The sequence below is a fragment of the Anabrus simplex genome, chromosome 1 (assembly GCF_040414725.1).
Source record: "Anabrus simplex isolate iqAnaSimp1 chromosome 1, ASM4041472v1, whole genome shotgun sequence".
Lineage (NCBI taxonomy): Eukaryota > Metazoa > Arthropoda > Insecta > Orthoptera > Tettigoniidae > Anabrus > Anabrus simplex.
Window position 1 is genome coordinate 1,761,310,451 of NC_090265.1, and position 144,179 is coordinate 1,761,454,629.

The following is a 144,179-nucleotide window of genomic DNA, read 5'->3' on the forward strand; positions in this document are numbered from 1 at the left end:
TTTCTGTCAAAAAGCACGTGGCTGTCAAAAAACACGTGGATTTGTTTACCCATTCAAATCTCGCGCTAGTTAGGTTAAGCTGGTACTACTGAGGTTTATGCCCGTCAAGATGGCAGTACTGAGGTTAGCGATGCGTTGTTGTCGATGATAGCTGTCAAAAAGCACGTGGCTTTGTTTACCAATTCAAATTTTCCGCGGGTGGTGGAGCGGGCCTCTGGGAAGGCCTCTGGCTGTGGTGGTGGTGGAGGAGGCCTCTGGGGGGCCTTTGGCTGTGGTGGAGGTGGAGGAGGCCTCTGGGAGCCCGAGGTGGAGGTGGCGGCCGAACCATCCAATTATACTACTTGCCTTTTCTAGATCTACGAATGCCATGTACGTGGGCTTGTCCTTCTTGATTCGATCCTCTTAGATCAGACGCAAAGTCAGGATTGCTTCGCGTGTTCCTACATTTCTTCTGAAGCCAAATTGATCTTCTCCCAACTCAGCTTCAACTTGTTTTTCCATTCTTCTGTAAATAATACGTGTTAAAATTTTGCAGGCATGAGATACTAAACTAATGGTGCGGTAGTTTTCACACCTGTCAGCACCGGCTTTCTTGGGAATAGGTATAACAACATTCTGCCGAAAATCAGATGGGGCTTCTCCTGTCTCATACATCTTGCACACAAAATTAAATAACCTTGCCATGCTGGTTTCTCCTAAGTAAGTCTCACTACATTCCTAGTGACGTTTTTGTAGTGACCTATGTTGACTTCAGTTAGGAAAACCAAAAAGTCGGTCTTCCTGAGAAACCCGTAGTGAAGCACGGGTACATCAGTTAGTATGAAGATAAATTTGGAATTCAAGAGGACAGATTGAGGCAAATATTCATTTATAGGACGTGGAGTAAGTAAGGGATTAGTATACATTATCAATTATACATTATCGATAAATTTCCACTTCCGTTTAAATCGTTTAAAAAAAAAGCTATATAAACCATTGGAAATAAATATAAATATGAGGTAAAACAATAATAGAGAATATGCTCCGATTTCGCCCGCCCTAAATTCATATCATTGATTGATTGATTGATTGATTGATTGATTGATTGATTGATTGATTGATTGATTGATTGATTGATTGATTGATTGATTGATTGATTGATTGATTGATTGATTGATTGATTGATTGATTGATTGATTGATTGATTGATTGATTGATTGATTGATTGATTGATTGATTGATTGATTGATTGATTGATTGATTGAAAAAGTGAAGGTAAGTTGCGTATTGGAAAATTAAGTATACTTTTTCCTAGTAGCAACCCTATAATTAAAGAAGTTATAAACTGAAATAAAAGATTACTAGGAATTATTTGAAGGTTGGAAGCGAATACAAACCAAGCACTGACGTAATTTTATTCTCGATTTAAAGATAAGAAAGGAATTGTACTTTGCTTAGAGTTTAAATCTGTGAAATGGTGTTGTGACTGAGGAAATACTATCTAAGCCGAACCGATCTGCGTATGAAAAAATAGGTATTTTATGGAAGGACGAAGACCTATCACGGGCAAGCATAACTACTGAGGTAAGGATCTCATGAAAATAATTTTTAACATTCATACTGTTGTTTTTGTATCATTGATATTATTCATCATGGTTTCGTAATTATGAAAAGCCTTATCATATTTTACCAAATATTCAGAAAAATAATCTCCAATTTCTTTTGCTCCCAAGCTAGATTTTCTTGGATTTTACATAGTCAAGTTGGAACGAAATGTTATCCTGCCAACGCATCCACAAACTTTGTTCAGCATTCTCAACTTATAAAAAGCTCAACTTTGCTGGATGCATTGTAATTTGGGGCGATGGTCAGTGTATATAAGCACGCATGTAAGTTCAAATGCGTCCTGTACTTGTCAAGTACTTCCTGTTATACACTTAATGTTGGCCTCACGACTTTAAGTTAGCAGTTTTGATCTCGACTCATTCCGATGATATTTGAATGTACGCCACCCTAGTATCGGAAGATTTATACGCACGTAAACGATCTCTTTTGGGACACGATTCCGATAGTTCAGATTGTCCAAGTACTGTAAAAATAGTTAGTGGAAAGTAAAATAGATAAAGCTATTATTCAAAACTTTTCAATGGCCGAGTACTTGCCTTTTGTCAAGTACCGAATTCGAGGGGGCGTCTTAAGTCAATACAGAGATTGCTAACGACTTATGAAAAAATGTTTGCACTATTCTGTATGAAGGAGGTGGGTTTTTTGAATCCTCACCGGGAGGTTGAATGTTTCGATTCAAGGCTTGCTGTTCTGGAGGAGTAGAAGGGTTTGGTGTTTACTCAGCCTACAACAAATATGAGTTCTAGGTTAATTCCTGGGGACAAAGGCTCCGGGCATGGATCTCAGCATTGTATCAGGCTTAGTACCGGTATTTTGGGTAAGAGAAGCTTCGTGGGCCATCATTGCCTCCAAAATGCCTTTGCTTGGATTGCTTCAACACAAGTCAGACAGTTAAGAACTAACTGAAATGAAAATCCACAGCCTGTTTCCAGTCATTCGACCGGGTCACGAATGGAATGAATGAAGCCCCCATATAGCGGCGAGGATTGTAATTGTGCCGGCTGCCGAAGCCTGTCGCACTGTGGCAGAGGAAATGAAATGATATTGGAGAGTGTTGCGGGAATGAAATTGGACATATAAAACCGGAGTACCCTGAAGAAAACCTGTCTCGCCTCCGCTTTGTCCAGCACAAATCTCACATGGAGTGACCGGGATTTGAACCGCAGAACCTGGCGGTGGGAGGCCGTCATGCTGCCGCCTGAGCCACGGAGGCTCCAGTTAAGAACCAACACTTGCAGTAAATTATATCCCACGTCTCTTTGCATAACAATACGGGAAATTCGTCATACAAGAGCACTGAGATTAATGAAGTCACTGTGTTATGACAAATACATTTTCGGTTATAAGAGCTGTTAATACAATCTTTCTCATTGGTCTGGTGTATGGAGGTTCAATCGACAACTCCAAATTTCGAGAGGAGAAAAGAACACTTTCATTGGTGGAGCGTTTTCTGCGTAATTCAACTAATGCTCTGTGCATTGAATTCCCGACAATGCTTCGACACAATACTACATTGAACAATAGGAAACACGTTCCGAGGTAGAAAAGGGGGAACGCACTAAACTGGATGGTGTTACGAGGATTCTCTAAGGAAGTTCCTTTATGTCCGACATACCGCGAGCTCAAGGCTAAAAGGTCTACCACTGTTTAGAACAGCGATTCTCAAAGGCTGTACCGCGGCACAATACTGTCCCTGAAATTGCATGCTTGTGCCACGAAAAACTAAACATTTGGAAAATGTGAAGAATAAAAATAGGTATGTGTGATACATATTTGAGTGAAGTTACTTACTATGCCTTACAAAACTGCAGAGATAAAACAGAAACTATATAATTGAGAATGTTGTGTCAGTAACTACAATTGTTGTAACCCGATGGATAAAAATGGGCTTGTTTACTTTTGCAGAACTGTCTAATACTGCCCGGTCTAGAAAGCCAAGAATAACGGCCAAGAGGATTCATCATGCTGACCACACGACACCTCGTATTCTGCAGGCTTTCGGGCTGAGCAGCGGTCGCTTTCTAGGCCAAGGTCCTTCAGGGCTTTAGTGCCATGGGGATTGTTTAGTTAGTTCAATACTGTACAGGGAAGAATTTGAGACAAATTTTTAATCTACAGAAACAAATCCCTTCCGTTTCGTGTTTTAAACTGGGTCAGTGGCGATAACCCCATTCGTACTGGGCAAGTGGCCCTGCGGTTTGGGTCGCTCAGCTGTGAGTTTGCATTCTGAAGATAGTGGGTTTCAACGCCACTGTCGGCAGCCCTGAAGATGGTTTTCCAGTGTTTCCCATTTTCACAACAGGCAGATGCTGAGGCTGTACCTTAATAAAGGCCACAGCCGATTCCTTCCCACTTCTAGCTCTTTCTTATCCCGTAGTCGCCATAAAACCTATCTCTGTCGGTGCGACGTAAAGCAACTACAAAAAAAAAAAAAAAGTTCTTCAACTTTTAAATATATATCTCTGTTTGGTCGGAGTCCAAATTCGGCATTGTTGTTTCTTGTAGGTACCAGTATTCTCAAAATTCTTTTTTCAAACTTTTCTAGTTTTTAAAGATAATCAATTCTTGTAAGTTTAAGGGTTTCTGCTGGATATAAAATTTCTGGCCGGGCCACTGTTTGATAGCGTCTTAGTTTCAAGTTCCAGGAGAGAGATTTCTTATTGTGTATATTTTTTGTCATATGGAACATCCTTTCCATTGTGTTTACGCTTATATTTAATAGCTACCATTTCCTTTGTGTTCTTTGTTATCCATTCTCCCAGGTATTTAAAGCAATCTGTCCGAGATATGATGTTATTTTTAAATGTGATATTTTGGGGGTGCATTAATAGTATTTTTCATTAACTTTGATTTTAAAAATGTTATTTGCAATCCTATTTTGGCCGCTTGTTTCTGTAATTCTAGTATTTGTTCTTGAGCATTTTCTATTGAGTCTGTAATTAACGCAGTGTCATCTGCGAAAGCTAAACAATCTATAATGTTTTCATTTGTATTTCTTCCTAGTTGAAAACCTTTAGTATTCATGGCTTTCCTCTATTCTCGAACTACCTTCTCTAATGCACAGTTGAAGAGTAGAGGTGACAAACCATCTCCCTGTCGTACATCGTACATATGATCTTATTTCAAACGGTTTTGAGAGTTCTCCCAAAAATTTTGTGTTTGTTAATGTTGCTTTAATTATTTTAGTTTTATTATCAAGTCTAAATTCAAATACAATATTTCTATCAAATGAATCATAGGCCTCTTAAAAATCTACACAAGTGATTACAAATTTATAGTTTCTGATCTTCCTCATAGCTATTAGGTACTTTAGATTTAAAATTTATTGTATTATTATTATTATTATTATTATTATTATTATTATTATTATTATTATTATTATTATTATTATTATTGAAAAATGAAAACCTACAACCTGTTTTCCAGTCATTGACCGGGTCAGAGATGTAGTGAATGAAGTAGATATAGGCTTTTATTACAATGGGGTCGCCACTCCCAAGGTGATTTATTAATGAATGATAGATGCTATGAAATGATAATGGAGAGTGTTGCTGGAATGAAAGATGACAGGGAAAACCGGAGTACCCGGAGAAAAACCTCTCCCTCCTCCGCTTTGTCCAGCACAAATCTCACATGGAGTGACGGGGTATCCAGCGGTGAGAGGCCGACGCGCTGCCGTCTGAGCCACGGAGGCTTCCCGTATTATTATTATTATTATTATTATTATTATTATTATTATTATTATTATTATTATTATTATTATTATTATTATTGTTACGGAGTTATCCGTGGTAGTTAGAGGTGAAAGAAGGTGCTGGGATGAACAGGTCTCAATCTACGAAATTAAAGTTAATTTAATATTTAACAAGGTTATATTTTCTTTTTAAGATCAAGAAATAACAAATATAACAGGTACTTAGTAGCCTAGCAACAAATCGAGAATGTACAATTACAGTGATTACAGGATTTGGGCTCCGAGAGCCAGACACACAATTCTTGAGCCATAAGCCCAACTTGACACGTATACGAGATTCAACAAAGGGGCAGAAGACCCCAATCATGCCCAGGAGCTCTAGCTCCCAATTACACAGTAAAGCCTTCTCGAGGCACGCAGAAACAAATTTTTTGGGAAGAGCAATCCGCTCTCAAAGTTCCAGCCTATCAAAGGCCACACCAAACTCCACCTTCAAGCTGACCTCCGAGCACATGAAAACAGGGGTAAAAATACCCAACCTACTGAGGCCTACTCAATAAAGAAATAGGACAATTACATGGCCTCCAAAATACCAACTTGAGAGGAGGCGCCCTTGCACACCTAATACACTTTATTTAAAACCTATTTAGCACTATGCCGCATATGCAAGGGCTAATCCTATACTAAAGAGGTGACACGATAGGAAAACTTATTACATTACGGAACGAAGAAAAATGGTTGAGAAAACGTAGTCACCTCAAAAACAATATGAAAGGGAGCTCGAGAGGGTTAGGCACTCTCTATCCCAATTTGTAGTTTAAAGAGATAGAATTTATACCAAGAGTCTTTTACATTTTAGAGGAAAGTTACATGGTAAGAGGTATCGAACCTGCCCCGAGACTTAAACTGCTGAGCTAGCAAGAAAAGACGTTATTAAAAGGCCATTACCTTTTTGAAGAACTGCTGCCCGACGAAAGAGGCGCTTCCCGCCCCCTGCTACATAATTTACACAATGATAGATGTTACTGAAGTGGCGCAGAGACCCGAAAATCAGCAGTTTATATACCCTCGCGGAACATTCGAGACCTTTCATGAATGATAACACCCGCCCACAAGCATTTTATTGGACGGCCAAAACATTACAAGTCAAAACTGAAGAAGACATCTAGGATTGGTGGAAAATTAATTACAAAAATTTATGATTGGCCAATTTCAAAACTGGCGGAAAGAAAGGGTTAACGTTGCCAACTTAAAAAAATGACAGAAAGAAATTTAATAAAGAACAAACTAATAAATACTAAATTTCTTCAAAAAAAAAAAAGGTTCCTACACTTCGCACTAGGGTGTACAATTGTAGTTCATAAGAGGTGCCATCTAGAAGAGAATGTTCACACTTCTTGCTACAGGGAAAACAAAAATACATCGAAAACGACACAGTTCAGAACACTTCAAAATTTACAAGTAGGGACATCTTCTGATAAACTTGAGACTTAAAACGGTAGTTAAAGTTCAGGCTTCCTCCAGTAGAGGAATTTCAACTGGCGCAAAGTTTGAATTAGCGGCGCGGAGGTGTACCGCCCGGTACAATTATTATTATTATTATTATTATTATTATTATTATTATTATTATTATTATTATTATTATTATTATTATTATTATTATTAATATTATTATTATATTCGCGGAGCCATCGAGGATCACGTTAGGTCTTGTTACATTTGGCAGATCATTTTGCTTTCTTTTGAGCCCAGAATTCCCTCCTATTTTCTGAGTGGGACTGCTTGTGTTCCTCTGTCCAAGGTACCTCGTGTCTTCTTTTCGTTTGTTCGTCTCGGTTTATCCCGTTCGCCGCTACCTTTTTGCGGAAAATACCTCTGCACAAGGCGAATTCCTGTGTGAGCTCTAGCATTGAGGGTCTTCTTTAATGGTTTTAAACCAAGGCATCGTGGTTTTAGGTTTTGAATCAATTAGGCGAAATTTCTGTTTGGTCAATTTATTTACGTCCGGTCGTTTCAGGTGCCTCTAATTGTCCCTGTTTTGTTGTGCGCATCCTTGTTGGAAGTTTTCTTGGTGGATGACATTCTTGTAGTTGGATCCCATGATTCGCCTAATTGTTATGCACTCCTTTTTACTCCAGTTCTTCCAGGAGTTATTTATTTGCATTTAGGGTAAGGGCTTCGTATGCATAGACAACTACTAGTTTCAAAAATGTTTCATAGTGACTTATCTTAGTATTTTGGGAAAGGCATTCTTTATTGTAGATCGTTCGAGAAGTTTGGTACGCTATTTCAAGTTTGCGTATTCGTTCTCTAATAGCTTTCTTGTCCAGTCCATTTTCCATGGTGACCTGACAGAGGTACTTAATTTTTTCTACTCGCCTGATGTCTCCGTATTTCATCCGAAGTTCTGGTGGTGGGTCTTTGATGTTAGTCATTACTTCTGTTTTTAGACGATATCTGCAGGCCAGTTTGTTCAGTGATTTCGTGTAAATGTTCGATTTGAATCCTAGCGGTTTCCGCGTCGTTCGACTGAATGGCGATGCCATCGTCGAAAGTTAGGCAGTCTACCATGATTCCCTTGGATTATTATTATTACTACTTTTATTATTATCATTATTACTGTTATTATAATGATTATGTTCGGTTCTAATGAATTGGCCTAAAATGACAGGATCTACTACTATTTTGTTTCTGTATCTTAGTAATCTCCATTCTGCTGATTTTTGCTTAAAAAATCGTATTCGTGTCCTACGCTGTTGCAAGTCGATTTATGTTTAATTCAGTCAATACGAATATTTTAAATACAGTACATACATAATTTATTTTCCGTTAATTTGAACCTATTGTCTAAAGCAATCATAATATCAACTGAACCCTTTCTAATTTTGACGTAATTTTCTGTCATAAAAAATGTTTGAAGTGTCTTCTCCGAAAGGCAATTTAATGGGCTACATGTTGTGAACTTAATTTTATTATACGATACATAGCATCACTCACTGGCAATGAGTGATATGCTAGCTATTTATTTTGCATCTAAATAGGGAGTCCTCGTCGCCATAAGACCTATCTGTGCCGGTGCGACGTAAAGCCCCTAGCAAAAATAAAATAAAATAGGGAGTCCTGTTTACTTCTTGAGTCGTTATAGTCATGACGTAATCACTGCTACACTGGGAGTCACATCAAAGGCGTTGGAGTTAATTTCCTAATTGATAAGACTCTTCATGAGATGCTCATAAACAAACAACAGACAAAATGAATACAAGGAATTGCAAACCACTGCGCGCGATTCAGTTCTTTGAGGTCTTTATAGGATGTTAGCTCTCTCTGTGGGTCAAAGGTAGAGGTCGGCCGCAGGATGCAAAGAACGTGCATTCGAATCTGGCAGAGTTGGTCTGATTTTTGAAGAGCGCAAGAAGTCCATTCGACTCTCCAAGTGGTACGATGTCGGCTTGTAAAAGTAATTTGATGACTTGGTGTTAACCCAACAAAATTAATTAAATCTCGTGCGTAGTCACCCAACGAAGACCCGGCTTACTACGCCATCAGTTAGAGTAAGGTGAAACGTCAAAACTGACGCGCAGGCATCGCAAATTGCGCCAAATTAAAATTCCTGTACACTGCAGCTGGGTCTTAAAAATTGTCCATAATATTCTATGCTAATTATATATTTATGAATACATCTTCAATATAGCCAGTTTTAGCGCTCAGCCTGCAACACTCAGTAAAATAAATTAACTCCTCCATAATCCTCCCTTTTTAACTAGTTTCTTGACTTTCTCTAGTTCCATAACTTCCTCTACTTCTCTTACCCTCCATGCCCGAGCAAATAATTCACCTACTTAAAATATCCTCCCGCATTCGTCTCACACGACTCCACCATCGAAGTCGGTTTACGCGTACAGCCTCATCCTTCGAGATCATTATCAAGTTACCCTTATCTTCTCATTTTTAGTTTCCGTTTGAACTCGTAATCATTCTCGCTACTTTCATGTCTCTTACCTCTAACTTAATTTAATATCCTGAACTCATTCAGATTTCACTCCTGTAGTGCAGAAAAATCGGTCTCTAGACACATCAGTGTAAATATACAGTAGTTTCGGGCGGGGCTAGTTTCTTTTTTACTGACTATTGTAGATTGCAACTATGAGATTACTACATTAGCTTTGCCGCACATAGATTCATTTTGCGTTGCTATCATACGATCCTGGGAGAATGCACATCTTAAAATATTTGAAATTTTCCACCTGTTCCAATTTTGTATTCCCGAGCTGACAGTTAGCCATCTCATATCTCTTCCCTATTTAACATCACTGCAGCCATGTACAGTATATGCTAATTTACATAACGTACTCACTACACCAATTTCAAAATTCCAGGATATTAAATTGCAGGCATTCCGTACAGTCTGCCATTAAGACCAAGACCTCTGCAAAGGCCAATCTGTTGACTACAATTTCACCGAAGTGAATCGATTCGTGTCACTTGACACTTTTAACTAGATGATCTCTGAATGATAAAGGTGATAGAATACAGCCATATATAAGACCTGTAACTACCTTGAACCAAGATCTCATTCTACCATAAATTCTGACTCCAGGCCTATTGTCAACATTGAATGTATTTGATTGCATGCAATAATCTACCCATAATCCCTCAATACAGTGAACATTTTCTTCCTCGGTACACATTCATATGCCTTCTCCAGATCTCTGGAAAATAAACTTCTGGTAGCGTATTTCAATACTTGGCACATACCGAAAATCAGTACCTGAAAACACCCTCTGGACTGAAACTACACTGGATTTCATTGAACTTACTCTCAACCACCTACCAAACGCACTTTTCCAAAATACCAGTGGGCAACTTGTCTAGTATACTAATCAATAAAATATTCTGATAACTGTTTAAATACTTCCTGTCCCCTTGCTTTTCGATACACTAGGTCCAATTACTGCTTTCGTCCAAATAGAAAGTACGTTATTTATTATCCATGCTAATCCTATAAAGCCGTGAAGCTATTTCTTATCTGCCTTCTCACTATGTTTCACCACTTCATGTCTAATTTCATATATTCCTTCTGTTTTAAGAAAACTTAGCTTATTTACCAGTCTTTCCACTTCCTAGAGCCTAATTTCACTGCCATCATTGTTCTCATCCTCATGACCTTGGTTGTTTGAAACTTTCCTTCCTTTCGCTTTGAGAAGTTTTTCAAAATATTCCTTCCAAATCTCCAGTGATTTACTAGGAGTTTACCTGATATATCTAAAAGGCTACTTATTTGGTTAATTCTTCATTTTCTAAGATTCCTTATTGCTGTACGGAAATGTAAGATATCCCGACCACTTGACCAAGCCTTTTTGTCCATGTGGATGCCAGCCAAGGTACACCGGTGTCATTTCTGAAGCTCGGTGAGTTGATGTAGAAGCGAACGGGACGCAATTTTCCTCGTGTTAAGACATTTCGTCAGCATGTGCCACACCGTTTAACGACTGAGACCAATCTTTACGGATAATTACCTGACAGTCCATCAATGGTATACGGAAACGAGACCACTCACGATGTTAATCTGATTTAAGGAACGGACGGCCGACCTATGCGGTCGTAGTCTCATTCCGAGCCGCACGTAAACCTTTGACCCAACGTGCAATCGTCCTATACGGTAACGCATTCTCGCCTCGATTTTAATCGACGAATACTGATCACCTTTGGATTACATGCTTTAGAGCCGTGAAATTGACACTCTTCACTTCAACGCCACACAGCAATAACACCCACAACACCCCACCACCCATACTATTTGCGCATGCCCAGTCTCCCGCGTGTGTCTGGACTACGTTGCCATTATTTTATTTTTAGACCTCGTATGAGCTTTCCGCGAAGTAAACCGTAATAACCCTTTCGATTTCTATTGCTAATATACTTCTGATTATATTGTATTACAATATATCAATTTAAATGGCCTGGAGCAGCCGTATGGGATCCATACTAAACAGGACTCATTAAGAAACTTGAGATGGTACAGCGAAAGGCTGCATGATTCGTGCTTAATGATTTCAATCCTAGAAGTAGTGTGACAAGTATGATAGAAAAACTTGGTTGGGGGACACTGGGGACTAGAAGGAAATGAACACGGTTATATGCCATGCATAATGCTGACACGAATAAGCCAGCCTCGGGAGAGTTGAACAGTCGACTAGGAAAGCTCTGTCATATAAGTAGGACAGATCAACCGCATAAAATTAATGGTAGATTTCAGAAAACTAAGTATTTCGTAAATTGGGGAATTCATGACTGGAAAGCATTACCTGGAGCTGTCTTAGAGCTTTTCCCCAAAAGTGTAAGATCTTTCAAGAATAGACTCCAGCATTCTGTAAAGTGTCTGTAAATTTCCATATGATAGAGTCACATTTTAATATAATTGTCAATCCAGTGTAAATCGTAGTATTAAGGTAATAAGGGATCTGAATTATTTAAAGTACTTGTTAATTTGTATATGATGGTGTTGTAATGTTAAGCTAGCAGTAAGCTCATCCTATAATATTGTAATCCTTAGTGATAAGAACTACAAATACTTAAGTTATATATGAATTTGTATATGATGATGCAGGATTTAGAATGTTAAGTCCCTACAGTCCATGAAGGCCCTTGATGGGGTAGAAGGTAAAAACTTCCACTGTCCGTAACCTCGCCACGTGTTGGGGTAAAGTGGTTAGCTCTACGCCCGGCCACCTTTGCCCAAGGAAATAATTTGGAACTCATTTTTTATTTAGGCAAAGTGAACCTTAGGACCATGTGCACCTCTGCAAGTGGAAATCTCGTTTCTTAAATTTTACGACTTCCTGAAGGGGATTTCAACCCACGTCCTTCCGGGCGAACCGAGAACGCTTTTACCGCCTCGGCTAGGCAGCCCCTAGAATGTTACACTAGTAGTATTTCTTGTAATATTTTCTTTCCACGGAATTGCTTGTTGTACTCTTGTACGTGTTGTTGTGTAATTATGTTTGAACTTTACATTATTATTACACTACCGTAAGTGATCATTTCCACCGAGATATTTCCCAATTGTGATGTATTTGTTAATAATTATAACGTCCAAATGTCTAGTCTAAATGACTACAGTTACTGTACACACGTTACAACGGCTACTCTTGTAACGCCGGTTAGAGACGACTGATCTCGACGCACTCAGCAATAAATAAAGGATTTTGGCCCAAAATGCATCCCTGCAAAGCTAAAAAATCGTGAGATGAAGTGACGACTTCGGAGTCGCAGTTGAAACTGGCATTGCTTCTGATAATTTGTTTGTTTGTTTGTTTGTTATTAGTTATGCCTTTGTAGGTGGCGAAGATAGGGCTCTTGGCCCTCTCTTACACTTAACCACTGTAGTGATACAGTTTGAGTACATCATATTATACAGTAAATAATAACCTACACAAAAATACATTACACTTTTCTAACTCACATTCATTCGATCTTCCAGTCATACAAGTTAGTCAGCTGCATTTAGCAGGTAGTCTTGGCAAGCAGACTTGAATTTGGGTAATGAGGTGGAATTTCTGACACTGACTGGCAGGGAATTCCAAAGTCTAGAACCCGCCACAACAAAGGAATTGTTGTACATAGAGGATCGGTGGACAGGAATAGAAAGGGAGGAACCAGAGCGGGTATTACTGATGTGAAAGGAGGACAAATACTTAAGCTGGGATGAAATGTATAGTGGTCTGTCTTCAGAGAGCAGTCTGTATATCTGTATCAGTATGTGATACGTTCGTCGTTTGTCAGGTTTAAGCCATGAAATAGTGTGATAGTATGGGGTGACATGCGTATCATAACTCAGACTGTATATAAATCTAAGGCAACAATTAAGCGCTCGCTGAAGTTTCAAAGTCTGCTCTTTTGTTGCGAGTACCAGAATGACGTCACAGTAGTCGAGGACGGGAAGCACTAGCGTTTGCATGAGTTTGACTCTCACATTACAAGGTAGAATATCGCTGTTTCTTTTAATGCCAGACTCCTAGACTTTTCCTATCTTCATTGGTTAACACTTGTTTCCTTCTGATTCCAATGGTTTTAAGATTGTGAACACAATACATAAATAACTTTCCCCACTGTAATTGTTGTACCTGCACCGAAGTGTAGGGGTAGCATGCCTGCCACTTACTTGGAGGCATCCGGTCCGATTTCCGGCCAGGTCAGGGATTTTTACCTGGATCTGAGAGCAGATATGATGTCCACTCAGCCTACATCAATTAAGGAGCTATCTGACGTTGATATAGAGGACAAGAAAGACAAGAGTAACGATCGACACACGATCACACGACACCTCGTAATCTGCAGGACTTCGGCCTGAGCAGCGATCTCTTGGTAGGCCATGGTCTTTCGGGGCTGTTGCACTATGCAGTTTGGTTTTGGTTTGTTTTGTAATGGAGGTCCCTTATCTCTCCTTTTATTCTCCAAACGGCAGGAGCGATTCTGTTTTCTCCTTAATTAAATGAATACTGATAATCCTGATGATTCCTCCGAATACTATAAACAACACCCACACTAAAATCTTTAATTGTAACATTCTTAATTAGTTTACCCTCCACGGTTGGTTTTTCTCTCGGACTTAGAAAGGGATCCCACTTCTACTGCCTCAAGGGCAGTGTCCTAGAGCGTGGGACTTTGCATCGGGGGTTAAAACTGAGAAGGAGGACCAGTTCCTTGGCCAGGCTGCCTCACTTGGTTTGATGAACAGGGGCGTTGTGGGGGGATGGGAAGATTGGAAGGGGTAGACAAGGAGGAGGGAAGGAAGCGGCAGTGGCCTTTGCATAAAAAGTGGAGGAAACCACGGAAAACAACTTCGAGGATGGCTGAGGTGGGAATCGAACTCCCCTCTACTCAGTTGACCTCCCGAAGCTCAGCAGACCCCGCACCAGTCGTCGTACCATTTTTCAAATTTCGTGGTAGATCCTGGAATCAAACCCGGGTCTCCGGAGGTGGCAGCTGAACACTCTAGCCACTATTCCATAGAGGTATACCCATACTAAAATTCTTGGACTATTTTTCCATTTTGTTGAACGGAAACTACACGTCGACTGTGACTTAGTTACTAGACCGCTAAGAAATCTTTCCCCTTTAAGTCTGTTACCCGGCAAACGGGACGAGGACTGTATTTCAAGGCAGTCTGAGCTGAGCCGGTATATAACTGCCTCCGACCCTTGGGAGCTACATTCTATCCATCCCCAGGCTTTAGTTACACATGGTAATAGCTTAACTCCATTGAGAGGAGCACTTGCATCTAATATCCGAGCCATGTTCCCGTGCAAAGAGAGACTGAAATCCTGCACTGTATCCTGTTTTAAAAATACTACAGACAAAACGAGAAGTATCACTTTATCTTTCTGCATCGTTACACACAATTCTAGCGACGATATATAGGGAAATGTACAATATTCCTCCTATAAAGCAGATCAAACATTTAAAACATTTTTAATTTCTGCTCAAAAGGTTGATGCTTGTATCAGTTATAACTGGTTATATTATTGACTTACCCTGTGTCATGTAACTTAAAATCTGTCGAGTACATAAGTCAAATATAAATATTACACTATAAAATGCCTGTAAAAGGAACGCAATTTCAAACAAGGAATAAAAATACACACTGTTAAACAAAGAATGACATAAAAAAAGTGGACGCACATGCTTCCCCTAGTGCACCGTCACTACATTGTCAATCAATCAATCAATCAATCAATCAATCAATCAATCAATCAATCAATCAATCAATCAATCAATCAATCAATCAATCAATCAATCAATCAATCAATCAATCAATCAATCAATCAATCAATCAATCAATCAATCAATCAATCAATCAATCAATCAATCAATCAATCAATCAATCAATCAATCAATCAATCAATCAATCAATCAATCAATACTGATCTGCATTTAGGGCAGTCGCCCAGGTGGCGGATTCCCTATCTGTTGCTTTCCTAGCCTTTTACTAAATGATTTCAAAGAGATTGGAAATTTATTGAACGTCTCCCTTGGTAAGTTATTCCAATCCCTAACTCCCCTTCCTATAAATGAATATTTGCCCCAGTTTGTCCTCTTGAATTCCAACTTTATCTTCATATTGTGATCTTTCCTACTTTTATAAACGCCATTCAAACTTATTCGTCTACTAATGTCATTCCACGCCAACTCTCCGCCGACATCTTGGAACATACCACTTAGTCGAGCAGCTCTTCTTCTTTCTCTCAATTCTTCCCAACCCAAACATTGCAACATTTTTGTAACGCTACTCTTTTGTCGGAAATATCCCAGAACAAATCGAGCTGCTTTTCTTTGGATTTTTTCCAGTTCTTGAATCAGGTAATCCTGGTGAGGGTCCCATACATTGGAACCATACTCTAGTTTGGGTCTTACCAGAGACTTATATGCCCTCTCCTTTACATTCTTACTACAACCCCTAAACACCCTCATAACCATGTGCAGAGATCGGTACCCTTTATTTACAATCCCATTTATGTGATTACCCCAATGAAGATCTTTCCTTATATTAACACCTAGATACTTACAATGATCCCCAAAAGGAACTTTCACCCCATCAACGCAGTAATTAAAACTGAGAGGACTTTTCCTATTTGTGAAACTCACAACCTGACTTTTAACCCCGCTTATCATCATACCATTGCCTGCTGTCCATCTCACAACATTTTCGAGGTCACGCTGCAGTTGCTCACAATCTTGTAACTTATTTATCACTCTATAGAGAATAACATCATCCGCAAAAAGCCTTACCTCCGATTCCACTCCTTTACTCATATCATTTATATATACAAGAAAACATAAAGGTCCGATAACACTGCCCTGAGGAACTCCCCTCTCAACTATTACAGGGTCAGACAAAACTTCACCTACTCTAATTCTCTGAGATCTATTTCCTAGAAATATAGCAACCCCTTCAGTCACTCTTTTGTCTAGTCCAATTGCACTCATTTTTGCCAGTAGTCTCCCATGATCCACCCTATCAAATGCTTGAGACAGGTCAATGGCGATACAGTCCATTTGACCTCCAGAATCCAAGATATCTGCTATATCTTGCTGGAATCCTACAAGTTGAGCTTCAGTGGAATAATCTTTCCTAAAACCGAATTGCCTTCTATCGAACCAGTTATTAATTTCACAAACATGTCTAATATAATCAGAAAGAATGCCTTCCCAAAGCTTACATACAATGCATGTCAAACTTACTGGCCTGTAATTTTCAGCTTTTTGTCTATCACCCTTTCCTTTATACACAGGGGCTACTATAGCAACTCTCCATTCATCTGGTATAGGTCCTTCGACCAAACAATAATCAAATAAGTACTTCAGATATGGTACTATATCCCAACCCATTGTCTTTAGTATATCCCCAGAAATCTGATCAATTCCAGCCGCTTTTATATTTTTCAACTTTTGTATCTTATTGTAAATGTCATTGTTATCATATGTAAATTTTATTACTTCTTTGGCCTTAGTCTCCTCCTCCATCTGGACATTATCCTTGTAACCAACAATCTTTACAAACTGCTGACTGAATACTTCTGCCTTTTGAAGATCCTCACATACACACTCCCCTTGTTCATTAATTATTCCTGGAATGTCCTTCTTGTAACCTGTTTCTGCCTTAAAATACCTATACATACCCTTCCATTTTTCACTAAAATTCGTATGACTGCCAATTATGCTTGCCATCATGTTATCCTTAGCTGCCTTCTTTGCTAGATTCAATTTTCTAGTAAGTTCCTTCAATTTCTCCTTACTTCCACAGCCATTTCTAACTCTATTTCTTTCTGGTCTGCACCTCCTTCTTAGTCTCTTTTCGCTAAAGCGGACATCCTCGATTTTCGCAGCAGCATCTCCAATTATTTCGATCGGCCGAGTAGCTGCACATATCTAATACCAGCGCCCGTCGATCTGAATCAAGCAAATAGGCCGACTAATTGATGGATGTCAGCCTCCCCACGCTCAACTACCATGTCGATGACCGCCATCACCACTACTTTTGCGACCTCTGCTCCCACCCTCTCCTCTCTCTCCATTGCAACTGTTACGTCGTCCCATCCATCGCCGATTCTATCAACCTCCCTTTTGCCGCTACTTCCTGTTGATCCACCTCGACTGTTACGCATTCCTCCCCGCTACTTCACCCGCCCGTCTACGCCGTCTACGTCTATCATGCCAACCACCGCCGTCCAGCTTTTCAGCGTTCCAGCAGCAGCCGCCAGACAACATCCATCACCGTCAGCAACAGCAGCCACATCTGCTGTCTTCAGTTGCGTCTTCCGCGGCGTAAACCCGCTCATCCCGGCAACCGACGTTCAAGATCAAATTCGCCTTCAAGAAATACCCGTCCAGATGACATTCCGCATTTACAACTCCGCCGGTCCGACGTACATAATTCGTCTGCAGCTCCCCTGCACAGCAGCCGTCAACCATCTGATCTCCAACGGAGCACTCCTCTACGGCCGTCATCATCCCGTCTAAACGTCTCGCTCACCTCCCCACCCTAGATATCGCCACTGCACACCTCGTCGCCATACCCGACGTGATCATCCTCCCTTCCAGCATTCTATCTATGTCCATCCCCTCCTTTTCCTGCTAATATCTCCATCCAATCACCACCGACCCTTGAATATCTCTGACATCTCATAACTGTCCTCTATCACATGGCTTCAACACTTCACCACCTTACACATCCACGCAACTTCCTTTTCGACACTCCTGTATAAATCTCTACCTATAGACGTCTCCCCCAGCCACGAGCCATAACATAAAGTCTTCCCTACACTTCACTTCGTCTCTCCCCTCTTCTTCGTCCTACGCATCTCCTGCTTCTCTCGCTTCGCCCGGCCAGAGAGAAGGCGTAACCTTCTAGGTGGCCCGCTCCACCCTCCGGGGTGGGGAATGAAAACTAAGAAAAAAAAAATTCTCAACGTGGTCGATAGATGCAGAGTGGATCTCGGTACACAAGTGGCCACGGCTGGTCCGTGGTACAAGAGCTCTGCACTCTGACCGGCCAAACGAGCAGAGCAAAGGTGGCCACGGCTCTACCGTGGGTCTACGCCTCTGCATTCGGGAGACGGTTCACCCCAACCGTCGGCTGTCCTGAGAATGGTTTTCCCGTGATTTTTCGTTCTCCTGCACTAAGGCGAATTCCGGGACAGTTCCTAGTATAGGCCACGGCCACCAACCCCTCATCTTCTCCGAACATCTCCTTCACCGAACAAATCTCCCGGCCTGAGAGACGGTGTCACCGTCTAAGTGGGCCGTTCCCCCCTTCAGGGAAGGAATGCAAACATTTTTAGTTGTAGTAGTGTCTCAACGGCGCTTTATCACCAGCGTTTTTGAAAGGTTTACCATTCCAACTGATTAGCCCACTGTTACACTGGGGTGAAACGCTAGTAACTACTCAATTAAAAACGGCACAAGGGCGTAAATGTTTTAGAGAATGAAATGTTTCGTTCTTGAAGGTTCTAAGTAATCACACTCAATTTTTATAATATTTTTTTTTATTCCTGTTTAATAATTAGGAACATGAAATCTGGAACTTGCCTTAATGATGTCCTTTCTGTCTACTCCAGCATTTACTGCGAGTTTTTGGAGAACCCTTGTTTTGTCATTGGCGTGAGTCCTAAATTGTTGCAGTCTGTTGACCTACTTCCGCCAATATAATTATTAAAATAATGTAGTAATGGTCCACCTTTCAATACTATAATTTGTAATATTCTAAATTACATTAATTAATTAGGGACCAGTTTCGGCCGGGGCTGGCCATCTTCAGCCTTAATGTAAAATATGTAATAACTAAACAAATGTACATGCACACAACTGACATAAAACAAATATACAGTATACAAAATTGACATTAAAAAACTGGGATCAAATTATGATTAAATTTGAAAATAAACTAGGTTCTAACTTCTTGAGTATGCTCATCATTGAGAATATTTCAAGTATTAATTTATATACTCAGAACATCTAATCATTAATAATTCAATGGTAAATGGGAACTGGTAAAAGTTGATCCCGTAGTTCATCACCAAATCTGTTTGAGTCATATGCAAGCCATTGGACACTGCTGTAAATAACCATTAGCTGACGGAGAACTTTTAGATGTTGTTTCATCATCAGTCAAGGTAATAAAATGAGATGCTCTCGTACTGCTTGTTAAATCATGCTGAAATGTTGTTAGACTTTGTCAGGACGGCACAGATACGTTGTGTCTGGTATAAAATTTGCAATTCATTGCGTTGCCCATGAAGTTAACCTGAATAAATTAGATCAAATTAAATTAATGAATTGAATGAGAGAATGTATCAGTTAGATGGCATAGGTTATATGAGACTTTTTTAATGTCAATTTGTATATATTTGTTTCATTTGTTTTATGTCGGTTGTGTGCATGTAGATTTGTTTAGTTATTAGATGTTTTACATAAAGGCTGAAGATGGCCAGCCCCGGCCGAATATAGTCCCTAATTAATTAATGTAATTTAGAATATTATATATTATAGTATTGAAGGCTGGACCATTACTAAATTATTTCAGTAATTATATTGTACTTACAATTCATTACGGGTCAGAACCATGTTTATAACCTGTGACTACTTTCACCACGTCACGGTCTTATCCTAGGTTACTTAACGATACCTTGCATTTTCCTTTTATTTAGGATTCTTTTCAATGTTCATGATTCTCGTTTTCGCTGATTTAGTGACAGTGATATCTATATCATTGACCACTGATATTTGTTTCCGAATTTATGGGCACATATTTCTGGTTGAAATGAAACATCGACATGATTCCCTACTGTTCATTTTACTCTACTGGGCACACATTGGTCAAACAGTAAATTGAAGAAGCGTAGTCCACACATATCATCCCTTAGTAGTCTCCTCTTCTCTAAAGTTCTACCTCTATTGCCCTCTTCATCCACGTAGAATCCTGATACCGATTTTGTACTCCTCATGTTATTTTTAAATTTCTGTTATTTATTTTGATTCCAACAATTTGACATTTTCCTTAAAAGTGAATAAAATTTTATCTGGAACCATTCAATACCATTTGATTACTGTTCACTAGCTGCAGTACACGTCAATGACGGCACAGTCATGTAGAATGTGCAAAGTTATCTCACTCCCAAACTACATCTCGCTAATATTCAGACATGCTACTTTACTCGCGACGCAGCAGTGTCCTATCTGTCGGAGATGAGTGGCAGCAGAAGAGAAAAATCATATCACAGCACTGGTCAATGGAATGTTACTGTTCATCAGTTATATGAGCTTTCGATACTGTAGGCCTTCATATTTAGTTTTCTTCCGACTCTGGGATATTAGAGCATCTAATGTAAAGGCAGTCCTCCCTTCATCATGACACCCTCTTGTCTTATTCTTCAATCGAACGTTCCTTTACGATATTTTTCTCACATTTAAATCATCCACACTTTTTCTCCTTGCCGATTAGGAGCGATAATCACACATAGTTTAGCACCTTAAGAAAATAGCGACAAAAACCACCGCCAACTAACACGTTTAATCAATGTTATGTTTACCATGCTCGGTGTTGATATGGACTAAGTAGCAGGACTCTAAACCAGGGCTTCTCAATCGCCCAAAATCTCACGCGTGCAAATCGAGGCGCAAGAGCTCCGTTTACAGTGCATCGGTTCCACTCGGCTCCGCTCGAACCAACGCTTCGTCTCTGAGCTACTCGGCTCAACTGGCTCAACTCGGCTCGGATTTGGAGTGCTACAGGGAAAGTGAGGTAGAAGGAGACAGGGAGAGCGAGCGAGACAGGCGTGGGGAGAGAGAGAGAAACCAGGTGCATGCACCCTGAGAGGACCTGCTCTAAACTCTTTATTCGATTATCATAGCCAGTACGGTAAAACTGTGTAAGACATAAATGACTGGAACTTGTAGGCCTACTCTCTATAAATATTCGTACGGAATGTAACACCTTTCGACAGGATCAACAACATAAGCATTTAAAAAGTTAAATTTCAGACACCCTCCTGTAAACTATAATTTCATCCAGAGTGAATAAAAATATTAATATCCTAGACTGTAGCACCTAATTCCCAGATTTTTGCTGAGCTCATACGATTATTATTATTATTATTATTATTATTATTATTATTATTATTATTATTATTATTATTATTATTCCGGTGTATTTGTGGACCGCAGAGGTGAAAGAAGGTGCCGGGATGAATGGGTCTAACTACAATGTCTGGAATAGAATTTAAAAATTAAAGTGAAGGTTATATTTTCAGACATCAAAATTGACAATTTTTACAAGTAGCAAACGTTAAACAAGATAGGTAAAAAATCCAATATTCAGAATTTTAACACCTTGGGCTTTAATCCGCTAGCTTTACATTTCCTGAGTTACACGCTCAAGTTTACAAAAATCACAAACTTACTCAAGGGCAGAAATTCATGGAGCACTTGCTCCCAACATTACAACACCTAGCCTTGCAGAGGCATTCCGAAATCTTACTTTGAAAAAGAGCTAACAGGCTCTCAGTTTCTTCTAGCCTATTCAAGACAATATCAGAAAATTACAATCACTCGCCATCAAGGCACAACTTACAAATTTGAAGCAACAGTAACTTGTACCCAACCTATTGGGCCTTTACGGAAAAGAACAGGTTAAGTAAATGGCCCGAAACACAAATTGAATGGAGGCGTATTCTTGCACTCCTAGATATGAACTCTTAAAACCTAAAGGGCACTAGGCCGATGAAACAGGGGCTATTCTCAAACCACTGAGGTGACTCGTATAGAAATAACTTTAATACATGGCAGAAACGAAAGATTACAAAATCGTGGCACCTCAAACCAAGATGAATGGGAGTTCGAGAGGGTACATCACTCTCTATCCCCGATTTACAGTTGATGACCTTATGAAGTTATTACATTAGCCGGCAGAAAGTTACATTTTTAGAAAAGAAGTTTACATGGTTAACGATTTCGAACCATTCCCTCGGGTTAAACTGCGGAGCTATCAAGAAATAAAGATGTTATGTGGCCATTACCTTATAGAAGTTCCAGCAGGTGACGAAAAGGCCTACCGCCTCCTGTTTGACACACACACTCACTAAGATAACGATCAATTGGCCAAGAGACGTGAAAATTCGCAGTTTATAAACCCTCGGAGAAAGTTCGAGACCATTCAAGATTAAACTAGCAAGACCCTCTCAATTTTATTGGTTAATTGAAAGGTTACACTAAAAATCGAAGAGGAAGAAGAAGAAGAAGAAGTCTGTGATTGGTAGAAAATTAATTACAGAAATTATTGATTGGTTGGATTCAAAACTGGCGGAAAGAAAGATAAATAATGCCAACCCAAAAATAAATGAACATCAATTAGTAAAAAGAACTTATGAATACAAAACTTCTTTAAATCAAAAGTTATTTCACTTCACACCAGTGTGCATGATCATAGTTTTTAGCAGTGACATTTATGGAGAATGTCCAAAGTGCTTGGTGAATGACAAACAAAACAAGTAGAAATACAGTCAGTTCAGGAATCTTTACAATAAACAAAATTATATCATATTTTAGTGGTGACATCTTCTGAGTAAATTTATAAGTTGGTCTGGTTTCAATTTCACTGTTTCACCAGTAGGGGAGTTCTTTTAGGCGCTAGATTTAAATGCGCAGCGTTGGGGTTTACCTCCCAGTCCAATTATTATTATTATTATTATTATTATTATTATTATTATTATTATTATTATTATTATTATTATTATTATTATTATTATTATTATTATTATTACTTGCCGGACTGAGAAACAAAAATCGAAATTCATGAAAATATCTGTTTTTCTTCTTCTTCATCTTCATTAGCGAATGGGTTACCTAGGACCACGCGGAATCAAAACTTTTCGGCCTACTTTTTTCCCATTAGTTCTCCATCTTCAGTGATTGTGTACGTCTCCCGTCCTCCGACCATACCGATCATGTGGGTTTCCTTTTTTCTCCTCAAATCCCCGTGTTTGAATTATATTTCATATTTCCTTTCAGTCTTGTATATTTGGCGATCCATATTCAGTGAGGTTTTTCTCTAATAATTTGTACCACTTTGGTCTAGTGGCCTTATATTGTAGAAATTTGTTAATTTGATGTAAAAGTCGGTTAGGGTTCATTCATTTCAAATGCCATGCAAATTGGTTTCGTCGCATTCGTATAGCATCTGTAATTTTGGATAAGTGCTTGTATATTGCACTATTAGGATCAGGGTAATGAGTTCCATTTATGATTATTGGTCCTTAGATTTTTCTCATGGGTTTTCGTTCTTTAATTTCGAATTGTTCCTTTCATCCCTTTTGTTGAAGTTTGAGATTTTCCGCAGCGTAGAGTGCTTCTGGTTTATAAACTCTGTTACTATAGTTGGTACGGTATAAAGACATATATGATCGAAAATTCAATTATATATAAGTTTATTAATGTAATATTTATGGATAGGAACATCAATAACGAAAATATTTTAGAGGTACGTTTCTGACCTTCCGCTAAACTAGCATTTCAGTCAGCGTGAATAAAATTATTTACAGTCTATAATTTAGTGCATCATTCTCTTAATCCATTTTTCTCATGATGCCCGCACTGTAAAGAACCTGTCTTCAAAATATCCCGGGCTAGTCACGGAAGAGCGCATGGTTACCGTTCGGAAAATGAAATGGGAAAGCTAATTAATCTAACCTCTCCATGAGGTAAATACCATAGTTACGTTGACAGGAATACGGGTGCATAAATCTCGTGAATAAGAGAAAGAAATCTGGTAAAATGGATTTATTAAAATAATACATTAATATCACACACTAACAACACGAAATAACAAAACATAAAGCCTGATGGCCAATAAAATAAAGAAATATGTGTCGCGCTCATGTCCATATCACTTACATAAAAATATATACACATGGATCTCGGTCCTTATAAAGAAACACGCGACTTGGGAGTGACTTTGGATGATTTGCCCGAACAGCGACGATTTTATGTGCCTCCTTCTATTACAAGGAGTAGGTAGCCGCATTGTGTAAATGTCAGAACTTGGTACAGTCCCGGACGTACCATATACTGTATGATACAACCAAAAGGAAACCCTACAACACTTTGCAAAATATTCCAAAATACTGTTTTTATAGGTATGTTGTATAGTACACTTTAAGGTCAAACTGAACGGGAAAATAAATGAATTTAAAGTCAACCTCCCCCCCCCCCCCTAGATCCATCAAAGGATCCCATGGCCAAACGTTTCCCCCCTCACCCGCCCAAGCCACTTAAAATATTATTGCCCGGCTGAGTGGCTCAGACTGTTGAGGTGCTGGCCTTCTGACTCCACCTTGGCAGGTTCGATCCAGGCTTAGTCCGGTGTTATTTGAAGGTGCTGAAATACGTCAGCCTCGTGTCGGTAGACTTAATGGCACGTAAGAGAAAACCTGCGGGACTGAATTCCAGCACCTCAGCGTCCTCGAAGATCGTAAAAGTAGTAAACGTGAATTAAATATTATTATTATTATTATTATTATTATTATTATTATTATTATTATTATTATTATTATTATTATTATTATTATTATTTATTCATTTATTTCTTAATCAGTTTACACGCAAGGGTTGGCTTATTCCCTCGGACTTACGGAGGGATCCCACCGCTACCGCCTCAAGGGCAGTGTCCTGGGGCGTGAGAACTTGGGTAAGGGGATACAACTGGGGAAGAGTCCAGTACCTCGCCCAGGCGGCCTCACCTGCCATGCTGAACAGGGGGCTTGTGGGGCAATGGAGAGAACGGAAGAGGAAGACAAGGAAGAGGGGAGGAAGCGGCCTACATTTTGAAATTTTTGAGAACTATCTGGACAAAAATACATTTTCGAATAACCTTTTTCCCTTATAAATAGCATTATTTCAAGTTCCTCGGTATAGAAGGAATACCTGACCGCGTAACTTTTAGAACAATGTGTGGTATATATCATCGATACATCTGTGTAAACATTGCGCCCTTAACTGATACTCTCGACTCGCACTGTTAGTTGTCTGCAGTGTATTCGAATGAATTTACTTAACTGGTGACTGTGTTAATATATTTTTGATGTGAAAATGGATCTTGCAGGGCAAGGTAATTAATTTTTTAAATATGTACAGCTAGATAGTTAATAATTAATTTGGGTTATTTATAGCTCATTCTTCGGTCGAAAATTTTGTTTAAATATGAATATTTATTCTCCTTTCACGAGGCCTATAAAAAGCACCGGCTTTCTCCGTTTTGAATTTTATATATGTAGTAGGTATGCATTCATACTACACGTATGCAAACTATTATATTTCTGAAAATAGTAGAAGTTGTGTTTTAATTTTTTTGCATAAACCGGTCCATTAATTTGAATACTCGGTCCATCATTTTCAAATCTAGTTTCACCAATTTCAAGACGACATCTCTTTGTCGTATGGGCGAATTCCTCTAAGCCAGAACACTTAATGAAGATGGTGTCACGTGTACTTCAGCTTTACAATTTGAAGACATCGGATGAGCAAATTACCGAAGAAAAATATTGTCAACAATATCCTCTAAATGTAACGAAAATTGGATACGAACGCCTTTCTTCGTTTAAACGAAAACATAAAATTTGGCTTGATGTTAATGTAAAGTTCCCACAGAAAGTATATACTATGTTTCAAGGAGTAAAACTTGACGATTTAAAGTACCAAGTTCGAGTAGTGGTATGCCAAGGATAGATTTTTCAAGAAGCGGGTTAGAAAAGTAAAAAGCGATAACTTAAGAAGGTCATGAAGGACTCAAGATCTCCGAAAATATTTTTAGCAGCCGTTATGTCTTTGCGATCAACAGGTTAAAGGGATTCTGAAGGTTACTATAGTGAAAGGAATATCAGTAGCATCCCCATCCCTCGCAAAGTAAAATAAACAATTCTGGAAATTTTACCAGAAGGCTGAACACGCCAGGGAAAGTACTAGTTCTTTTCATTTCTGCAGGGTTGACTACACAGCAGTATATATACATATATGTGAATCCTGGAGATATGAATTCAGTGTTGTACCCTCCTTACTATGTTCGCGAGAAGGTAAGACAGCACATCACCATTCGCAAGATACAATTTCAGTGAATGAAGTTTGCGCGGAAATCCAACTTCCGGTAATACTGGTTCACACTATTAGTCGTTTGGTCCGTGTTCGATTCCCATCCCATTCCATAGCAACTGGTATCCCGACTCTCAGGACCACTTACTAGGCCACTCAGCCGTTGTCCATGGTTCAGTTTGTGAGATATTAGTATCCCCATAAAACGAATTCATCTCCTTTATCCCGACATCCCCACCTAAGTGGATTTTCCGAAAAAATTCTTAATTTTTTAAATAGTTTCCAAATACCAATTTTCACGTTTTTAACATCACCAGTTCGACTGATTTTTCACTTCTTTTCACCCCCGTTAATGGCTTTTCCGAAAGAAAGAAAGAAAGAAAGAAAGAAAGAAAGAAAGAAAGAAAGAAAGAAATATAAGTTTCTGTATTTTAAAAGGAGATAACAAATATCAATTTTCATGACAGTAATATCTTCAGTTTTCAGTTATAGGCATCCTCATAAAAGGTATTCAACCCACTTTTCACCTTTTTTCACACCCCTGCCTCCCAAGGAAGATTTTCCGAAAACAAGGAATACGTGTTTCCTTATTTTTAAAGGAGGTTCCAAATAATAATTTTTCACGTCTTTGAACTGTTTAGTTTAGAGATATAGATACCCTCAGTTTAATAATTCACCCCCTTAGTGACAGGATATCCAAAAATCGTCCGTTAGTTATTATATAAATGCATCCCCAAAATGTATTTTTTTTATGTCCATAGTGTTTTGAATCGGCGATGATGAAGCAGTCAGTAAGTCACTCAGTCAGGACGTGCTATTTTTTTAATATATAGATGAGGGTGAGACGGTAGTGCAGGACATAGACAATATCACCAACCATTCCAAGATGAATCCTGCAATGATGAATATTTATCTATCACATCCTTCGTCCCAATCTCTAATATTGCATGCGTTTAACAAGAATACACTGAAGCCTCATTTCATTGCATTTCATTCAGTAAGCTAAGCTAAGTGGAGTTTGTTCTCGCTCTCTCCTTATAAAGTTTCACATTTTAATCTACATTCCTCTAATCCAAAAAAATATTAGCAGGTAATGCAATATATTTAACGTATTAATATAATTTGATTTATTTTATGTTTCTGTATTTCTACTTTTGTTTTATTCATTTGAAGGTATTAAGTATTTTAGGTCATAAGTTCACATTGTCGGACTCGTTAGCTGAATGGTCAGCCTACTGGCCTTCGGTTCAGAGAGTCCCGGGTTCGATTCCCGGCCAGGTCGGGGATTTTAATCGCTCCTGATTATCCCTTCTGGCTTGGCGACTGGGTGTTTGCGTCCGTCCCAACACACTCCTCTTCGTCTTAAGACAACATACCACACTACCAACCCCCACAGAAACACGCCTCATATAAGGTTGGCGTCAGGAAGGGCTTCCGGTACTAAAATGGGCCAAATCACCATGTGCGACGCAGTTCGCACCGGCGACCCCACATGTGTGTGAGGAAATCGGTAGAAAAAGACGAAGAAAAAAGTCATATATTCACTTCGAACTTGAAAAATATTAATGTGCTGTCAATTCCGTTTGCTGCTTTACTTCTTAATGTGTGTGTATGTTGAGTCCTCAGCCCTAAGGCTGGTTGGATCCTCAGCAGCTCCGCCATCAGCTGTCATAGATTGCATAGGCATCACTGATTTTAATGGTCTATATTTTTTTTATCTATTAACTTCTTTCTGACATTTTTTAACGACTAAGCTACCTGTAATTAGAGAAATATCTCTGTTGGTGTTATGAAATAAATAAATAAATAAATAAATAAATAAATAAATAAATAAATAAATAAATAAATAAATAAATGAAAACGGGACGAGTTTGTATACAAACATGAAAATGCATTTTTGTCCAACTATATTGCTGAAATTTGGCACTGTGCTCCCGTGGCCTCAAGTCAGGTACCATCCTGGAATTTACCTGGAGGATAAGTGGGAAACCACGGAAAACCACTTCGAAGATGGCTGACTTTGGAGTCGAAACCCCCTCACTGAGTTGATCTCCCGAGCCTGTGTGGACGCCTTTCCAGCCCTAATGCCACTTTTCAAATTTCGTGGATGGGACGGGAATCGAACACGGACCTCCGGTGGTGACAGCATATCACACTAACCGCTACACGCTACACCACATAGGCGGATATTATTATTATTATTATTATTATTATTATTATTATTATTATTATTATTATTATTATTATTATTATTATTATTATTATTATTATTATTATTATTATTATTATTATTATTATTATTATTATTATTACTTGAAGTTCACGTAACATTGAAAGTATCGTGGATATGATCACGATATCAACAGTCACATGAAACTACATGCTTGTAAGCTGTCTTCCCATATCTATTTATGCAAAATGTTTTACTAAATTTAAGGAAACATTAGCATCATCATCTGAGTCAACGCTATTGAGCCTGGGTGCTACTTGTTAAAAAAGTGTGATGTCATCAATATTGATTCAATTGATCGTCAGAATTGTGCGCTGTGCTCCAGCAATCAGAAGCCATTAGTAGTTACAATTCATAATAGCCTCTGTACATGAATATCAGCCGTCGAAAAATAATAGGCTTTTGGTGTAGTCTGCTGAGCTGTAACAGGCGTCGCTTCCGAGCGGAAACAGACGGCCAGCATTCACTCGAGCATTATGGTGCATGTTGAAATCTCCAACAGCTCGAGTGGAGAGCATTACAAATGAAACTCTCAAATGTACGTTTCTGTATTTCGTAAAGAGTAACATAAAAAATATCGGAACGGTATTTAGCATCATTGAACTCACAGAATTATGAGTTATGGAAAACGTATTAGTGTTTATCACCTAGAGAAAGGAGTTTTTTGGAAGTAATATGTAAAAATATAAACGTACATAACAAATGCGCAAGTGCTTTCTACTCGCACAAAGGTTTTGTAGTGAAATTTGAGTAAATATTAGCGATCTGAACTATCAGAACGCCTAAAATGTATGCAACTCACCTACATAACTGGCTAGATGATCTTGCCCCTTGTTCATATATGTTTGAATTAATAATAAGTTAATTCATTAATTCAATATTATTTTGGATAATATTTCCTGATTGTTCGCAGAATTTGATGCTAATATGAAAAATAATCCGCAGTTATTGCCCTTCAGGCAAGCAAGTCAATATTGAAAACATCCTAGGGTTATGAGCTACGAATTTTGGGTAAAAGAAATATAATAAAGCATGAGATTGTACTCTTTATTTATTCCTAAAAATTACAATCAGTTTTTTAACTGTCGTTATCAGGTCGATTAAATTAGCAGTTTGTAATTGGAGAATCAATAACTCTGTTGATGATAATCCAATCCAATCCAATCCAATCCAATCCAATCCAATCCAATCCAATCCAATCCAATCCAATCCAATCCAATCCAATCCAATCCAATCCAATCCAATCCAATCCAATCCAATCCAATCAAATCAAATCAAATCAAATCAAATCAAATCAAATCAAATCAAATCAAATCAAATCAAATCAAATCAAATCAAATCAAATCAAATCAAATCAAATCAAATCAAATCAAATCAAATCAAATCAAATCAAATCAAATCAAATCAAATCAAATCAAATCAAATCAAATCAAATCAAATCAAATCAAATCAAATCAAATCAAATCAAATCAAATCAAATCAAATCAAATCAAATCAAATCAAATCAAATCAAATCAAATCAAATCAAATCAAATCAAATCAAATCAAATCAAATCAAATCAAATCAAATCAAATCAAATCAAATCAAATCAAATCAAATCAAATCAAATCAAATCAAATCAAATCAAATCAAATCAAATCAAATCAAATCAAATCAAATCAAATCAAATCAAATCAAATCAAATCAAATCAAATCAAATCAAATCAAATCAAATCAAATCAAATCAAATCAAATCAAATCAAATCAAATCAAATCAAATCAAATCAAATCAAATCACTACGAGTGATAATGTGAGTCAATACAGTTCCACTTGATCTCTAGGATATATTTCAAAAAATAAAAAATAAAAGCCTGAGGGTATTCACCCAAGAAACACATTAAACAAAGAATTATGTAAATAAGTTAATTTGGCTAGGACCCGAATAAAAAGAAATCGAGTAAAGACGTTTTCCTGGAACCGCATTTAGTACTTCATCTTTCGACCACAATTAAGGATATTGCTTAGTTTTACGCTTTTCGTTGTATGGAGACCCCTACTTTGTCTGCTAAGCAATGTTTTTCAATATTAAAATGTCAGAATCGTTGGCTGAATGTTCAGCGTACTGACCTTCCGTTCAGAGGGTCCCGGGTTCGATTTCCGACCGTGTCGGGGAGTTTAATCTTCATTGGTAAATTCCAGTGGCTCGGGGGATGGGAGTTTGTGCTGTCCCCAACATCCTTGCAACTCACACACCACACATAACATTATCATCCAGCAAAACAACACGCATTTACCTACACGTTGCAGATGCCGCCCACCCTCATCGGAGGGTCTGCCTTCCAAGGGCTGCACAAGGCTAGAAATAGCCATACGAAATTATTATAACATTAAAATAGTCTCTTTCAACAACATAAGTCATTATTCTATCCTGTCTTTTGTATGAGAAATATATTCGTGATAATTTTTGCCACCGGCCGAAGGTCGCACTAACTGAGGTAGGTTTCCAGCGACAATGGAGTTGGAAAGAGCTAGGACTGGGAAGGTGACGATCGTGGCCTTAATACAGTAACAACGCAAAGCCATCTCCGTACAGTCAATGAAGGCACATGCAGGAGCGGAATTTACTTGTACTCTTCATAATCTGGTCTCTATATGAGGCCACCTTTGTCCCCAAGAATTAATCTGGTACTGATTTGAGTTTTAGATTAATGTACCTCAGCCCCTTGAGCCTCTCTAAAGTGGTAAACTCTTTTCAAAATTTTCCGATTTCCTGTTGGGTGGACCTTTACCACCTGGTCAGCCATTTCTCTGGTGTGAAATTCGAAAACCACGGTGAACCATCCTCAGGGCTGCCGATGGTGGCGTTACAACTGGACCGCTCAGAAAATCGAGATTTTATGGCGAAAAGAAGTGTCGATACCTCTCTGAAAGAAATATTTACAATTCCTCAAATACTGTGTCTTGGAATGGAGGATGTCGTTCGGTCTGAAATCTCTATCACCGAGCGAGTTGGCCGTGGGGTTAGGGTCACGCAGCTGTGAGCATGCATTCGGAAGGTAGTGGGTTCTAACCCCACTGTCATCACCCATGAATATATTTTTCCGTGGTTTCCCATTTTCGCACCAGGCAAATTCTGGGACTGTACCTTCATTAATACCACGACAGATTCCTTCCCACTCCTTTCCATCGTCGCCATAAGACCTATCTGTATCGGTGCGAAGTAAAGAAATTTGTAAAACAATGAAGTCTATATGCTTCCGATTCAATAAATGGGCACTATATCATTGCATTAGGGAGACAACTGTAAGAGGAACTTCTCTCAGTACATAACACTATATAGTTATAAAAAATATTTTAAAAGTTTCTTTAATAGTCAACATAGTTGTTCAAGTAAATTACTATTAAAGTGAAGAGTTTCCATTGCGTTTGCATGTTTAATACGGATATCCTAATATCAGTCACATATAAGTAAAGTAAACTTTAAAGTGTTCAAAATTAGTATCTGCAGTATCTTCATTTTTAAAAATACCTGCGTTGTTTTGCTTTTTTACCGAGCTCGATAACTGCAGTTGCTTAAGTGCGGCCAGTACCCAGTAACCGGGAGATCGTGGGTTCGAGCCCCACTGTCGGCAGCCCTGAAGATGGTTTCCCGTGGGTTTCCATTTCACACCAGGCTAATGCCGGGGCTGTACCTTAATGAAGGCCACATCCGCTTCCTTCCAATTCCTAGGCCTTTCCTATCCCATCGCCGCCGTAAGACATATCTGTGTCGGTGCGACGTAAAGCAAATAGCAAAAAAATAAAATGAACCTGCGTTTTTCATAGCGGGAGGAAGAATAGACTCTGAGGATGCTCTAGACTAGGGTGCGAATCCAGAAAAATTTTCCGTGTGGAGAAGGATCACAGGAATGAACTACTGGAGTTTATTTCAGAAAGTACTCGGAGGAAGAGGGGTTATGTAATTCCCCAGTAAGTGGGATCCGATCCCAAAACCTCCCGATTTTACGCCGGTTGCTCTAAAAATTGATCTATGGTGGCCTAGGTAGGCCATCTTTTTATGTACTTACCATATCTTCAACACGTACTGAATGTACGTAACACGAACCTAATAGGTTGAAAGTCGGTTTCGATTAAAATGCGGTCGTAAAAATTCAATATTCATTGACTTGGCCCTAAATGGGCACCTTAAACGCACTCTACAGTGTGATGGAAGTAGTGCCTGACCTGTAGCTTAGATCCTTTCCAACAGAACAAAGATGGCCTAGGCCACCATAGCTCCATTGGTAGAGCAACCGACGCGAAATAGGGAGGTTGTTTGTTCGGATCCCACTGGTGTCCGGTTGGCCATTTTTGTTCTGTACATAACATCTCTTCAACAAGTACTAAATGTACGTAACACGACCTAATAGGTTGAAAGTCGGTTTCGAAACCTGAAACATTTTGAAATGTGATGTTAAGGGTACGTGCTTCGATTCTCTTGAATTTATAAAGTCCGAAACCTCTGTGTAATGAAGGGATAAATTAAATAATTCAGATTATTTATTCTGTTAAAACAGACTGATTAATTTATTTCGGCCATGTAATGAGGCGAGAAAAATACAATCTACCTCGACTGCTTGTTCAGGAGAAGACAGCAAAGGGAATGCTAGCCCGTTTGTCCCAGAATATCTTCTGGTGGAAATTTTTGTGACTGGTTCTGCATAGTCAATTAGGTTGCAGAAGATAATTTAAATGTGAAACATAATCGCAAAAGAAGAGCCAGACATATGTAATGAATGTACGCTACCCGAAATAATCTCTGATGAAATGTAGGCTATTATTTTTATTCGACATCGAAGTCTCTAGAGACCTGTAGTCCAGATAACAGTAGTGAGAATTATACTCCCTACATCAGGAGCTAATTGTAGCTTGGGGTTACTGCTCTCCGACGCTCCTCTGTATCTTATTTACTTTGTTCGGTGCAGCATTCATTTGTAACAAGCAGGCTACGGGAACTGCAATAAAGAAAGCAATCTCCACAACGACCTGCGGTCTTATAACTTACTGCTTTGTACAGCGGTAGTGGAGCAAATGAAATACAAACAGTGTGTTTCCGCTTATGGAGAAGTTACAAATCACAGGAATAACCTGATAACGATCATAATGATGATGATGGTGGTGATGTTAATAATAATAATAATAATAATAATAATAATAATAAGTCATGGTGGAATGGGAATTTATATTACATGAACAAAACATTCAAGGAAAGGAAAATGTGAGGAAAAATGTCGCCTTTGCCGATGATATAGCAGTAAATCCGGAAAAATATTACAAGCAAAAATAATGGTGGAAAACCTACATGATAATTTCGTATTATGAAAAGCTAAATATATTGAACATAGAAACAACAGAGAAAAGTACTTAACGAAACAAATTGGACTTACTGAAAAAAGTTGATAAATTTATGTATCTGTGAGAATGGATCCAGTGAAATGGTTTCGACAAGTTTTAAAAGTAGGATTATTAGGCAGTACCATATGGCTGATAAAGCAGGCATGAGGCAGTTTTAAAAAGTAATTATGATCGGTGGAAAACGGTAAATAAGACTATAAACAGATTCTGGTATGGGTTTAGAGAAATTTTTGAGGAATGTGAAAATAGGTTTGTACCTTTAAAGGTGGTAATGAATGATAAAGACCCACCTTATTATAATAGAGAAATAAAGAGACTGAGAAGGAGGTGCAGACTGAAAAGAAATAGAGTTAGAAATGGCTGTGGAAGTAAGGAAGAATTGAAGGAACTTACTAGAAAATTGAATCTAGAAAAGAAGACAGCTAAGGATAACATGATGGCAAGCGTAACTGGCAGTCATACAAATTTTAGTGGAAAATGGAAGGGTACTTATAGGTACTTTCAGGCAGAAACAGGTTCCAATCAGGACATTCCAGGAATAATTAATGAACAAGGGGAGTGTGTATGTGAGGATCTTCAAAAGGCAGAAGTATTCAGTCAGCAGTATGTAAAGATAGAAGGTCCCCCCGAAATAAGGGTCTGTGCCACAAAACTAAAATGTTCAGTAAACAGAAAAAACGCCTGAATAACGAGAAAATGAAAAATATATATGTTTTGAATTAAATCAGAATATTTAAAGACCACTTGAAAACAGAATGCTCACAATTTAACCTTATTAATGTAGTAAAAAAGCACTTTCTCATTTTGAAATCATTGCGAGATTATATATCATTACAGATTCCTCTGAATTCTTGAGACATATAGTCACACATCTTCAGTAGGTCATTCTTTTTTCTTTCTTAATGGGCAGTGTAGAGCCGTAGAGTTGTGGCAATTCTTGAGGCAGGAATAGTGGCTGATTACGTCTGTTCTTGACACCTTTAACTAAGGCATATCTTTCCCGAGGAGCAATCAAATAGTGGCATCTTCGCATAAACACAGATGTGGGGTCATCTTCAGAAAAATTCAGTCACATTCCTTCAGTAACCTTGAATTTAGGGTCTTTGACCAACATTTCGCGTCTTTGAAGTCAGAATTCTGGAGAGACAGACTAAACATGCCGGAGAAACTTATTTTACATACCTACAGTGAACTACTGTCACTACCTTTTGCTGGAACATGGTATTCAAAAGAATGTTTCCGACGTGAAGTGGCATCTGTTCTCTGATTGCACCTCCTTTTCGGTTCAGAGATTTTGAGTCACTTACTCACAAGAAACAAAGACTGCTCATTACGGTCCATGGTATAGTATTCTGTACACTACTCCTCCTTTTCACAGTCAGTGAGCTGAATACATGCATTCTCGTTACAGAACTCTGGATCATACACACGGCCGCGAAACACTGAAGAAGCAGAAAATTATTATAATGATATACCCTATACCATTTTTTTTATTATTTGCTTTACGTCGCACCGGCACAAGTAGGTCGTGTGGCGACGATGGGATAGGAAAGGCCTAGGAATGGGAGGGAAGCAGCCGTGGCCTTAATGAAGGTACATCCCCAGCATTTTCCTGGTGTGAAAATGGGAAACCACGGAAAACCATCTTCAGGGCTGCCGACAGTGTGGTTCGAACACACTATCTCCCGATTACTGGATACGGGCCGCACTTAAGCGACTGCAGCTATCGAGCGCGGTCTATACCATTTTACCGTAATGATAATTAAATGAATGGTTTGTATAATGCATTATGTATTAAACAATGACCAAATTTATTCTAACGACCTTCCTTAGCACAACATAACCCATTTATTATAGACCCTTATTCCACTCACCTGTTGTGGCCTCGTTTTTGCTTCTTTTATAACGCCCTTCGTTGCTGTATAAGCCTCACCCCTATTTCGTTTCCTTTTACGTTCATTATCCTTCCAGTTATGCATATTTATCTTAGATTTTCTGGTTTTATTCAAGTTTTTTAACTCGTTGGACGTAGCATTCAACACACTGGCATCCATCTTGAATGAGTGGCACAGACCCTTCTTCCAGGCAAAGAAGTTTTTAACGGACAAATGACCTATTTCTGTTAAAGTTATGACTATCATAGTTCGTATGCAATAGCCTGAGAAGATATAGACCCTTATTCCGCAAAACACTCAACATGCTGAAAAATGTGGTTTAGACCCTTCTTCCGGGGGGGCCTTCGATTGTTGGTTACAAGGAAAATGTCCAGGTAGAGGAGGAGACTAATGCTAAAGAAGTATAAAAAATGTACATATGATAACAATGACATTTACAATAAGATACTGAACCATTCTGTTCATGGACCAATAGTATAGATTTTAGTATTAGATATTGGGATTACCTGAGATCACCCATGAAGTCATTGTCTTATAGTTTATTTCATAAAAGATTCCAGAAGAAGCGTTCTCGTGTGAAGAGAGCTAGAGCGTCATTATGAAAATCTCCAGAACCTCATTAAAGGGAGTTATGTCCCAAGCCAAGCCTCTTAATGAAGATTGGGGACGCTTCCAGAATCCCGGCAAAACTAACTTTCGGAGGGAAGAAGGAATTAATATCTTTGGTTACGAAAGAGATGCATTGGATCTGATACAAGAATTGCAACCTGCATAATTTATGCTTAATTTTGATATGCATTAGGGCTGCAATCATAAATGCATTCGTTAAGTAGGGTACTTGACGTGCTTTGTGCGGGAAAACTTCGAGTCGCGGGCGCGCGTATCCTGCACGCGATCAAGCGGCGTGGCTACGCCAACCTGATTTTAAATGCAAGGCCGCCTGGCACATCAGCCTCATTCTCTGACCGTAAGGCTGCTTGAACGAAGTCGTCATGCTGCAAGTCGGTACCGAGAACAACGTTTTAACTTCGAGCTGCACATACAACTAGTACTACAGAATCTGCGAGGAAGTAAGTAATCAACTTGCATATTCAGCTAAATTCTTGATATTACATGTGTTGATATGCTATGGTGAGATGAGGTACTGCCTGTAATAGACGGATGAACTAGTAGCTTCATATTTCTGTGAGGTCAAGTTGTAACCGACGTAATGCTAGAATAATTGTAGGCTCAGGGTAGTTCTGATACCACTACATGTTGTCCGAGTAAAAGGATGGAATAACAGTATTACTAAGAGTGGTGAAGAAACTATAGTGTACCAGGTTTAAAATTCAGAACAAGACTTGGTCAATGTAACGTGTGAGGCACAATATTGGTGGAAACAGGCATCGAGTCTGGACAGTCTGTAATAAATGAATTTGTTTCCAGTTACCCCTGCATCAAGCCAGAACGAGCTTCTACATCATCATTGCGAGGAAGCCACAACGGGAGCTGAAGTCGGCACGACATCGGGAATCGATCCAGGAACGTTGGGCCTACCTGATCAGCGCGACATCGAAGGGGACATCTTCCAACCATCTAAGGAGCTGTACGAAGGAGTCACGCAAGATAGAATGTCTCCAAATGTTCACCAGTATCTGCTGCAAGCGTCGCAGTTTGTCATGATGTGGTAAATTCAGTGGTCCACAGGAAGGACCGCTCCGTCATGTCATCAATCATATAAGGTCAGAGCTTTCCAATTCTGTTTCAAGCATGTCATTTAAATTTAGATAGGAACAAGGGGGCCGTCAGCCAACAGGTTAGTTTATAGTAGGAAAATTCTTGGTAATAAAGAGCTAGGCCTCAAGCTCGAACCCCGTACATTAGGGTAGATGATAGTTTGTAGATTCCTTGTTGGTGTGTTTATATTTCATTTCGATAGTATTATATTAGCGTACGTGTTATCTTCATGGGTCAGGTCGAACTCCCTTGGTCATGGTAGGTTAGTCAAACAGGCAGGCACTGTTTATTGTGTCGCGTTTAGGCATTTGTCTCTGCAGACGTAGGCTGTATAGTTGAGACCAGGATTTACCCCGTAATTCACCTAGCTTTACTGACAGGGCGAGCGAGTCCAAATGTTTGAGAGATGTGGCCATTATGCATGTAGCTGACTGTATGAATTGATATGAGAGAGCCCCAGCAGAGTTTGAGAGTGTATTGGATGCATTTGAGATGCCTTATTATGGCCATGTGACTATAGCTTACTGATTTGTGCCTTTGTATTATCAAGGTTGAGCCCATGGGAGGCGGAAATAAGATTTGTTGTATTGCTGGTGATATTGAGATGAGGGCGGATAGCCCGTGTGTATTTAAGAGAGTGCTTTTAGCAGCCAGATTATGTGAGGTACTTTGAAAGGCGAAGTTTCTTAGCACGCAGTCAGTCAGCTGGGCTCATAAATTGTGTGGACTGCCGCCTGTCGAGTTCTCGGCTGGTGAGGGTTATTGTGCCTGACGTCACAGTCTTGAAACTTGGTTATATGGCTGCCTGCAGCTTGTCGAGTGTGTAAGGGGGAGAAGACGACCTTGATGTTTTGAACGCAGGGAGAGATTTTTGTTCGGTTTGTTCTACTTTAATTGTAACACTGGCCCGTTTGATATTGACCCCTTGGACATGTTGGTTGTGTTCCTTTTATATGGTTTGTATATGAATATTCAACGCCTTTCTTTTCATGGGACCAAGGTTCGAGACCGGGTCAGGGCACTGTACATTATGTGTTTATATTTGTTTGCACCGGGGTTCGATGGTACGAGGCATAGTAAAGTTTATGGAAATTACTGTTAGATGTGTCTTTCAGCAGATATCCATTTTTCTAGATTTCATTACTTACACAATTGTAACATGCTTGTTACAGCAGAGCTGTCTCGTGAAGGCAGTGAACTGGTTGTCATCGGCTCAACATTATCTTTACCCCAATCATATTTGAAAGCTCTTATATTTGTAATTAGTATATTTTTATGTAATAAATCCCTGATTGTAAAACTTTGAATGCAGCGTTGTCTTATGTTAGTTATATTTTTTTATTTTAGCTGATTCTTACCTGATTAGTCACATATCCTAGTGTTTTATCTTAATATTGCCCTTTGTTCTCCTTTGTTATCCCTGAGAAGTGCGCGATTGTGCGGCCGAGCGTGGATATGTGTTCAGGTAAGACTATGTGCACAAGCTCACGTTTGTGGGAGTTCTTTCACTACTGTACTCTGGGTTCGAGACCGGCATTCACCTGGCCGGAACCATAGGGTCCTCTAGGGCACAATACAAAAGTAGGAAAGTAGAGAAGCGGCTAGAATTGATGAGATTTCTCGGGATATACTCAAGACAATGGGTTGGGATATAGTACCATATCTGAAGTACTTATTTGATTATTGTTTGGTTGAAGGAGCTATACCAAATGAATGGAGAGTTGCTATGGTAGCCCCTGTTTATAAAGGAAAGGGTGATAAACACAAAGCAAAAAATTACAGGTCAGTAAGTTTGACATGCGTTGCATGTAAACTTTGGCAAGGCATTATTTCTGATTACATTAGACGTGTTTGCGAAATTAATAACTGGTTCGATAGAAGGCAGTTCGGTTTTAGGAAAGGTTATTCCACTGAAGCTCAACTTGTAGGAATTCAGCAAGATATAGCAGATATTTTGGATTTTGGAGGCCAAATGGTCTGTACCGCGATTGACCTGTCTAAAGCATTGATAGGATGGATCATGAAAGACTACTGACAAAAATGAGTGCAATTGGACTAGACAAAAGAGTGACTGAATGGGTTGCTATATTTCTGGAAAATAGATCTCAGATAAGTAGAGCAGGCGAAGCTTTATCTGACCATGTAATAATTAAGAGGGGAATTCTTCAAGGCAGTATGATTGGACCATTACGTTTTCTTATGTATATAAACGCCTCTCCTGCGAACCATGTGACCTTGCCGCGGTGGGGAGGCTTGCGTGTCCCAATGAAGCAGATAGCCGAGCCGCAGGTGCAACCGAATATGATGGGTATCTGTTGAGAGACCAGGCTAAGGAATGGTTCATCGAAAGGGGGGTAGCAGCCTTTCGTAAGTTTAAAGGGTTGCAGTCTATATGATTCATGATATGGCCTTGTAATAATACTCAACATGACTTAGCTGTGTTGATACTGCTACACGGCGGAAAGGAACGGGAAACTACAGCCGTAACTAACATCCGAGGACACGCAGCTCTCTCGGTATGCATGATGTACTGATGATGGCTCCCTCCCAGGTAAAATACTCCGGAGGTAAACTAGTCCCCCATTCGGATCTCCGGGTGGGGACTACACGAGAGGGGGCGATCATCAGGAAGATGGATACTGATATTCTGCGAGTTGGAGCGTGGAATTTTAGACGTTTGAATCGTTGTGGTAGGTTAGAGAATCTGAAAAGGGAGATGGATAGACTAAAGTTAGATGTAGTTGGTATAAGTGAAGTACGTTGGCAGGAAGAACAGGATTTCTGGTCAGGCGGCTACCGAATTATCAACACCAAATCAAACAGAGGGAATGCAGGAGTTGGTTTAATAATGAATAAGAAAAGAGGACATCGGGTAAGCTACTATGACCTGCATAGTGAAAGAATAATTGTCGTCAAGGTGGACACCAAACAATGACCACCACAATAGTGCAGGTCTATATGCCTACTAGCTCAGCGGATGATGAGGAAATCAAAAGAAATCAAGAGATAGAAGATTTAATACAACATGTAAAAGGTGACGAGAATCTAATTGTGATGGGAGACTGGAATGCAGTGGTAGGCCAAGGAAGAGAAGGTAATACAGTAGGAGAATTCGGATTAGGCCAAGGAACAAAGTACCCGCAATTTATGACATTCAGCTGGTTGAATTCTGCACTGATCATAATTTAGTCCTTGCCAATACTTGGTTCAAACACCACAAACGACGGATTTATACGTGGGCGAGACCTGGAGACACTGAAAGGTATCAAAATGGACTTCATTATGATTAGGCAGAGATTCAGAAACCAGGTGTTGGATCGCAAAACTTTCCCAGGAGCAGACGTGGACTCTGACCACAACTCGTTGGTCATGAAATGCCATCTGAAGTTGAAGAAATTAAAGTAAGGAAAGAATGCAAAAAGGTGGAATCTAGACAAATTGAAAGAAAAGAGTGTGAGGGATTGTTTCAAGGAACATGTTGCACAAGGGTTGAATGACAAGTCTGAAGGAAACACAATAGAGGAAGAATGGATATTCTTGAAGAATGAGGTCAATAGGGCTGCTGATGTGATGTTAGGAAGGAAGAAAACATCAACTAAGAATCAGTGGATAACTCAGGAAATACTAGACCTGGTCGATGAATGAAGAAAGTACAAGAATGCTAGAAATGAAGAAGGCAGAAAAGAATGCAGGCGATTAAAGAATGAAGTGGATAGAAAGTGCAAGGTAGCTAAGGAAGAATGGCTGAAGGAGAAGTGCAAGGATGTCGAAGGTTGTATGGTCCTAGGAAAGGTAGATGCTGCATACAGGAAAATAAAGGAAACCTTTGGAGAAAGGAAATCTGAGTGTATGAATATTAAAAGCTCAGATAGAAAGCCACTTCTGGGGAAAGAAGACAAAGCAGAAAAATGGCAGGAACATATCCAACAGTTGTATCAATGTGAAGATGTAAATAATTTGGTTCTGGAACAAGAAGAGGCTGTTGAAGCTGATGAATTGGGGGACACGATTTTGAGGTCAGAGTTTGACAGTGCTGTGAGCGCCCAAAATAGGAACGAAGTACCCGGAATTTATGACATTCCCTCTGAATTACTGACTGCCTCAGAAGAAACCAGCATGGCAAGTTTATTCCATTTAGTGTATAAGATGAATGAGACAGGAGAAGTCCCATCCGATTTTCGGGAGAATGTTGTTATACTTATTCCCAAGAAAGCCGATGCTGACAGGTGTGAAAACTATCAAACCATTAGTTTACTATCTCATGCCTGAAAATTTTTAACACGCATTGTTTACAGAAGAATGGAAAAACATGTTGAAGCTGAGTTGGGAGAAGATCAGAAGAAATGTTGGAACACGTGGAGCAATCCTGACTTTGCGTCTGATCGTAGAGCATCGAATCAAGAAGGACAAGCCCACATACATGGCATTCGTAGATCTAGAAAAGGCGTTCGATAATGTTGATTGGACCAAGCTATTTAAGATTCTGAAGGTGACTAGGATCAGATACCGAGAACGAAGAATTATCTGCAATCTGTATAAATATCAGTCTGCAGTGATAAGAATCGAGGGCTTTGCAAAAGAAGCTGCAATCCAGAAAGGAGTGAGGCAAGGCTGCAGTTTGTCCCCCCTCATTTTCATGGTTTACATGAAACAGGCAGTAAAGGAAATCAAAGAGGAATTTGGAAAGGGAATCACAATCAAAGGAGAGGAAATCAAAACCTTCAGATTTGGCGATGATATTGTTATTTTATCTGAGACTGCAGAAGATCTCGAGAAGTTGCTGAATGGAATGGACGAAGTCTTGGGTAAGGAGTACAAGATGAAAATAAATAACTCCAAAACAAAAGTAAGGAGTGCAGTCGAACGAAGGCAGGTGATGCAGGAAATACTCAATTAGGAAATGAAGTCTTAAAGGAAGTAGATGTATATTGTTACTTGGGTAGTAAAATAACTAACGATGGCAGAAGTAAGGAGGACATAAAATGAAGACTAGCACAAGCAAGGAAGAGCTTTCTTAAGAAAAGGAATTTGCTCACTTAAACATTGATATAGGAATTAGAAAGGTGTTTTTGAAGACTTTCGTGTGGAGCGTGGCATTGTATGGAAGTGAAACATGGACGATAACTAGCTCAGAAAGAAAGAAAATAGAATCTTTTGAACTGTGGTGTTACAGAAAAATGCTGAAGGTGAGATGGATACATCGAATCACAAATGAAGAGATACTGAATCGAATTGGGGAGAGGAGATCGATCTTGCTAAATTTGACGAGATGAAGTGATGGAATGATAGGATACATCTTAAGACACCCAGGACTTGTTCAGTTGGTTTTTGAAGAAAGTGTAGGTGGTAAGAACGGTAGGGGTAGACCAAGGTATAAATATGACAAGCAGATTAGAACAGATGTAGGATGCTGTAGTTAACGTAGAAATGAAAAGGTTAGCACAGGATAGGGTGACATGGAGAGCTGAATCAAACCAGTCTATGGACTGATGACTCAAACAACATATATATATATATATATATATATATATATATATATATATATATATATATAAATGATTTGAGTAAAGGAGTGGAATGGGAGGTAAGGATTTTTGCGGATGATGTTATTCTGTACAAAGTAATAAATAAGTTATAAGATTGTGAGCAACTGCAAAATGACTTCGTTAATGTTGTGAGATGGACAGTAGGCAATGGTATAATGATAAACGGGGTTAAAAGTCATGTTGTGAGTTTCAAAAATAGGAAAAATCCTCTGAGTTTTAATAATTATTACTTCATTGATGGGGTGAAGGTATCTTTTGGGGATCATTGTAAGTATCTGGGAGTTAATATAAGGAAAGGTCTTCATTATGGTAATCATATAATGGGATTGTAAATAAAGGATGCAGATCTCTGCACAGTGTTTTGAGGGTGTTTAGGGGTTGTAGCAAGGATGTACAGGAGAGGGCTTGTAAGACTCTGGTAAGACCGTGACTAGAGTATGGTTCCAGTCTATGGGACCCTCACCAGGATTACTTGATTCAAGAACTGGTAGAAATCCAAAGAATAGCAGCTCGATTTGTTCTGGGTGATTTCCAAATAAAGAGTAGCGTTACAAAAATGTTGCAAAGTTTGGGCTGAGAAAAACTGGAAGAAAGAAGACGAGCTGCTCGACTAAGTGGTATGTTCCGAGCTGAATGACATTAGTAGACGAATAAGTTTGAGTGGCGTCTTGAAAAGTAGAAAAGATCACAATATGAAGATAAAGTTGGAATACAAGAGGACAAATTGGGGTAAATATTAATTTATAGGAAGGGGAGTTAGGGATTGGAATAGCTTACCAAGGGAGATGTTCAATAAATTTCCAATGTCATTGAAATCATTTAAGGAAAGCCGAGAAAAACAACAGATAGGGAATCTGCCATCTGGGCGAATGCCCTAAACGCAGATCAGTATTGATTGATTGATTAACCGGAAAAGAGTGTTTAAAAAAGATGGACAATGGACATGGCTTATACACTCAATCAAGACCGTCACAACACACGATCGATGCCATTTCGGGCAAAAATCTGGCACTGCACAAGTGTAATTAATTGTATAGACCAGACTGTTTAACGTTGAACACAAGAAGTCTTAGGTTCTACGCTGTCTATAATAATTAGAGAAATTCTTGATAATAATAATAATAATAATAATAATAATAATAATAATAATAATAATAATAATAAGAGATAGAAGAAGTAGAAGAAGAAGACGAACAGGAAGAAGATACGCCTCTGTGTTGAAGTGGTTAGCCTGATTAACTCCCACCCTCGGAGGCCCGGGTTCGATTCCCGGCTCTGACACGAAATTTTAATCTATATATATATAAAAAATAAGAGTTTTGTCTGTACATTGCTCACAATTTCAAAAGAATGTTATTTCTGCATCGGTCATGTCCTCAGTAACAAGAAAATGCATTTTTTTACTTTTCCGTAATTTCTGTCTGTCTGTCTGTCTGTCTGTCTGTCTGTCTGTCTGTCTGTCTGTCTGTCTGTCTGTCTGTCTGTCTGTCTGTCTGTCTGTCTGTCTGTCTGTCTGTACACGCATCGCGAGAAAACGGCTGAAGAGAATTTAATGAAAATCGGAATGTAAAGTCGGGTGATGAACCGCTACAATCTAGGCTATAAATTATTTTAATCACGCTGAGTGAAATGGTAGTTTAGGGGAAGGCCGGAAATTTAATTCTCACATATTTATGTTATTAGTGGACGTGTCCTAATGAAAATTGCTAGACAAAGATGGGAAATAAGTCGCTACAATATAGGCTATACACGCTGAGAAAAATGGTAGTTTAGGGGAAGGCCTAAAATTTAATTGTCAAATATTTCTTTTATTAGTGGTCGTATCTTCACGAAAATTGGTATGAAAAGTCCGGGAAAAGGTCTCTATAATCTAGGCTATCAATAATGTTATTCACACTGAGTGAAATGGTAGTTTAGAAGAAGGCCTGAAATGTAATCTATATATGAAATAAGTGTTTTGCCTGTACATTGCTCAGAATTTGAAATGAATGGTATTTCTGTATCTGTCATGTCCACAGAAACAAGGAAATGCATTTTTTACTTTTCCATGTCTGTCTGTCTGTCTGTCTGTCTGTCTGTCTGTCTGTCTGTCTGTACACGCATCACGAGAAAACGGCTGAAGAGAATTTAATGAAAATCGGCATGTAATGTCGGGTGATGAACCGCTACAAGCTCGGCTATAAATTACTTTATTCACCCTGAGTGAAATGGTAGTTTAGGGGAAGGTCTGAAATGTAATTCTCAAATAAGTTATTTATGTTATTAGTGGTCGTATCGATAAATCTACATATATAAAATAAGAGTTTTGTCTGTACATTACTTAGAATTTGAAAAGAATGGTATTTCTGTATCGATCATGTCAACAATAACAACGAAATGCATTTTTTTACTTTTCCGTAATTTCTGTCTGTCTCTGCATGTCTGTATGTATGTATGTATGCACACGCATCATGATAAAACGGCTGAAGATAATTTAAAGAAAATCGGTATGTAATGTCGGGTGATGAACCACTGCAATCTAGGCTGCAAATTATTTAATTCACGCTGAGTGAAATGGTAGTTTAGGGGAAGGTCTGAAATGTAATTCTCAAATAATTTATTTATGTTATTAGTGGTCGTATCGATAAATACTACATAACTAACATAACTTTAGTTATGTCGTAACTTAGTAGTAGTTATGTAAGAAGTTATTAAATTTCCGATCACTTATGTCTTATACATTTTTACCGTACCGCATATAATCGGAGATATTCATGAATTTGGATTTTTGTTACTAAGTCCATATCAGCGCCGAGTCACGAGAAAATGGGTAAACAGAATTTAGTGAAAATCGGTATGTAAAGTCTGAAAATAAGGAACTACAGTTTACGATATAAATTACTTTGTAAGGCACCCTAATATCACAGGGTCGAAAGAAAATTAATGTGAAGGCCCGCAATATAGAAAGCTCATAAATTTTTATCAACAATAACATTACATTGACCATTGTTTGTTGTGATGTGCTTTTTGTTTTCTGTTTCCTCTCATCCCCGATAGATAGGATTACTGCAGCGGGCCGAGGTTTTTTTTAATTTTTTTGACGTAGCACCGACAGAGGTAGGTCTTATGGCGACGATGGGATAGGAAATGAATAGTGGTGTGAAGGAAGCGGCCTTGGCTTTAAGGTACAGTCTGGTGTGAAAATGGGAAACCACGGAATGCCATCTTTTTTTTTGCTTAACGTCGCACCGACACAGATATGTCTTATGGCGACGATGGGATAGGAAAGGTCTAGGAAGTGGAAGGAAGCGGCTCTGGCTTTAATTAAGGTACAGTCCCGGCATTTGCCTGGTGTGAAAATGGGAAACCACGGAAAAACATCGTCAGGGCTGCCGACAGTGGGGCTAGAACCCACTATCTTCCGAATACGATCTTCAGGGTTGGCGGCAGTGTGGTTCGAATCCACTATCTCCCGGATGCAAGCTCACAGCTGCGCGCCCGTAACCACACGGCCAACTCGCCTGGTCGTACCAACTGTAACAGCCTGCCTGTATATTGGCGGGAAGTAGCTGGGGTGTAAGATAACTTTCTTCTTTAGCATGCCATTCCTCTGGTTCATACATTTTCTGATATATCTGGTACGTAACACACTGGTTCATCATAGTATTCGAGCTATACAATCCCTACTCTGAGCCACTGATTGGAATAAGTAGTGTGCATATTTAACGGAATAATGACAGAGAAGTGTTCACGGCAGTCTGCGACCTGGTTATTCCATTTCGGATAACATCGGTAGTACGTAGATCAGGTTAAAATGCACTGTATTTTTAAGTTGACATACTTCATTACACCAGTTAAAAATCTCGTGAACATACCTTTATAGTGCATACCGTCTCATTTTATTACAACGAATGGGCAGGATCGCTGGCATATATTGCAAAATGAAAATGTGTGTGTCTTTTAGTGTCCGGGATGTACGAGGACAAGTTTGGCTCGCCAGATGCATGCGTCGGCAGCCCTGAAGATGATTTTGCGTCGTTTCCTATTTTCACAACATTAAAATATTGTGGCTCTACCTTAAATAACCCAGGAACTGACAAACGTTACGCTTGCGACGCAATTTATCACTAGAATGCAAACGTCCCATGCGCGGCGCATTCGCTTAATCAGCAGCTATAATATAATTTATCTTTCCCTATGCTTCAAGTATTTCATCACAAATTCCTCATTAGACACAAATGACACAGTCAAGGTCAGGGTAGATAAAAAGTCAGATGCCCTTTTCTCATCCACCTGTGGTCTCAGTTGCTACGTAACTTCGCGCTCACTAATTGCTGTATTAGTTTCTGTGCATTCCTTTCGTTCTCTTTCGATCGATTATTGAGTTTAATTTTATATTGTTTCCTTTGAAGTGTGGCAACGGCCGTAGCCGTGTTGAAACACCGGATCCCGTGAGATCTCCGAAGTTAAGCAACATAGGGCGTGGTCAGGAGTTGGATGGGTTGCCACGCGCTGTTGGGAGGGGGGGGTAAGGGAATGGAGAAGCGGAAAGGAACTAGCCACCCTACCGCAAGTAAACTCCGGCTCAGGAATACCTCTGCGGAGGTTCGGACCTGCCTTCGGGCAGAACAACCTCTTACCTTACCTTTGAAGTGTGATTGTGAGGTGCAGCACTTCTGGAGACCTATGAGACAGAAAACTCTCCGAGAACGACCCCGAGTAATGCTCGGCATCCGACGGAACTGTGTGCAGCTCGGATATCTTCATTCCATTTTGTGGGTTTTTTCGTACTTATTTTTAAAAACTAAAAGAAATTTTGCCTGGTTTTATATAGTAATTTCAAATAAAAGTGTTTTTACCATTAATGGTGAACTTGAAAATATTGAAAATAATAATAAGTTTCCAAAATGTAATCGCTTCACACTGACCAGATAAGTAACTAAATTATAATATTTATAAGAGCATGTTAATACAGTTTTGTTAGTAATATGGTGTGCTACACATTTCTCTAAGAGCTGTTAAAATTGTTTAAATAATAAAAGTGTAATGCATGAGTAAGTGGCCTGGCATTTAGGGAAACAAGACGGCACTTTTAGTGTTAAAGCAACGCCCATTACCTTCCCATCCTCCCGTCGCCGAAAATCTTTGAGATTTTAGTGAGACGTTGTATAACTATATATACAGCATATATATTAGCTTACATGGCAGTAATTACCAAAGGTTAGTGCAAACTTAAACATTCATCAGGAAAGGAAAGGAAATGAATGTTTAACTTGAATCATCACAGGGTTTCTAATTACATTTCCTCTGGTAGTTCTTAAACACAGAACAAGGAGCATGTTCGTGCTGTGGAGAATGGAAAATGTATTTAAGTAGATGATGGTAAGAGAGTGCTCAAAGACCCATCTGTGTCCAGTGTAGCGTGTGCTTATGACTCAAGGGACTGTAATACTATGAGAATTTTCATCGTCTTTGTATGGAACAAGCGTGTGTGATATTTTATACCATGCTCAACAGAAGAACAGAGCATGTTACAGAGATGAATTTCAATATTAAACATCATGGCCTCAAGGGATGTATTCAAAATACAGATATTACAGCCGAGGAATACAGATAACAAGAAACTGAATAGAACCATTATGGAGGATTACTCCACCAGCTATCTGTCTCTATAGATAAGCGTATTTAAAAAATCACCGCGTGGTTGAAGTACAAGCCTAAGATGATTTATTTTAATCTCCTGTCACAGAAATTTCAAGGTGGAGATACTCGTTCCACTATGTTTTAACAGTCGCAAACCAATCGAGGGGGTCAGTCAATGGTCTGAGAGGTATTTCTTGGTCATAACTCTCATAATGTTGATTAATGTAATTCAAGCAATTGTGACTTTTTTCTCAGGCAGATTTTCTGTGGATTGCAGAAAATGAGAGCCTCAGGTAACAGCTCATTATTGTACTATTGCAAAACTTGGATTTGTATGTATAGCGGGGAGAAAAATATCCTGTGAGTTGGCAAAAATAAGAGCTTCCGTTATAGTTCTTTGTTACGTTAGTGCCTTTTTTGTATTTCATGCTAGAACTGAAGAAAAGCAGCTCGATTTCTTCTGGATGATGGTCACGAAAATGTTGCAAAGTTTGGGCTGGGAAGACTTGGGAAAAAGGAGACGAACGAAATGTTCTCAGCTGTCAGTAGAGAGATGGCGTGAATGGCGTTAGTAGACGAATAAGATTGTGTGGTGTTTTCAAAAGTAGGAAAGATCAAAATTTGAAGATAAAGTTGGAATTCAAGAGGAAAAATTGGAGCAAATATTCGATACATTGCGTCATTCCGTCTCAACAGTGAACGCGCGTCCTAACGGGATATGGTTGGTTAATTTATTTGAAGCAATTGTGACATTTATCTCCGAGAGATGTTCTGTGCGTTTATGAAAATTACAGCGTCAGGTGACAGTTCATTATTGTGTTATTACCAATTTTGAATTTGGACGTCTAGCTGGTAAAAGAATATCGTGTGACCAGGCAAACATAAGAGCATCCGGTGATAGTCCTTTGATGATTTATAGCTATTGTATTTTAATGTATAGCTGGGATGGACAGTCAGTAAGTAAATAGTGCTGGAAGAAGTTCTCCTTTCATCGCATGTTCAAAAATGTATAAATGACGGAGACTGACAGAGGAAGACCTTGACAAGGGAATCTAAAACTGGGAATGTGGATTTAGTTGCAATTCACGTGAAATTTCACCCTGTGAAACTGATGATACTGCTCGAGAATGCTCTTCCTGAGAGGTAAACGATACCAGTGATTCAGATGAAAGTGATGATGGTAGGGTAATACTTTTTAGTGTTCCTTGTTATTTGCTTTACGTCGCACCGACACAGATAGGTCTTATGGCGACGATGGGACAGGGAAGGGCTAGGAGTGGGAAGGAAGCGGCCGTGGCCTTAATTAAGGTACAGCCCCAGCATTTTGCCTGGTGTGAAAATGGGAAACCACGGAAAACCATCTTCAGGGCTGCCGACAGTGGGGTTCGAACCCACGATCTCCCGAATACTGGATACTGTTAGTGTTCCTTGACTCACTCTTATATGTGTTTATAATTCTTGGATATCACTGAAGTTTTAGATCGTAAAATGCATCATATACACGCTTTTGATAGTAAAATGTAATTACCTGCATTGATAGTCACCTCTTAATACCAGAACTAAATTTCGATCATTCGACAGCTCTAAATGAATTAGTGGAAACGTGATAGAATACAATATTTAATGAACTACCAAGTACAATTGCATTACATTCCTTCCATGTGGTCACAAGCAAAGTCTATTGCCTTTTAACTAATTATCGGGAAGTCGACGAGGACTGATGGCAAGTCGTTGTGTGTTGATGACAGCGGCGGAGCGCCCTACTGCGTGGAGTACATATCTCACGTTAGCAAAATCAGCGATCTCGGAGAGGTTCCTTCAACTTCGTAATCAGGCTGAAATCACAAGAACTCATGTCTGGTGAGTACGGAGGGTATTCCAACACCTCATTCCGATCCGGAGCAAACGCCTTGGCCTATCGCTCAATCATCCTATGCGGTAATGAATTTTCGCAACAGGCTTTACGTAATCCTCGATAACACTCTGATGCATTTTTGCAGCGGGCAACCTCGATTTCAATCCGCGAAGTCTCATCAACTTTTGAAAACACGCTTTAGAGTGGTGAAATGGACACTCTTCACTTCTACGCCACACAGGAACAACACTTCCAACTGGATATACATCGATAACAGCGCCACTTGATCGCTCGCATATCCTATTTGCGCGTGCCCTATCTCCTGCGAGTGTCTGGACTACTTTGGTGGTACTTTACTTACAACCATCGTACAGTATCTAAACAAAAAAAGAGAAATTGCTCTTCTCGTATCACATTTCATGGAAACCAGGCTTTATAACTGAAAAAGTGATATGCTGGATTTCCAGATCACAAATATTAATGCATAATTTGTATGGCTTAGCAAATTAAATACACAGAAAATCACGGGGTCATTCGCTGAAACCCGCCATTGGTATTCTCAACGTAACCCACAGTATTGGTAAGCGACTGTTGAATTTAGCATATTCAATGTTGACGTAGAAGACGTCTGTAGTTTTGGAACCGTTCTTGGACCGGTGACCGGTAAAAAAGCATGAAAGTCTCAAAATCGAAATCATTTCTGCAAGACACGTCCGACGAAGGTATTCAGTATAAAATTGTCAAGCAATAGGAGTCCGTCCTCGACATGACGCCAATGAGCAATGCAATAGTGCCGGCATCTTGGTTACAAATCCACGGTTTTGCGCGGTTAATAATTAATTACTGTAGTCCAGCATTTTATATGGTATCATATCGTGTGAGACGTCATTTGAATCGTCTCAGTAAGTTATGCAATTACACTCAAAAGGTAAACATCTGAGAAATGTGTAGTGTGAGGAAATGCGAAATATTACATTCATTATCAAATTGTTATGAAATATTCAATGAATTTACAGTTCCATTCCTTTAAATAACATTATTGAGAAGTCTGTATAAAAGACATGCGAGCTGCTAATTTCTCAGATCTTTCAGTGTGACAATTGGAGTAAGGCAAGGTGGTATATTATCACCTCAACTCTACAATATATTTTAATTTCTTTCTTTCATTCATTCTTTCTATCTTTTTTTCTTTTTTTCTTCCTTTCTTTCCTTTTTCTTTCTTAATATATTTGTCGTTTAAGGTTGGGTTTTCCCTCGGACTTACCGAGGGATCCCACTCCTATCAACTCAAGGGCAGTGTCCTGGAGCGTCACACGTTTGGATCATGGTTACAACTGGGGAGGAGAACCAGTACCTCGCCCAGTTTACCTCACTTGCTATGCTGAACAGGAGCCTTGTGGTCGAGGGGGGGGGATTGGAAGGTATAGACAATGAAGAGGTGAGAAAGCGGCCGTAGCGTTGACTTAGGTACCATCCCGGCATTTGTCTGGAGGACAACCTCGGAAAATCACTTTGAGGATGGCCGAGGTGGGAATCGGATCCCCTCTATTCAGTTGACCACCCGAGGCTGAGTGGATCCCGTTCCAGTCCTCGTACCCCGTTTCAAATTTCGTGGCAGAACCACGGATCGAACCCAGGCCTCCGGAGGTGTCAGCTAACCACTACATCAAAGAGGCGGACCTCTACAATATCTATGCACAGCATATCATCAAAAGAGATGTCGACTCGAGCTCTCTGGACAGGTGGAATCTCGACAGAGACCAGAATAATTAGCAAGCTGCGCTTTGCACATAACACTTCCCTCATTGATGGAAGAAGGGAAACTTACTGACCTATTTACAAGAGTGAATAATGTTAGTCTATGACCTAGAGATAAATATGTATACGACCATTGTAGTAAACTGGCAAAGGCAAGTCGAACGTGCAGGATGCCTAACGGACATGGAGTTAGAAGTGGAAATCGTTTAGGGCCTACCTTCAGTCAGTCATAAGTGACACGGGAAAATGTGAGAAAAGGGATAAAATGGCGTCATCACCAACAGCGTTGAGGTTCAGTACAATTCTGGGCAGGTACCATCTTCGACTGCCGCACACGCCTAGTTTACATTGAAGGAAATATGACGAACACAACATACTCCGAACCATAGTAAGATGTTTTTCAGAGCATGTAGAAGATGGTTTTGTGCAACAGGACGACAATGTTCGTTCATATCGTGCAGCATCTGTGGATGGATAACGGCATACAAAGAAGGGAATGGCCAGCAACTTCCCCGAACATGAACTGCATAGAGTATGCGTGGATCTTCCTTAAGAAAACAAGTTCCTATCGTCAAGATTCACCACCAACGGTTCAGACCCTAAAACATGCTGCAATCAAAGAATTGGACCATTTGTCCCAACAAATTCTCAATGAATTGGTACTGAGGGTACCCCGTCGCATTCAAGAATGTGTCAGGGTTTTAGAAGACTAATACGTTGCTCACTCATGTGATTGTCTTTAATTTGTGATATTCTAATTGAGAAGGTTCCTTCATTTGTTTGATTTAGTCACGTAGACAACAGTGTGATTTCCCTTTTCTACTGTGTCCGAAGTTTTGGAGAAGTGTACTTTCTAGTTGTATTTACTACTCGTAGTTTCACATTAAAAAATATGATATCGGTTCAACCTCAAGACGGCGGAATCTGGTATAAGTTTAACTTTATTTGATGATTATATATAAGACAATGTCTTCGGTTCTCCAGCATCAGTGATTCATGAACCGAGCAGTAGATGTGGATATTGCATACAATGGCAAAAAATGAAATCGAAACACAAAAACATACATTAGTTTAGGGGAATGCAATTTAGATTATGAAATTTTCCAGATAACATGTTTATTTGATTAAAGTTTCTAGGTCGCGGGTTCTTGTATGCACAAGAAGACATATACCATGGTGGTACGTTAATAACTACTGTAGTCACCACGATTTTGAAATCAAGCATGCAATCGTTCATACACTGTATCACAGAGGAGCCGAATGTCATTTTGTGGAATGGAGTCAGCGACAGTTAATGCTGGTATTGGGTGACGCTGGATTTGTCGTCCCATACGTGCTCGATGGGCGAAAGATCTGCTGATATCGCAGACTAAGGCAATTTGTCAAAACGCTGTAGAGCAAGTTGGATGACGGCAGTGGTTTGAGGACGAGCGTTATTTTATTGGGAAATACCTCTCCTGAATACCGCGAATGAATGGCAGCCAGTCTGACGTATACATCCACTCTAAAGTTCCCTAGGGCAACGACGCGAGTGCTTCTGCTGTTAGAGAAAATTGCTCCCCTGACATTAAATTCTAATGTAGGTCCAGTGTGTCGATTCCACACAGAGATTGGTGTCAAGTTCTCACGTGACTTCCTCCTTACCAACCTGTGGTCATCACTGGCACCAAGTCACAAACAGCTCTCATCTGAGAGCAAAATAAATCTCTACTCCGCCATTCCACTCTCCAATGAACTCTAGCTTGGCACCGTTAAAGCCTCAGATGGTAGTGATTCGGAGTTAGTTACATGGACGCTACAGAACGTCTGGCTCAAAACTGTCCCTCAAGTAATTGATTTGTTACAGTTTGCTGCCAGTAAGGTGCCAACTGAAGCTCTAATGACTGTTTTAGATGCAAAACGATCCACTAAAGCCATGCTGCGAATACGGCGGTGGTCTTCCCTCTCCGTGGTGGCCCGTGCGTGGCTGGACTCCGGTCCTCTTCAGATAGTGGCTTTCCGTGACCATTGTTGCCAATACCGATGCACTGTGGATGCAACCTGCCAATTGTTTCTCCATTATCGCAGAAAGAACAGCCACAGTCTCACAGCCATATTACACGGTCTCGTTCAAACTCAGTAAGCTTCTGATACTGCCTTCTACGTCTCTTTAAACGCATGTTTGAGTCACGCCTACCTCACGACGTCAACACCGAATGATGACGAACACTCACGAAGTGTACAGCACGTATATAAATCAAACTTGTTTTAGAGTTCATACAAATGCGAATTGGATATCAACATTCATTAACTGCCATGCATGTTATATTCAGCATATATTTTCTATTATAATAATGGCCAGGTAAGTACTGTAGACTTGTATGAAATAGAATGCAAGGAACGCCAGGTGAGTAAGTTTCACAGCATGCAGTAAACAATCGGGGACGAAATGGAAATACCCTACGTCAGTATATTGATGGTGGAAAGTAGTGTAATTCAGTAGGCAAACTAGAGTGTTATAAACTGAATTACAGGCAACTAGACGTCTATTCTACGAGTGAAACCAGAATGTTCTCAAAATGTACCCTCTAACAAGTCTTTTTTCTTGCATTACATGTGCTGCTTTTTGTGAACAGCAACAGAAGATTGCTCGCAAATTGTTGGATCACTCTGCGCTGTGGGAGGAGGCCATACAAATTCACCAGCAACAGTCATTTGTTTCCTAACTACGGATTGAACATTTGATGTGGCTTTTCGGCGCGAGTGTAAATTGAAGAGCATCAAGCGCCAGAGGTGTTTGTTGAATCGTCCACTTAACAGACATTTACACGCCTCTTAATTGGCTAATGTATGATGAATAGGCTGACGACAGATGAGGGAATGCCACAATAATTTCAGCTAACTAGAACATGATTTCACCTATAAACTATGACGAGACAATGAGATAAAATAGGTAATAACACAGAACGGGACAATGAGATACAATAGGTTTTAACACAAAACATGCACTCCCAAACAGAGTTAATGATATCAAGGTTATATCAGTTATTTAAACTGTAATGAACACAGGTAAGTTTTATATAGGCATATCGAGAGAAATGTTTGCATAGGGCATTGTATTAACAAGCAAAAGCCACCTGTTATGCCTTCCTCGAGTGTTTCCAAAAATGTGGCAAATAATCCGGGTGTAAATAGTAGACCCCAGAATGGCACAATTGAACATTCGCCGTTTACCCGATTGTTTGAGTTATGCCTGTATGCTTTATTACCTGGTATGACATAGTTAATTTCGGACTTCGCGTCAGGAAACACGGCTACAGCGCATCCAAACGGCGGAGGGCCATTACGAATAATTCAAATACTTCTTCTTCTCCTCCTACACATTTCTCACATCTGAGCGGTCGCGGACGTGAATTGTGTCATACATATGTGTATTTGGCGATGTTTTATTGGCAGATGCCCTTCCTGGCGCCAACCATATGTGGAGGGATGTAATTACTATGGTCGTTGGTAGTGTAGTGTGTTGTCTGAATATGAAGAGGGAAGTGTTGGGACAAACACGAACACCCAGTCCCCAGGCCTGAAGAATTAATCAGACGCGATTAGAAACAGCGACCCGGCCAGGAATCGAACTCGGGACCCAGAAATCGAAGGACTGAACGCTGTCAATTCAGCCAATGAGTCCGATCAATAATTCAAATACTTCAGTTTACGTATTTGACATTGTTTAAACATCCTTGTTGACAAAATATCCAATTCTCAAGTGAAAAGGTACACCTATTCAACACTTTTTAATATCAAGCATTCAATTATGCATTATTTTATTGAATACATGTAGACATCTTCAGTTCCTTAAAATATCCAGTATAAGATTAAAATGACAGTTAAATTATAAATTCAGCTATGATTTTTAAATGATTTAAGTCTTTAAGTTTAAAGCTTTAGGTTGAGCACCAAAGTTGAAATATATATGAACGCACACTTAGAAGTAAAATATTTTTAAATACCATTTAACATCGAAAGAATGTAAAATATGACGGCGATTTAAATCCGTAAACTATGTTAAAATTTTCCATAAAAATTGATTAAAATGTTCTCGGATAAAAGCTGCCTTATTTATATGGAACGCGTTAAAATTTCCTGAAAATTTCCAAATTATAGAACTTCCTTGCTGTTTTCTTTTCAAAGGTGATATGTGTGTCCTATTGCGCGGCACTCGTGACACTCGTGTTACGAACACGATCACAGCTGTTCACCTCGTAAAATAAACCGCCAGTACCACGTCTAATATCTATTTATCCTAAAGTCTTACTGTTGTAACCATCATGTAACCATGTGATCTCTCAGTACATGTCCCAGATGTACGCGCTTTCCAATTACATTATTTTAATTTTTGCTCTCTTTCTAATGTCTTTAGCACTTTGTAATCTGTTATGTGTTCAGTCTAAGAAATATGTCTATAGATCCACATCACACATTTCTCTAATTTTTATTCCTTTTATCTCTTCTATTTGAAGGTGATATTCATTTCCGGTATAATCGCTGGAACGGATTCCACTCAGCTTCTCGACGAGAGACTGAGGAGTTATCTGATATAAGAATCAGTGTACCGGGCATGAATGCCAATTAATACGTTTGATGACGTTACTAAGCTGACCAAGTCACACTGCCAAATTTGCAGGCCATTTAGCTGTGCTGCAGCCCTCCAGCCAGGCCAAGGCTCCCCTCGGATGTTACGGGTTTGTTTCTATCGTCTTGTCCATCATGCCATCTGTCCCGTGAGATCTCCGAAGTTAAGCAACATTGGGCGTTGTCAGGAGTTGGATGGGTTGCCACGCGCTGTTGGTGGGGGGGGGGGGTAATGGAATGGACGAGCGGAAAGGAACTGGCCACCCTACTGCACGTAAATCCGGCTCAGGAACACCTCTGCGGATGTTCGGACCTGCCTTCGGGTAGAACAACCCTTACCTTACCTTCTAAGATTCAGTGGCTTGTACAGCATTAATCGTTGTTTCCAGAGAGAAGGAAAATACCATATAAAGGCCTGATTATTCTATATTTCAATCCATCTCATTTTTATATCATTATTATCTCGAGTGTGAGGTTCAAAGGTCCATATTTCAACATCAAAGGTCTATGTGTTTTAGTTTATTATTCATTGGGGACTCCCTGGCATAATTAACTTCTTCAAAGAGATTCCTACATAAGGTGTTTAATTCTGAAGGGAAGGCTTCCTGGGGCAGACATCCCGTGTGGGATTTGTGTTGAATGAGAGTCACATACGCCGTAGGAAAGTATGTCACTTTACAAAGAAGAATGAGGGACAGTTGGGATGCTTACAGTGACACTGAAAGGCATTGTCTGAATTATTACATGTAGTGTTTTGTGCCAAAAATGAATGTGTGAAGAACAGAGATTCTATGTAATTATTTAACTGTTTACTGTAACAATGAAAGACACTGCATTATTTGTCATCAAATGCATAGAGAAGTTCAGCTGAGTCATAAATATCAATTGTGAGAGAAATCCAGCAGGGTGTAAACGTATCACCTCTGTGCAGGTGATTTATTTCAAGAACGTACTTCAGAGGCTTAATCTAAAAGAATCCTTAATATAAATTACCTTGGAAAAATGCTCATGAGTATTAATTCTACAAAAGGTAAAATCCCTGTTTTTCTCGGAAATTGAGGAGTGTGTGCCCAGAAAGTGATATTTTCACTTCTTTTATATTATTTAGTCTACACGCTTTGGAGTAGTTGAAAACGAATGTCATGAGCAATTCACAACAGCCGGATGTAATTCCTTAAAATTAATGCCATACCCTATCATGCCTACGCCTTTTTTTATACTTTTCCTTGCGTTTTTTGACAACTTCCTTAGGGTGAAGATAGTGCCTTTTGAATAGACACTCCTAAATAATATAATCATCTAGAAGATATATATGCCTGACCCCCAGATTTAAGGCTGTTTGTATGCCGAGTATGTCCACCCACAGATATTATAGAGAAATGCCCTTTCTTTGGACACTTATTATGGAAATAAGAGGTGAGGTTGTTTTCCATTTCTTTCCTCACCGATCCAGAACGTGCTTTAACATATTAACCTTCCAAGCCCATTGAGATGTACACATCAATTTACCCTAAGAGTGAAACCTCACAAAACTTATCACAGAACTGGCTGCGTTACTAGCATCGCTCACACTTCAGTCACTTTCATATTGTCAAAATATGACAGAGAGAAAGAGATTTAGATATACCTATGAAAGCTGCACACGTACTGTAGCCCATACCAGAAGATATTCTACCAAATTTCTGAAGAATTTCACCACGTCAGTTAATCTTCCTTCGTTATCAACTTGAACTAACTCAAAATTTTAACTCAAATAAAGAATAGAAACTTTTGAAATGTGGTATTACAGAAGAATACTGAAGCTGAGATGGATAGATCGAATCACGAATGAAGAGATACTGCATGGAATTGACGAGAGGAGAACGACTTGGCGAAATTTGACGAGAAGAAGAGATAGAATGATAGTACACATATTGAGACATTCAGGACTTCATGAGTACAGTTAGTTTTTGATGGAAGTGTAGACAGTAAGAACGGTAGTGGTAGACCAAGTTATGAATATGACAAATAGATTAGAGCAGATGTAGGATGTAATGGTGATGTAGAAGTAAAACGTTTAGTACACGATAGGTGGCATGGAAACTGCATCTAAGAAGTGTACGGACTGATGACTAAAGCAACAACATACTGTACATAATAATTCATATGAAACGGATGCTTTTATTAGACTCGCTTCTGTTTGGTGATAGCTACGATCATAAAGTTTTCAAATAAACATTATCTGCGGAGGAATTGTCTACACTTAGAGCAAATGCTAAATATGACCTCCCTCTGCCTGTAGACACATCCATACAAATCGTTCCATGTTTTTATCAGTTCCCTTCAGTACCTTTTGGTCAAAATTATTGATTTTCGTGACAATATTTATCATCAATTGTTCTTGACCGATTACGGTAAGCTCGCAAGAAAACGCCACAAGGAACAGTCCGATGGCGTAAGATTAGGCGATCGGGGTGGCCATAATATCTGTGAAATTATTGGACTTCTCTTTGGAATGTGATGTCTGACCTATTTGTGGCAGTCCACGAACATACATACATATCACCCATTAAATATAACAAAGTCATAACTCAAAAACAGCCTGTTTTGAGTTATGTATACCAGTGTATGTGTTATCGCATGCACTTTTAACTGGCAGAACGTCATAATCTGAAGTTCAATGACGCGGCCAGGAAGAGCAGTTGTGTCATCATTTCCCCTTCTTGCTTTGGTCCTTGAGCGCGCAGCAATAGCGTACCAATTGGGTTGCTACCTTGGCGCTGCGTGGAAGGCATGCGCTTGTGGTTGTGCAAGAGTGATATATTTGGAGTTGCGACACTCTTGCCGTAAGGAAGGTTAGTATACTACATTATATAATTTCCCATGCAAAACATATTATTTAGACTTATTGCAGTATGCACTGCAAATCAACCCAGGTTACGTGTGTATTATAAGGAAATGTATTTGTACTAATTCACCTTGTGACATTATTGCTACAAATCAAAGACATCATTTAGGGTAGAAATAAAGGTACTAAATGCTATTATTTCGTTCTGGCTAAGAAGACTGTCTCCTTCTTAAGAAACGACATTCGATTACTTTCAGATATACAGTTATTGTTAGAAAAAGTTGTAACCAGTGCTCAGATAGGTCAAGGTAATACTTTATAATCTCCACTGAAGCACTTCATTTTTCCATCTCTGTAGACCATGACTTCTCGCGGTAAAGTACTCGTTCAGCTAGCCCTCGCTGATATGGAATGGATTGGAACAAAGGAGGCAATTGCGAAGGGACCGGATGGGACAAAGCTGTGTTTAATGCATAATGAGCCTGTCGTTTCGACGTCCTTAGCGGAACCAGGTATACATTGCTCTTAATAAGCATCATCTCCCTAGTTACTGTATAGTGCAGTGTTCATATTTTGTAGAGTTATTAATTACTAAACTCTTAAAGTAATTAGTAGTACAGTTACAGTTATTACTTTCTCTGTTTTGATCCAGGAACTTCGAGTTGCCCGATTCCTACATCTGAAGCTTCGACAAGGTAGTCAAGTTCTCGTCCCATATCTTCATCTTCCTGTACTTCGGCGTCAAATACATCATCAAGTAGTACATCTTCTGAAGACTGCGATGACGTGTTTAATGACGAAACGAATTCTCCCAAGGATGATGGTGCACATGATAGTGAGGACTGATAACTGTAATTTCTGGTGTGCCTGAAATACCTGGAAATCCTAGCTGAAATATCTCCAATAACAAACACTACGTCCTCTTCCACTGGCATTAACAATGGTTCAATAACCGGCAGGTAACATCGACCACCATATTAGCAAGTCCTTCAAAGAAAGGTGTGAAACGGCAGGCAAATGTTGCGAAGTGGAAGAGGAACCTTTTGAAGGAAGCAATAAAATACTGGACAGGCATATAAAACCCAGAAACAAAGTAAACAGGTACGATCCAAGAGGCAGATGAAGGCAGGGTGTAAGGAAAATTGCAAGCTTCAATGTTCATTTAAGTTCAGTACAGTAATGAGCGTCGACTACAACTGTTTTCGGCCTACTGTCACTAGGTGATGTAGACCTCCAGCGGCAATTCATTGCCAGTTTAATGAAGCCTATTTTTCCTAGGTATCGCTATACTCGTGTTGGAGACAGCAGACCTCCATGCTAACATAAATAAGAATTTTATTTTTGCCTGAATGATGAAGAAGTTCATGTTAGAAATGATTTTAAGAACACCCTAGATATTAATTATCAGTGTTGCCAACTCATAAATATATTATCCGACAAATTATAATTGAAAATCCGCTAAATTCCGTTAAATTTATAAATAGCATATACCAGCTGTTTTAATTAAAGAGATTAACTCAACACTCACCAGTTTCAGAGCAGGAGTTGATCATCTTCTCCTCCCCGCACTATATGCTCTGATGCAGGTGTGCTGAGTTGAGGGAGGTCCTGTGGTTTCATATTAAGCAACATGTTACCATTCTTTTTCAAAGTATACGCTGGCAGTTCACAGCAGCAAGGCATACACGGAAATTTTCAAATCTATTTCTGAAGTTATTTTCACTTTCATTACTGTTTAAATTGTTTTTTATAAGTGCGGAAAGACATAATGTCAAACAATTTAACATTTATATTGTACTGCCAATAGATGCACCGTCGGTATTTGTGGTCACTGGGAAGCTCAACCAACTAATCTTTTAAAGTTTAATTATTTCACCCCTCTTTACGAAATATCTGACTACTTTTAACCTATACTGACGTACCAAAAAGATCTTGATGTCAAAAGAAACACGTTATCAAATACGACACTATCCGGCTCATCAAGACTACAGTAACGATTGTAACAAATACTGACGTGAGGCCGTGGGCCAGAGCTCGTCTAGAAAACGAGTCGTAGTATGCAGCGTAAGTTCAATACAACGGGAATAAGTAGAATATTATGCCGTAGTAAGTTCTATAATATTTTTCCCCCTGATAATGAAAGGTGATACCGTTATCGCTGAAAATCGCTAAAAGTAGTTTGAAAATCCGCCAAAAAATCCGCTGTGCGCTAAATGGAAAATTTATCCTCTGTTCTATTTAAAAATCCTCCAGATTTGGCGGGAAATGCGCTGAGTCGGCAACACTGTTAATTATAGGCTAATAAAAACAGTTCTGGAGAAAGGTAGTAAGGGCACAGAGACTCTAGTTATGGCAGATAAAAGAGAAAACCATGGCAAACTGAAAACACTGGATTCATGTATACATGCTGTTATTCGGCAGCATATTGAACGTATACCTAAAATTGAAAGCCATTACACCCGGACGAACACTTCAAGGCAATTTATAGATGGACGCAACTCACTTTCTGATATTCATCGTGTTTCATCGTGTGTTCACGAAAGAGTACAATTTATATTATTTTATGCCTAAGAAGGATTTATGTGTAATATGTGTTGCCTACGAAAACTGTGGTGATCAAGAAAATTGACATCTGAAAGCGAAATATGATGAACATTCCAGTGCAGGAAATAAATATGACAAAGACAACGTCCATGGCTGTTGTACAATTGACGAAGGGTGAATATTCCACATTTTATTATAAATCAAAACTGAGTGTCTTAAACTTTACTGTATATGACCTCAAGACAAATTCATGTGATTGCTATGTGTGGGATGAGTCAAACGGTATTCGGGTAGGGAATGAATTAGGTCCATGCGTGTTAATGTATTTAAAGCTGAAACTAACTCAGCTGATGATACTCTGATAACTGTGCCGGCCAGCAAAAAACATTATGTTGGGCCCGTATGTTTATGCTGTTCGTTCCCTTGGAATAAATTTCATAACCCACAAATATATCATAAACGGACACACACATAATGAATGAGAGTCGGCTCATTCTCTGATTGAGAGACATTTCAAATGCAAATTGAGAAGTGGACTTATCTATACCACTGAACAGGGTGAACATTTCATGGGCACGAATTGTGCAATGAAGATGTCTCTGATGTGAAAAACATTGCTTTTATTGTCGGTGAAAGTTGTCAAGGTTTGTGTGATTCCGCATATTCTATATTTGCGACGAAATCCTACAGTGAGGATTTTCAAGAAGTACATGTAATTAAGGAAAGGAAGGTAATTGGAGACTTTCTCCTAAAACCAGCATTTCTTCGCAAACCAGGCCTAGATCGTAAGAAGAAAGATGACCGTCAAGATTTACTGGAAAAGAATTTAATTCCAAAGGCTTAATCACACTTTTACATGCCTTCATAATCTGAGTAATAATACAACACCAATGAAATCATCTTCATTTTATTTCAAGCAATCACTACTGATTTGCATTTAGGGCAGTCGCCCAGGTGGCAGATTCCCTGTTGTTTCCCTAGCCTTTTTCTTAAATGATCGCAAATAAATTGGAAAATTATTGAACATTTCCCTTGGTTAAGTTATTCCAATCCCTAACTCCCCTTCACATAAATGAATATTTGCCCGAATTTGTCTTCCTGAATTCCAACTTTGTCTTCATATTGTGATTTTTCCTACTTTTAAAGACACCACTCAAACGTATTCGTCTACTGATGTCCTCCCACGCCATCTCTTCACTGCGAGCTCGGAACATACCACCTAATCGAGAAGCTCGTCTCCTTTCTCCCAATTCTTCCCAGCCCAAACTTTCCAACATTTTTGTAAAGCTACTCTTTTGTTGGAAATCACCCAGAAAAAATCGAGCTGCTTTTCTTTGGATTTTTTTCCAGTTTCATGTTTGTGGGTTACTGTAGTCACGTCCTAGTTCGTGAACCATGGGCAACGGCTGAGTGGCCTAGTAAGTGGTCCTGAGAGTCGGGATACCAGTTGCTATGGAATGGGAGTGGGCATCTCGGACATATTCTGAGTCGTGGCCCTCCTTGTGCTCAGGCGGCTAGGACTATACAATTCACCGGTGGCCCATAACCCGTTACGGGAGAGATCCTCACTTGGACTATGTGCAAGTAGTGCAGCATCCTGCTTCATGAATTAACCGAGCTCAGAACACTTTAAGCAAGCCTCGGACCTATGGGAGTAATGGAGTCCCACTCCCATTTGACAGGAGAGGGACTCCTTGGAAACAACTTGGCGAACGAAATGGAATTCGATGGGGAGCTATCAATATTAATGGGGCTTATGGAAGAAAGAAGGTAGAACTGGCTGAGTCAGCAAAGAGGATGCATCTGGATGTGCTAGGAGTAAGTGATATTCGGGTAAGGGGAAATAATGAGGAAGATATAGGAGATTACAAAGTGTACTTGACGGGTGTTAGAAAGGGAAGGGCAGAGTCTGGGGTAGGGCTCTTTATCAGGAATACCATTGCACGCAACATAGTTTCTGTTAGGCACGTAAATGAGCGAATAATGTGGGTAGATTTGTCAGTGGGATGAATTAGGACAAGAATTGTGTCCGTGTATTCACCATGTGAGGGTGCAGATGAGGATGAAGTTGACAAGTTTTATGAAGCATTGAGTGACATCGTGGTCAGGGTGAACAGCAAAGATAGAATAGTGCTAATGGGCGATTTCAATGCGAGAGTTGGGAATAGAACTGAAGGATACGAAAGGGTGATTGGTAAATGTGGGGAAGATCTGGAAGCTAATGGGAATGGGAAGCGTTTGCTGGACTTCTGTGCTAGTATGGGTTTACCTGTTACGAATACATTCTTCAAGCATAAGGCTATTCACCGCTACACATGGGAGGCTAGGGGCACCAGATCCATAATAGACTATATCTTAACGGACTTTGAATTCAGGAAATCTGTTAGGAATGTACGAGTTTTTCGCGGATTTTTCGATGATACAGACCACTATCTGATCTGTAGTGAACTAAGTATCTCTAGGCCTACGGTAGAGAAAGTGAAATCTGTCTGAAAACGAATAAGGGTAGAAAATCTCCAGGACGAGGAAATTAGACAGAAGTACATGGATATGATTAGTGAGAAGCTTTGAACAGTAGACAGTAAGCAGGTTCAGGATATAGAAAGTGAATGGGTGGCATACAGGGATGCTGTAGTAGAAACAGCAAGGGAATGCCTAGGAACAACTGTGTGTAAAGATGGGAAAAGGCGAACATCTTGGTGGAATGATGAAGTGAGAGCAGCCTGTAAACGTAAAAAGAAGGCTTATCAGAAATGGCTCCAAACAAGGACCGAGGAAGACAGGGATTTGTACGTAGACGAAAGAAACAGAGCGAAACAAATAGTTGTTGAATCCAAAAAGAAGTCATGGGAAGATTTTGGTAATAACCTGGAAAGGCTAGGTCAAGCAGCAGGGAAACCTTTCTGGACAGTAATAAAGAATCTTAGGAAGGCAGGCAAAAAGGAAATGAATAGTGTTTTGAGTAATTCAGGTGAACTCATAATAGATCCCAGGGAATCACTGGAGAGGTGGAGGGAACATTTTGAACATCTTCTCAATGTAAAAGGAAATCATCCTGGTGGTGTTGCAAACAGCCAAGCTCATGGGGAGGAGGAAAATGATGTTGGTGAAATTATGCTTCAGGAAGTGGAAAGGATAGTAAATAAACTCCATTGTCATAAAGCAGCAGGAATAGATGAAATTAGACCTGAAATTGTTAAGTATAGTGGGAAGGCAGGGATGAAATGGCTTCATAGAGTAGTAAAATTAGCGTGGAGTGTTGGTTAGGTACCTTCAGATTGGACAAAAGCAGTAATTGCACCTATCTATAAGCAAGGGAACAGGAAGGATTGCAACAATTATCCAGGTATCTAATTGATTAGTTTGCCAGACAAAGTATTCACTGGCATCTTGGAAGGGAGGGTGCGATCAGTCGTTGAGATGAAGTTGGATGAAAACCAGTGTAGTTTCAGACCACAGAGAGGCTGTCAGGATCAGATTTTCAGTATGCGCCAGGTAATTGAAAAATGCTACGAGAGGAATAGGCAGTTGTGTTTATGTTTCGTAGATCTAGAGAAAGCATATGAGAGGGTACCGAGTGAAAAGATGTTCGCCATACTGGGGGACTATGGAATTAAAGGTAGATTATTAAAACCAATCAAAGGCATTTATGTTGACAATTGGGTTTCAGTGAGAATTGATGGTAGAATGAGTTCTTGGTTCAGGGTACTTACAGGAGTTAGACATGGCTGTAATCTTTCACCTTTGTTGTTCGTAGTTTATATGGATCATCTGCTGAAAGGTATAAAATGGCAGGGAGGGATTCAGTTAGGTCGAAATGTAGTAAGCAGTTTGGCCTATGCTGACGACTTGGTCTTAATGGCAGACTGTGCCGAAAGCCTGCAATCTAATATCTTGGAACTTGAAAATAGGTGCAATGAGTATGGTATGAAAATTAGCCTCACGAAGACTAAATTGACGTCAGTAGGTAAGAAATTCAACAGAACTGAATGTCAGAGTGATACAAAGCTAGAACAGGTCGATAATTTCAAGTATTTAGGTTGTGTGTTCTCCCAGGTTGGTAATATAGTAAGTGAGATTGAATCAAGGTTTAGTAAATCTAATGCAGTGAGCTCGCAGTTGCGATCAGCAGTATTCTGTAAGAAGGAAGTCAGCTCCCAGACGAAACTATCTTTACATCGGTCTGTTTTCAGACCAACTTTGCTTTACGGGAGCGAAAGCTGGGTGGACTTAAGATATCTTATTCATAAGTTAGAAATAACAGACATGAAAGTAGCAAGAATGATTGTTGGTACAAACAGGTGGGAACAATGGCAGCAGGGTACTCGGAATGAGGAGATAAAGGATAATTTAGGAATGAACTGGATGGATGAAGCTGTTCGCATAAACCGGCTTTGGTGGTGGGGTCATGTGGGGCGAATGGAGGAGGATAGGTTACCTAGGAGAATAATGGACTCTGTTATGGAGGGTAAGAGAAGTAGAGGGAGACCAAGACGATGATGGTTAGACTCGGTTTCTAACGATTTAAAGATAAGAGGTATAGAACTAAATGAAGCCACAACACTAGTTGCAAATCGAGGATTGTGGCGACGTTTAGTAAAAATTCAGAGGCTTGCAGACTGAACGCTGAAAGGCATAGCAGTCTATAATGATAATGTATGTATGTATGTCTTGAATCAAGTAATCCTGGTGAGTGTCCAATACACTGGAACCATACTCTAGTTGGGGTCTTACCAGGGACTTATTTTCCTCTCCTTTACATCATTACTACAAACCCTAAATACCCTCATAACCATGTGCAGAGGTCTGTACCCTTTATTAACAATCATATTTTAAGTGATTACCCCAATGAAGGTCTTATATTAACACCTAGGTACTTCTAGGTACTTACAATGATCCCCAAAAGGAAATTTCACCCAATCAACATAGTAATTAAATGTGAGAGAACTTTTCCTAATTGTGAAACTCACAACCTGAATTTAACCCCGTTTATCATCATACCATTGCCCACCGTTCATATCACAACACTATCCAGGTCACCCTGCAGCCACTCACAATCTTGTAACTTATTTAGTACTCTGTACAAAATAACATTACCTGCAAACAGCCTTATCTCTGATTCCACTTGTTTACATATATCATTGATATATATAAGAAAACATGAAGGTCCAATAATACTGCCTTGAGGAATTCCCCTCTTAATTATTACAGGGTCAGATAAAGCTTTGCCTACTCTGAATCTCTGAGTTCTATTTTCTAGAAATATAGCCACCCATTCAGTCACTCTTTTTTCTAGTCCAATAGCACTTATTTTTGCCAGTATTCTCCCATGATCCACCCTATCAAATGCCTTAGATAGGTCAATCGCAATACAGTCCATTTGGCCTCCTGAATTCAGTGCTATATCTTGCTGAAATCCTACAAGCTGAGCTTGAGTGGAATAACCTTTCCTAAACCCAAACTGCCTTATGTCAAACCAGTTATTAATTTCACAAACATGTCTAATATAATCAGAAAGAATGCTTTCCCAAAGCTTACAAGCAATGCATGTCAAACTGACTGGCCTGTAATTTTCAGCTTTATGTCTATCACTCTTTCCTTTATACACAGGGGCTAGCAACTCTCCATTCATTTGGTATAGCTCCTTCAATCAAACAATAATCAAATATTTCATATATGGTACTATATCGCAACCAATTGCCTTTAGTATATCCCCAGAAATCTTCTAAATTCCAGCTTCTTTTCTAGTTTTCAACTTGTGTATTACTCATCTCCCCTATCACGATATTATCCCTGTAACCAACAATCTTTACATACTGCTGACTGAATACTTCTGCCTTTTGAAGATCCTCACATACACACTCCCCTTGTTCATTAATGATTCCTGGAATGTCTTTCTTGTAACCTGTTTCTGCCTTAAAGTACCTATACATACCCTTCATTTTTCACTCAAATTTCTATGACCATCAATTATGCTTGCCATCATGTCATCCTTACTGATGACCCTCAGCCTATGTTTCGTTGTACTGCATGATACTATTTCAGTATGTTAGGAGACATGGGCGCCGGTGACATAACTATCGCCAATATCATTCCAATTGCAGTCAAGAATGTCACATTGTGATTTATGTCGTACTTTAAGCTTAATGTTTGTAGCAACAGTGACATAAGTGCGCATGGAGTCTACTCTGAGGCTCATATTTTCTTTTTTGGTAACAGTTAAAATAAATCCGATACCCTCATATAGATTGCAATCGTTTACTTTGTCACATATTCAAAGCATGATGTTTGTGAATATATTTGTCTTGAAATGGCAGCCCTCTAAATCTTTCAAATGGTGCTCCAGAAAACTGACTTTTACAGTTATTACGTTGTTGTATTTAATGAGCGATATATACATTCGTACATAGGTGTACATTGTGTTGCCTATACTGTAAACGCCAATCCAAGAAATTATTGGCTGTAATACATGAGTGTACACTGACTGAGCAAATGTCATGGGATAGCGGATCGCTGATGCGCAGTTGTGTTGTCTGCGCACCACACGCCCCTGTGCCATCGGCAGTTGTATAGGAGACCTTGTGAGCAGTGGCTGTGCATGTGACAGGTGTAACATGGAACGTCGTCGTGAGATGACACCGTTCGAACGGGGGATGGCGGTCGGTGCCTGACGGATGGGAAGTGCGATTTCTGAAGTGGTGCGGAAATTCGGCTTCACACGATCAACCTTGCCCAGGGTGTATCGTGAACTCTTGAATGCGGGTGTCTCCGTCCACAACAGACGAATGACCGGACGTCCAGCTACCATCGATGACCGTGACCGGCTACATCTGAGCCGGATTGTCAATAGTGACAGACGGGCAACCGTGCAACAAATCACGGCTCAATTCAACACAGACACGTCTCCCAGTGGACAATCCGTAGGTACATGGGTTCTTTGGGGTATGAGAGCCGGCGCCGCACACGGGTGTGACTGTTAACCCAACGTCATCGGGCACAACGACGAGCATTTGTCACCAGTCATCAGGGATTTACACTGGAACAATGGCGTAACGTGATATGGTAGGACGAATCACGATTTCAACTGTACCATGCCGATGGGAGGCACCGTGTAAGGCGCAGACCACATGAAGCCATGGATCCCGCCTGACTCGATGGTGTGGTCCAAGGCGCTGGTGTCTCTGTTATGGTCTGGGGTACATTTTCCTGGTATTTAATAGGCCTACTAGTTGTTCTGGAAGAGACTTTGAATGGTACGCAGTATGTTGAGCTGCTCGGAGACCATCTCCACCCATTTTTGGCCTTCCACCTCCCAGACAATTCTGCGGTGTTTCAGGATGATGGCGCGCTGCCATATCGCTGCCACGTCGCCCGGCAATGGTTCGGGGAATATGCAGCGGAGGTCGAACGACTGCCATGGCCACCCAGGAGCCCTGATATGAACCCTATCGAGCATATCTGGGATGTCCTGAAACGCTGGCTTCGTGCCATGGATCCTGCACCCACGAACAGACCAGCATTGGCGGCCGCTCTGCAAACCATTTGGTGTCAGCTGCGTCCAGAGGACTACCAGGGACTTGTCGACTCACTTCCACGGCGTCTCACTGCAGTTCGCAGGGCCAGAGGAGGCCCCACACGCTATTAGGTGACTATCCCATGACATTTGCTAAGTCAGTGTACGTCGTATTGCCTACACTGTAGGCGTCAGTCCACGAACTTATTGTCTGTAGCAATATTTACCCAATATTATTATGTCCATCAGAACGTAAGTTATACCAACTTTTATTTTCCAAGGGGGCCTCATTTGAGCGGATGTGACTACCGTTCTTCTAAAATAAGTTTTTTCAAGTCTATACTCAATTTTCGGAGAGGAAGAAGTGAAACGGCATGTAGCGTTTAGTGCCGGGAGTGTTTGCAGACGAGTTCGGCTCGCCAGATGAAGGACTTTTGATTTAACGCCCGTAAGTGAATTGCCCTTCTAGATGAGGATGAAATGATGATGTAGATGACATGTACACCCCTCCTCCGTGCCAGTGAAATTAATCAGTGATGGTTAAAATTCCAAACTATGACGGGAATCGAACCCGGACCCCTGTGTCCGAAAGCCAGCACGCTAACCATTTAACCATGGAGTTGGACTCAGTTTACGGAGAAGAAGAATACGGTATTGAGTTTATTATTTTTTCCTTTTCGGAAAATTCTCGAATCATCCGGGCTACGTAACTGAGATAAATATTGAAAATCCGCAGCCTATTTCCAGTCATTCAACCCGTTCAGGAATGGAATGAATGGTGCTCCCATGTAGTGGCGAGGATAGGAATTGTGGCGGCTGCTGAACCCTGCAGTTCTGAGTGAATGAAATAGCAACACAGTTTCTCCATATCTTTATCAAAGTTTCATAGTGTTCATGCTATAAATACCAATTATACTGTGAAGAAAGCTCAGAATAACGACCGGGAGGAATTGTCACACTGACCATTGCGTCACCTCTTCATATGCAGGTCTTCAGGTTTAGCAGCGGCCACTTGCTAAAGGCCCATGACGACTGTACTGATATGGAGTTATTCGGAAATTAATCCAAAATATTATAGTCACGAAAATCAACATAAAATATTCATTAAACTACACTCCAGTAAATATTATGGTACTAATCGTTTTCAGGGGACGTACGATCAGCCAACCACATCTTCTTCACTCTAATCGGAATGGAAAACTGCAGATCTGACACTTCGAGGAATTAATGTATCAGAAAAAGTAGTAAAAGGAACGTGATGGGCGCGAAAATAAGACGCCCGATGTAAAACATTTGAAATGTCTATCTCAGTGGTTTCATAGAATAAGTTCAATATAAACAGGCGATTTTATCATTGGAAGCATACGGCATTCCGTACCCCATTAAACGAATTCAAACCGATCAATTACTGCTGTATAAGACCCGGTCACGCTGTACGTTGTACGGAAGCTTATCGCAGACTAGCAGACGCCATGATATCAATGGGCGAGCTATTTGGTTCAGGCGGCTATTGCACCTTCCACTCGCCAAAAAATGGCACGGGAGCCGGGCTGAGTGGCTCAGACGGTTAAGGCGCTGGCCTTCTGACCCTAACTTGGCAGGTTCGATCCTGGCTCAGTCCGGTGGTATTTGAAGGTGCTCAAATACGACAGCCTCGTGTCCATAGATTTACTGGCACGTAATAGAACTTCTGCGGGACTAAATTACGGCACCTCGGCGTCTCGGAAAACCCTAAAAGTAGTTAGTGGGACGTAAAGCAAATAACATTATTGTCGTAGAGGCTTGTATAATTTGACACATCATTCACCGAATTCATTCATATACACCATATCAGCATTAAACCTCAGAAATCTACCTCCCATCCAGTTTACACGGGAAAGTGTCTGAGAGGTTATGATACTTCACAGTTTAAGTGAAAAGATTCATAGTTCTATCCCTGCAGGCAAGTACATCAATGTTGAAAACAAAATAGGGATATGAGCTACGAATTTTAGGTAAATAAAATGTAATTAAATGTGAAAATATAGTTTGTATTTATTCCTACAAAATACAATCCTTTCCTTAGTCATCGTTATACGGTCGATTAGATTAGCCGTTTGCCTTTTTCTATCACTAAGAGCGTTAATGTGTGTCAATGCATTGTTTCACTTAATCACCACTACGAGGGCTAATGTGAGTCAATGCACAGTTTCACTTAAGCAATTATAACTACATTCGGTGCGAACATCATTCAATAAATCAAATACACCTTAGGATATTGAACAAAGGAACACATTACAGAAATTATTTTGTAAATAAGTTAATTTGGTTAGTGGTTGAATAAAAAAGAATATGAGTAAAGGTAAGGTAAGGGTTATTCGGCCCGAAGGTTGGTCCGAACCTCCGCAGGGGTGTTCCTGAACCGGCGTTTGCGTGCGGTAGGGTGACCAGTTCTTTTCCGCTCCCCCATTCACTCCTGACCACGCCCAATGTTGCTTAACTTCGGAGATCTCACGGGATCCGGTGTTTCAACACGGCTACGGCCGTTGGCTGAGTAAAGGAACAAGCGAATTTAAGCTTTTTTTCCGAAAGTGATTGTCGAAATTATTTATTTTATTTTGATAGTTATACAAGTCTTTTTTAATCCTTTTCGGGCCCTTTAGCCATTCAACGTTCGGAAAAATTGAGGAAATTGCTTAATTTTACGTATTTACGTTTTTACCTTTTCTACTATGAAAGAGTTTCAACATGAACATAAATGAATGAAAATCCATTTACTTTCGAGGTAGACTGTACATATTCTCATTGGGGATATTCCATAAATATTAGCACATTGAACTTGCTAGAAAATATCCAAAGGAGAAAATCTGCTTGTTTATATGAACAAAAAATCCAATGTCTCATGGAGAGCAACATCAAAATACAGAAGCTTAACTGTGAAGATAATGAACTATGGAGCCCTTTTGTACAAAATCAGCCCAAGCAAATAAATCAAACCTATCCATAATATTCGTACGACGAATCTGCTGTCTTCATTTAATTGAAAAATACTTCATTATGTCCAGACAATCCATGCAGGAGACTGGGGTGAATTGTACACGGGACTAAATTCCAACGCATGATAATATATCATCCGTGTGTCTGCAGCGCATGCTGGCCGTTGGTTCCTTTTTTATTTTTTATGGAGGGTCTAATATTAAGTACGACTTAATGAGCATGTTTTGTTTCCAAACAAGGACTCGCCTGTCGCACAGTACAATCCGGCATAGTCGGGTGATTTAAATTCAGAGACCATAGCCGTGACGAGGCAGTTGTACTCTTCAGAAAACGAATATTCAATAATTTGTAGTTCTTCAGACCTACCTCTTCATGAAAATAAAATTATTGTAGTGTAAAGTATGAAGTGATTCTACGTCTTAAATATGTGTCAAAGGAAAGCAATCGATAAATCACTGAAACAACTTTTACAGTTTAGTGCTGACCTAAGGCAATTTTCTTGTTATGTTTTCAATGCTTTAATGTTATGTGGAAAACTTACCAACTTCCCTAGAGACCTTATTGGGCATACGTTTTCATGCAGTCAAATAGACTTCCTCAGGTTTCTTAAATCATAATAACAATTAAATGTCAAAATCGAAAGCACATTGGAAAATATGTACGTTAGCTGCAGCATATGCAAATAGTTTAAAGTGGTGGTACAGAAAATAGGGTTGAATACTTATAAACTTAGAATGTGCAAATGTGCGTGTGCGTATATAAATGCCATCACTTTCATAATAACCTTCGGACGGAATTCTGAAACTCCAGGTTCATAGTTATGGCAATGGACGAGGTTTCAAACACAGGACATTAGCAGACCCAAGAAGTCGTACGGATCTTTAGAAATTGGGAGATGTGAAGAAAGGTTAAACTTCTGACCAACGAACAGATGTATGGAGGCATTTCAGTATTATAATAATTTGCAGATGAAATCTTGGATAATCAATACAATCTTATGAGAGTAAATATCATTATTATTTTTCTTCTTCTTCGTATTATTATTATTATTATTATTATTATTATTAGTAGTAGTAGTAGTAGTAGTAGTAGTAGTAGTAGTAGTAGTAGTAGTAGTAGTAGTAGTAGCATTATTATCATCATCAGTCAATCACTACTGATCTGCATTTAGGGCAGTAGCCCATGTGGGAGATTCCCAATCTGTTGTCTTCCCAGCCTTTTAAAAAATTGTTGCAAAGGAATTGGAAATTGATTGAACATCTTCCTTGGGAAGTTTTTCCAATCCCTAACTCCCCTTCCTATAATCGAATATTTACCCCAATTTGTCCTCTTGAATTTCAACTTTACCTTCATATTGTGATCCTTCCTACTTTTAAAGACACCACTCAAACTTATTCGCCTACTGATGTCCTCCCAGGCCATCTCTCCACTGACAGCTCGGAACATACCACTTAGTCGAGCAGCTCGTCTCCTTTCTCCCAAGTCTTCTCAACCAAAACTTTGCAACATTTTTGTAACGCTACTCTTTTGTCAGAAATATCCCAGAACAAATGGAGCTGCTTTTCTTTGGATTTTTCCCATTTCTTGAATAAAGTAATCCTGGTGAGGGTCCCATACACTGGAACCATACTCTAGTTGGGGTCTCATCAGAGATTTATATGTTCTCTCCTTTACATCCTTACTACAAACCCTATACACCCTCATAAACATGTGCACAGATCTGTGCCCTTTGTTTAGAATCTTATTTATGTGATTACCCAAAAGAAGATCTTTCCTTATATTAAGACCTAGGTACTTACAATGATCCCCGAAGGGAACTTTCACCCCATCAACGCAGTAATTAAAACTTAGAGGACTTTTCCTATTTTTGAAATTTACAACCTGACTTTTAACCCCGTTTATCATCATACCATCGTTTACTATCCATCTCATAACATTATCGAGGTCATGTTGCAGTTGCTCACAATCTTGCAACTTGTGTATTACTCTGTACAGAATAACATCATCTGCAAAAAGCCTTATCTCTGATTAAACTTATTTACACATATCATCAATGATGTGACATTTTGGTCTACTGTGATCGGCCGTGAATTTGATAAGACCGGACTGTACCCCAGGTGTCTCGCGCGGTGTGCCGACAGAGAAACACAAAGGGATGATTTTTTTTCCAAATAAATGGTGTAACCTGCTGAGGAGTGAAAGACCATGTTATTACCACGAGAGAAGACGAGAAAAATTTTAATACAGCCGAACCTTTCACCCACGACAAGTATTACATTTAAAATCTTTCGTCAGATTAACACGTCAGATCCGACATCCTAATAGTCACTCTCCAACAAGTATGCATAAAACCGTGATACCATACTTCAGGAAGGCACGAATAGTAATAATTGAAAATTAAGTTAATTAGGAAATTAATTATATAATTATTTAACAAGAAATTAACGGACATCTCAATTACAACGCCGAGGAATTCAGGATGTCAGTTGAACCACGAGGTGTGACGTCAGAGCTCGGAACATCGGTGGCAAGCTAGTACAGGAATATTCGCAGTCATTCTCTCAAGTCTGTTTCGCTGCTGTTCTCTGCTGGCTGGGTGATTGCTCGGGAAGCTACTACAGAAGATCTCGTACAAGCCTGGACAGCTGTTGTTCGCTCTACGAGGGGAGCCGTGTTATTTCAGTGCGGCTTTCACAGTTCATTTCAACATCCTCACAGACGTCAATAGTGTTAGGAAAGAAGGCACGTATCATCCTTTGCTAATTGTGAAACCACGAGTTCGATGCATTTGTGTTAATATTTTTGTGAAAGTTTCAGCGTACTACAAGTAATACGAGTTCGATACCGGCCAAGGACATGGAAGCCTGCAGTGTGAAGTTCGTGTGCCTTGGAGACATCACTTGGATCATGATGCAGCACTAATAACCCAGAACCGACGCCAACGACGTCCTAATGCCTTGAATCCTGCCTAGAAGAACACCATGGTCATCAAGACATCCAAGTTAAGTCGACATTTCATTTATACTGGGTATTATCTGTTCTATGTAGCTGTAGTATGTAGTTAACTTTCTTCTTGAAGGGATTATTAATTGTACAGTAGTTTGAGTAGCTTTTTGATATCTTTACCATGTTAGTGTCTGGCGTTATTCAATGTTGGAGTTGCGGTTTCACTTACTACGTGATTTTAAGGTGGATGATGACAGGGTGTCAACATCATCGGCCATGCGGGTTTCAAATAGTAATGTCATCGGACATGTATCTGATTTAAATATCAGCCATCTACTAATCTTTAAGGAATTTTACATTTCTATTCGGTTACTATGATATTGAGGATTGTGTAAGCGTGATATTTTCATCCTTCGAAATATATTTCTCTTATATTTTGCCCTAAAGTGTTTGCTATATTTCACACGAGGCAACCGGCTCATCTGACATATTAACGCTGTGCTAACGATACGGATAGCTTTCTTTGAATCCTATTTCATACTTTTTTAAGGAAGGATAGTATCTTATTATTATATTTATATGTGGTTCAAGTCATTTATGTAAATGTTCCTGTAATTTTTTGAACGGATGTTGCGAGTTATTTTCGCTATTTTACCTCTCACCTTGTGCCATGTGGTGAATTATGGCATGAATTATGCTGATTTTATGTGCTATTTGAAGGCGAATCTTCACGTTTCTATGGATAGAGGCACATTTAATATATTTTTGCGATGTTGAATGCATTGATGAACTGAGATTTTGGAATAATTTATCGTCATTTGACGCATGTGCGAGTTGTTATTTGTGAGCGGTAGGCGATAGCGTCTTCATTCAATAATGAATCACGAAGTAAACCACATGTCTTCCTTTCAAATAAAATTGAGTGTATGAGATAATTATTTGTCATACTGGATGAGCGTCATCACCAATGGTATTAAATCGAAGTTGTCTAATATTATTCACTTCCTCAATATACGCTAAATGTTGGTAACGTAGATTGGCGATATTATTATATTTTTTTTCTTTCAGTCATCATTACCTAGATTGTTTGTACCAGGTGGATTTTTTACAGGTACAGATCATTATTTACAGGAGTCTGCTATTCCCAGGAGATGAATGGACAACGTGCGGGCAGATGTATATTTGTAAATATTACTCTTAGTTGTAGTGGGTTGTAATTGTTTTTCTTTGGTGGATGATGGTAATGGGAGATCATTGCGTGTATTTTATGTTGTTATTCCACAGGTTGTGTGACTTAATTTTGTCGTGCAATATCGATTTTTATGTGTAACCATCGTTGTTCCGAATTTCGGCGTTGTCAGGATTATGACACATGGTTAAGGATTTAATTTAAATTTTTTTTTCTTTCTCTCATTTGCTTGCCTACTTTGCCACGTAATATCACGTGTGTTATGTTACAACGAGCAGATAATTATTGAAAAGTCGATTTAAATTGGAAAGTAATTAAATTAAAAGTGAAATTAAGCGATAGAAGTAAATCGTTAAAATTCTTTTGTATTTTTATTTTTTTTTTATTTTGCTCAGTCATAACTTCAATATTTAAAATCTTGTTCCAGATTTTCCGGCATGAATTGACATGCGTGCAAGCATCATTCTCTAGAAAATCAAAGATAATATTCAAAGCAATATTCACAAAACAATGTGACATGGACGAAACAATTTTGTCAGAATTAAATAGAATTCATTAACTTGTACCATCTCATTTGTTTTAATTTTTGGATGTACAGCAAGAGTTGATATAAAATTAAATTTTAGCGATCATTTCACATAATCATCATTTTTGAGGAAGGTATTATTTTCTTTTGGAATAAATCATCCACCATTTATTTGGATTTGATGGTTCATTATTTACGAATATCTGCCCATCTCCTTGATCCACACCATTTTATCATGGAACATGTCAATCCCTTACTGAGCACCCCTGAGAGGGTCGCGTGCCTCCAAATGCTAGTCGTGGCTTAAACGGGCAGAATATATATATCAAAGAAAAGAAAACCGGGCGAGTTGGCCGTGCGCGTAGAGGCGCGTGGCTGTGAGCTTGCATCCGGGAGATAGTAGGTTCGAATCCCACTATCGGTAGCCCTGAAGATGGTTTTCCTTGGTTTCCCATTTCCACACTAGGCATAAGCTGGGGTTGTACCTTAATTCAGGCCACGGCCGCTTCCTTCCAACTCCTAGGCCTTTCCTATCCCATCGTCGCCATAAGACCTATCTGTGTCCGGTGCGACGTAAATCCCCTAGCAAAAAAAAGAGAACATAAATGTCCAATAACACTGCTTTGTGGTGGAAATCCCCTCACTATTACTATTATTATTATTATTATTATTATTATTGTTATTAATTCCAACCAAACCAAACCCCATGACACTACAGCCCTTGAAGGGCCTTGGCCTACCGAGTGACCGCTGCTCAGCCCGAAGGCCTGCAGATTACGAGGTGTCGTGTGGTCAGCACGACGAATCCTCTCGGCCGTTATTCTTGCTTTCTAGACCGGGGCCGCTATCTCGCCGTCAGGTAACTCCTCAATTCTAATCACGTAGGCTACGTGGACCTCGAACCAGCACTCAGGTCCAGGTAAAATTCCCTGACCTGACCGGGAATTGAAACCGGGTCCTCCGCCTAAGGGGCAGGCACGCTACCTCCACACCGCGGGGACGGCATATTATTATGAATTACTATAACATTATATTATATAATTATATTATGCAATTATTATAATTAAATAATTAATTAATGTCAGTGGGTAAGAAATTAAACAGAAGTGAAAATCTGATTGGTGATATAAAGCAGGAACAGGGAGATAATTTCAAGTCATTATCACGTGTGTTCTCCCAGGATGGTAATATACTAAGTGAGATTGAATCAAGGTGCAGTAAAGCTAATGCAGTGAGCTCTCAGTTGCGATCAACAGTATTCTGTAAAAAGGAAGTCAGCTCCCGAACGAAACTATCCTTACATCGGTCTCTTTTCAGACCAACTTTACGAGAGTGAAAGCTTGGTGAACTCAGGATATATTATTCACAAATTACAAGTAACTGACGTGAAATTTGCGAAAATGATTTCTGGTACAAACAGGTGTGAATAATGGCAGGAGGGTTCTCGGAATGAGGGGATAAAGGCTACTTTAGGAATAAACTCGGTAAATGAAGCTGTACGCATTAATCGGCTTAGGTTGTGTTATAATATGAGGCGAATGGAGGAGGATAGATTGACTAGGGTAATAATGGGCTCTTTATGGGGGTAAGAGAAGTAGAGGGAGACCAAGACGATGATAGTTAGGTTCATATTCTAACGATTTAAAGATAAGAGGTAATGAACTGAATGAGGCCACATCACTAGTTGCAAATATAAGATTGTGGCGACGTTTAGTAATTTCAGAGGTTTACAGGCTGAACCCTGAAAGGCGTAACGGTCTATAATGATGATAGATGTATGTTCAGTTTATTAAGTTTATGTGTGGCGTCACGGGAGTCACGTTATTTATTTCAGAATTTGATCCGTGAATAAATGCCATATATTATTTGACAACACATATCAATGAATTTTTTATCTGACATTGACCCGGATTCCAACCCAGCAATTAATCCATTATTCTGGAATCGCCCACCTAAAATAAATGAATAAAATGCTATTAAATAATATTATAGAATGACATTATTCGTCCAGTTTGGACAGTGTGGTCATCCTCTATGTACTTGACGTTATGTGTAGTTTGCAACATTTATTCCTTCTTATTCTTCCTGGTGTTCTTCATTATTCATTGGAGTAGTTACTATATAACGATTTCAATTTGAATATGTTATTTTTACGTTCGTGTTCCATGCCTCGCATATGATTTCGAGAGCCACATGGGAATGACTAGTAAGTTCGGCTTCATAACTTTGTCTCTATAAATAATGTCAATGAAATACACGATAAAAATATGAAGCATGAAAATACGTTTTAAAATTGTTTCAATAATCGGTGACGTCATAATGATTGGTGGGGGGCGTCCGTCTTTTGATGTTGAAATACATAATGTCACAGGGAAGTTAAATTAGTATACCATGTGAACTTGTGGCGATATAGTCTTGTGAGTGGTAACGTTATATTGTTCTCGTACAACTCTATCCTAAGAACTACCATTCGACACCATAATTTCCATAACTTCGTGACCAGCTCATTGTAAATATGTGTAAAATTTGTAAATGTGTATCAGGATATTCGGTCCAAATGGATCAGATAATTTCGTAACGCATTCAAGATGATAGAAAAAAATTCGTAGAAAATGTTTAGCTCAAGCAATCTGCAGAGCACCATGACAGAGAGTACACAACGTCCATTAAGAATTAATGTCGAGAATTATTCATTTCTCGGAGGGAAATCTGTACAGCCCTCAGAACCGCCCTGAGCCGGATTACTCTCTCTCTCATTGATCAGAACGAGGCCATGTCGAATCTTAACACATGTAAACAACAGAACTGCGAGAGGACACGGACAGACAAAGCGAAATAAATATGTCAACACATTGAGGCTCAACTTCTTCTGTTTGTTGGTGATCCTAAAATGTTAGTGGTCTCGGGCATGACTTGATCATTAATGCCCGTATAAATGAGCGTTAGTTACTTTTCCTGCTATCATAGATTTCTAAAACCCGGATAGTGTCATTATCTCGGATAACGCTCACTTCCGTATTCACCAGAGAATTTATTATCTCGGTTTATCAAAACTAAGTTCCCGTTTCAATCTGAGTTTAAACCACAAATTTTTCATACTGATGCACGGAAAAGAAATGACTACGTGCTGCCGCCATTATCGAAATATAAACAAGTTCCTGATTCCATTCGGGGCTTTCAAATAATTTGCATAAATTATCTCCGCTATAGAACATAAACGAAGAAATAAGCCTAATATGACTTTCCTAGAGAGTGAATTGTTACTGATTTTGTTTGCGGAAAGCATCAACAACGTAAGGAATAACAAAGCAAATTTTAGGCTAAACGTTTCATATTTCACTACAAATGAGGCTGTGTTCCTTAATTCTTCACCAAAAAGTCACCCAGTCTTCTACCGTACAAGATATGAGCTGAAATTCAGAATTCTCTTAGGCCTACCTATGTGCCGGGAACTCCAGGTTATGTTCAATCATGGAGAGTCGTCGTAGTCATCGTAATATGTCGCACGTCCTTTTATCCTTCCACGGCGTTTATTGGTTCTATAATCTTGATCATATTACTTGTCGCTGTGATTTTTTCTTTCAAGTCAGAAGTTCTGGCCGTCTACCACTTGGCATTTTACCGGTCAATCAATCTCCGGTAAACGTTTAAACAGAGATAATACCCAGTATCCGAGATAATTTTGTTGGTGTCAGAGTTATCCATGATCGAACATAACTTGGGATTCCTAACACATAGCTGTCTCGGTTTACGTAGCAAACCAAGATAAAAGCTTTCACTCACGTTGTTGAATACGGTCATAAGTGGTATCGCGCTCAACCATTGTCATAAATATAGTAACATTACCCACTCTGTGATACATGTCGGATGTGAAATTCAGAAGGAGGTACGAAGCAAATAAAGAAATATTCAGTTTTCGACCCCGCATATATTTGTTCCTAAATATCGTGGGATAACCGATGTGATACAATCTAATGGTATCAAAATTGCGTTGGAAATAATATTTGGTTGACCAAATCGCCAATTTGGCTTGTAACATGCACAGAAAATATGTATTCTGGTTAAAACTTCACTCTGTGTCTCTGTTATTTATGTTCGTTAGTTATTGTTAGGGAAGGACTTTTAGTCATTGAAATGAAAATCTACAGCCTGTTTCTAGTCATTCGACCGGATCAGGAATGGAAGAATGAAGCCGCATCTAGCGGCGAGGAGAGGAAATGTGCCGGCTGCCTAAGCCTGTCGCATTCCTCTGGGGCAATATTAAATGACTGACAGATGGAATGAAATGTTAATGGAGAGTGTTGCTGGAATGAAAGATGACAAGGAAAACCGGAGTACCCGGAGAAAAACCTGTCCCGACTCCGGTTTGTCCAGCACAAATCTCACATGGAGTGACCGGGGTTTGAACCACGGTATCCAGCGGTGAGAGGCCGGCGCACTGCCGCCTGAGCCACGAAGGCTCCACTTTCAGTCTTTATTAGGTTAGAATTGAAATGTATTTGCACAAGGCGTAAGTTCATCTAAACTCTCTACAGTCATGTCGGCGGTTTGTGTAAATTTTAGGGGCTGTGATAGTTCAGATCGCTAATACACTTAAGAAAATGGAAATTGCAACACCATGAAGGCATTGGTCGTTTGCGTTGATTTTAAATATATGGAACGATACCATATAGGTATGTAAACGATCAAAGTTTCAGGCCCATTGGATTGTTGCTACAGGTCTCCCCACGTTATTGGTCGCGCAGGAATCAACTCCAGTATACGGACTCTGGTGTAGCGTAGTTGACTTGCAGTCTGTGCAGTGAATTGTTCCCCGTCAAACATGCCTCAACGACAGAGAAGAGAGCGCTATCAACAACTGTCGCCGTTTGAGAGGGCTCGGAGAATTGGGCTGTGTGAGGCTGGATTATCGCTAAGGACTGTCGCTGCACGTGTTGGCCGACAGGCATCTACGGTACAACGTGTATGGCAGCAGTGGGCAAATGAAGGTACCCACACTCGTAGATCTGGCACAGGCCCAGCGCTACAGACAACTGTGAGAGAGGATCGCCTCAGCATCCCGATGGCCCGAATGGAACCCCAGGCAACAGCAGCGCAAATTCGAGCAGCTGTGGCACCCCACGTTACACAACAAACAGTTGGTAACCGCCTGCGTTCAGCTGGCTTACGAGCCCGTGTCCCTGCAGAAGGTGTTCCATTGACCCCACAATAGCGACGTGTAAGGCTGGCCTGGTGTCTAGAAAGATCGACGTGGGTCGACGAATGGCATAGAGTCGTCTTTAGTGATAAATCGCGCTTCTGTCTTGCCTGCAGTGATCGCCGGAATCGTGTGCGCCGACGCACCGGGGAGAGGGCCTGCCCAGATCTTATTGTGGAGAGGCACACAGGGCCAACACCAAGCATTATGGTCTGGGGAGCTATTAGCTTTAATGTGAACTCACAATTAGTGCTTGTTGAGGGCACTATGACTGCTCGACAGTACGTTGATAGGGTACTCAATCCAGTGGTTGTCCCTATGATGGGAAACATTGCTAATGGGATGTTTCAGCAGGACAGTGCCCTGGTTCAAACTCCAGAGAAGCTCTCCACGACATCACAACCTTAGAATGGCCTGCCACATCAGCTGACCTCAGTCCTATTGAGCATGTGTGGAACATGATGGGTCGACAACTGGCCAACCCTCCTCAGCCACCCACAATTCTGGAACAACTGACCGGTGCAGTGCAGCAAGCATGGGCCACATTTCCTCAGGAAGCGATCCAGGGCCTTATTGACTCCATGCCTCGATGAATTCATCAATGTATTGCAGCTCGTGGTGGGAACATCCTGTCAGAGGGACTTGCGGTGAGAGGGACTAAAAGTGTAATCATCGAATCACAACCGAACACTCGTCCTGCATGTTCTATTGCAGCAATGTAGCACCACTCCTGCTGGGTATTGCAATTTCAGTTTTCTTCAGTGTATTTATGTTAAGCTCACTGCAGAATCGTTGTGCGTGTAGTAGACACTTGCGCCTTGGTTGAATACGTTTGTATTCTAACTTATTACCGCACAAAAGTCCTCTCCCTATTTGTTATATTGGATATTCTGTTTGTTTAAGCTCAAATTGACTCAACAATTGCGAAGATGAAATGAGTAGCTTACTCGCTCCAGTGGATTGAAGCTACTATACCAGTGGTTTGCGGAGCAGCTCCCACAGTGGCTTCAAGGAATATATAGTCCAAGGACCAATAACGGTACATTTATTTTAAACGTACTGCTTATTCTTGAAGAGCAAATGCTAAGGACCAAAAAAGCACGTGGAGCAAAAGCCCCGAAGGGCCATCGCCTTTCAAGTGACCTCTGCTTGGACCGAAGACCTTCGGATTACGAGGTGTCATGTGGTCAGCGTAACGAATCCTCTAAGCCTTTATTATGGCTCTCTAGACCTCGGCCACCATCTCACTGTCAGATAGCAGCTCAATTGTAATCATGTAGGCTGAGTGGCTCTCGGGACATGCAAATGCTACGGACCAGAGAACTAAATATCGTGTCGATTATACCTCCGAATGTAAGCGGTTGAGTTGTAAGACACTGGCACGTCATTATTCCTGAGTTGGTACATTATAAATAAATGTGAACCTGTAAAGAAAGTTCAGTTTTAAAAAATGGGTAGCCTGAAGAGAAGAAGAAGAAGAAGAAGACAATTGGCTTTTCATCGCACAAACGCAAATAAGTTTTATGCGACGATGAGATAGGAAAGGGCTACGAGTGGAAAGGAAGCGGCCGTGGCTTTAACTAAGATACAGCTGGTGCATAAATGGGAAAAGACGGAAAACCATCTTTAGGGCTGCCGAAAATGAGGTTCGAACCAACTATCTCCCGAATGCAAGCTCAGAGCTGCGAGCCGCTAACCGCACTGCCAACTAGCTCGGTAAAAAAAAAAGAATCGTTTCAATATCTACGGTAGTTTTCCTCTTATAAGCGTACGAACAGACATACACACATATGTTCTCTGTTTTTCGCTCTGCTTTTCAAACTGTCTGAAAAGTTTAAAGTACCCTACGTGGAATATATTTTCAGAATATATAAAAATCTTTAGCTAATTATTTATATTTATGCATCTAGGTAACACGGACTGGATTGAACCTACGACAACCTTTTCTGATAACCTCGTACTCATGGCATTTTATATCCTTCGTTCAACGCCAAGACTCTAGCGGTGTACATAAAAATGATGACTTGCTTAAGGATCTTGTCCTTTCTTCCTAAACGTCGGGCCTGGACAGTTTCAAAGGAATGAAAGCCTTTTGTCCTGAGAGCATTTTTGTTTGAAATATCAAAGGTACTTGCTAAAATAATTTACTTTTTCCTGCCTACCGTATTTCATGTTCTTTACACAGGGATGTCGCAGTGAGAGCATGTCTACCATAGAAACCCTTTTAAACACCAACACTTAAGTCACAAGCGTATCTTTACGACATTCTCTAGTTACCTATGTATGACAGTGTTATGTGCAACATTGTGTTAGAGGTAGAGTAAGCTGTGGCCACGACTTGGTGTAAACACATTAGTAGCCATTTCGTTACATAATTTAGAATAATTTGCCTTATTTCTATTACGTTCCTTAGATACACCTTTGAGTCGTTAAGGAGGAGGTTGATATGGGGGTTGATTTTACCGTGTAATATTTCTCAATAGAAATATGTAATTCTGAATATTTACTAATTATGCCAGTTTGATACTTCTTGTCGTTTTTGAAGACTCGAATCATTTTGAAATAATTAGTGTTGAAGGAATTATATTTTTATAATTGGGTTGTCCATGAAACGCTGTACAGTTTCGACAGACATACAGATGTATAGTGCTCCTTGTATCTCTGTGTAAATCTCAGTCTCAATATAAATGTCACTACAGTCATCAGGAAGCTGGCTGTATTTAAATATACTGTGATCTAAATTATTTATTTACGGTGAAGGAACAGATATATTAAATGAAATCATTGAACACAACAATGTAAATTTTAGAATTTGCTTTTGCGTCGCGCCGACACAGATAGGTCTTATGGCAATGATGGGATAGGAAAGGCTTAGGAGTGGGAAAGACGCGGCCGTGGCCTTAACTAAGGTATATCCCCGTCATTTTCCTGGTGTCAAAATGGGAAACCACGGAAAAACTATTCATGGCTGCCAACAGTTGGCAGAACCCACTATCTACCGGATGCAAGCTCACAGCTGCAAGCTACTTACCACATGGCCAACTCGCTAGGTACAATGTACATTAAAGGAAGTAATCTGTTGCTGTCGGTCCCGTGCACCGGACATCGCTCCTCATTGGCTGCACACATACGTTATATTTTGGCCAGCTCCGTTAGATGTGGTGACTTTTATCATCAAACGTGATTTTAACAGCCTGTTTGACCTGGATTTGGGCTATTTTGAGTATTTCCTTTATATTACGTGTCATATTAACAAGGTAGTTATGAAAGGCTCTCTTCGCGTAAGTATGAGATCATTTAGGGTTTGTAGTAGGTGTGTAAAGGTGAGGGCATAAGACCACACATACAGTGTGGATCCAGTTTGTGCGACCCTCACGGGTACTACTTCATATAAGAACTGGAAAACAATTCAAAGGCTAGCAGCACGATTAGTTATGGGTGATTTCCGACAAGGGAGTAGTGTTAAGAAAATGTTGCAAACCTTGGTCTTGGAGGACCGAGGAGTAAGGGGACGAGATGCTTAACTACGTGGTATGTTTTGAGCTGTCATCGATTAATTGGCGTGTAATGACTCAAGTATAAAGATAGGCTTCAGTGGAGTTTTTTAAAGTAGGAGAGGTCAAAATATGAAAATAAATTTGGAATTCAAGAGGAGAGTTTGGGGAAAATATTCACTTACAGCACGAGGAGTAAGGGATTAAAATAAATTATCAAGCGGAATGTTCCATTGATTTTCAAGTTCGTTGAAAATATTTAAGAAAATCTAGGTATACAAGGCTGTTAGTGGCAAAAGATCTACAGAGGTCGACGCCACGAAGAAATATCAATAAGAAAACACACCACTGTTCTACAACTGTTCTATTCCTGGTATGAAAATATGTAATTCTAACAGAATGTATATGGCTAATTCAAATCTGAAATAAGAACTGAGCTATCAGGGAAAGTTTTCCATTAATCTTAACATCTGCTTCATATTTGGTATCTTTGTTTGCGACAAATATGATACTTTTATAAAAATTATTAAAGAGTTGGCCACATTAACTACACAATTACTGATTATTTGTCAGACATTGATATTAATGTTCAGATAGAGTGGCATGTTAGCCTCAAAATCACATAGAGAATTCAACAATTTTTGCCAATTAAAAATGTACCTATTTGGTTTCATCAGACAAACCAAGTCAGTATTTCTGTGAATATTTTCTCCTGTTGCATTTCTATTTGATATGTCTGTATATATGACAAAGTAAAGTGAGCCTGGGTATGTTTTAGGAAGGTAACACAAAATTTCCTTGAAAGTATAAACCTAACCTAACCCAACCCTATAGCGCTACAGCCTTAAAAGGCCTCGAACCAGCCCTCAAATCCAGGTAAAATTCCTTGACCTAGCCGGGAATCGAACCCAGTGCCTCCGAGTAAGAAGCAGGTACGCTACACTTGTAGCACGGGGCCGGCAAAGCAAATTCATCTCCGTACAGGACATGAAGGCCAGGCAGGAGTATAAGGTAAAGGCTTCCACTATCCGCAACCTCAGCATTTGATGGGGCAGAGGGGTTATCTCTACGCGCAGCCACCTTTGCCCCAGGAATTAACGTGGTACTCATTTTTGGTGTAGGCTGAATGATTCTCGGGGCCATGTACACCTCCGGAAGTGAAAATCTCATTTCTTAAATTTTGTGACTTCCTGACGGGGAATCGAACCCACGTCCTTCCGGAAGAACCAAGCACCCCCTTAACGCCTTGGCCAGGCAGCCCCTCTTGGAAGCAGAAGACTTATCTTATATAAACATTCATATACTTTCGTGTGAATGACTTAAAATGTGAGAACATTATATGAGCACTTCAACTATCACCTTCTGTTACTATCATAATGCTTATAGCCCCTTAATTGAATTTCTGTCAGTAGGTCTATGACTCTAAATGATATGAAAATATTAAAATATAAAATTCGAATTACTCATAAACTATTCCTGATGTATAAAATCTAAACCCACGCTCTAATTCAGCGTTAAAATGTCTATACGAACCACAGACGTTTCCTCCAGAAGTAGGATTTCTCTTTTTTGTCGAAAAGTGCAATTGGTAGGGAAACCGCCACCTGGACTACAGCCCTAAATGCAGATCATTGATAGATCATTGATAGATACACTTTCTAGAAATGTAGCCATCCTTTAAATTGCACTTTTCTTTGGCTTCAGGTTGGCAGAAATAATCGATTCCCCCAGTACAAAGACTGACTGAGTTCATGTTTCTATTAACCAGGACATATATTGACCCTTAGACGACACAGTAACCACAACGAGAACATACTGTGATTAGAATCCAGATTTTACGTGGAATTCGAACCAGAGAACGTGACATACTAGTTGAAGATGTATGTTGAATGGGAATCGCGCTGCAGCCGCTGTAATGAGAAGCTAGTGTCAACGTCACTGTGTTATTACTCCACCCCTTCCTTCATCTCGCTACCAGCGTAGGAGTTGAATCTTATACAGAAATGAGGGGGCGCTGACATGATCGCAGCAGACAACTGGAATAATACGAAGTGTTTCGTAAATTTTATATTGTCTCCGTTGCAGATGATAGTTCTTGAATATTTGCCGGTTTCTATTGCGACTAAAGGACGCCGACGTTTTATTTTCTCACAAAGAGTGGAATGAAGGTTATTACTTCTTGAATATAGGTCGGTACACTCACAATCTTTTTATGAGTATATAGCGAGGGAAGAACGATTCAATTGCTGCAAGATACAAGAACATTTGAATCACGAACACTTCAAAATAATACGTTCAAACACAGGGAATCATTTTATGGATGTGTATTGTTTGAAGTTCCTGAATCTCATATTTCCTCCACTTCAAAGGTTTTGTATTATTATAAGTTTGTACTCAGTGCCTGAGTTATAAAATAAATAACTACTTCGTTCATAAGCATTACTTTTTGTGATATTGCAATTTATTGTATTGTAATGGGTACGGATATGATTTTAGGCATTAATAGGTTAGAATGGAAACGTATTTAACCAAGGCGCAAGTGTCTACTACCCGCACAAGGGTTCTGTAGTGAGATTTGCATAAATATTAGCGATCTGAGCAACTAGAACCCCTAAAGTGTCTTCTACCCGCACAAGGGGTTCTGTAGTGAGATTTGAATAAATATTAACGACCTGAACTATCAGAACTCCCGAAGTGTTTTCTACCCACACAACGGTTCTGCAGTGATGTTTGCAAAAATATTAGCGATCTGAACTATCAGAACCCCTAATGTGTCTTCTACCCGCACAACGGTTCTGCAGTGAGATTTGCATAAATATTAGCGATCTGAACTATCGGAAACCCTAAAGGGTCTTCTACTCGCACAACGGTTCTGCATGAAGATTTGCATAAATGTTAGTGATCTGAAGTATCAGAACCCTAAAGTGTCTTCTACCCACACAACGGGTTCTGTAGTGAGATTTGCATACAATATTAACGACCTGAACTATCATAACCCCTAAAGTGGCTTTTACCCGCACAAGGGGTTCTGTAGTGAGATTTGCATAAATATTAACGACCTGAACTATCAGAACCCCTAAAGTGGCTTCTACCCGCATAAGGGGTTCTGTAGTGAGTTTTACATAAATATTAACGACCTGAACTATCAGAACCCCTAAAGGTCCATCTACCCGCACAACGGTTCTGCAGCGGTGTTTGCAAAAATATTAGCGATCTGAACTATCAGAACCCCTAAAGTGTCTTTTACCCGCACAATAGTTCTGCAGTGAGATTTGCATAAATATTAGCGATCTGAACTATCGGAACCGCTAAAGTGTCTTCTACCAACATAACGGTTCTGCATTGAGATTTGCATAAACGTTAGTGATCTGAACTATCAGAACCCGTAAAGTGTCTTCTATTCGCACAACGGTTCAGCAGTGAGATTAGCATAAATGTTAGTGATCTGAACAAGCAGAATCCCTAAAGTGTCTTCTAACCGCACAATGTACTGCAGTGAGGTTTGCATAAATATTAGCGATCTGAAGTGTCAAAACCCCTAAAATGTATGCAACTCACTAAAACACCTGTAGAGCGGTTAGATGATTCGCGCGTCATGTTAAAATACGTTTGCATTCTAACTTGTTAGTGCCAATCAACAATGTCTTGTATTTATTTAATTACCCAATAAAATTGGGGGTTGTCGGGTCTTAGCCCAGAGTTTTGTGGAATCTTCCCCTCGGGTATACAAGGTGGTACAGAGGAAGAGGTGCTGGTATACAATATCTAATCCCTAGATTGCGTGCCGAAAACCTGGATTAAATTCCACACCTCTCCACAGTGCTCATATGGAGTGAGGGCTTGTGACGCAGTTGATGGTGATTCGTCCGTTGCAGGGAGATATTAAACCTTGAGCAGAAACCTTGTTGCTACTCACCAGGAGTAGACTAAGTGCCGGCACCGGGTTTCATGCTCTCACTCCGTACTATTGTATTAGGGCCATACAAAAAATGAGCCTGAGGCAATACAATGAAAACCGCTTAAAGGATCGTAATGCAATTGCCTGGGGAAGAAGGTGCTATCCCTATAAGAGTGCTGAGGTCCTAAACTCGCCGCTGGAAGGACATACGTGCACACCACGTGACGACAGAGTGAGTATGCACACGAGTTGATTGTCCACTGCTCCCAGTCGTACTGAAAACAGTGAAGTGGTGGCTTCAAAAGAAGAGGAGAGGGGTGTAGAGAGTTTTCTGTAAGCGGAAGGAGAGAGGGGAATGAAAATTCATCGAATAATGGCACAAATGTACAAAGAGCACTGCATGTACGTTGCAAGGTTCAAGGCATGGCGCAAGCGTACAAGAAAGGACGGGTGTCGTTGACCGATGATGCTACGGACTGGAACGCCACACCGCATTACCGATGCCATTGTCCAGCAGGTGGGTGCCCTCATTATGCAAGACCGGCGAGTTACGTTAGCAGGCATTGCCGCAAAAATATGAGTGAGTGTTGGGTGTGTTCACGCCATCATTAAGGAGAGACTGAAATTTCGATAAAACTACGCACAATGGGTGCCTCACAGTATTGAACCAGCATGTCGAATGGAACTCTCTCTTGAACATCTGCTGTGCTGTGCCAAGTAAGGGAATGAGTTCCCGTCCCGAGTGATCGCTGCAGACGGGACATGGTGTCATAACATCGAACCCGAGTCAAAACAACAACGTCTCTAGAGGAGGAATGCAGTGTCGCCGTAAGGAAAATATCCAGGTGAGTTAAAGAAGGCTCTAAGAGGCAAACGATTTACGCTGGACAACGATGTCAAGACACAGGATTTCATTTTATTCCCTCGGGTTCGTTTCTTTTTAACGCCCATTATATATCGTTATTCATTTTGTTTCATGCCATTAACTCCCTGATGTGGTTGACGTCAGTAAGGGCATCCGATCATAAACAGGCAATGAATACATTGATGTCCCTATCCCAGTAATATTTAGAACTAAAGAAACAAGAAATATTAAGAGAATAAAGCGTTCACTCTGTAATGTGAAGTTCTATGACAATTCAGATTATCATGATGATAGTGTAAAAAGAAACGAACCGAGCTCGATAGCTGCAGTCGCTTAAATGCGGCCAGTATCCAGTATTCGGGAGATAGTAGGTTCGAACCCCACTGTCGGCAGCCCTGAAAATGGTTTTCCGTGGTTTCCCATTTTCACACCAGGCAAATGCTGGGGCTGTACCTTAATTAAGGCCACGGCCGCTTCCTTCCCACTCCTAAGCATATTCTATCCCATCGTCGCCATAACACCTATCTGTGTCTGTGCGACGTAAAGCAACTAGCAAAAAAAAGAAAGAAAAGGAACGAAAATTAAGCAGTTATATCTACCATTCATGGAACATAAAACAAATACCAGGAAGACATACAAATAGCAATATTTCCTCCGCTGCCATAGCTCGGCAGTGGTGGAATGTTGAAAAAGATCTGTTAACTGCTGGTTCCATCAGTGCCTTGTCAAACTGTCGGGCAGCTGTCGGCGTTTGTGACGTGCAGGCATTCTTCATCTAATGAACATGTCTCGGCAATTACGTGCACCACCATGTTCCATGTTAGGGGGTGGATTGCATCATACAAGCCTCGAAGGGAACATCAGATTACCCTGAAGATGAAATGCAATTATATTCTTTATTAACCAGTTTCTACTCGTAAATATCACTATACACAAGATGTAAAAGAAGTAGAAAAGTGAAAATTTGTGTTATTCTATTTCTACGACATGCCTAATTTTCGCTGCACTATTAAAAATTCTCATTAAAATTACTTGTTTATTGTACATTTCTGGGTTTCTATACAACTCCATACATAATTCAGGGCATCTAGAATTTTCAGGGCCGTTACAACTCTTGCATTACTAATTACTCCTTTAATGGTAATTCTACAAACAAACCTAACCCTTAGCTAAATGGTCAGCATACTGGTCTTTAGTTGGGAGAGACCAGGGTTCAATATCTCTGGCTAGGGGGACTGCGTATTTGTGTTTGCCGAAATACACTTTTCTTCATACACAGTATATGCAACTCTACATACGACAGATGCGCGCAATGATGTTTTTGTTTATTTTTTATTAAAATTTGCTTTACGTCGGACCGACATAGGAAGGTCGTATGGCGATGGTGGAGAGGAAATGGCTAGAAATGGGACGGAAGCGACCGTGGTCTTAATAAAAGTACCTCCTCAGCTTTTGCCTGGTGTGAAAATAGGAAACCATATTAAACCATCCTCATGGCTGCTGACATTCGAGTTCCATCCCACTATCTCTTGAATGCAACCTCACACCTGCACGCCCGTAACCGCACAGCCAACTCGCTCGGTATTATTACTATTGTTATTATAATTATTATCTTATTCTTATCCTTCAACTTTTCCCACAACTTTGGGGTCGCGAACTGTGTCACACATGTGGACTTGACCCTGTTTTACGGCCGGATGCCATTCTTGTCGCCAACCCTATATGGAGGGATGTAATCACTATTGCGTGTTTCTGTGGTTGTATGTAGTGTAATGCGATGTCAAAATATGATGATGAAAATTTTTGGACAAACACCCACTCCCCGAGCTAGAAGAACGAATCGGACGCGATTAAAATCCTCAACCCGGCTGGGAATCGAACCAGGGACCCTCTGAAGCGAAGTCTGAACGCTGAATATTCAGCGGATTAGTCGGGTTATTATTATTATTATTATTATTATTATTATTATTATTATTATTATTATTATTATTATTATTATTATTGATCCACATTGCAGATGCTTAACTTAACGTGTAAAATCCTGATAGACTACATGTATGCTAAAGTGTGATTTAGTACTGTCCAATTTCGGTTTCGTGCCACCTGTATGTAATAAGTTTCTAAATAAACAGTATCTCTGGGAGAAATATTTAACTGTGCCGTTAGTGCTGAAAATGACCTCGTTATGACAGGAGACACATTACTGTCAATACGCTGCAATTCCTCTCAGTCAATATCGTTGCTCTCGGTGACAATATTATTCTTCAAATCATCAGTTGTTCTTGATAACTACTCCTGAGGAGGAATATCTGATAGCGTGAGATCCGTTAATCCCGGAAGCCATATTATCTGATATAATATTATATAATATTAGAAAATTTCAATTTGAGTGAGACTTATTTGACATGAGTAGTATAATAGGCGGGTTCTGCCGCCGCCTCCACCTCCGGGCTCCCAGGGGCCCCTCCGCCTCCGCCTCACGGGACGCCCTCCCAGAGGCCTCCTCCGCCTCCGCCTCCCGAGGGGCCTTCCCAGAGGCCTCCTCCGCCTTCCGCGGGAAATTTGAATTTGTAAACAAAGCAACGTGCTTTTTGACAGCTGTCATCGACAACAACGCATCGCTAACCTCACTGCTGCCATCTTGACGGGCCTAAACCTCAGTGGTACCAACTTAACGTAACTAGCGCGAGATATGAATTGGTAAACAAATCCACGTGTTTTTTGACAGCCGCGTGCTTTTTGACAGACAACAACGCATCGCTAACCTCAGTACTGCCATCTTGACGGGCTTAAACCTCAGTAGTAACAACTTAACCTAACTAGCGCGAGATTTGAATAGGTAAACAAATCCACGTGCTTTTCTGACAGCTGTCATCCGCCATCTTTAAACCACAGAGCACTGTGCTGCCCTCTTTATCGCAGTAGCTGTAAATTCGTCACCTGTGATCCGCAGTGCTGCCATCTTAACGGGCCTAAACATTAGTGCTACCAACTTATCCTCACTAGTGCGAGAGTAGTATAATGGGAGAGTTCGGCGGCCTCCTCCTCCTCCCGCGGGAAATTTGAATTCTGGTGGGAAATTTGAATTCTGGCGGGAAATTTGAATTTTGGCGGGAGATTTGAATTTTGGCGCGAGATTTGAATTTGTAAACAAAGCCACGTGCTTTTTGACAGCTGTCATCGACAACAACGCATCGCTAATCTCACTGCTGCCATCTTGACGGGCCTAAACCTCAGTAGTGCCAACTTAACCTAACTAGCGCGAGGTAAACAAAGCCACGTGTTTTTTGACAGCCACGTGCTTTTGGACAGACAACAAAGCATCGCTAACCTCAGTTGTAAATTCATCACCTGTCATCCGCAGTGCTGCCATCTTGACGGGTCTAAACCTTAGTGCTACCAACTGAACCTAACTAGCGCGAGGTAAACAAAGCCACGTGCAGCTGTCATCCGCCATCTTTAATCTATAGAGCACAGTGCTGCCCTCTTTGTGGTAGCGGATAATTTGAAAAATGCATTTGATAGCAGCCATCTTTAATCACCGTGCTACCCTCTTAAGCTACTTACCTTTGAAATGTGGTGGCGGTAAATTGCACGTGCTTTACAAACCTATACGCTTTTATGACAGCTGTCATCCGCCATCATTAATCCATAGAGAACAGTGCTGCAATCTTTAGTTGAAATGCGGTGGCGGCAAATTCCACGTGCTCTTGTTTGGAAACAAAGCCATGTGCTTTTTTGACAGCTGTCATCCGCCATCTTTAATCACCGTGCCGCACTCTTGCGTGGCAATTTCGTTAGCTGTCATCCGCTCGCAAACCCGCAGTGACGCATGTTTAGACTTGAACACACATACTACTGTTCAAAACTTATTACAACTTGAACTGCATACTAGTGTTCGATGTTGTTGAGCACTGCATTGTATAACTAGAATCGAGCACTGTTTAGAAAGAAAAACAAAATATCTTCTCAACATACTTACTAACTGCTCTTCTTCCTCTATCAAGCTACATCTCTATCGAACGTGCATTGCAAAAACAAGAGTATTGCAAGTTTAGACTTGAACACATACTACCGTTTATAGTTCGATGTTGTTGAACACTGTATTGCAATCAAACACTGTTTAGAAAAAGAATTCTCTTCTCAATATGAGCTAGACAATAACATACTTACGAATCTGCTCAACACCTTCTTTCTTGCTTTTCTTCTTTGAGTAATAAACAAAAACTCTATCTTGCAAATAAGGAGAGGGTGGAAGGTAATACCTAACCTAAAATAAAAGAATATGCCAATTCTACATTATTTATTTACATCTTGTATGTACAAGTTTTATCTCGAATCATTTTACCCTAGTGATGTTTGCGTACTTCTCGATGCAATTCTTGTATGTACCAGTTTAAACTTGCCGTACTACGCTCTCAGCGTACGTCTCCCTACAATATGTACAGTGAATTGTGATGTAAGACAGCGTAACGTAAGAACACACCTCTAGCATAATGCTTACACACGCACATCTGCTTTATGTAAAGTAGTACCTATCAATACTACTATGCCCCCAGGCTAGAGTGTTGGTAGAATTTGGAATGACAAACCGTTTACAATCATCGCTATTAAGGGCTACCTTACTAATTAAATGAGTGTACAACTGGTGCTTCTTGCTTCTAATGACAGACATTTGCTTATGCAAAACAGGTGGATTACTTTTAATGCAATTGTTATAGTTTTCAAAACTTAGCTGATTCTGAACGACATTCTTTTTAACCCCCTTCAATCTCTTTATTTGTAATTCATTTAAGAGTTTTATGCAATATGACTTGGACTTAGTACCTACAAATGAATCGGTAATATTCCCAGCACATTCATCTTTCATTTTACCTAGAATCTTTTTGTTCACTAGCGGTAGATGATATTGATTATTTGCAGGATAGTTACTTGTATCAAACCTACCCAAGTCTGGCTTTATATCATTGTAATAGTCATCAGTTTTGATTTGATAAATAAACGAATCGGTATCTGTGTAGAGCAATTGCGCATTATGAGCGTCCTTCTTCATCATATAATCGTAATGGAATTCATACATGAGTGTTTTAGCCAATTCAAGTACTGCAAAGCCGACGTAGGTAGGTTTGTCATACTTAACCTTAACACGATTCATCTGTATAATAACTAAATTCTCATGTATGATGGTGCAGCTGTGGAAATTTGGTTTACTTATTAAATAGTTAGCACCATACCTTTTCTTAATATTCCCCAGTTTGTAATCAATTTTACATCAACGCGTTTGTCAACATTTTCCATTGTCTTACCAAACACACTGTTATTCATGAGCTTGTAGAAATCTTTTTCAAACTCGTTAACCGCATTCGTTCTTAAATTATTGTTCAGATCGATATATGGCTTTAGCCACGGTGACTGATTAAATTCTAGTACGCGATGAATTTTGGATTACTTCAAACCATGCTGCAAACACTGTTTTAAATTTCGGTAACGAATGATATACTTAGATTTATCGCACAAATTAGCAATTAGCATTTTCGTCGTTGATGCGATGTACGGGGGCTTCATATTTTCAGGGCAGAACGGTAGGTCATTATGAGAAGTGTGTAACTCTTTAGGATACTGTAAGTCAACTTCGAGGAAATAGCCTTTATCAGCTTCATCGCCTAGGGCGTGCAGCTGTAAAGCATCAATTTCGCACTGCGTTAGCCAGCGGAAACCACTCACCGGTAGATGCTGACTCATCGCCCACCCATACTGATTATTAGCATCGAGATAAACGATATACTGAGATTCCTGACTAGAATCGAAACTCGGCATGTACTTATTATTTGCCTTGGAATACCGCCCGCTGCACTGACATAGACCGCTTCGAATAGATGATTTTATAAAGTGCACCATATCAATATCAGTTAGCAGTTCCAAATTCACCTGCGTGTATTTTAACATCGCGTCCCAACTTAACCCAGGCGTAGTAAAATACTGACATGGGTCAAGGCTGTAGGTTTTCTTGCAAACACAGCGAAAATTTTCAAAAACATCAGCTAACAAAAGTACATCCGTCTTTAAATATAAATCGGAGTATTCACCCAGTGTTTGAATGTGGAACTGCTCCCAGATATGTTGTGCATGTAAATAGTCATCATCACTAATATCTGCTGAATTCAGCGAGCTGTAAGAAGATTGTTTCGATGGTAAGGCACGTTCTTCGAGACGTTCTAAGCAGTCAAGATATTCATAACAAAAAACACCCTTACGCCGAAGTAAATTAAACTGCGCTTCTTCAGGAAAAACGCTTCGAATTTCCGTAAATTGTTCAGGCTGTAAATGACTAGAAAGTTTATCAAGGCTACTCGCCATAAAGCGAAACGAGTCAAGGAATCTCAGTTTTATAGAATGCTCAGCATCTACTTTTACAGACTTTGCAAACGCAATGTACCGCTCTTTATTCTGAGGGATTATATCTACTTTTTCATCTGAAGCTCCAAATTGTGAAATGATGAAATGAGAGTCGTAACCAGATAAGTTATGAAAAATTACAGGGATAAATTTAGGAACTCTATACTTAAGATTACAGCTATAATGAGCGGCACATCTGTAGAAACCAGTTAAATGATCATGATCAAAAACTTTAGGGACATTTTCGGAAAATTCCCCATCACAAATGCTACACTTTGTAGCACGTTCATGATCATTTAACTGAATTTCGGTGAGTGGCTTCATAGGAATATTACTATTTAGAATACGACCAAGACGAACTGCATCACTTTCAAGTCTTTCTAAAAATACTTTAGCAGCATCATGTCCTCGATACAGCTCTAACTTGTTAAGCGTACTATCGTAACTACAATTGATGTAATACGCGAAGCTATACGGGACATGCATGTGCGTAGTATTAGTGAAAGAGTTGTCAGGATTAGGTAAGCATGTGTTGCATCGCGTGAGGATGGCTTCAAAGTCTGCATAAATCACGAACGGTACCCACATCTGCTTGTTAAAATTTGTAAATTTTAAAACATTATTGCCTGTAGTAGGTATCTCTGTACGTACATGATTGCAGTCATTCTTGGAATGCTTCGTTAACTGATCTTCAGTTCTAAAATACTGCAAGCATCCATCACATAGCCACTTTTTGTTACACCTGTTTGACAACTGACTGCCAACAAATCTACTCAGATTTTTAATCCAGCAAAAGTGGCTATACTCACTGTTTTCAATATAGAGTAAGTTAACATGAGTACTCTTCTTATGACATGTATAATACAGAGGACCTACTACAGACTTTTTCTCTACACCATACACATTAATGCTAATGTTATTTAGTTCCTCAAAGCGCTTAATATCCTTTATCTGCACAGGAAATTCTATACTATCGAAATTTAGCTGCGTTGAATAGTGTGGATATGATGATGTTCTCTTAGCTACGTCTGATTTCGCAGGATTTAAAGCCGACATCACCGCCCATGCAAAACATGCTTCGTCATTGTTTTGGATGTTTACAACAGCTTCTTTTCGCTGAATCCATATCGGCAGCTCGATGTGTGAAGATCCTCGCAATCATATTGGCCGCTAAGCGAATAGCTAATGTACCTGGGCGAATAATATTTCTAATAGTTTCAATACAAACCATGAAAGGTATAAGGATAGGAGGAGTACCTTGGGGGATTAGAGTGATTAAAGTTAAACCTAGAAATAAAAGGGAATTGTCGTATTGGTGGAATCATTTAATTATTCCTATAGTAGTTGTTATAGCTCCGATAGCGCCGGTTAAGGGTCAAGGTCTTGTATAGGGAACGTATCCTGTAGCATCAAATTATTTAATATATTATTTCTCTCCTGTTTTTAGATTATTTTTAGCTTTGGTGACTTGAATAATTTATCCTTTTTAACAACTTTATTTACTTTTAACTTGGGAATTTTTGGTATCGTAGTTAGACCCATTCCACCCAGCACCTTCTTTCACCTCTTTCTGCTCCAAGGATTTCTCCGTCACAATAATAATAATAATAGTTCCGAGGTTATGGTGGAACAGCAGGGAGTAGGCAATGTGTAATAAGACGATGGCGAATAAAATAAGGGTAGATGAAAATATAACGAATAAAATTAATCAATTTATAGGTATTATTTGAGGGATAAAGAAATATTAAAGTATTTAATTATTTTAGTATGACATACTAATGTTACGAATTAACTAATTTCTTCATCAGAAGTAGGTGTTAATTACTATAAAATGGTTTAAGAGACCAGTACTTACTTACTTATTGATGTTAACTTCTAGATACATTATTTCAACTAAAGCCCACCCTGATTCCTTTTCCTGAAATTCCTCGCTCTTAGTTGAAATAATGTTAGAGACATCCCTAAGTACATCACCAAAATTAGTCGACTCACTTATGACAAAATTCTTCGTATTAAATGAATTAATGTCCGTTATTTCGGATTCATCCGTGCTTTTAATGTACAAGGCGAAAAGTTCAAAATTAACTTTAAATAAATTATGATTGGACAAAGATTTAGCAAGAAGCTGTTGTACATCCGGTTGAACGCAATTTAAAAAGTTTGAAGTGCTCTGAAACTTTTGACTGGTGCGAATTCTGTAACTAGCAATCCTACTTTTAAATGCTGTATTAATTTCCTCGATGTTTGCGTTACTACCACTTCTACACGCATTATTTTTATGCGCATTACTCCGTAAGTGTCCCTGAAAATGCGAAGATGGTACATCAGTGTTACAGTGCTCGCAGTGAATAGTTTGAAGTTCATGATTTTTTCTAGGTTTTTACTACTAGTACTTTCTACAGCTACATCAGTAGCTGCACGCTTTTTTCCTACCACTACCTGAGGGCGAGTAGATATTTGATGTACCTCTACTAAGTGAGCCTCGTATCGCTCTACGTTAGCGAAATACACACTACAAACTTTACAAAAAGCAGATGTTATGCTAGGGTGTTTTGATTTCATATGGCGCATGAAGTTATCTAGCCTTGTAAACGTTACATTACATTCCTCACAGCAGGGGAACATCTGAAAAGAGAACGACCAATAGAGATTAGGCGAATGTTACGATGTTCGGAAGAAACAAAGTTTACCGGGCGAGTTGGCCGTGCTCGTAGAGGCGCGCGGCTATGAGCTTGCATCCGGGAGATAGTAGGTTCGAATCCCACTATCGGCAGCCCTGAAGATGGTTTTCCGTGGTTTCCCATTTTCACACCAGGCAAATGCTGGGGCTGTACCTTAATTAAGGCCACGGCCGCTTCCTTCCAACTCCTAGGCCTTTCCTCTCCCATCGTCGCCATAAGACCTATCTGTGTCGGTGCGACGTAAAGCCCCTAGCAAAAAAAAGAAACAAAGTTTCAACGTATAGAGGTCGGACATGGCTGTGAGTTTAAAATTATAAGATTAACCTCTTCTATAGCATGAGGATTGAAGAGAACGACTATTTATGAATAGAATAAAGTTACGATGTTTTAGAAGAAACCAAGTTTCAGCCTGTTGAGGTCAGACATAGCTATGTGTGTTTGAAATTATAAAATTAACCTGGCCTATAGCATGAGGATTGAAGAGAACGTCTATTTATCAATAGACTAAAGTTACGATGTTTTAGAAGAAACCAAGTTTCAGCCTGTTGAGGACAGACATAGCTATGCGAGCTTGAAATTATAAAATTAACCTCGTATATAGCATGAGGATTGAAGAGAACAACTATTTATGATTAGCTTATAGTTAAGATGTTCGGAAGAAACCAAGTTTCAACGTATAGAGGTCGGACATTGCTGTGAGTTTGAAATTATAAGATTAACCTCTTCTATGACATGTAGATTAAAGAAAATAACTATTTATCAATAGACTAAAGTTACGATGTTTTAGAAGAAACTAAGTTTCAGCCTGTTGAGGTCAGACATAGCTGTGTGTGTGTTTGAAATTACAAAATTAACCTCGTTTATAGCATGAGGATTGTAGAGAACGACTAAAGTTACGATGTTTTAGAAGAAACCAAGTTTCAGCCTGTTGAGGTCAGACATAGCTATGTGTGTGTGTGTGTTTGAAATTATAAAATTAACCTCGTCTATAGCATGAGGATTGAAGAGAACGACTATTTATCAATAGACTAATGTTACGATGTTTTAGAAGAAACCAAAATTCAGCCTGTTGAGGACAGACATAGCTATGTGTGCGTGTTTGAAATTATAAGATTAACCTCATCTATAACATGAGGATTGAAGAGAACAACTATTTATGATTAGCTTAAAGTTACGATGTTCGGAAGAAACCAAGTTTCAACGAATAGAGGTCAGACATACCTTAAAATCTTCGCGCTGCAAACTGTTACTCGGATGAATAAAATGCGTGCGTTCAAGCCTGTAACTCGAATGATAATATTCTGGTCGTACCTAAAAGAAAAGAACAAACATATATGAATGTAGTGTAGGGTACATCAGCTAACCTAGCTATCTTTACAACTCAAAGTTCGAAAACATACCTTAAAAATGCATGTGCTGCAGACTGTTACTCGGATAAATAAAATGCGTACGTTCAAGCCTGAAACTCGAATGATAATATTCTAGTCGAATCTAAAAAGAAAAGAACAAACATATATGCATGTAGTGTAGGGTACATCAGTTAACGTAGCTATCTTTACAACTCAAAGTTCGAAAACATACCTTAAAAATGCATGTGGTGTAGACTGTTACTCGGATAAATAGAATGCGTACGTTCAAGCCTGAAACTCGAATGATAATATTCTGGTCGAATCTAAAAAGGAAGGAACAAACATATATGAATGTAATTACACGTTATGACGATCGCGCAGGCTCCTCGACTAGCATTTGCTATTTTTTACGGCTTCCAACAGTAGGAGTTCGAACCCGCTATCTTCCGAAGTAGCGAGAATGATTGAAGAGGCTATGTGCCGGTACCGGGACATCTAGTTATAAAACCCGCTACAACAAATTTATCGTGTATACTGCGATTTAAAATCCTAGTCAGGAAGGGTAACCGGTCGTAAAACTATGGTGTATGATCTAAGAGGCGGGGTGTGCAAAAAAGCCTGCATTAAGTAATGGTTGTTGATGGGGGCGTTAAACCTTATGCAGACTCCTTCGAAAATGATTGTGAGTACAAGAGTGTTGAGGGTGATTCATTTGTCGGATGGACTCGTTAAGCTGTGTGCAGGCTTCTTCGGTAGGAGTAGGCTATGTACTAGCACTGGGTTTTACCCTCTCCCCACGGTAGTATATTACATTCTTAGGTAGTTTCGAGGGTGTGCAAAAACAAAAAAAGCCAGCATTAAGTAAGGGCTGTTGATAGAGGGGTGTTAAACCTTGTACAGGCTCCTTCAACAGGAGAAGCCTACATGCCGGCGCCGTGCATGTTCTTTCGATAGGAGTAGGCTATATGCTGGCACTGTGTTTTAACCTCTCCGTACAATCATGATATTTTATGTTAGGAACTTACATGGGCTAAATGCTACACATTCCGTAGCAGAGCCGGGAATTGAACTCGGGCCTCCGGGGGTAGCAGCTAATCACACTAACTACTACACCACAGAGGAGGACTATTTCAGTTTTACAGAACAGAATATTTTACAACCATAATACGCTTATAATCTAGCAATAAGACGTTCTATGATTTACAAGTTGCTTATCAGCACACCGTGTCTTCGTTCAAGGTTAGTGCAGCCGGAAGCCGAGTGTACAATTTCAGCTACCACATACATTCCGCACCCCGCTCTGAATGACTGCGCCGATACAACTTCAAAGACAGTGTTCTATGTAGTAGAACAGAAAATGTAACCCATAACCCTTTCCTAAAGCTTAAAACTGTAAATGTTTGAAGCTCCTGTTTTTACAGCTAGATGTGGTTCCTAACGTAGCAGGGCCGGGATTAAAAATATGTTTTAAAGCCGAGCGCCTCCTCCTGACGCATGAGTTTAAAACGCAAGAATTTGTTTTACGACCAGTTGCCCTTCCTGACGCGAGATTTTAAATCACAAGAATCCGTTTTACAACAGGATGCCCTTCTAGGATTTTAAAAAGCAGTATCTAGCCTCTTACATCATACACTATTGTTTTACGGTAGGGCCGGTTGCCCTTCCTGACGCGAGATTTTTAATCACAAGAATCTGTCTTACAACTGGATACCCTCCTAGGATTTTAAATAGCAGTATCTAGCCTCTTACATCATACAGTATTGTTTTCGACCGGTTGCCCTTCCTGACGTCAAAGAACTAAGATTAAGAATCTGTTTTACAACTAGATACTCTTTTTAACACGAGAATCGGGGTTTTACAGCTAGATGCACTTCTTAGATTTTAAATCGCTGAATCATGAACTATTGTTTTACAGCTGGATGCCTCCTGACGCAAAGCTAAGATTTTAAATCGCAAGAATTTGTTTTAAGACTAGTTGCCCTTCCTGATGCAAAACTGGCAGTATCTAGCCTCTTACATCATACAGTATTGTTTTCGACCGGTTGCCCTTCCTGACGTCAAAGAACTGGGATTAAGAATCTGTTTTACAACTAGATGCTCTTTTAAACACGAGAATCGGGGTTTTACAGCTAGATGCTCAAAGCAGTATGTAGCCTCTTACATCATACACTATTGTTTCACGGTATGGCTGGTTGCCCTTCTTGACGCTGAAAGACCGGGATTTAGCCAGTTACCCTTCCTGATACATCAAGACTAGGATTTATTTTTTAAGAATGCACTTGGCTAGAAATAGCCACACGAATTTATTATATAGAAAGAGAATTGCTGGGCGGATGACAGCTGACGCAAGAGTGCGGCACGGTGATTAAAGATGGCGGATGACAGCTGTCAAAAAAGCATGTTGATTTCTTTCCAAACAAGAGCACGTGGAATTTGCCGCCACCGCATTTCAACTAAAGATTGCAGCACTGTTCTCTCTGGATTAAAGATGGCGGATGACAGCTGTCAGAAAAGCATATAGGTTTGTAAAGCACGTGGAATTTACCGCCACCACACTTCAAAGGTAAGTAGCTAAAGAGAGCAGCACGGTGATTAAAGATGGCTGCTATCAAAAAGCATGTTGATTTGTTTCCAAACAAGAGCACGTGGAATTTGCCGCCACCGCATTTGAACTAAAGATTGCAGCACTGTTCTCTATGGATTAAAGATGGCGGATGACAGCTGTCAGAAAAGCATATAGGTTTGTAAAGCACGTGGAATTTACCGCCACCTCATTTCAAAGGTAAGTAGCTTAAGAGGGTAGCACGGTGATTAAAGATGGCTGCTATCATAAAGCATGTTGATTTGTTTCCAAACAAGAGCACGTGGAATTTGCCGCCACCGCATTTCAACTAAAGATTGCAGCAGCACTGTTCTCTATGGATTAATGATGGCGGATGACAGCTATCAGAAAAGCATATAGGTTTGTAAAGCACGTGGAATTTACCGCCACCACATTCCAAAGGTAAGTAGCTTAAGAGGGTAACACGGTGATTAAAGATGGCTGCTATCAAAAAGCATTTTTCAAATTATCCGCTACCACAAAGAGGGCAGCACTGTGCTCTATAGATTAAAGATGGCGGATGACAGCTGTCAAAAAAGCACGTGGCTGTCAAAAAGCACGTGGCTTTTTTTACCACACGCTAGTTAGGTTAAGTTGGTACTACTGAGATTTAGGCCCGTCAAGATGGTAGTACTGAGGTTAGCGATGCGTTGTTGTCTGTCAAAAAACACGTGGCTGTCACAAAACACGTGGCTTTGTTTACCTCGCGCTAGTTAGGTTAAGTTGGTACTACTGAGGATTAGGCCCGTCAAGATGGCAGTACTGAGGTTAGCGATGCGTTGTTGTCTGTCAAAAAGCACGTGGCTTTGTTTACCTCGCGCTAGTTAGGTTAAGTTGGCACTACTGAGGTTTGGGCCCGTCAAGATGGCAGCAGTGAGGTTAGCGATGCGTTGTTGTCGATGACAGCTGTCAAAAGGCACGTGGCTTTGTTTACAAGTTCAAATCTCGCGCCAAAATTCAAATCTCCCGCCAAAATTCAAATTTCCTGCCAGAATTCAAATTTCCCACCAGAATTCAAATTTCCCGCGGGAGGAGGAGGAGGCCGCCGAACTCTCCCATTATACTACTCGCGAGATTTGAATCGGTAAACAAATCCACGTGCTTTTTTGACAGCTGTCATCCGCCATCTTTAATCTATAGAGCACAGTGCTGCCCTCTTTAGCTACTTACCTTTGAAATGTGGTGGCGGATAATTTGAAAAATGCTTTTTGACAGCAGCCATCTTTAATCTAGAGAGCACCGTGCTGCCCTCTTTAGCTAGATACCTTCGAAATGTGGTGGCAGGCAATTCCACATGACAGCAGCCATCTTTAATAAAGAGAGCACCGTGCTGCTATCATGCGGGCAATTCGTCAGCTGTCATCCGCCATCTTCAATACACAGAACACCGTGCTGCCCTCTTTATGGCTACTACCTTAAGCACGTAGTAGCGGGCAATTTGAAAGGTTCTGTTAGCTATCATCCGCCATCTTTAATCAAGAGAGCACCGTGCTGCTATCTTTAGCTAGATACCTTTGAAATGTGTTGGCGCCAAATTAAAAAATTCCACGTGCTCTTGTTTGGAAACAAACTCACGTGCGTTTTTGACATCTACCATCCGCAATCTTTAATCAACAGAGCATAGTGCTGCCCTCTTTAGTTAGATAACTTAGAAATGAGGTGGCGGCAAATTCCACGTGCTCTTGTTTGGAAACAAAGCCATGAGCTTTTTTTGACAGGTGTCATCTGCCATCTTTAATCAACAGAGCACCGTGCTTCTATCATGCGGGTAATTTCGTCAGCTGTCATACGCCATCTTTAATCTGCAGAGCACCGTGCTGCCCTCTGTAGTAGTGGGCAATTTGAAAAGTTCTGTTAGCTGTCATTCGCTATCTTTAATCAAGAGAGCACCCTGCTGCCATCTTTAGCTAGATACCTTTGAAATGTGGTGGTGGATAATTTAAAAAATTTTCTACAGCAGCCATCTCTCGACGCTAATTGCATAAGATGGTGGCTATACATGACTCCTTAAGGGTGCTTACACAAGATGGCAGTTATACGTGACTCCTTTTGAGATGCCCTGGGGATGCTTGCTCAAGATAGCGGCTGCTCTTATAGGACGGCGTAAGGGTCCTTGCACAAGATGGCTTGAGACGCCCTAAGGATGCTTGCGCAATATGGCGGACACAAGATGGCGGCTATACACAACTCCTTATGAGACCCTTTAAGGGTACTTGCGCAAGATGGCTGCCACTCTTATGAAGAAAGCTAGCTTAGAGGCTAACGTGTCGTGCTAGTTCGATTCATTAAATTTAGGGCTTAAATGCAAAATGTTAAATATCTCGAAAACGGTGCACCGTAGAGCAAAACGGACAAAATTTTTCCGCCTAATACCCAGGTTCGCAGTATGAGGAACAAGAAAACCATAGTCTAATGATGGGATCAACGGTTCGGTTTCTACTTAGGCCCTTTGGCATTTGCTCTGTTTTAGCTTGTATTGAAGCGAGTCTTCGTAACATGATCAGGTCTAGCTACGGTAGGGAGTATAACGTACCGTGCTGGTTCGATTCATTAAATTTGGAGGCTTAAATGCAAAATGTTAAATATCTCGAAAACGGTGCATCGTAGAGCAAAACGGACAACATTTTTCCGTCTAATACGCAGGTTCGTAGTATCAGGAACAAGAAAAAACATAGTCTAATGATGAGATCAACGGTTCGATTCCTACTTAAGCCCTTTGGCATTGGCAGCTATCTATTCCTACAAGATGGTGGCTGCTCTTATGAAATGTGCTCTTGTTTGGTAAACATAGCCACGTGCTTTTTTGACAGCTGTCTCCTTGACGACCCCTAACCTCACTTGGGAGCACAATAGAGCGTCGCTAACCTCACTGCTGCCATCTTTACGGCGGTAAACCTCAAGGCTGCCACCTTATGCATGTTATAGCGCGGAATTTAAAATCCAACAACAGAACACTGCTAACCTTACTCTTGGCATCTTTACGGCGGTAAACCTCAAGGCTGTCACCTTATGCATGTTATAGCGTAGAATTTAAAATCCAACAACAGAACATTGCTAACCTCTCTGCTATCATCTTGAAAATTTCAGTGTTCCAATCACTAGTTAGAAAAACGTATCTCATCGCACCTCGGGGATTTTATTAGGTAAGACGTAACCCCTAGGTTCCATTCCTTGTTCTGAACATAAAACCATTTACCAATAAAGATTAATTTTCTACACTTAACATGGTACAAGCGTTCTTGCTGATAGCGATAGATGAGGTTGTTGCTCCTTTAGCGCTTCAGCCCTTTAGCCCATTAGCCCTTTAGCCCATTAACCCTTTTGCCCATTAGCCCTTTAGCCAATTAGCCCTACAAGGAATGTGCGGTAAGGAGGAGGAAGAGTCCTTTCATCCTTTTTGCCCTTCTGATAAGATGTAACCACTGGGTTCCATACCCTATCATGATTTTTTTTCGGCTTAGCATTTTGCATAGTAGCCCTCGCCTGCACAAGCTACATGCTTGTAATCCATGTCAACAGATTGAAACAATATGTTTCCGAACCGATATTTCATGTCACATATTTATGTAATAACTTGTTCAACAGCTAGGGACTTAAATGTAAGCAGAGTATTTCTTATAGCATTAGCGTTCTGTTTAATTTTACTTCCCGCATAAGCTACATGCTTGTAACCCATGCCAACAGATTGACTTATATTTCATGTTACATGTTTATGCGATAACTTGTTCGACTGATTTTCACACAAGACGAATGATGGAAGGTAAATAATTTGAAGTTATACTTTTGCTATATCGTTTACCGAGCGAGTTAGCTGCGCAGTATGGGTACAGTGTTTTTTTATTTTTACACTAAGCAAATCATTGAAGTTGTAGTTTTGCAATATTGCTTACTGAGCGAGTTAGCTACGCGATATGTGCACAGTGTGTTTCCATAGTTTTTGATTTTACACTAAGCAAATCATCAAAATTGTACTTTTGTTCTGAACACATCAAACAATGTACTGATCATATGTTTAATTTAACAACATCGATTACAGTGTGCGATTCTAGTCTTGTTATGTTTCATTCTCATCTTTTTAGAACAAGGGTAGCCCCTAACATGTTCTAAACATATGTTGTATTGAGTGCAGTGTTCTATTCTAGTATTGATCACTTATTTTGTGTTCTGAACACATCGATCAATGTTCTGATCACATGTTGTATCGAGTACAGAGTTCGATTCTAGTCATGATCACTTATTTTGTGTTCTGAACACATCAATCAATGTTCAGATCACATGTTGAAGATAACAACATCGATTACAGTGTTCTATTCTAGTCTTGTTATGTTTCAATCTGATCTTCTTAGAACAAGGGTATCCCCTGACATATTCTAAACACATGATGTATTGAGTACAGTGTTCGATTCTAGTCTTGACCACTTATTTTGTTTTCTGAACACATCAATCAATGTTCTGATCACATGTTGTATCGAGTACAGCGTTTGATTCTACTCTTCTTATGTTTCGAAAGTCTAAACATGCACAATAATGTTATCGCTGCACACGCTTGCCTTCGCGATGCAGGTTTAAACTTGTTCGATATAAAGCTATGCCTTGACATAAGAGGCGGAGGAGGAGGAGGAGGTAGAGAAGGAGGAGGAGGAGGAGGAGCAGAATGATAAGGCATTAACAGCCTATGCATAGTCGCCATTGTTTAAAGATGATAGCTGTCAAAAGAATTTTTCAAATTATCCGCCACCACATTTCAGCTAAAGAGGGCAGCAGGGTGCTCTGTTGATTAAGCACATAGAATTTCAAATTGCCATCCACCGCATGCATAACAGCAGCTGTTATCTTGCGCAGTAGCCTCTAAGCTAGCTCTCTTCATAAGAGTAGCCGCCATCTTGTGCGAGCACCCTTAAAACGTCTCATAAGGAGCTATGTATAGTCACCATTTTGTGTCCGCCATCTTGCGTAAGCATCCCTAGGACGTCTCAAGCCATCTTGTGTCTCATAAGAGCAGCCACCATCTTGTAGGAATAGATAGCTGCCAATGCCAAAGGGCTTAAGTAGGAATCGAACCGTTGATCTCATCATTAGACTATGTTTTTTCTTGTTCCTGATACTACGAACCTGCGTATTAGACGGAAAACTTTTGTCCGTTTTGCTCTACGATGCACCGTTTTCGAGATATTTAACATTTTGCATTTAAGCCTCCAAATTTAATGAATCGAACCAGCACGGTACGTTATACTCCCTACCGTAGCTAGACCTGATCATGTTACGAAGACTCGCTTCAATACAAGCTAAAACAGAGCAAATGCCAAAGGGCCTAAGTAGGAACCGAACCGTTGATCCCATCATTAGACTATGGTTTTCTTGTTCCTCATACTGCGAACCTGGGTATTAGGCGGAAAAATTTTGTCCGTTTTGCTCTACGGTGCACCGTTTTCGAGATATTTAACATTTTGCATTTAAGCCCTAAATTTAATGAATCGAACTAGCACGACACGTTAGACTCTAAGCTAGCTTTCTTCATAAGAGTGGCAGCCATCTTGCGCAAGCACCCTTAAAGCGTCTCATAAGGAGTTGTGTATAGCCGCCATCTTGTGTCCGCCATCTTGCGCAAGCATCCTTAGGGAGTCTCAAGCCATCTTGTGCAAGGACCCTTAAGCCGTCCTATAAGAGCAGCCGCTATCTTGAGCAAGCATCCCTAGGGCCACCACATAGAGGGCAGCACGGTGCTCTCTTGATTAAAGATGGCTGCTGCCATGTGGAATTGCCTGCCACCACATTTCAAAGGTATCTAGATAAAGAGGGCAGCACGGTGCTCTCTAGATTAAAGATGGCTTCTGTCAAAAAGCATATTTCAAATTATCCGCCACCACATTTCAAAGGTAAGTAGCTAAAGAGGGCAGCACTGTGCTCTATAGATTAAAGATGGCGGATGACAGCTGTCAAAAAAGCACGTGGATTTGTTTACCGATTCAAATCTCGCGCTAGTGAGGTTAAGTTGGTAGCACTAAGGTTTAGGCCCGTTATGATGGCAGCACTGCGGATGACAGGTGACGAATTTGCAGCTACTGCGATAAAGAGGGCAGCGCAGTGCTCTGTGGTTTAAAGATGGCGGATGACAGCTGTCCAAAAAGCACGTGGATTTGTTTGCCTTTTCAAATCTCGCGCTAGTTAGGTTAAGTTGGTACTACTGAGGTTTAGGCCCGTCAAGATAGCAGTACTGAGGTTAGCAATGCGTTATTGTCTGTCAAAAAGCACGTGGCTGTCAAAAAACACGTGGATTTGTTTACCAATTCAAATCTCGCGCTAGTTAGGTCAAGTTGGTACCACTGAGGTTTAGGCCTGTCAAGATGGCAGCAGTAAGGTTAGCGATGCGTTGTTGTCGATGACAGCTGTCAAAAAGCACGTGGCTTTGTTTACAAATTCAAATTTCCCGCGGGAGGCGGAGGAGGCCTCTGGGAAGGCCCCTCGGGAGGCGGAGGCGGAGGAGGCCTCTGGGAGGGCCTCCCGTGAGGCGGAGGCGGAGGGGCCCCTGGGAGCCCGGAGGCGGAGGCGGCGGCAGAACCCGCCTATTATACTACTGACATGGGGTGTTGGAATTATCTGTCTCATGGGGAAAAGAACACCGCGTTTTACGAGGAGACTGCTCTAGACTAGCCCAAACATCCTCCACCGCATTCATCAAACGGAATATGCAATACTTATCGGCATCGCCTACAAAAGAATCCACCATTTCAACTTCATAACTAAGGCCAGGATTGTGTCTTTCTTCGAAGAAAGGCATTGATCTTGTTCACTTTAATAAATCTTGGTGCAGCGATGACGGAGTCCGATATCTGAATAGAGGGATGGGGGCGGTAAGGTTAACGTATGAAGTATGGCTGTATCACCTGGATACATTACATAATAGAATGTAACAGAAATAGAGAAAAACTACTAGAATTATGCGTGGTAGAGGAGCTTTATATATTGAATGGGTGGTGGTTTGGAGATGAGAGTGGAAAACTAACCTATAGAGTAGAAAATGGAGGCAGTACTATTGACCTAGTTGTATGCTGTAGGTATAGTTTGTAAATTATCAAAGAGATAAGCATTAAGGATTGGGCAGAGGCAAATCATATGCCAGTATCTATAAAATTAATTATTCAAGAGATAGGAGCGCAAGAGATCGTATACGATAGCGTACAGGAGAGAAAAATACCTAGGTATCGTTGGAGAGAAGAATTAGGAAATGAATTCAGAGAGTACTTCAATGGAGAAAATTTTGAGATTTGGAAAATAGGTATTGTAAAATTGATAGAAGAGAATAGAGTGGAGGAAGCCCTAACCAGGATAGAAAATTTAATTGGAATGGCAGGAAAAGGTATGAGGCAAAATCTAAGTAAAACGCAGATAAGATGTGGATGGTATAATACAGAATGTGTAAAGAAAACGTTACAAGTTATGAAGGCACTTAGGAGATACAGGGTGGATGGTGGTCAAGTAGCTAGAAACGAATTTTGTAAAAAAAGGAAATAATACAGAGAATTGTTAAGAAAGATGAAGTTGGAATGGCAACAAAAGATGGCTGCAGACATAAATGAAAAGTGCAAGGACAATGACAGTAGGAAAGTATGGGATAAAAGAAATCAAATAACCAAGAAGAAGTCGGGGTCTGGGGGGACCAATATAAGTCATAGTACATGGGTCCAGTATTTCGAGAAATTATTGAATAAAGAAGACAAATGGAGAGCTCAGTATGAGGGGATTACTATTTCGAGGGGTTTGAGTGTCACTCTGCCTGAATTAGATTAGGCTATTTCGACTCATGAAATAAGGAACCTGTTACAACGAGCCAAAAAGGGAAAATCAGGAGCTATTTCAGGTATCACATATGAATTTTGGAAAGAGGTGGGAGAACGAAGCGGCATGTTGGAAAATTTGACAAAGATATTCAATAAAATATTTGAGAAAGGGATATTTCCAAAAGCTTGGAAAGAGGGGATTATATGCCCTATATACAAAAATAAAGGGGATAGATTAAATCCAGGAAACCTTAGGGGAATTACCTTATTAGATACATTGGGGAAAGTATATAGGGTATACTAGCAAATAGACTAAGGAACTGGGCAGAGAGACATTCAATCCTCTCGAAATTTCAAAGTGGTTTCAGAAGAGGGAGAACAACACCAGATAATGTTCTTATTGTGAGAACTCTTATTGACAAATATGTAAAGAAAAAACGTGGAAAGCTCTATATTACATCAATAGATTTAGAAAAAGCATTCGATACTGTGAACAGGGGGGCAGTCGTTACTAGATTGAGACAAGTAGGAGTGTCATGTAAAATGATAAGGGCTATAGAAAATATATATGCTGAAGTAAAGTGTACTGTGAGAGTCAAGGAAGGAGTAGTAGTAGAGATATTATTTCTAAAATGGGTATGAAACAGGGATGTAAATTGTCACCGATTTTATTTCTATTGTTCATTAACGATATACTAGAATTAGAAGTTGAGGAAAGATTAGCACTGCCGTGTTTAGAAAATCAGGATATTCCTGGTCTTGTCTTTGCTGACGACATACTCCTGTTCACACTAACGCCAGTTGCAATGCAAAAAAGTATTGATGGTATCGAGAAGTACTGTAAAGAGTGGAATATGAAAATTAACGCACAGAAAACTAGAGTAATGGTGTGCAAAAACGGGAACAAATTAGCAAAAAAGGAAAAATGGTATCTTGAAGGAGTAAACCTGGAAGTAGTTAACAAGTTAGAATATTTAGGAATTATCATATCACGAAATGGAAATTGGTCTGAACACGTCAAGAGGGCAAAACTGATTGGTAAATTACATAATTAAACCACCATAATTCCAATTCCATTTAAAACAAACAGCCAACCACTCTCTAGCGCATCCAACAGTGAATATCCTAAGAGCTCGATCAGCCGCCATAGATAACATAGTCGTTACTGATGCAGTATACCAGGAAAATAAGGCGTGGTTGAGAGATATGAATATAACAAAGAAAAAATATTAGCTCTAGTTTCTGTGATATTCAATACTTGGGTACATTTCATTTTAACGAGTTTAGAGAAAACGATAAAGTTTAAATACATATGCCAACAACGTTGAAACAATATGATGGAAAAATAACTAGCAGGTGGTTGGGTCTGAAGAGAAGCATGTGCTGGCTTCGTGTGATCGTTGTATTTTTGGTAGCCACTTATAAGGGAGTTTCTGGGCTTCCCTACACAGATACCAGGAGTAATTCACAAGAATTGCTTCATTTAGTGGCATTGATATCCTTGTTCCATTACAGAAATATTCTGATGGAACCTTCCTCCGTGTTCATCATTGACAGCTTCACAACTAGGAGGGAAAACGTCTAGGTGGGAGTGGAGGAAGTGGATGTTAAGGGATATGTTGCAAACGAGTTGGTGGTATTCTTTCAGAAGCACTGTCACCAACAGTGTGTAGTTATTATATCTTTTGTTGCCTTGAAGGCTTCCAGTCTTCTTTTTATTTCCCCTCCAAAGTTCGTTCAAACCCAGGATCCTTTATAAGTTGAGGAATTTGTGGCCAAACAAAGGTAACTTCCATAATTTTTCATCACTTAATGTAGGAAATTTTTATCTAGTGCACATGAAGACCTTTCATAGAGATGGAAGAAGAACATCTTTGGGGTAAAAGGAGGCTCTGCAATGACATTTATCTCGGTATAGTTAAGATTTCTTACAGGCCAGTCAGTTTCAATATAATGTGACATTTTTCTCTACTGCTACACGTGTATAAAGAAACAGCAGTACTTGGTGTACTACAGTTTCATTCCTAAGAGTACAGCTATGACTTTTTAACCGCAGCATGTTTTCCACTTGTGTTCAGCGTATCTGATTGAGTCGAGGAGGGCTGTCATGTTTTCGTAAGTCTCCTTACGTGAGGTACATGACAAATAGGAACAGACGGATGACGGTTGATGTGAAGTAATTCAGCATTGAAATTAAGCTTGGTGGAGTCTGTGGATAGCCTCCATTCAGAAATCATCATGGTTCAAATGTCCGACTCGTTGGCTGAACGGTCAGCGTACTGGCCTTCGGTTCAGAGGGTCCCGGGTTCGATTCCAGGCCGGGTCGGGGATTTTAACCTTAATTGGTTAAATCCAATGGCACGGGGGCGAGCCGAACCCGTCCTGGGTTATACGGGCACTAAAATCCATACTAAATTTCATTTCAATTTCATGGTTCAAATTAAAAGTTTTTATCAAACCATTAACGATGCAGAAAAAGGCAGGATTGTTTTTCTTCTGAGATAAAAGGAAGCAGTTCCCTCTGACCTTGTCTTTACTGTAAGACCATGACATCACGTGGAAGAAGATCGTTCTGCCTTCTCTTGTGACAAGTGAATGCCTCGAATCAGGTTACTCATATACGCTTGGCACAGTCTGTGAGGTTTATCATCGATTTTCTCCAAAACGACGGTCATCGGGTGTGTAAGGCTTGTTGCGTTCATCTTCTTCTACCCTGTCTTCATTTTCTATTTCCAACTGATAGTTTTGAGGCGGAGTAGGAACCGGTACACTAACTGAATGTGGAGTAAGTCAGAGAGCAGCTCGAATATTCGGATACTCAGCGGTCAATCTTTCCTTCATTGACAATCCTGCCTTTATTGGTGGAGTCAAACAGAAATAGCAGTTGTCTGTATCATTTACAGGCTCCATCTAAACCATAGGGACAGCAATACCCAAAGATCGCATTTATTTCTCATCCACACTCGTAGGATAATTGAACACGAGTTGCAACATATATGTGGAGCCCATGAAACATCCTGGTCCCCTATCTCGATGCCAAAATAATAATGATAGGCAGTCTTCACAAGTGGCGTCAGATTGCATTTCTGTTACGAAAATGTCATTTCACCACAACAAAAATTATTCATGAAATTTACACATTTTTGTGGCATATTCATTTAACAAATTTTACACTTTGAAAGCACTTCAAAACCAGACAGTGTGCAATGATTACAATGGAAACTCACAATCACAGCAACGGTATTTATGATTATAACCTACGAACAGCTGTAGAACGTTGTAGCTTGTCAGTTGACAGGTGCACCAACTTCCAAAAACATATTTCCCCAGAAAATAAAAATGTAGACTCCAAAAAAAATATACGTCACTGTATCTTCAAAGCAAGAGCTAATCAGTCATTTGCATGGTGATTTTTGATTTAACTAGGTGTAAATACGTAATAACAGGCTATTATTCAGCCCGAAATATTTTCATTGCTGGGTTGTGTAATTATTTAAGTTTCAAAGTCCGAATGTGATGTATTACCTATGATTTGAGATGATTACAACTGAGCCCCGAGATTACGTTAAAATTTCCCAACGAATATGTAAAACGTTTTTCCCCTTGTATTGTACAATATTGTACGAGTATTTTGTAATTTAAAAATAAGAATTTGGTTATTTGTAAGTAAGTGATATTAAGATGAATAATTCACACGTAGTGCATATAGGGACCACTATTCCGATATTATTTTGCTCTGTTTAGGAACTCCATCTATGATATAACCAATACCATTAAAGTGCATAACACTGTTGTTCAAAGCTGACTCACCCACATGCTGTAGTGTAACCAACTGGGAAATACCTACGCATCACTTTCATATGACTTGAAATTAGTTTCTGATGGAAGGTTTCCATGTTGTTAGAAGTTGGAAGCAGTTTTTAACTCCAGAATCTGAAAATTATACATTTCAATTTATTTATTTATTTATTTATTTATTTATTTATTTATTTATTTATTTATTTATTTATTTATTTATTTAGAATATGTATTTATTGCTAGTGGTTTAAAGTCGCACTAATACATCGGAGGTTTTCAGTGACACAAGGGAGTAAGATAGCGACCGTGGAGTTCATTAATGTACAGCCCTAGCATTTTCCTGGTTTGAAAATAGGAAACCACGGAAACGCATCTTCTTGTTTGCCGACGATGGGATTCGAAACCGCCATCACCCGAATGCAAGCCCACAGCTACGCGAAAGCCAGGCTAACTCGCTGTTTCCACATTATTTTCAACGTAAAATATAATACGACTTCCAGCATTGTGTGGAGTAATACTAACAGCGTGTGGCCTCCTGTGGGGCCTTGTGTAGTTATATCGAGTTGATGCTGTAAGGGCGACCTGAGCGGCTGCGAGGATCGATGAATTCTAATGCTGATGACGGCAAGCAAACCCAGCCCCAGAGTTACTGGAATTAACCAATGAAGAATAAAGATCTCGGCCTGGCTGGAAAACCTACCCACGAACCTCGGCTCCAAAAGCCACCACGATATCCATTTGTCCATAGAGCCGCACATTTTACTAATTAAACACTCTTTCTTGCCTGCGATGACTCTGGGCAATGTTAGTGGTAATGTCGATGAAAGTAAATTAACAAGAGGAAAAGACACGTGCCACTTGGTTCATAAAACACAGCTGTTGGACTATCTCATCTCAAGGGTAATACTATTCTGATATTAAGCTAACATAACCCTCTACACACAGGAAATACAGGTTTTTGTAGATAACATCATGTTTTAAAACGAGTTAAGAGTCATGAAAGTTTGTTTTAATAAAACAAGGCCTGTTTTATTTAACAAGCCGCTCAAATTGAGCGTACTTTAGTGGAAGCTTTGTTAGAGCCAATTCATTAACGCGATTAAAATTATCTCATATATTATGACACAAATTGCGTTACCATAATAGAGAATAGGTGGTTGATTTTGTTCAAACGCTGTGTATGTGTTCAATCATAAAACTAGACACGGAGTTTAACATGCGTAGTGCTTTACGCCTGCAGCTTAGCTTGTTATGAAGGTGTTATGAACGTGATAATCTTTAGGTCCCTGAGAACACTCTGTTAAACAAACGCACACTTCTGTTGACTTCTACTCAACGCTGTTCTCTCCTAAACAAAATTTCTCTATGCGCAGATTTGAAAACTAAAGAAACATGACAAGGTTAAAAATAAGGGTAAACCTTCGAATCACATTATAACATAGATTGGCAAAGAAATTGGTATATATGTGTATATATTAGTTCTCTGTGAGTAAATGATAACGGGAAGAACAGTTTTCGCGAGGTAAAAAATGTTTAGGGGAAAATTTGCAGTGATATATGCACATTAAAGCTGAAGTTACAAATAAATCTTATTCAACAGTTGAAATCTCACTGCACTTTAATCATTTACTGAGGAACAATTAATTAATGTATATGCATTTCTAGAGTTTCTATGCCTTTTCAATGTGTGCGTAAAATGAGATCCTACAACACTCAGTTATACATTCAAAGAGACTGGTGTATACAAAATCACCTGTAAACTCTGTGAACGTGTTTACACTGGGAAACTGAAAGAAGTTTTACATCAAATTTGAAAAACAGCTGGCGTCACTTCGGCTACGTAAGTATGAAAAATCAGCAGTTTCTGCACATCTACACGACAAACGACATGAAGTATCAAATATACAACATTTTACACTCACATCCAAAAGGGATAAAAGTGAACACTTTAGAAACGAATAGGTCGAAGAGCAAATTCTCTGAAATACGTAGTTGAGTAATAATATAATGAAACTTGTAATCAGTAACAATTGTTATTACTTCATGAAGAAATATTTCACTATCTCGGACAAGCGTCGTACAGAAAACCATGGTTTTGTTTAAGAGTACAGGATATTCCTTGCTAATGTAGATCCACCGAATATCGCTCCATGTATTACGCTTCATTCAGTGGTCTTGCTTTTAAATGCTTCACCTTTCGGCAAAATGGAGGAACTTCCTTAATTTTACGATGTTCGTAGTATTGGCCCCTACTTTGCCTGCTAAGAAATGTTTCCAATATTTAAAATATTCATAAAAATGTCAGTTGTACCACTTATACTCTCCCAATCTGACACTCACTTATCCCTTTTTAAAAATCCTTCTACCAGGGAGTATAATGAATGTAATTACTGTACATGAGTGATTCTCTTAAAAGGGTAAATTCATCATCAGGGTGTCATTTCACCAACCAAACCGCTAGTTTCACAGATGTGGAAAAAGGCAGAGGCTCATCAGGTTAGAGCACCCAGGGTGAAGTCGACAAGATCTAGTTTGCTATGTGAGCGAAGTCAACCGGTGTGAATTACGGCTACACTTTTATGTACGTCAAAAGTCATGCGACATTCTCTGTAAATTTGTCGTGCGTCCTGTAAGTGAGACTTTATGGGTATGACAATGTGATGCACACAGAGAGGAAAGAAATGAAAAACAAGGACATGGTTACCAGGGTTTTAATCATGTACGTTCTGCTAAAGACAGTGCTTTGCTATGTTATACTGTATCCTTTACATTTCCCTCGCGTATATGAACAGTCTCAGTCCAAACCAAAGCATCATTTAATGTACAGATGATTCACTTGCCATTCTCTTCTTAAATATAAGTATTTATTTATTTATTTATTTATTTATTTATTTATTTATTTATTTATTTATTTATTTATTTATTTATTTATTTATTTATTTATTTATTTATTTATTTATTTATTTATTTATTTATTTGATATATCAAGGTATGTACCAGGCAAGGCTCATGCAAAGGGGGAGTGAGAGCTTTCCTTATAGACGAGGAGTAGCTGGATTCAAAATAGAGGAATATACAATTATATTTCTAATTTTTATTATTAATCTGCATGTCATTACAGATAACAGAAGTAACGGGCGAGTTGGCCGTGCGGTTAGGGCCGCGCAGCTGTCAGCTTGCATCTGGGAGACAGGAGGTTCGAACCCCACTGTCGGCAGCCCTGAAGATGGTTTTCCGTAGTTTCCCATTTTCACACTAGGCAAATGCTGGGGCTGTGCCTTAATTAAGGCCACGGCCGCTTCCTTCACACTCCTAGCCCTTTCCTGTCCCATTGTTGCCGTAAGACCTACCTGTGTCGGTGCGACGTAAAGCCAATTATTAAAAAAAAAAGTAACGGAATTATTCAGAATACAACTAACTAATAATGTGGTAGTATACGATTACTAAGAACGAAGAGAATTAAATAAAAATACGACAACAAAGTTGTGATTTTGAACTAATTGAATGCTGTAATATGAGAATGAATGCGAATTTTCAATATCATAAAGTATCCGCTCAGTGTTTTGAAGACAATGGCATAAATTACATCTTTTCTGATTCTTATTCTCTTTCAGAAGTTAGTAAATAAACATGTAATGTGTCTCCGATTATAAATTCAAAGATTTAGAGCTTGTTGAGGTGATATTTATATGGTCGTTAGGGGATACATGGATTTTACGTATCGTTTCTGTCTGCTGATTTCCATTACCTGTGTCACATCAGTTTGGAGTCTGAAGTTTCGATTGATTATGTGTCTGAATTTTATTGTTTCATAGAAAGCTAAGATGTCGAATCGATTATTTTTTCATGTGGCTATTTCTAGCCGAGTGCAGCCCTTGAAAGGCAGACCCTCCGCTGACGGTGGGCGGCATCTGCCATGTGTAGGTAACTGCGTGTTATTGTGGTGGAGGATAGTGTTGTGTGTGGTGTGTGAGTTGCAGGGATGTTGGGGACAACACAGACACCCAGCCCCCGGGTCACTGGAATTAACCAATGATGGTTAAAATCCCCGACCCAGCCGGGAATCGAACCCGGGACCCTCTGAACCGAAGGCCAGTACGCTGACCATTCAGCCAACGAGTCGGACGATTCGATGATTGCTGTTATGCCGGAAGCTTTCAAATTCTTAGCCAGCACAGAACAAATGCTGCCTTGACCGGCATTAATTAGGTTATACGGATGATACAGTTCTGCATGCAACAGGTGCTGAAGATCAGCAGACATTACCAAACAGTGTGATTGTACACACTGCTGCAGAAGGTCTTCGTTTAAACATGAAAAAGGCCAAATTAATGGTCATAAGCAAACATGTCATTCAACCTTCTAACTTGACAGTAGCTGGAACATCAATGGAGCGAGCTTTAAGTATCGCGGCAGCGTACTTGATCACAGCTGGAACAATGCTGTTGAAATTAGGTCCCGGATTGAACAGGCAAGGACTGCATTCAAGAGAATGAGCAAACGTCTCTGTAACAGGGATATAAGATCAATCTCAGTCTCTATTTACTTCGGTGTTATGAATTTTCTGTCCTGTATTATGGTGTCGAGAATTGGGCCCTACCAGAGACGACCACCAAAAAACTTCTATCTTTTGAGATGTGGTGCTACCGACGTCTGCTCCGTCTCAGTTGACAGAATATGTAACACTGAAGTACTACAACACCTGAACAAAGAACTAGAGATCATGCACAACATGATATCATTCGAAGTGATAAATATAGACTCCTTCAGCTTATCTTATAAGGTAAAATTGAAGGAAGGAGAAATAGGGGCTGCGGAATCTACAAGAGTGGTATGGGCTCAGCATCCTCTCCAGTTCCATTCTTTTCTGAGTTGATGCGAACAAAAAGCAGATGGCCCTGCTCTCAGCCTACATCCAATGAGGATATGGTTCAAAAAGGAGAAGTCTTTTACGATGTGAGGTATGGTCTCGAACCCTGTGTAACAATGTCGATATTTATTACTGTTACAGGTATACCTCGTTCTTCAGCTACACTGCCAACCATCTTGAAGTCGTCTTGCCATTCGATGCAAATGAATCATTGCTGGTATCGAACTACGTATTAACTTCATCAAGAGCTAATGAAACTAATACTTTACTAGATAATTGCAGAAAATACAAAATAAATGCAACATGTATTTACTCTTACTTCAAACTTTCACTGTTATGATGGCATTGGAAATGACATAAATGAACTACATTAAGAACTAATACAAGGTGTCGCAGGGGGAATGGTCAATATTCAGAAATATGAAAGGAATTAATCCTTTGAAACAAAACTCTTCATATGGAATATGTCGTATTCTGAATGGTTTCCGAAATAGAGCACATTTAATGTAGTGGCGCACACGTTTTTGTCTTACCCGCCCAACCTCTTGGACGGTTTATTGTAGAACAACCTAACTCGTTGTTTTCAATCTCATTGCTTGGGATGTCTTTCTGCTATTAAGTTATCCCGTTGAATGCGCAGTTGTCCGTGGTGTTTTGTGAGTGAAGTAGTACGAAGGACTGAAAGTGTATTAGAGAGAAGCATCGGTTAACTGTGTTTGTATACAGAGGTCACAGAAAGTATTCGTACACCTATGGAATGTGATGGAACATCATTACGGAATACGAGCTGAAGTCAGATTTATAAACGGCATAACGACAGGCATCAGACATAATCGCTCAACATACAGATCGCTTCAAAATGTAACATGATCGGCACGATAGTGTATTCGTACAGTGCGGATGTACTGCCTTTGTGATTCGTTAAATCAGTTGTCACACAGGTTTTCGCCGCTGTGCCTGCAGGAGAGGTTGTTATCTTTTCAGTCATCACTGTTCTATTGTTGCCTTAAGATTATTTAGTATGGGGCAAAAGAAAACGCAACTTTCATTCAGTCAGTTAATTGTATAAACAAGCTAAAAGTTATCGTCAGATTGGAAAACAGCTGGACATTAGCTTTACTACGGTGATTTCAATAGTTAATAAACGCAAACGCAGCGGACAAAAAGTAAACAATCCCAGATTTGGTCGTTCAAAAGTGCTGACAGTACGGGAGCGATGCATTATTGTGCATTCGACACGACAGGAACCGTTTCGAAGTTGTGCATCCATCGTCGAGGTCTCTCTTCAAGGTCCAACAAAACGGCGAGTGTGCAAACTATAAGGAATGTATTGCCCAGTGCGAACCTGCGTAGTAGATGTCCACGAATGAAGCCACTTATAAGTGAAAGAAATAGGCAGGAGCACCTACAATTCGCGAAACAGTATTGTGAAAAGGCAATGGACTTTTGGAACACCGTTATTTTTTCTGGTGAAGCGAAATTTACAGAGTTTGGAACTGGTAGGAGCAGCAAGGTTTTGGCGGAAGCCAAACACCGAACTTGAACCTCAACACGTAGGTAAAACACGGAGAAACGAGTGTGATGGTTTGGGGCTGCATGGCTGCAAATGGAGCGGGAAACCTTGCATTTATTGATGGTATTATGGATGCCAGGAAGTATCTAAATGTGTTGCGCCATAATTTAAGCAGCAGTGCACACAAGCCTCATCTGGAAGGAGTCTTCCACTTCCAACAGTGTTATGATCCTAAGCATTGTGCCATGACAACCCGTGAATGGTTGTTCTGCAATGTCCCAAGAAGACTTCTCACTCCACCGCAGAGTCCGGATCTCTATCCCATAGAGAACATGTGTGATCATCTAGGCAAGTAAGTGCAAGTACGCCATCTTACTAGTAACGAACATCTTAAAGAGATACTCTCGGATACAAGGTCCAACATATCTGAAGAATACATCAAACGTTTAATTAGCTCAATACCAAGATGTGTGAAACAAGTCATCAAAGCTAAAGGCATGCATACAAAATATTAAAACCGTGTTTGAAGAAAAACTTCGGCAAAGTTTGAATTATCTAATAGTGTACGAGTATTTTTTGTATTAAAAGACGGGTTTATCTGTTTATTATGTTGAGCGCTGTAAAACTCATGGCAATTGTACTGCAAGGTGATGTCTTTTCTTTATACATATGTCTCACTGGGTGTGTTTATATTAGTTCATGGTGCATAAAGCACAAGATATACGTTAACATGTTGGTGTACGAATACTTTCTGTGGCCACTGTACGCGCTGGCTAGAATGCCACACATCTACACTAATGAAGACTATGTACATACGGTGTGTGTTTACGGCTTGTGCGATGGTAGTGCCCCTGCTGCTGTCGACGTTTTCCAGCACGTAGACTTTTTACCAGAGTGTTCAGCACATTGTGTGAAACAGGTATTCTTCCAAGTTCCCATTTTTCTCCTGAACGTGTAGTTCAACAACCTGTTCAGGAAGAGCAAAACATTATTTCTTCAAATGATCGCTCCAGCCATGATCCTAAATATTGAACATTTCTCTTAGGAATACCTGTATGTGGGCTATAAATGAAATTTAAATACTCAGTCCGACTATTAGATTATCAGCCTGAAAGCTGGTTGCATTCTCAAACAGTACCACCAAAGGTTATGTGTTTATACGAAAATACAAAGACCGATGGTGGAGTCGAAGTGAGGGATACTAGGCAGGATGCGGAGTGAGGTAGTGTACCATCGCACTTAACATACTTGGTGTAGAGACAAAAAACATTCACGAGATTCAGTTGTACGATACAGGTTGAGGTATTTCTTTAAATACCATGTATATACTCTTTTAATTAATAAATATAAACTAGAAATGTCATTAAGGCTTGGAGAAGAATAGGGGCTGCCTGGCCGAGGCGGTAAAGGCGTACTCGGTTCGCCCGGAAGGACGTGGATTCGAATCCCCTTCAGGAAGTCGTAACATTTAAGAAACGAGATTTCCACCTCCGGAGGTGCATATGGCCCTGGGGTTCACTCATCCTACACCAAAAATGAGTACCAGGTTAATTCCTGGGGGCAAAGGCGGTCGGGCGTAGTTTAACCACTCTACTCATCACGTGCCGAGGTTAACAATGGTGGAAGGCTTTACCTTCGACTACTCCAAGGGCCTTCATGGCCTGTACAGAGGTGACTTTGCTTTGCTTTGCTTGGAGAAAAATAAGTAATGAAATGGGCGATTGCTAAGTCGTGCCATACAATGAAAATTTATTTTACATTATATGAAGATATTGCTGTGCAAAGTTTTAACAGCAAATAGAACTATCAAAGTTTAAATGAAACATATGTTAACACAGCCTTCAGCGAATTTAAAGACCAAAGAAAATTGAACATTTTGAATTTTTGAAACCATAATGAGTGAACACACGTATGAAAGTATGACATTAACACATAGTTTGGAATGAACCAACTGGTGACCGCCCCCATTCTCGCACTATCTCACATGATCATCATCATTCGCTGGTTTTCCCCAAATACTTTCCTTCCATTCTTTAGCTCTGCTCCACTCTATACCGGTGTCTTTCAGTATTTTTATTTTGTTAGTTTCTCTTTGTTCTACGATATTCGTCCCTGATTCGTCTAATGCCCTCTCTGGTACTTCTAAAGCAAGCATGGTGTGATAGAAGATCTCACTTGGGGCTTAATATTTCCGTCAGCTCGCTTTTGGAGCGCTGTGCCAGCATACGGCGAGCCACCTGGTGACCAAGGAGCGCACCACTACAATTCTCCAATGGTAAAATGTTGTTAAATTCAAATCCTCATGATTGTAGAAGACTTCCTCGTGAACAGTCGATACTTTCTTCTGAAGACGTAGAGCAAAGTTCTCTGCGAAACGTAAAAGGTTTCACGTTGTTTTTTGAAACGGCATAAGCCCATAAGCCCAAAAGCCCATATCATGTATAGAGTATACGTGTTACTGGCTTAAGTAAGTTTGAGTTCTAACATAGCAGTACCTAAAATTCGGGAATCTGTAACAGTGAATCTTCCTTTTAGAAATATTTATAAGACTTAGCTCATCGGTGTTAGACAGGAACATTATATGATGTGCCTCCGAAATGTATATGAAAACCAAATCAACTTTATATCGAGATAAAATTGGTGAGCAAATAAATAGAACATTGCCAGTAACACAATAGCCTATTACTCTTGATACAACTGAAGATAAAACTGTACTCAGCATGCGGGACTGCAATATTTGAAAATCAAACAAATTGTCACATTATTACCCAATAATTCGTGTTATCTTTGACTCTGGACAGAATGTCAAGCACTAACAAGTGAGAAGAAAAAGTAATTATTCGATTTGTACTGTTCATCGCGTGATTATTTTGACTGATAAGGTGGCAAATTACCAGGCAGAAGTCCATCATCCTTCTCTCGTGATCACACTCAGGAAAAACAGCGAGGTGCACCATTGTTACAAATACTATAGAATAAAGAATTCACCGATAGAATGGCTGTGTGGTTAGGATCACGTAGCTGTTAGCTTTCATAGATAGTGGATTCGAACCCGACTGCCGACAGCCGCGAAGGTTACTTTCCGTGGTTTTCCATTTTCACATCAGGCAAATGCTGGGGCTGTACCTTAGGTAAGACCACCTCTGCTCCATTTTTAATCCTGGCCCTTTTCTACCCTGTCGTCACCATAAGATCTATTTGTGTCGGTACGACGTGTGAGGGAAATTGTAATAAAGAAAAAAATAACGAATCAGCGTACAGGTAACCCATATCGAATGATAGTAACCAACAGTATATCTTATAATATACTATATATCGTGCCCTTCACTGACGGGTGAGAGCGAATTCGCTACGTGATTTGGGTCATACATATTGTATGTCAGCTTCCGTTTGGGAGACAGTGGATTGAAACCACCCTATCAGCAACTATAAAAATGGTATTCTAAGGCTTCCCACTTTTACACGACAAATTGCTGTTCCTTCCTAGTGAAAGTGCTTTCCTATCCCAGAGTGTCGGTGCGACATAAAAGTAAACAGCGAAATGCTGAGGGGTTACGCTGATGTTGGTAAATATTAAATTTTTTTTTAAATCTGGAGAGAATAATAGGTAGCTGAGGTAGTAAATTATTGATTTTCAGTTAGGAATCGAATCTTCCTTCAGTTCTGGGTTTCACTCAGCCTACATCAGGAAAGAAAAATTTGTAATTTAATGTAGAAAAGAGACCGAGAAGAAAGAAGACTTTAGTTTTCACTTCTCCAAAGGCATTCATGGCCTGTACAGAGAAGAGTTTTCTTTGCTTTTGGAGACAAGAATAATATCAAAGTATATTATTTATTTAAAGCATTCTCCTTTTGGAGACAGTTCAAATGGAATCATAAAATACTCCAAAATATCTTCTTTTACAATATACAAATTTTCATTTATGTAGGTGATGGACCAAAATTTGGCACGATTTCTTCATTAGTACCATGAAAAATTCGTCTCGTAAAGATTGTGGTGATCCGCATTTCTTTCGAAACGATTCCAAGAATTTTGGAATAGCACCGCGAGACCTTATTAGAAGTGTTCATAATTTTAGATGTTTTAGACTATATTTTCCTCTGAAATTCACAGGTTTTGCCACGACAAGAATGATGGATAATCAGATTGACAAGAGATTTTTTACGTGCCAGTATATCTACCGACACGAGGCTGACGGGTTTGATTATCTTCAGACACCCCCAAACTGAGCCAGGAGCGAACCTGCCAGGTTGAGGTCAGAAGGTCAGCACCTCAATCGTCTGAGACACTCAGCCCGGATGTTCAGAGTTCTTAGCTGAAATAGTATCACATAGCGGTCCAGATTCGTCCAGTAATCTGAGATTCAAATCCTTGACTATCGGAAATTTTTATTTTTATTCGACGACATATAGGTTGTCTGCGTGTCAGTTTTCGTGTTCTGTTTTACGCCACTAATGATAAAAGACTGTTTAGATTCACAAATATTACAACCTGACGGTATGCTCTTATAGCGGGAATCCCAAACGCTGATGGGGACGCTATTGTAAGGCATACGAGGCAATATGAAGAGTGAGGCAGTTTCCCATTACTTTGTTCGTTTAGTCAGAAAATACTATAGCAGTATGAATCAGTCTATGAGTAAACGACTATCTTTTACGGAATTGCTCTATCAATATCTTATTCTATTCGTATTGTCTCGGCCATAAATGAGATTACAACTTCAATGAAAGCTATATTGTTCTCGCCTGTGTCGACCAAAACAGATCATCCGTAAGAGAAAGTAACAGGCATAAGACAACGTAGCTACACTGTAATTCATTCTTTATTATTCTTTATTTTCTTAATCTATTTACCCTCCGAGGTTGCTTTTTCACTCGGAGGGAGGGATCACTCCTCTACCGCATCAAGGAGTGTGAGACGTTGGGTCGGGGTATACAAGTGTCGTCAAGGACCAGTACCTCGCCCAGGCCTCACCTGATATGATGTACGGGGGCCTTGTGGGGGAATGGGAAGATTGCAACGGATAGACAAGGAAGAGGAAATGAAGCGGCCGTGGCCTTAAGTTAGGTATCATCCCGACATTTGCCTGGAGGAGAAGTGGGAAACCACGGAAAACCACGTCGAGCATTGCTAAGGTGGGAAGCGAAATCCCCTCTACTCAGTTGACCTCCGAGGCTGAGTGGACCCCGTTCCATTCCTCGTACCAATTTTCGAATTTGTGACAGAGCCTGGAATAGAACCTGGGTCTCCAACGTTAGCAGATAATCACACTCACTCACTATAATACACAGAAAAGTAAATACGTTTGCCAAACTGTTTTGATACATACACAAAAGTACGTGAAAATGTCAAACGAGATAATAATAAAATTCTTATCAAACAAGGAACTACAGAGAATACAATTTGTCTGTGTTCAGGACTTCTCTGCTTCATCATGCTCTCGTCCGTCACAGTACTACAGGCTCTTCGCCTGAGACGTTGCCTTGTTGTCTCTCACTTCACTGCTCGCCTGGGAATGACAACTTTAATTTGTTTCCATGTTATTTCTCTTCTTTCCATGTCACTGCCTCCGAACTTTTCAGTCCTGGATAAAACAGTGCTTTCAACAGTTGGTTACCCTTCAATTGAGGGTTTCTTCTTGAATGTTTGAAAGCCATGATTTTTAACTGGAGAGACTAAGATTTCAACCCCACTATAGACGGAGATTTCAATCTGTGTCAGAGTTTTCAGTGCGAATTGTGACTCCCTAACTTAGTTATACAATATATACAATAGTATATCCTCCATAAGTGGATTCAATCTATAATTAACATGACGCTTTCATACCAATTCGTATATCTCTGCCTTCTCACCTGATAATTTAGTTCTTGTCATAGGAGCCGTATTGTACGGCGCGGCCATCAGACGCGCCTGTCCGCAATAATATGGAAAGGGCAACGACAAGAAATTATCCCTGAAACTATACAGAATATTGGTTCAGACTTGAAGGATTACCTTGTTAATGTAATTGCATTGTGTTTTGGAACAGGAGAGATCGCAGACGACTTTAGTAAAAACGGAGCAACCACTGTCACGAAAAGGGGAAATGCTTTGGAATGTAGTATTTATAGAACGTTATCAATCGTAGCTCATGCCTCAAAAGTACTCCTAAAATTTAAGATAGAGCAATAGATAGACAAAGATCAATTTAGTTTTAGACGAGGGAAAGGAAAGAGAGGAGCAACTCTGGAAGGAAGGGAGCAGCTAATCACACTAACAACTACACCACAGAGGCTGAGAGTCCATGGATTCATCGGATGTAATTCTTCAGGCTACCATTTCCTGAACTAACGTTGCAATCTCGACTTGCAGTGATTGTTACTGCCTACATCTTCATGAACCTGTTTATTGAATTCACATCTTAGTCTCCCCAGTATCATTCTTATCCCCCACCCACCCTCCAATAGGAGCTTTCCGAACGAGTTGGCGGCACGGTTCAGACCATGTCACTGTTATCTTGAATTCGGAAGGTGGAGTATTCGAACCCTACTGTTGGTAGTCCTCAAAACGTTTTTCCTTGGTTCTCTGTTTTTAGACCAGGGTTCATTCACATACAAACTACCACACTATCAACCACCTTTGATGTGTAAATTCAGTAGCGAACAGTCGCTCCTTATGGGGTTAGCATCAAGAAGGACATCTGGCCGTGAAACTTTGTGAGGTCCAGATACGAAACAGATCGCAACTGTGACCTCATGAGGGAGTAAAATACAGTGGAGGAGGAGGAAATGCCCACATAATTACAGGCTCTACAACGCTACAATATATCTTGCAAAAATTCTTGCTATAGGAAGCGCAATACCCTTTAGTTGCCGTTTGTAAAGCATGGAAAAAGAGAAATAAAAATACGATTTGCGTTAAAAGGAATTTCACCAGCATAATTTAAAATTGCTCTTCATGTTTACGGCAGTCGCGCAAGTGGCAGATTCCCTATCTATCGTGTACTTTATTTTGATTTCATTTTTCTGAAAACATATAACGGAGAACAAGTCTCTAATTACAGTACACTTTGCAGATTTAAAATACAACAGTACATATACTGTCATCAAATCGCCACCAAAATCTGGTGATGCCCCAAATAGCCAGTCACTCAGGCGAGTCCGGTCCTAACTCTCTAAACAAAGTCTAAATTTTACCTCTAACACGGAGTTTGGGAAATGGATTATTGATTAATTGATTAAATACTAGAGGCTGCCACAAGGACGAAACATGTCGACTACACACTATTTTGTCTTCTAAGTTACTGGTGAGATTGTGAGTGTGCCAGATAGAAATAACCATATTCTACTTCTACAGACGAATTATTGCATAACATTGTATAACTGGTGAAGCTATGTACTAAAATAATGGGCAACAGTTCGTGAAAACAAATTTCTAATTTATTCAAAATATCTACAAATAATAGTAAGACAAAAAATCAATAAAAAATGTAGATTATAGATCCTGAATCCTATTAATCTCAATTTCACTGCGTTTCTTTACTGCAATCAACAAGAAAGTTTACTCTAAATTATTGGCTTTATCAGACGTGGTTTTGAATTTTAATCGAAGCGAACTTGTATTTTATTTCTCGTCGAACACATAAGCAGCTAATTTTATATCCACAAAACATTGTGGTGAAATCTTAACCGACATCTACGTGAATATTTAGGGGATTACCAATAATTAAACTCTAATGTTTGGTTAAATTAATCCCATTGTGTTACTCATTATGCACAACACATTCATTTTAAAAACTTATAGAATCCCTCACGTGGATTTCAATTCGCCACGGGCACAAGTTATTTACAACACAAATTAAATAATTAAAAATTACATAATGCACACACAATACGCCAACGGCCGTAGCCGTATTGAAACACCGGATCCCGTGATAGCTCCGAAGTTAAGCAACATTGGGCGTGGTCAGGAGTTGGATGGGTTGCCACGCGCTGTTGGTGGGGGTTAAGGAAATGGAGGAGCGGAAAGGAACTGGCCACCCTACTGCACGTAAACTCCGGCTCAGGAACACCTCTGCGGAGGTTCGGACCTGCCTTCGGGCAGAATAACCCTTACCTTACCTTACTCACAATACGTCTCACATACAAATAAAAATACACAACATTTACACTCGTTCATCAAACACTCCTCGCCTATTAGCCACGCCAACGATGATTAACAGCGATATGGACCAGGAATATATCCTTCCCGGGTCTCGAACACCGTAAACATTCCCGGGTCTTTCGACGGGATCACGTTCGCTACAATCCCCAGCTTATTAAATAATAATGCGGACAATTACTACGCATAGGCCTACCTTTGTAACAACCCTTGGGATTTTAATATCATTACATCGCCAGACAATACCCTAGTCCTGGTGGCATTACTCACTAGGAGATGACACCTGCTCCCTACTCTCATTAATACATTCGACGATGCTATATTACGCATATAAATGACACGACCATCCAAGCCATGTGTATAACTTGAAGAACTCAATTCTCATTATCACTATAAATTTCGCAAGGTCTGTCATTACATTAATTTATTCCTATCGAAGATTTCTATACACTCCGCTCAGAATGAAGACTATTCACATCTATCTCTAACATTCTACTTAGCTCGGTGACCTCTTGCCGTGTTCATTATTTCTCCGACGGTGTCATCTGTTCACTGAATTTCTATCCCACTGCTAGGTTCATTTCTTTGTGACAAAATTCTAATAATTGTCAACACACCTTACAAGCAAGCACATTATCTGTGTTAATTTAACACACGCTTTGAAATTCACTTGACGATCCTCCTACCGATTAATATCGGAAGCAGACAAGATGGACATCACAACAAATTTCATTGTCTAACATACGGAGAAATTTCACTTATTTCCATGCATATGACCATTCATTTCAAAAGCATGCATATTACTGGATTACACCAGATCTGGCGTTATATTTGGCCGGCACCGTGGTGTAGGGGTAGCGTGCCTGCCTCTCACCCAGAGACCCCGTGTTCGATTCCCGGCCAGGTCAGGGATTTTTACCTGGACCTGAGGGCTTGTTCGAGGTCCAGTCAACCTACATGATTAGAATTGAGGAGCTATCTGACAGTGAGATAGCGGCCCCGGTCTAGAAAGCCAAGAATACCGGCCGAGAGGATTTGTCATGCTGACCACACGACACCTCGTAATCTGCAGGCCTTCGGACTGAGCAGTGGTCGCTTGGTAGGCCTAGGCCCTTCAAGGGCTGTAGTGCCATGGGGTTTGGTTTTGGCGTTATATTTGACGTTTGTCTGCGCGTTTATTAATCAAACGTTCTCCGTGAACAATAATCTTCCCATATTTACATTCATATCAAAATGACACGCATATTTACGTTATTCTTCCCGTACAAAGCAAGATGAAATGACGTGAAATGGAACCGATTCATTAACCAATTTTATATTTTGACCCTTATATTATTGATGGTTGCCTCTTAGAAATGAAAATTCAAAAGAACTAAGACTGCTATTTACAAAACCGCTCTAAATATCTACGTAGTATAATACAAAAAGAAAATGGTATTTGTTAATCAGTTTTAGGTTACGTCTCGTCTTAGTTTGGAAGTCCCCATCCTTTATACACGATCATGGTCTCTGACGTAGGATATCCATGAATCAGGTCCATCTTCAACCATGGTCCAGTTGCTGCTGTCCATCGCTGTGTTCTCGTACTAGGTCTGATGTTTCTGCGGCTAGGTCAGCTCGTTAACTCGTACTTTGTACCTGTTGTCACCTACTGAGCTATATATTGGTTAGCTACTAAGTTTATAGCTACTATAGCATCCTAAAATATTTATTGGCATTAATCTAGGTGCTATCATAGTCTGTCTCCGTCTTCTCACAGTTTATGGGTTTATTAGTTCATGCACGCTGCGGTCGCCCGACAGACAGTTTCCAGCAGCACTTATAGACATGGTTTTGTACTCTCGGAATACGACCTTGGCACCTCGATGCTGGCCCAACACACGCGTACTGTCACTACGCTAGGCGAATCGGAAATATCCACTGACTAACATGTTCCGTACGACTCAGAGTCGCGAAATGAAACCTTTAGTTGTGACTGACTGTCTGTCCGAAGGGTATTCTATTTCAAATTATCTCGCCATGAATGAATACGTGCAGCGACACGGTCAGGCCTAAAATATTTGAAGAGTTCAAGCGTAGAAATGTCCACACCAAGCACAAATGTTCAAGATGGATGTACTTCATTTGTACAAGTTCAAACAAATGACTACATACGCTAGTAAATTTAAGAATGCCTATGCAGCTCAATAACGCGATGTAAAAGAATACAGAATATCTAAGTGCAGGTAAAATGTACTAATGTCAGAATCTCAAACTAATATAAGAATATCACAGAATGGCCCTCTGTGCTCCATGCGGCTAAATTTTATCATCTCAGTCACCACCTTCCTGAGTATTCTTCATTTTGATTTATCTCGGTCTCCTCCAATCACGAAGTAGTATTTAACACGACGCTTCCTCCCATTGGTAGGCCGGTTGTGCGTCCTACCCTGTAGCTCTTGGGATCTATTCCTCCACTGCTTGTTGTGATTTTATAACAGGGCTCAAATGCGATTCTTTACAAATTTTAAATCACGTTTTCAACACACATTTTGGCCTGGATATCGAGGATATTGTTTCCCATATTCTTTTGTCTCGCCGTGCGCCAAGCTTTTCTCGTCGTTCGCGTCCGTCCCTTAAGAAAATTTATGACTTGGATGTCATTTTAACACACCGCGTGTCTTCGCTCAAGCCACTGATAGGCCAACCCTTGGCTTTCCTTTACTTTGCTACACAAATTTTATTTCATTATCCATTTTTATCGAATAAATATAATTACGAGGTAATACCAAGATACTCTCTCAATGAGCTCATCTTCGTACGGGGTTAATACTAATTGTATTAATGATGATAATTAGAAAGAAACTGAGTTAATTATAATGCGATGTGGGTTCATTAGGATGAGATATGAAGAGAAGAATGTAATTATGCCTAGGAAGGTAACAATTTTGTGTACTAATAATTACTACCAACTTAATTAATACGTAATTGATCATATATTAAACACTTTTGTGCCTAAATTATGAGCCTGAGCTCATAAAGAAAATATTGCATTTTTCAGCTGAAATCTAGCTTCATATTGTTTAGAGCCTTTGTGCTTATACTTATTGCATATTTTAAGAAGTGGTCAGTTATTACGACAGGCTATTTTTACATTTTCGCAGTACAATGTAAGTTAACGGTAAAGCAACTCGTGTTTTCACCTGCGGAACATTGCTTTTTAATAATGAATGAAACTACGGTTTTTAAGTAATGTACTTTGTACATAAATAACATAGCGCTTAAATCTCAACGTGGTGTAAGATATTTGCGATGGGCATCTGTGAGGAGACACTCGTAGTGCATATTCAAAGAAATTTCACCATATTTCCTCGTGTATAAAAGCCTGTTCTTAAAAATTTCTGAAAAATAATTTATTTAACGATTTCAAGGCAGCTGAAATTATCGAACATCTTCCTTGGTGAACTGTTCCAATGAAGTAACCCTGGTGGCGCTCCTGCACTAGAACCATGCTCTAATTATTCTGTTTCCGCCATAGCCTTACTACACCCTCATAACCATTTTAAGAGACCTGACACAATTATATTCAATGTCTCCCCGGAATAAGGATGAAACCAACACATTTTTGAAAAGGGACATTCCCTTTTAAATAAGGTGTATCATCACGCCTGTATACTGTGGTGTCATCTTATGTCTTACATTTGAATTTCAGGTCGGTTTAAAGCCAGAAGAACTTTGTCCTCCATGGTGTAGGAATGGAACATCAGTCAAGATAGTGGATAGATCTTGTGTTGGTTCACCATCGGGTGCAGTAGATCATTTAAATGAAATGGCGTATGGCTTTTAGTGCCGGCATTATCCGAGGGCAAGGCGGCTCGCCAGCTGCAAGTATTTTGATTTGACTCCCGTAGGTGACCTGCGCTTCGTGATAAGAATGAAATGGTGATGAAGACGACATATAAACCCAGCCCCCGAGCCAGTGGAACTTAATAATTTTTAAAATTACCGACCCTGCCGGAAATTGAACATGTGGCCGGACATCATTTAAATAAAGACCATAGACAAAACCACATCAGTATTTTGAAATTCTTGACATTTTATTGTTATTGCTGTTGCGTATATTATTATAAGATCACCGGTATACCTCTTCACAATGTCTTAAGAAGAGCTGAAGACCGCTCAGCATGGAAAAATCTCGTTAAGGATGCAGTTACTAACGAAGTGAAGAAATGAGTTCACGACGCTCAGCAATGAGTAAACCGACTGATGATGATGATTATTTGCTATCATTTGCGTTAAAAGTGCATGCGCAAATTTTATCTTCTGTTATATACAAATATAAGACATACATAATATTTTCTACTGTTTCATTTCCTTGTTCAGACATTGTTCTTGAAAACTATTAAACAATAACAATAACGTATTGAAATCGAATTTCAACCTATTAGGTCGTGTTATACGTACATAGTACATGTTGAAGTGGTGTTAAGTACAGAACAAAAATGACCAACCAGACACCAGTGGGTTCCGAACCCATAAACTCCCGATTTTAATTTTATTTGCTTTACGTCCCACTAACTACTTTAACGATTTTCGGAGACGTCGAGGTGCCGGAATTTAGTCCAGCAGGAGTTATTTTACGTGCCAGTAAATCTACCGACACGAGGATGACGTATTTGAGCACCTTCAAATACCACCGAACTGAGCCGGGATCGATCTTGCCAAATTGGGGTCAGAAGACCACCGCTTCAACCGTCTGAGCCACTCAGCCCGGCACTTCCCGATTTTCTGTCGGTTATGGGTTCAGTACGGATGTATGTATTGTGCTCGTTTGCATGCCTGACTAAACTTACGTCGGAGATAACATAAAATGAGGCAAATATTGGGGCGAATATTCGTTTATAGGAAGGAGAGTTAAGGATCTGAATAACTTACTAAGGGAGATGTTCAATAAATTACCAATTTATTTGCAATAATTTAATTAAATGGTAGGAAAACAACGGATAGGGAATCTGCCACCTGGGCGACTGTCCTAAATGCATATCAGTAGTGATTGATTAAAACTCTTCCCTACAGTTGTGGTAATCATAACGAATTTTGGATTCATTTACGTAGGTCCAATTGACGTGAACTATTCGCCTGAGTTTTCCCTATTTTCAATGGTGTTAATTAGTTGTAAAATTGAAGGTTTATTATGGATATTAAAGCCGTGAAATTGAACTACAGTACTTACATAGGAACAAATATAATATGAAAAATCATTAAGTTATAATTAATAAATGGAAAACAATTAAATTGAATATCTACTAATGTAAGGAAGAAACAATGAAAACGGTGATATGAGATTAATTAAAGTGTCCTCCATCCAAGATTACTCATATAGAGTTAGTTCATTCGTCAGTTCATTGGCTCAGACGGTTGAGGCACTGACCTTCTGACCCCAACGTGGCAGGTTCGATCCTGGCTCAGTCCGGTGGTATTTGAAGGTTCTCAAATACATCAGCCTCGTGTCGGTAGATTTACTGGCACGTAAAAGAACTCCTGCGGGACTAAATTCCGGCACCTCGGCGTCTCCGAGAACCGTAAAAGTAGTTAGTGAGACGTAAAGTAAATAACATTATTATTATTACTATTAACATTAGTCAATATACGTTTTTGTAAATGTATATATATTTATTAGCTTGACGTTACATTAAACATTCTTGAAAAAGCTCATAATAAAGTTTCATGAATTAAAATTAACGTTGATGCCAATCGCTGAACTCATTTTCACACTTGCGTATGCTATTTCTTCAAGTAGAGTATATCCTGATATAAACTCCGACAATTACTTTCCTATCTCCTTAAGAATTGCTGATTTCAGAGAAGGACTTCAGTTTGAAGTGTATCGTATATAGACGATGGTGTGTATACTTGGCTGTAAACTTGAACCACGAATGTTCTCTTGTCGGAAACTGGACACCTGGACTGTCACACCACTTAGATCTTGATCGATCACTCAGCCAGGCGAGATCTATCCTATGTAGTGTGTCGGGTTAGCAGCTTCCATTAGGCTCCTGCTTGTAGAGACTAACTTGTGAACTAAAATTTATCTGAACTGAGCGATGAGGTGGAACACTTGTCCATTAGCCAAAGTGAGACCAAGTTTAGATCGAGCTGCAGAGGGTCCAGACTTTCAAAACCTCTGGCATAGAGGACGGGTCATCACCTCACCTCATCCAGCCTATACACACAGGCGAATGACGTTAAGCAAAGGATCTCTGATACGCATTTTTACGGTCTGTCGAGCGATCTGAAATAAGGTAAGAATCTCAGCATCTCCAGTCCGTAGGCTATCAGAAATTCCCCCGTTTTTGCCCGTCTGGCAAGCAACTCAATGTTGAAAAAATTCAAGGGATATGAGCTACGAATTTCGGGTAAATAAAATATAAAAAGGTATAACGATATATACTTTATGTATTCCTCAAAATTAAAATCCTGTTCTTAATCATTGTTATTCGATCGGTTAGATTAGCAGATTGCCTTTTTCTATCAATACGAGTTCTAATGACAGACAGTGTATTGTTTCACTTAGGCCCACATAACTAAATTCGGTGTACACATTTCTCAAAACTCAAAAAAAAAAAATGCCTGAACCTACTGAACCAAGGAACACATCAAGGAAGAATTGTTATGTAAATAACTTGATTTGGCTAGCATTTGAAACAAAGAAAAATCTAATAAAGAAACAAGCGGTTTTTGGCAATTTTCCAGAACTGCATTTAAGCTAGAATGATTTTTGAAATTTGATTTTCGTTTTTATTTGATAAAACTATTAAAGATGCACAGTTTGAATAATTTCTGGACCTTGTAGTCCGTCAACTTTCAGCACAATTGAGGAAATTGGGTAATTTTATGTTTTTCGTGGTATGACAACCCCTAGTTTGTCCGCTGAGAAATGTTCTCAACATAGTGGGAGGAAAATTAGATGACATACCATACTCGATCTACATTGCTCAGCAACTGGTGTTGTTTGGACCATCAGTCCAAGGACTGGTTTGATAGAGATTTTCATGTCACCCAATGTTAAGCCAACTTTTCATTTCTATGAAACTTCTGTTTTAATCTGTTTGTCATATTCATGTCTTGATCATCCCCTACTGTTCTTACCGCCAATATTTCCCTCGAAACCTGAGAGAACAATGCCAGGACGGTACACGGAATGAGTAAGTAAAGGCTAAATTAAGTATGAACTCGATGGATGAAGCTGTATGCATAAGCCGGCTTCGGTTGTAGGGCCATGTGAGGCGAATGTAGGAGGATAGGTTACCGAGGTGAATAATGTATTATGTTATGGAGGATAAGAAGTGTCGACGGAGACCAAGACGACGATTGTTAGACTCAGTTTCTAATGATTTAAGGATAAGAGGTTCGGGACTAAAAGAAACCACAGAAAACGGTGTATTATGAAGATGTAGCCTATGTATGTCTGAATGAACATGTTCTGGGATCTCAAGATGTATCTTATCAATCCCGCTTCTTCATAAAACTTTATCAGTTCGTTCTCTTCTCACCAACCCAATTCAGTATTTCTTCATTTGTAATCCGACCTACCCATCTCATCTGCAGCATTTTTCTGTAATACCACATTCTTGTCCCTGTTCTTTCCCTACTAGTTAATATAATTTCACTTCCATTCAGTGACATTCTTCACAAAGAAATTAAAAGCAAAATCCACAACCTGTTTCCTGTCATTCGACCGGGTTAGGAATAAAATAAATGAAGCCCCATCTAGCGGCGAGGATAGGAACTGTGCTGGCTGCAGAAGCCTGTCGCACTCCTCTGGGGCAATGAATGATAACTGACAGATGAAATGAAATTATACTGGAGAGTGTTGCTGTACTGAAGGATGACAGGGAAAAACGGAGAACCAGGAGAAAAACCTGTCCCGCCTCAGCATTGTCCAGCGCAAATCTCACATGGAGTGACCGGTATTTAAATCACGAAGCCCAGTGGTGAGAGACAGGCGTTCTGCCGCCTGACCCACGGAGGCTCGAAGGCACACTACACAAAGAAGTCTTCAAACATTTTTTGGTAAAATGACTATCTAAATTCGAAGTGAGCACATTTCTTTTCTTCTGCTAGTCTGCATTTTATGCCCTTCTCTATCACCTGTTAATACCTCCTTTAAGACTTCGTTTCCTGAAGAAATATTTCCCTTAACACGTAACTTCCTTCAACGGCGTTCTATTACGAGTGTTTGGGATTTATGTACCTCAATTCTGACGACAGAGATATGGAAAATTCAATGAGAGAGAGCTAACCCCATGTAGCCTACATATAAATATTGTCGTACCTACAAATTGGTTGTTTCGCGTACCCGTTAGCATGCATTTCGCAGATGGTGGGTTCGAATCCCACTGTCAGCAGCCCTAAAAACGGTTTTCCGTAGTTTCCCATTTTCACCTCAGGCTCCTCACTTACCTCCAAATCCTATCCCATCGTCGCCTTGAAACCTATCTGAGTCCTTGCGACTTAAAGCTAATACCAATAAAAGACAATAATTATGTGTAAAACACAAACACTATGTGTACAAACTTAAATCCACACTACGCTTATGCAGGGGTGTGGGTGAAGTCCACACCGGCAAGGGAGGTGGTAAAGAATATTTCGGTACGACTGACGCTGATTTGGAAAGCAAGGCCAAAGGCAAATGATCCAGTGATGGTCAACGGTGTGGGATCATGCATCCAATGGGAAACCACCTGATTATTATTCCCAAGAGAGTATTATGGCAGACGCTAATTATGCGATACGTGAGCTATATGATCCGTTTCGCATTAGTGCTACTCTGGTTCCAGGCCAGTCAGTGTGATATTGGCCAGCGAGCACAATGGTGTAGGTGGCCAGGCATCTTCTGCGAAATATGTGATAGGAGACATCCCTCGTAACCTCCAGTTAGGAAGAATGCTAAATATTGGAACCGTCAGAGGCTCTTTGTTCATGCTTTCTGGATATAGTAGATTCGAACAACACTGTCGGCAGCCTTATAGATGGTTTTCCGTGGTTTCCCATTTTCACACCACACAAATGCTGGGGTTGTACCTTAATTAAGGCCATGGCTACTTCCTTCCCACTCATAATCCTTTCCTATCCTATCGTCGCCACACGACCTGTCTGTGTCGGGGCGACGCAAAGCAAATCGTAAAGAGAAGACAAATCTTTTGAATCTGGAATGTTAAAGGGCTAAAACAAGTGAGGAAATTCCGTATTGCAGAGAGAGTGCTGGCTTGGAAAAAGTTTGTGGAATAATGGAAACACATTGGAGAAGATCGGGAAGCATCAAGACAAATGAGACATAACAGTCAGACACTTGAAAGACTTTGTTTGCAGTTGTGGTAAACAAACAAATCTCGCAACAGGTTAAGGTTATTTACCCATCATTGATGGGATTATAAAAATAACTTTCAGCTCCGTACGTCAAGACTGTACGTTGTTAAAGTGTATACAGAGTGCATCATAATACTTAGCACAAATTGAAACATCCATCATCTCGGACATTTTAAATACTTTCATTTTCTCCCCTTTGCATGACTTACACCCCTTCATCTATAACATGTGGGCTTGGTATTCTACCATTCCAGCCTATGATTTTGGGCGCTGGCATTAATCCCAGGGTCGTATACGGGTGATCTCCGGTTATATTCCAAAATAAAATAAAATAAAATAAAATTAATAAGCAGGAAGGATAAAAGTGAAAAATAATCAAAAATTATGAACGAGAAACTTTTTTCAAATAAATTTAATGAAACTTTGGCAGAACAGCAAAGAAAAAGAAACAGAAAGTAATAAAAATAATAAAAATGTATTAATCAAACTTACAAAGTCATCTGAAAACCATTAATTATACCAAATATTTTAAAGGTCGGTTGTATCTTCCGAGTATCATTTCCCAATAAGCACAAATGATTTATATGTTAAATTTGTTAAGACAGCTTATTTAAAATTCAATTCAATTATTAAATCTCTGACATAAAACAGCACTCTCTCTTAAAAATTTCTAAAAGAAACCTATTGAGGTGGTGAAACTTCATCTACATAATTTTATGGATCCATCTTTACCAGTTGGTTATAACAGAAAATTGACCGACACAAATCATTACACATTATATCATTTCAATTACCACTTATTGGGTTTCATTATTTTATTACTGAACATTATTATTCCAAAACTAAAGTTCACCTGTGTTACCATATCAAGTTAATTCAAATTACATTAATTAAATAAATAAATTAAATTTTATTAAATCAAATCAATTAAATCATTAAATTATTAAATTTATCAAATTATTCAATTTTCAATTTATTAAATTTCAAATCATTCATCATCTAATCATCTTTTGCTGAATCATCCTGTACCGGGAGGTTCACCTCTAGGCCGCACTTTTAAATCTTGCGCCAATAAAACCTCCTCTACAGGAGAAACTCGGAACTTAAAACTGGACCAACTTATAAATTTTCTCAGAGGATGTCACTACCGTAAAAAAAAATTGGTGAAGTTTCCTGAACTGTGTGAAATTCTAATTGTTTTGTTTTCAATTCAGCAAGAAGTTTGGACAGTCTCTCATAGAGGTCACTACAAAAAATATGATCATGCACTCTGGTGCGAAGTGAAGGAACTTTATTTGAAGAAATTTTGTATTCATAAGTTTGTTCTTTACTAAATTTCGTTCATTCAGTTGTGGGTTGGCAATATTTATCTTTCTTTCCGCCTGTTTTGATTTTAACCAATCAAGAATTTCTGTAGTTAATTTCCTACCAAACACAGGTTTCTTCTTCGATTTTATGTGTAACTTTAAGCGACCCAATAAAAGAGGGATGGTGAGCCCTAATTATTCATGAAAGGTCCCGAACTTTCCCCGAGGGTTTATAAACTGTTGATTTTATCGTCTCTCGGCCACTTGATCAACATCTAACCTAGTGTGTGGAGGTATAGCAGGAGGCGGGAGGTGCCTCTTTCATCAGGTAGCTCGCCTTCAGTAAGGTAATGGCCGTTTTACATCTTTATTTCTCGCTAACTCAGCAGTTTAACACGCTGGAAAGGTCCGAAACCTTTACAATGTAACCTATCATTCCAACATGTAATTTTCTGCCGTTTGATGTAAACACTTCATAAAATCTGTAAGTGTAATTCGGGGATAGAGAGTGATTTACCCTCTCGAACTCCCCTTCATTTTGGTTTGAGGTGACAACGTTTTGGTAACTGGTTCTCTTCCTTAATGTTTTAAATTTCTTTCTTATACGGGTCACCTCCATAGTTTGGGAATAGCCCCTGTTTCATCGGCCTAGTGCCTTTCAGGTTTTAAAATGAGTATTTAGGAGTGCGAGTAAATGCCTCCATTCATTTCTTGTATTTCGGGCCATTTACTTAACGTGTTCTTTTTCTGCTGAGGCCCAGTAAATTGGGTACAAGATACCCCCGTGTCATTGCTGTATGTGGTGCCTTAATGGCAAGTAATTGTAAAGTCTACTATTGCCTTGAAGAGTCTTGAAAAACTGAGAGCGTGTATGCTCTTTTCAAGTATTGTAAACGTGCCTCTAGGAGGCTTGACATGGTAAATTAAGGAGCAAGCGCTCCAGGTATTTGGGGATTTCTGCCCTTTGTAAAATTACGCTCCTCTGTAATGTTTGATCTGGAAGCTCAAAAATTGTCAAACTGAGGGCTTGTAGCCGAAGTGTGTTAATGATTCGAAATCTTGGATTTTTTTCTAAATCTTGCTTTTAAATTTCTATGTTATTGTTATCTCACTAAGTGAGAAATTGTTGATTTTTTGAAAATATAACCTTCCATTTCAGTTTAAATTCTTTTTTGACAAAGTAGTTAGACCCATTCACCCCGGCACCTTCTTTAACCTCTGCTAATCCACCAAATCACGGTAACACATCCCTACAATAACTACCGCAAACTGGACACGGATCGAACAAGTACATCCGATCTAATACTGATATGAGTAGATCCAATTAAAGAAATTTCAGTCTCACAAACTAATACAACCAGCTGTCTCATACTAAATTCCACCAACATGGAAATTATACGTTAATAAGTCACACTAGATATAAATCTTAGCGAAGGGCCTCCCGGAATATAAGTAAACACAAATCCCCCCAAAATTACAATTACACTGACTTTACTGCAGTTGGAATGGAACCCCTGCCTCAAAATACGGCAACCATACGGAACATAGTTCACAATCATTAAAGCACAACAGCCACAAAACAGAATTTGAGTTGTCAAGTACACATATAAGAGATATAACTCATACATATCAACAAATAAATCCACGATGACAACGATCAGTGAAAACCCCAAGTCCATTGACCTGGTCGAAAATCGAAGAGGTGTCCCACTATAACGGATATAACTCATACATATCAACAAATAAATCCACGATGACAACGATCAGTGAAAACCCCAACTCCATTGACCTGGTCGAAAATCGAAGAGATGTCCCACAAGTCATTCAATTACAGTATACCTGAAATTTCCTGACTTCTAACTATAGTGATATTCAGATGACGTTAAATATTCAAATAACCTTGTGCTAAGGTTTTAACTCATCAACTGTAATTGTATAAAATAACATCGTAATTAGTCTTTAATGACCCTATCTCAACAAGGTACGATCTTTCACATTCGAATGCAGCGACGAGGAGACTCTTGACATGGAAATAAACATGCCTGTTTCTCCGCTCCCTGGCATAATATACCTGGAAGCGCTCTCTCCAAAACAAGACAAGATCATTCAGTATCTTCCAAATAAGTTATATAATATGGCCTCTTTCGGGCTGGTATCATTCACTGGTTCAAATCCCGCCAAGATTAACAAAATTATTCCTCACAATCTATACTCATTAATACACATTACCTTGCCTTCAATTATCAGTTGTACTGGCACGTAAAATAACTCCTGCGGGACTAAATTCCGGCACCTTGGCGTCTCCGAAGGCCGCAAAAGTAGTTAGTGGGACGTAAAGAAATTACCATTATTATTATTATTATAAAAATTATCTGTTGCGTAATATCTCATTTCATTTTTGTCTCTGGTTCCGTTCTTCTCACTAACGTTCTGAATGTTTAAATTCCCTATCTCAATAAACCACAAAATAAACTCAATAAGGAAACGACGATAAACATGAACTACCTCACAGCACGGATCGCAAACTTGACCTAAAAATCAAATCACTTATTCTCGTACGATGACTTTAAATATGTTCTCTATTATTCACTGATGGTCACTGGTTCAAGTCTGTAGCACAACACTGACGAATCTTTCCTAAAGAGCGAAAAGAATCATGCAACATGCCATACAAATAACATGCTTCCCCAAACTATATTGAATGTACTTAATCCATCTAATCTTTATAAACATTACACAAACACACGCTGAAATCATTATAAGAAGATTAACTTAACACACGTTTAAGAATATATTCTGATGATCAAATTAACACTAGCACACGAAAATTATATACACAAATATAAACACCCTCAAGGCATTAGTACCACAAATTAACTACACTGAACTATCTGACACTTGCTACGTAATTAAATCAACAAATTTAAATGTTACATGCAAGAAATTACTATATACAAATGTATTCAGGTAACAAGGGCTGTGTGAGATTAAACGTAGGCCGCTTCGGTCCATGATTCAGCTATGCACCATTTCAGCCATCGGGTCGTCCCATTGGTGCGGTGCTCACTCACTCCATTATGACTTTGGAAATATGACCGTCTTTAGGGCTCTCCTCCGTGGTCTCCTTCTGCAGTTCATTGTTTCGACACAACTTAAATTGCGGCACAATTGGTATACTCGTGTCCCGCACAGTCCAAAATACACTGAGCATAAAAACATACATTGCTAATTATTATAAAAGTTAAAGAAACACAATAAAATACTCCTTGTCACGATTCCAATCAGGAAACTGTTCGATCCGTAGGCTATTCTCACCGGAAACTATTATTCGTTATTATTTACAAGTTCTAGCTTGACTCGTGACTTCAGTATTTAAAGTT